Below are 144179 nucleotides of genomic sequence, written 5' to 3' on the forward strand. Positions count from 1 at the left end.
ATCAAAATCCAAAACCAGTCTGGGTCAATTCATTGCCATAAGTTGTGTACCTGATGTACATACAAATTCAACTTAAAAACAAACCTACAGAACCTATCTTGTTCATAACTTGGAGACTGCTTATATACATATATGTATCAGGAGCCAAATATTGCAGCTTCTATCTCCTTCAGTTGGGTTTATAGTGGTGTTTGTTAATCGATTCAATAAACAGTCTAGATCTTCAGTGATAAAGTGGGCCATTTTTTGATAGAGGGAGGCCCCTTCTACACTGCCATGTGGAGTAATGTAAAATAAACCATATAATCAATTTAAAAGCAGATAATCAGATTTTATATAAAAGTGTAGAAGGGGCTATAGAACTGCTGTTGGTTTGCTTTTTTCATCTCAGGGGTACGTATGAGTGTCTCTGTGTTTCCATATGCCTATTATTCCGTATGATAAAACCAATTAGAAAATGACATTTATAGCCCTGGAACAAAAAACATGTTACATAGTGTAACTGGATTTTGAAACATTTGGCTTATTGTGGAAACAAGGGTTGGTCAGAAAGCTTCTGTGGAGACAACTTTTCTGCATTACAATTCTGACAGGAGTGAATTCCTCTTCCTAGGAGTAGATTTCCCTCAGTCCTGTTCTTAACTATGAGTTGTTTGAAAGTCAGATGTTTATAACTCAGGAACAGTCTTTAGTTACAACTATAGATAGATATGATATGTATATAGATACATAAATAAAATATATACCAAGAGCTGTTGATATATATATGCAGCTGTATATATAGAGAGATATAACAACTATATATATATAACTATCAGGAGTGAACGTTTTAGCTTCTACCTTCTATATACAGATTGTATATATCGAAACTTATATATATATATATATATATATATATACATACATACACACACACACATATATACACTACTATATAGTTATTATAGAAAGTTGTGCGTATATCAAGAGCCAAACGTTATGGCTTCCACCTCCTTCAATTGCCAATGATGAAACTGTGGCAGTTAAAAATGCTCCCTTATCAGCGTTCCTACCCCCTAAGGGTGCACCTGCACTGCAGATTTACCACTACTTTAATGGGAAAAGCCCTTTCCGCCTTTCTACGAAAGCAGAACCTCAGGCATCGCCCCTCCGGACCGCCCCTTCCCCTCTGTCAATCTCCTCGCCCTTTTCATTCAAAGGCCGAGAGACCCAAATCCACGTGACCGCGACATCCGGGTCACCTGCGGGTGGGGCTAAGTAAGGAGTGGGCGGAGCGAGACAGAGCCACAGGGATTGGGTTGGGCGGGCGGACGAGGGCGCGCACGCCAGGCAACGAGGCGGCGTCCCCAAGGAAGGAAGGAAGCAAGGAGGACGCTTTCTCTCTCTCGCGCGCGCGCGAGGTGGCCTTGTGCTAGCACCTCCTTGTCCGCGCTTCAGAGGAGGAAGCGCCCGCCGGCTGTACAGAGGGGGAGGGGAGGGAGGCGCCGTGGGAGGGACCTGGGGCCTTGGAGGAGCCTGGCGGTCGCGTCGTGAATCTGACCCCGAGCAGGAGCTCCTGGGGCGACGGAGGCCGGCCTTAACTGCGCGGCTGGCTCCGGGGCTGGCGGCGCCTAGCCCTCCGCCGCCAGGGGGACCTGCTGGGCGGGAAAGTGGCGGCGACAGCGGAACTGCTCCTGGCAGCGTTTCGGGCCTGTCCTCGGAAGCGGCGGCGGCGGCGGTTGGCAGCGGTGCCTCTTCGCTTCCAGACAGAAGGCGGCGGCGGGAAACGGCTCCCGGGATGCTTTCCTCCCTAGGAAGGGCGGGCTGACACCTGGGCCACTTTGCCGGAGTTCAGACCTGCCCTTCGCTCCGGGTTGAAGCCGGGAAGAACTTTTCACGCTTACTGGTTGGCGGGCCAGTCCCTCGTACTCTCCTTTCTGCTCCTGAAGTCGCCGCCTTCCTCGGGGCCGACCCCGAGTTGGAGTGGAAGAAGAGAGCGCAGGGCACCGCGGGAGAATGAGGACTTGAACTCGCCTCTCCAGCCCACCGGCAACGCGGGACGGTTGCTTCACAGCGCAACATTTTGAGGTATATTGATACATCCCCCTGCCTCCTCCGGCCGGTGTTTTCATAGAATCCTAGAATAATAGTTAGAAGAGACCACGCAGGCCATCTTGTCCAACCCCCTGCCATGCAGGAAAAGCACAAAGTTTCCCTGACAAATGGCCATCCAGCCTCTGTTTAAAAGTTTCCAAGGAAGGAGCCTCCACCACACTCCAGGGCAGACAGTTCCACTGCTGAGCAGCTCTTACAGTCAGGAAGTCCAAACTAATGTTCACGTGGATTCCAGTAATTTGAACCCATTACTCCTTTCGTGTAATTTGAACCCATTACTCCGAGTCCTAGGGTGGTTCTGCACAGCCATATAACCCTGAATATCAAAGTGGAATATCTGCTTCGAACTGTGTTATTTGAGTTCACACTGCCATAAATCCCTATTCAAAGCAGATAGTGTGGGGTTTTACTCAGCTGTGAGGAAGGGGCCCTAGTTTCAAGGGCAGCAGAAAACAAGCCTGCTCCCTCTTCCTTATAACACCTTTTCACATTATTATACATGGTGATCATGTCTCCTTTCACTCTTCTCTTCTGCAGGCTAAACATGCCCAGCTCTTTCAGCCGCTCTTCATAGGGCATGGTGTCCAGATCTTTTATAATTTTAGTCACCCTCCTCTGGACACCTTCCAGCCTGTTTTGAACTGTGGTGTCCAGAATTGGACACAGTATTCCAGGTGAGTTCTATCTAAAGCCAAATAGGCACAATGACTTCCCTCAATTTAGACATTATGCTTCTATTTATGCAGTCCCAAATCCCATTGGCTTTTTAAGCTGCTGCATCATATTGTTGGTTCATGCTCAACTTGTTGTCCACGAAGACTCCAAGATCTTTTTCACATGGACTGTTGTCGAGCCAGGCATCACCCATCCTGTATCTTTGCATTTCATATTTTCTGTCTAAGTGTAGTATCATACATTTGTCCTGCGTCTTTCCTGTGAAGCAAATCCAGTATATATATTAAACTGCACTTTAAAGTAGGGGTGTCAAACCCATTCTCGTCAAGGGCCACATCAGCTTTATGGTTGCCTTCAAAGGGCCAATAAATCCACAGATGGATAGTTTGCGGATACAAAGGGCAAACTACTGTTTTCTTTTCTTTTTATAATGTTTGGTGCTCTTTTGTTTAGGGTCCTCATTTGACAACAGTTCCCATCACTTTTGATTACATGCCATGTGGACTAGGGGATAATGAGAACAACTTGTGTTGTTCAGGCAACATCCATGGTCCATCCTGCTCCAAACTGCACCAGGATGTAGAGTGGGCTGGGTCTTGATCAGTTATTGGTGTGGGTTGCAGTGGTATCTGGGAGTGTGTGAAGGTACTGCAAATCCCATCCTCCATGGTCCACCCTCCTCCAAACCACACCAGGATGTATAGTGGGTCATGGGGGCTCTGTGTGCCAAATTTGGTCCTGATCTGTCATTGGTTTTGGTAACAGTGGTCTCGGGAAGTGAGTGAAGGTATTTGAAGTCCCATCATCCGTGGTCTGTCCTTCCCCAATCTTCAGGATGTAGAGTGGGTCACGGGGGCTCTGTGTGCCAAGTTTGGCTTGATCTGTGATTGGTGGGGGGCATAGTGGTCTGTGGTTGCCCAAGCATTTTAAAGTACTACAAATCCCATAATCCCTGGTCCACCTCCCCCAAACCGTGGGGGGAGGTGGACCAAGGATTATGGCAGCCAATCAGAAAGCTGCCACATACACACATACAATCATTCAGTTTTATTATATACTAGCTTGGAGATCCAGTGTTGCCCGGGTTATTTGAGAAAGGCAGTGTTTGCCTGTGTTCCAAATTTAGTCTACATCCAATGTTGGCTAGGTGCAGGTGAAGTATAGTTCCATGGTCCATCCCCTTCCAAACCGGAACAAAATGTAGAATGGGTCATGGGGGCTCAGGGTGCCAAGTTAGGTCTTGATCACTCATAGGTGTGAGTCTCAATGGTCTTAGGAAGTGAGTGTAGCTACTGCAAGTCCCATAATCCATGGTTCATTGGTCCACAAACCCCACCCAGATGTAGAGTGGGTAATGGGGGCTCTGTGTGCCAAGTTTGGTCCTGGTGTGTGATTTGTAGGGGCCACAGTGTTCTGTGGGAAGTGCATCTGGTGAAGGTAGTGCAAATCCCATTGTCCGTAGTCCATCCTGCCCCAAACCGCACCAGGTTGTAAAGTAGGCCATTGGACCCCTTTTTGTGTAAAGCTTGGTCCTTATCAGTCATTGGTGTTGGTCACAGTGGTCTCAGGAAGTGAGTGAAAGTACTTCAAGTCCCATTATCCATGGTCTGTGACCCTCCAAACTGCACCAGGATGTAGAGTGGGTCACAGGGGCTCTGTGTGCCAAGTTTGGTCTAGATCACTCATTGGATGAGGGTCACAGCAGTCTCGGGAAGTGAGCGAAGGTACTTCAAGTCCCATCATCCTCCAAACTGCACCAGGATGTAGAGTGGGTCATTGAGGCTCTATGTGCCAAATTTGGTCTTGATCAGTCATTGGATGAGGGTCCCAGAGGTCTTGGGAAGTGAGTGGAGGTACTTCAAGTCTCATCATTCGTCATCTGCCCTCGAAACTACACCAGGATGTAGAGTGGGTCATGGGGGCTCTGTGTGCCAAGTTTGGTCTTAATCAGTCATTGCATGTGGATCGCAGCAGTCTCAGAAAATGAGTAGAGGTACCTCAAGTACCATCATCCATGGTCTGCCCTCCTCCAAACTGCAGTAGGATGTAGAGTGGGTCATGGGGGCTCTGTGTGATCAGTTTGGTCTTTATTGGTCTTTGTTTAGGCCCACAGTGGTCTGTGGGAACCAAAGGGTTTGTTTTGTTTTGTTTTGTTTTATTATTTTACTAGCTTGGGGACCCGCCACATACAAACTTTGACTTTTATTATATACTAGCTTGGGGACCCAGCGCTGCCCGGGTTATTAGAGAAAGGAATTGTATATCAACGTTGGTCTTTATCAGTTATTTATATGGCTCGCAGCGGTCTCAGGAAGTTAGTGAAGGTACTGTGAGTCCCATCATCTGTAGAGGTACCTCAAGTACCATCATCCATGGTCTGCCCTCCTCCAAACTGCAGTAGGATGTAGAGTGGGTCATGGGGGCTCTGTGTGATCAGTTTGGTCTTTATTGGTCTTTGTTTAGGCCCACAGTGGTCTGTGGGAACCAAAGGGTTTGTTTTGTTTTGTTTTGTTTTGTTTTGTTTTATTATTTTACTAGCTTGGGGACCCGCCACATACAAACTTTGACTTTTATTATATACTAGCTTGGGGACCCGGCGCTGCCCGGGTTATTAGAGAAAGGAATTGTATATCAAGGTTGGTCTTTATCAGTTATTTATATGGCTCGCAGCGGTCTCAGGAAGTTAGTGAAGGTACTGTGAGTCCCATCATCTGTGGTCCATCGTCCTCCAAACTGCACCAGCATGGAGAGAGGGTCATGGGGGCTCTGTGTGCTAAGTTTGGTCTTCATCAGTCATTGGATGAGGGTCACAGTGGTCTCAGAAAGTGAGTTAAGGTACTGCAAGTCCCATCATCCATAGTCTCCCTCAAACATCACCAGAATGTTGAGTTGGCAATGGGGGCTCTCTGTGCCAAGTTTGGACTTTATTGGTATTTGGATGAATGTCACTGTGGTTTCAGGAAGTGAGTGAAGGTACTGCAAGTCCCATCATCCATTGTCTGTTCTCCTCCAAACAGCACCAGGATGTAGAGTCTCTCATGGGGGCTCTGTGTGCCAAGTTTGGTCTTGATTGGTCATTAGATGAGGGTTGCAGCAGTCTTGGGAAGTGAGTGGAGGTACTTGAAGTCCCATCATCCATAGTCTGTACTCCCCCAAACCTCACCAGAATGTTGAGTTGGCCATGGGGGTTCTGTGTGCCAAGTTTGGTCTTCATCAGTCATTGGATGAGGGTCTTAGTAGTTTAACTAAGTGAGTGAAGGAACTGCAAGTCCCATCATCCATGGTGCATCATCATCGAAACCGCACCAGGATCTAGAGCAGTGGTTCTCAACCTGTGGTCCCCAGATGTTTTTGGCCTTCAACTCCCAGAAATCCTAACAGCTGGTAAACTGTCTAGGATTTCTGGGAGTTGTAGGCCAAAAACATCTGGGGACCCCAGGTTGAGAACCACTGATCTAGAGTGCATCATGGAGACCCGGTGTGCCAAGTTTGGTCCTTATCGGAAATTGGATGATGGTTGCAGTGGTCTCAGGAATTGAGTGAAGATACTGCAAGTCCCATAATCCATGATCGATCCACAGTCAAACCACACCATGGCGTAAAGTGGGTCATGAGAGGTCTATGTGCCAAGTTTGGTGTTGTTCAGTCATTGTTGAGGGTCGCAGCAGTCTCGGAAAGCGAGTAGAGGTACTTCAAGTCCCATCATCCATGGTATGCTCTACTCCAAACCGCAGTAGCATGTAGAGTGTGTCATGGGGGCTCTGTGTGGCAAGATTGGTTTTGATCGGACATTAGATGAGGGTTGCAGCAATCTTGGGAAGGGAGTGGAGGTACTTGAAGTCCCATCATCCATGGTCTGTCCTCCTCGAAAGTCCCCTAGGATGTAGAGTGGGTCATGGGGACTCTGTGTGCCAAGATGGTCTTGATCAGGCATTGGCGAGGGTCTCAGTGGTCTCAGGAAGTGAGTGAAGTGACTGCAAGTCCCATCATCCATTGACAAATTCTTCCAAACCGCACCAGGATGTAGAATGGGTCATGCAGGCTCTCTGTGTAAATTGTGGTCCTGACCCATCATTGTTGGCAGTTGTAATGGTCTTGGGAAGGGAGTGCAGGTATTGCAAGTCCCATCGTCCATGGTGCATCCTCCTCCAAACTGCACCAGGATGTAGAGTGCATCATGGAGACTCAGTGTGCCAAGTTCGATTTTTATCGCTAATTGGATGAGGGTTGCAGTGGTCTCAAGAATTGAGCAAAGGTACTGCATGTCCCATAATCCATGGTCCATCCCCAGCCAAACCACACCAGGACGTAAAGTGGGTCATGAGAGGTCTATGTGCCAAGTTTGGTCCTGATCAGTCATTGGATGAGGTTAACAGTGGTCTCAGAATGTGAGGGATGGTACTGCAAGTCCCATCCTCCATGGTCCACCCTCCTCCAAACAGCAGCAGGATATAGAGTGGGTCATGGGGGCTCTGTGTGCCAAATTTGGTCTTTATCAGTCATTGGATGAGGGTGGCAGTGGTTTCAGTAAGTGAGTGAAGGTACTGCAAGTCCCATCAGCCAAAGTCCACCCTCCTCCAAACTGAAACAGGATGTAAATACGATCATGGGGGCTCTGTGTGCCAAGTTTGGTATTGATCAGTCATTGGTTCAGGGTCTCAGTGGTTTTAGTGGTTTCATCCTCCTCCAAACTGCAGTAGGATGTAGAGTGGGTCTTGTGTGCTCTGTGTACCAAGTTTGGTCTGTATTGGTAATTTTCTGACCCAACCCCTGGCCTTTTCTTTCCTCTCTTTGTCATCTCGGAATCTTGGAATTGAGGCTGGCCAATAAGAGACCATATGCAAATCTCCTTCTCTCATGTCTCCGTTTCTGTCATGAACCCTTTTCTCCACCAGGAGCTCCTGTAAAGCTGGCCAACCAGACCCTATGCAAATAGCACCACAGCGGCAGCCAGTCAGAATGCTGGCACATACACCGCCACACCTCCACACCTCTGTGGAGGTATTGCAAGTCCCATCGTCCATGGTGCATCCTCCTCCAGACTGCAGCAGGATGTAGAGTGCGTCATGGAGACTTAGTGTGCCAAGTTTGGTCTTTATCGGTAATTTGATGAGGGTTGCAGTGGTCTCAAGAATTGAGCAAAGGTACTGCAAGTCCCATCATCCATGGTCCATCCCCGGCCAAACCACACCAGGACATAAGGTGGGTCATGAGAGGTCTATGTGCCAAGTTTAGTCCTGATCAGTCATTGGATGAGGTTAACAGCGGTCTCAGAATGTGAGTGATGGTACTGCAAGTCCCATCATCCATGTTTGGAGTAGGATGTAGAGTGGGTCATGGGGGCTCTGTGTGCCAAGTTTGGTCTGTATTGGTAATTTTCTGACGCAGCCCCTGGCCTTTTCCTTTCCTCTCTTTGTCATCTCAGAATCTTGGAATTGAGGCTGGCCAATCAGAGACCATATGCAAATTTCCTTCTGTCATGTCCCTGTTTCTGTCATGAACCCTTTTCCTCACCAGGGGCTCCTGTTGAAGCTGGCCAATCAGAGACCATATGCAAATAGCACCACAGCGGCAGCCAATCAGAATCTTGGAACCTTCAGGCTGGCCAATCAAAATGCTGGCACATACACCGCCACACCGCCACACTTTTGTCCTCCGCATACAAACTTTGGCTTTTGTTATATAGATAGATAGATATAGATATAGAAAGATATAGAATATAGATATAGATAGATAGATATAGAAGATATAGAATATAGATATAGATTATATAGATATAGATTTTATTGATGTGTTTGTTTTGTTGTTTGTCTTGTGTTTAGATTTTTAGTGCAGGATTGAGATAGTTTTAACTAATTAAGTTTTTAGAAGAGCAGCGGAGATCTATAGGAAGGGGATGATTAAAAGGATCTGAAGAATCACAGGAATGTGTGCTCACATAGGATGTTAGGGAGGCAACTCCCCGTGAGAGCTCCTTGAGTTTATTGTGTGGTTTCGATTGTCTTAGAATGTGATAGAGGGTTCATGTATGTTAGTTGGGCACCTTGCTGGTAACAGATTGTGGAAGACCTGTTTGTAGATGCTGAAGGAAAATGAGGTTGTAATAGAAAGCAGGATTTTGTCTAATTGTGTAGGAATTTGTGAAGGTTTAAGAGTGGTTTACTATAGGAAAGTTTTGGTAAGTGATTGGAAATGAATTCGCTGGAAACTCATAGGAAAACCTATCTCACCTGTGTGATCTTTTGGGGAAATCATTTACTCTCATTCTACAACAGATTGAGACAATGAACAAGAAAATAGACCATCTTTTCAAAGGAATTTCCCTGATTGTGAAGAACCCCATTCCTGATAATATTGTAATAGCTGAATCTACTATCCCTATTAATGTTGCTGAGGATTTATGTGCAACGGAAGACCAGGGGAAGAATAGGTTTGAAGGGCAGGAGGTAGTTGATAGGCTAGGAAGTGAGTTTTTGGGGTTCGGGGAGGGGGTGGGTTGTTTGTTTATCAAAATGGAAAGGGGAGGGCAGGATGGGGGGAATACAAATTCTGTCTTGCAGAGGACAAATGACAATTTATCATCTGAGTCGTTTGGACAATCTCTGGACATTCCACAGCATCATCAACATCTGCTACAAACAAACAATTTGGCTGTGGAAGTTTCAGACCTATTAATGAATAGAGGCAGATGGACATCAGAAAGAGCGGTCCAAAGATCTCTATCTCAAATTCTATCCATAAACTGGTCGGAAGTGAAGATCAAGACCATCAACTGGCTGTATAGAGACTATCAATCTTGGGACTGCTCCACATGTCTTCTTGTTTCGTTGGAAGACAGACTGTTAGCAGAGGAGTTGTTCTTGCTCGGGCCTCAAGTAAAGCAGTGGGGCACCACTTTTAGAAGGGTGTTGGTAGATCCATTGTTCCCCCCTTTGGTCACTGGGCTATGGTCGCAATTGCAGAATCAAATAACCCCAGCAATAGGGTAGAAAGCCTATCTGTTATGCCCCCCCCCCCCGAGAATTCCTTTTTGAGACTCCCTCCCTAATTTCCATCCCTGCCTGTCCTAATTCCTAATCCCGCCCACAGATGCGCCCCTTGTTTAGCCCCCCTCTCTATGCCAGATGACTCTTTATCTCTATTCCCAGTGGAGATATCTTCTTTCCCTAGCCAGATGACCTCACTAGGGGGCTCTCCTTTTCTGGAGAGCTGACTAACCCCCTCAGAACATAGTTTCATTCAGCCTATCCACTGGGGTGGGGGTTTCAAGTGGGTTGGGAGCTGTAGCGAACTACTGGTTATGGGGTAGAATTTAAGAGTAAAAGTTAATGTTAGAACATGGCCTATATTGCAGGGTTGGAATAAGACCAGCCATTCTATGATTCTTAAAGGGGTAGTAGCAGTAGGGGCGGAGTTAATTTACATAAGGGAATCTGATTGGTCATATTTAAAGGAGCAGATGCCAGAATTTTAAAAAGGAGGGAGTTAAGGATGACAGTTGGAAAAAAAACCCTGAACATTCTGAGAGAGAAAAGAATTCAGTTAGAGTGAGGGAAGAAAAGCCGTTAGATCAGGATAAGTTAGGGGTCCGTGAACATAGGTCAGAAAATAAGATAAGTAAGAGTATTTAAAAAAAATAGTCAGGCCAGTGAGTGGAGAACAGTTGAGAGTTTGTTATTATATGGTTAACAAGTGAATCTTTTTTTTAAAGTATTTTTATTGTTTTATCATAGTTATTACATTTGTTATACATTTGTTTATACCAATTACATATTATTCAACACACTCTTTAACATATAGTCTTATTATTCTACTTGAACATTTCCCCCTTTTTTTCCCACCACTGTGCTCCCCTCCCCCCGTCTCAAGCCACAGCTTTTACATATCATCCGTCCAAAATCTCATTTCTTCTTGTGACGGTAACCTTCCTTTGTTTTTTTAAACCATGTACAACAAATTTACCCCATACAACATCAAAATCACTTTGTTTCCATATACCTTTTTTAACCTTTAATATACATGTAAGCTTATGGTTTATTGCCAGTTTCCATGCTTCCTTGTACCACTCCTCTATTAGTATATTTATTTCTTTTCTCCAGTTCCTTGCTATGAGCAATCTTGCTATTAATAGGTTTGTTATCACTTCTTTATGCTCCTTTTTCAATTGTTTATTATATAATGATAATAAAGCTATACTAGGGCTTTTCTCAATTTTCATATTCATTATAACCTCTATTTCTCTAAATACTTTCTCCCAAAAATTATTTACATATTTACATTGCCACCACATATGTATATATGTTCCTGGTTCTTGACACCCTCTCCAGCAATTTTTTGAATTATTTTTATTTATATATGCTATTCTTACTGGTGTCAGGTACCACTTCCATATTAGCTTATAATAATTTTCTTTAACTCGTATTGATAGATTTTTAAAATGTCTTTGTCTCCATAATTGTTGCCACTCTGTTTCGTTCGGGAAGTTGAATGAGAAGTTGAATGAGAAGAAAAAAACAAAGTCAAGGGAAAGAACAGGAAATTCCAAAAAATCCTCTTTGGTCACGTACAAAGCCTTCAGATAGATCTTTTTCCAGATTGGAAAAGGTGGAGAAAATTCCCCAAATTCCCCAGGCTCTTCAGCCCCCCCCCCCCCAGGAAATGAGTACAATCAGAAGAAGTCCCCCGCAATCAAGAGGGGGGGGGAACAATTAAAAAGGAACCCCCCCCCCCCAGAAAATGGGTGGAGTAACAGGGGGAGGATATATCTCTACCTCACTGCCATATTTAACTGCAGAAGCAGAAGGAAGTAACGAGAGGAAAGAATTATGGAAAGAAATGGGGAAAGAAGAAATGGACAATAGCCAATTGTTAAGTAAAATAGCAGAACTGATCAAAGAGGAGTTTGATAAAGAAAGAGAAATGAGGAAGAGCGATATTCAGGCATTGAAGCAAGATATTCTGACCAGTACCAAGGAAATGAAAATACAGCTGGAGGCAGAAAGAAAAAGCTTAGATGAAAAATTTCAGACAATAAAAGAAGTTTTGCAAACAGCACAGGAAGAGATACAAACAAACAAAGCAGAAATTGAAAAGAACAAACAAGAACAACTGGTACTCAAACAACAAACACAACAAAATGAAAACAGGCTTTCAGACGTGGAAAGAAAGTTTGTGTATATGCAAGATAACCAAAGAAGGAATAATGTAATAATTAAATTTTTTCCAAAAGGGAATAAAAAAGTAGATCTGAAAGCTGAAATTTTGAAGTGGCTGCAAAAGACCACGCCGACATTAAACTGGTCAGAATTGGATTTAGAACAAGTTCATCGCCTTCCGGCTGGAAGAAATAAAATAATACCCAGGAATATAATAATTCGATTTCATAACTTTGCAAAGAAAGAAGACCTAATGAAAATACTAAAGAAGAATCCAGAATATTTAAAGATGGGCGAATCAAAACTGGAGATATTCAATGACTATTGTCCTGAAACTAAGAACTGGAGATACTCAATGAAGCCTATTACGACCCAGTTAATGAAGGCCGGAATTTTGTATACCTGGGGATATCCTATCTTTCTCAAATTCTAATGGAAAGGCAAGAGATACAGAATAGACTTATTGGAACAAGGACATCAACTACTTGAGCTTGGTATAGCAAGGAAACAAGAGAGAGGTCGAAAGGAAGAGGAGGAGAAGGATGGAGCAGAACTGGAGGAAATAATCGGCGCCATTGGAGGAATTGAGATGTAAGAAGAAATTAAAGCACTGCAATCAAATTTACTTATTTAAAAATGAGCACTTGGGGGAGGGAGACTCTGGGCCACGGGATGACTTCACCCCCCCCTCCCCAATTGGGAAGGCCAGGGGCCATGGTTGGGACTAGAAGTCCCGAAGAATGGAAGGGGAGGAAGGGGGGGAATGAGGAGAGGGGGGAGTAGGGGAGAGGGGGTATGGGGGGGAAAGGGAGGGGAGTATAAGGGACAAGGGTTCACATTGGTTCAAGCCACAAAAACGTTTTTAAAGGGAAATGGAAATGATGTTCCATAAATTACGAATCTCAACACTTAACACTAAGGGTTTAGGGACGGTAATTAAAAGAAGACGGATTGAAGCGTTATTGAAGAAGGACGCGGCGGACGTTATCATCCTACAGGAAACACATCAGAATAAACCCAGTTCGAACGAGCTAAAATCGAGTTGGATACAGAATTATGAAAAATCCTTTGGGTCATCAAAATCAAGAGGGGTAGCTATAATAATTGCTAAGAAATGTAATTTTGTCATAAACAAGGTATTGAAAGATGAGGAGGGCAGATACATAATAATGTATGGCGAAATAGGGGAAGATAAATATGTATTAGTAAATGTATATGCACCAAATGTAAAACAGCAAGAATTTTATGAAAAAGTGTTAGAGCAAATAGAGAATTATCACCAACAAAATGTAATATTTGGAGGAGATTGTAATTGTTATATGGATCCAAGAAGGGATAAAATTACGCTAACATCAAAAATTAGAAACATTGAAACAACGAATTTAACCAGAGTAATGAATAAATGGCAATTAAAGGATGTGTGGAGATTGGTAAAGGGAAATGAAAATAGATAGACATTTTATTCAGCTGTGCATAAGATGTATACAAGAATTGATTATATTTTTGTTTCCAAAAATATGGTAAACAAAGTGTTAAATGCGGATATTGGAACAATTAAGATTTTGGACCATGCCCTGGCATCAATTGAGATCGCTTTGAAATGTGACTATGATAAAACGAGGAGGTGGAGATTAAATACAAAAATTTTGAATCATAAAGAGATAGTGGATAGAGTGAAAGCAGAATGGCAAGAAACATGGGGTTTTAATGAAAAGGAGGTAACAAAAGGAGTGCTATGGGACACTATGAAAGTGGTGGCGAGAGGGTTATGTATAAAAGAGACAATTAATCTCAAAAAAAGGCAAGAAGAAAGGAAAAGGAATCTAGAAAAAGAAATTGAAGAGATAGAAAAGGCATATGTAACAAAGAGAGATACACAAACTTATGTAAGGCTGAGAGCAAAAAAAGAGGAACTGGACAAAATGGAAATAGATGAAGTACAAGAAAATTTAATATATTTAAGGAGGGAATATTTTGAATTTAGTGATAGGAATTCCAAGATGTTAGCTAAATCCACACAAGAAAAGAAAATGGAAGGTATGATAAATATGATAAAAGATAAAACAGGTAAATTATGTAGATCCACGAAAGAGAAATTGAAGGTATTTGAAGAATTTTATAATGAGTTATACCAATAAAAAGTTTGCTTTGCTGGTCTGCCTGGGTCTTGACACTAGCTCTATAGAAGCAATTAGGAAATATGTGGAGGAAAATTGGGAGAGTAAATTGGAGGAGAAAGATAAAGAGCTACTGGAACAACCTATTAAGAAGATGGAAATAGAGGAAGTTATAAAGAATTTAAAAGTTGGAAAAGCCCCAGGTTTGGGTGTCTTAGGGACAAAATACTACAAAAGCTTTAGAGAAGTTTTGACTCCAAAATTATTAGAATTATATAATGGAATAATGAAGGGGATAAAATGCCAGAATCATGGAGGAGATCATTAATAATATTAATACCTAAACAGGATAAAGATTTAGCAGATCCGGGTCATATAGACCTATATCGTTAGTTAATCAGGACGCAAAGATTTTATCCGCTATAATAGCCAATAGAATGAGTAAATGCATGTATAAGTATATTAAAAAAGTTCAGTGTGGATTTGTAAAAGGTAGACAAATGTCAAATTTGATAGGGAGAGTACTAAATAAAATTTGTTTGGCTAAAGAGGGTAAGAAAAAAGTAGGGATATTATCATTAGATATTTTTAAAGCGTTTGATTGTGTGGAATGGGAGACAGTAAGGGAAATAATGAATAAATTTGGAATGGGAAATAGAATAAAAGGAATTTTAAAACAATATTACTCAAGAAACTCAGCAGTGGTAACTATAAATGATGGAGCGACAAATGAAATAAAAGTGACAAGAGGAACAAGGCAAGGTTGCCCTCTGTCGCCAGTTTTTATTTGCCATGGTGATAGAATTGTTTGCAAATGCCATTAGGAAAGACAAGAGTCTAGAAGGGTTAGGAAAAAAGAACAAGTGAATCTTTATATGTGTAAAAGGTCATAAGGAAGAGAGTTGTCATGAAACAATGTTATATTAAACTAAGACGCTAATATACAAATGTAACCAACAAGCTTTTGTGCAAGACATCTATAAATAAACTCAGTTAATGTGGAGTTGCGTATGAAGACTGTTTCGCAAAACATTGAATAAGATTGAAAGAGAAATCCAGAAGAGTCCCAACAAATTTCAGAAGAGAACTGGTATAAGTTATTGGCCTGAATTGGTGACAGTGGAGGGATACAAAAGAAAGGCTCCCCCCCCCCCAACTTGGTCTGAAGATATATAATATATGAAGGGGGCATCCCAGGAGCCATTCAGGTGGTGTGGGGAAGGAGGAAGACCGGTTACTCTCTACCCAGGGAGAAGCGCAACAGAGTTCTTGCGACCTCAGTTTCCCTGTCTGAGCTAGCAGAAGTGGCTTCAAATTTGGCCTTGGGCTCCCAACAACTTACAGTTTTTGGGAGACTTTAATATTCATGCTGAGACCATGTTAGCAGGTGCACCTCAGGATTTCATGGTTGCCATGACAACCATGGGGCTGACTCAAGTAATATCTGGCCCCACACATCAGGCGGGTCACACATTGGACCTTGTTTTTATTGTGGACGGTGGGACGGTCAGAGTGGAAGAGCAAAATATTCTTGCATTGTCATGGTCTGACCATCACCTGATCTGTTTAAGATTTGCCATGTCCTCTAACCTCCGCATGGGTTATGGACCCATTAAGATGGTCCGCCCTAGGAGGCTGATGGATCCTGAAGGACTCCTGAGGTCTCTTGGGGATCTTCCTGACCTGGAGACTGATGAGTGGGTCATGGGGGCTCTGTGTGAGAAGTTTGGTCTTGATCAGTCATTGGATGTGGCTCACAGTGGTCTCGGGAAGTGAGTGAAGGTACTTCAAGTCCCATCATCCATGGTGCATCCTCCTCCAAACTGCATGTGTGCTCTGTGTGCCAAGTTTTATCCTGATTTGTCAGTGGTGTGGGTCACAGTGGTCTCAGGAAGTGAGTGAATGTATTGCAAGTCCCATCGTCCATGGTGCACCCTCCCCCAAACCGCACCAGGACATAAAGGGGGTCATGGGGGTTATGTATCGGTCTTTGTTGGGGGCCGCAGTGGTCTCTGGGAACCGAAGGATTGGAAAGTACTACAAATCTCATCATCCATTGTCTGTCCTTCCACCAAACCAGGACGTAAAGGGCGTCATGGGGGTTTTTTGTGCCAAGTTTGTTCTTGATCAGTCATTGGATGAGGGCTGCAGTGGTCTCGGGAAGTGAGTGGAGGTACTTCAAGTCCCATCATCCATGGTCCATTTTTCTCAAAATTGAACCAGGATGTAGGGTCATGGGGGCCCTGTGTGCCAAGTTTGGTTTTTATCAGTCTTTGTTGGGAGCCACGGTGTTCTGTGGAAACTGAAGGGTTGGAAAGTACTACACATCCCATCATCCATTAACCGTCCTCCCTCAAACCTCAACAGGCCGTAAAGGGGGTCATGGGGTTATGTGTACCAAGTTTGGTCTAGATTAGACATTGGATGAGGGTCGCAGCGGTCTCGGGAAGTGAGTGGAGGTACTTCAAGTCCCATTATCCATGGTCTGCCCTCCTCCAAACCGCAGCAGAATGTAGATTGGGTCATGGGTGCTCTGTGTGCCAAGTCTGGTCTTTCTCGGTCTTTGTTGGGGGCCACAGTGGTCTGTGGGAACCAAAGGGGTTGAAAGTACAACAAATCCCATCATCCTGTGTCTAGCCTCCCCCATACATTACTGGAACATACAAGGGGGTCATGGGGGTTATGTGTGCCAAGTTTGGTCCAGGTCCTTTATCCATGCTGATCACAGTGGCTTGTGAAAGTGGCAGCCAATCTGAAAGCTGCCACATACACTTCTGTACTACAAACATTGATTTTTATTATATACTAGTTTGGGGACCTGGCAGTGCTCGAGTTTTTTGAGAAAGGTATTGTGCGCTAAGGTTGGTCTTTATCAGTTATTTATGTGGCTCACTGTGCTCTCAGGAAGTTAGTGAAGGTACTGCATGTCCTTGGTCCATCCTCCTCCAAACTGCACCAGGTTGTAGAGTTGGTCATGGGGGCTCTGTGTGAGAAGCTTGGTCTTGATTAGTCATTGGATGAGGCTCGCAGTGGTCTTGGGAAATGAGTGAAGGTACTTCAGGTCCCATCACCCATGGTCCATCCTTCTCTAAACCGCACCAGAATGTCTAGTGAACCATGGGGGCTCTGTGTGCCAAGTTTGGTCTTGATCATTGGATGAAGGTCGTAGTGGTCTCAGGAAGTGAGTGGAGGTACTTTAAGTCCCATCATCCATGGTCTGCCCTCCTCCAAACTGCAGCTGGATGTAGTGTGGGACATGGGGGCTCTGTGTTCCAAGTTTGGTCTTTATCGGTCTTTGTTGTGGGCCACAGTGGTCAGTGGGAACCAAAGGGTTTTTAAGTACTACAAATCCCATAATCGTGGTCCACCTCCCCCAATCTGCACCAGGACATAAAGGGTCATGGGGGTTATGTGTGCCAAGTTTGGTCCAGGTTTGTCGCTCCCACTATTCCTAACAGCCTCAGGCCCTTTCCTTCCCCCTTTCAGCCACTTAAGAATGTTAGAATGTTGGGGCTGGCCAATCAGAAACCATATGCAAATTATACCACAGTGGTCTGTGGGTGCCCAAGTGTTTTAAAGAACTAAAAATCCCATAATCCGTCGTCTACCACTCCCAACCACACCAGGACGTAAAGTGGGTCATGGGGGTTATATGTGCCAAGTTTGGTCCAGGTCCATTGCCCGTGCTGGTCACAGTGGTCTGTGAAAGTGGCAGCCAATCAGAAAGCTGCCACATGCCCACATACAAACATTCACTTTTATTATATACTAGCTTGGGGACCTGGCTGTGCCCAGGTTATTAGAGAAACTGGGTAATGGGGGTTCTGTATTTGGTCTTGATCAGTCATTGGATGAGGGTCGCAGTGGTTTCAATAAGTGATTGAAGGTACTGCAAGTCCCATCATCCATGGTCCACCCCCCTCCAAACTACAGCAGGCTGTAGAGTGGCTCATGGGGCCTCTGTGTGCCAAGTTTGGTCTTGATCAGTCATTGGATAAGTGTCACAGCGTTGCTGTGGCCCAGTCTTTGTTTATGTGCGTATATATGCGTGTTTGCGTAATATATGTAGTTTTGCGCATGTGTATTTTTTATCTTTTGGCTTTTTTAGTCTCTTCTGCTGTGCTTTTCAGTGTTTTTATGAGTGATGGTCACTTGTTGGCCTGAGAGATGTCTTGTGTCCAAATCTGGTGGCAATTTGCCCAGTAATTTTTGAGTTATGTTAATCCCATAAACAAACATAACATTTTTTATTTATATAGAGAGATAGAGATAGGGATATAGGTTGTTGACAAGCCGCCCCTTGCCACCCGTTGCTGGGCATATGTGTGTGTATACATATGTGTGTTTTTCAGTGTTTTTATGAGTGATGGTCACTTGTTGGCCTGATACATGTATTGTGTCCAAATTTGGTGTCAATTCGTCCAGTGGTTTTTGAGTTATGTTAATCCCTCATACAAACATTACATTTTTATTTATATAGATACTAGCTGTATCTTCACAAGCCTTTATTTAAATTCAAACCCTACTCCCTTGACTAATAGGAACAAGCTGCAGCCTTTTAGATTTGACTGTCAACTCCCATACCTGGGTTCTTACCTATAAGCCTTATACGACTTTGGCCTAGCCAGCCTGGAACACTGTTTCTGGAGCGAGTGTTGAGGTCAGTCAAGGAGACCCTCATCTCCCCTCGGGCCCTTTCTAAGATGCGCTTAATCAGGACCAGAGAAGCCTTCTTCTCAGGATAGGCACTGGCACAGTCACCCCCGGGCTGAGAACAGCGGTATATAAGCAAAGTAAATAAATAAATAACTCCCTTCCGGAAGAACTAAGAGCTCCCCATCCCTACAGTGTTCTGGAAAGGAATAAAGGCCTTCTTGTTTCAGAAAGCTTTTAACTAAAGATGGAATGTGTCAGGGCTAGATTGAGTTTTAATGAGTTTAATGAGATTAACGGGTCAATCGTCTTTACATCGTTATGGAGATCAGAAAGGGGAGGTGGTAAGGGGTTGATGTAATTGTGATTTTCACTGTATTTCTAACCTTTGCATATTATAGAATCATAGAATCAAAGAGTTGGAAGAGACCTCATGGGCCATCCAGTCCAACCCCCTGCCAAGAAGCAGGAATATTGCATTCAAATCACCCCTGACAAATGGCCATCCAGCCTCTGCTTAAAAGCTTCCAAAGAAGGAGCCTCCACCACACTCCGGGGCAGAGAGTTCCACTGCTGAACGGCTCTCACAGTCAGGAAGTTCTTCCTAATGTACAGATGGAATCTCCTCTCTTGTCGTTTGAAGCCATTGTTCCGCGTCCTAGTCTCCAAGGAAGCAGAAAACAAGCTTGCTCCCTCCTAAATATGTGGCTTCCTCTCACATATTTATACATGGCTATCATATCTCCTCTCAGCCTTCTCTTCTTCAGGCTAAACATGCCCAGCTCCCCAAGCTGCTCCTCATAGGGCTTGTTCTCCAGACCCTTGATCATTTTAGTCGCCCTCCTCTGGACACATTCCAGCTTGTCAATATCTCTCTTGAATTGTGGTGCCCAGAATTGGACACAATATTCCAGATGTGGTCTAACCAAACCAGAATAGAGGGGTAGCATTACTTCCTTAGATCTAGACACTATGCTCCTATTGATGCAGGCCAAAATCCCATTGGCTTTTTTTGCCGCCACATCACATTGTTGGCTCATGTTTAACTTGTTGTCCATGAGGACTCCAAGATCTTTTTCACACGTACTGCTCTCGAGCCAGGCGTCACCCATTCTGTATTTTTGCATTTCATTTTTTCTGCCAAAGTGGAGTATCTTGCATTTGTCACTGTTGAACTTCATTTTGTTAGTTTTGGCCCATCTCTCTAATCTGTCAAGATCATTTTGAATCCTGCTCCTGTCCTCTGGACTATTGGCTATCCCTCCCAATTTGGTGTCGTCTGCAAACTTGATGATCATGCCTTCTAGCCCTTCATCTAAGTCATTAATAAAGATGTTGAACAGGACCGGGCCCAGGACGGAACCCTGCGGCACTCCACTTGTCACTTCTTTCCAAGATGAAGAGGAAGCATTAGTGAGCACTCTCTGTGTTCGTCCACTTAACCAATTACAGATCCACCTCACCGTAATTTTGCCTAGCCCACATAGGACTAGTTTCCTTGCCAGAAGGTCATGGGGGACCTTGTCGAAGGCCTTAATGAAATCCAGGTACGCTACATCCACGGCATTCCCCGCATCTACCCAGCTTGTAGCTCTATCGAAGAAAGAGATCAGATTAGTCTGGCATGACTTGTTTTTGATAAATCCATGTTGACTATTAGTAATGACTACATTTGTTTCTAAGTGTTTGCAGACCGCTTCCTTAACAATCTTTTCCAGAATCTTGCCCAGTATCGACGTGAGGCTGACCGGACGGTAGTTGTTAGGGTCATCCTTTTTTCCCTTCTTGAAGATTGGGACCACATTGGCCCTCCTCCAATCTGCTGGAACTTCTCCCGTTCTCCAAGAACTCTCAAAGATGGTTGCCAATGGTTCCGAAATGACTTCCGCTAGTTCCTTCAATACTCTGGGGTGTAGTTGTTCTGGCCCTGGGGACTTGAACTCATTAAGAGCGGCCAGGTATTCCTGGACGACTTCTTTCCCAATTTGGGGTTGGATGTCCTCCATGCCCACTCCATGAGGATCCACTCCATCTTGCTGAGGTTGAAGACTCTCTTTTTGTGAGAAGACCGAGGCAAAGAAGGCATTAAGTAGTTCTGCCTTTTCCCTATCCCCTGTCAGCATTGCCCCATCTTCTCCTCGAAGAGGTCCTATCGCCTCCTTGTTTTTCCTTTTTCTACTGACATAAGAATAGAAGCCCTTTTTATTGTTTTTAATGTCCCTGGTAAGTCTGAGCTCGTTTTTTGTTTTAGCCTTGCGAACCTTTTCCCTACAGGTGTTGGCTATTTGTTTGAATTCTTCTTTGGTGATTTCTCCCTTTTTCCACTTCTTGTGCATGTCTCTTTTGTGCTCAGCACAGTTAGAAGTTCTTTGGACATCCATTCTGGCTTCTTTGCACTTGTCCTATTTTTTCTCTTTGTTGGCACGGTTTGCAATTGCGCCTTGAGTATTTCACTCTTGAGAAATTCCCATACATCCGTAACTCCCTTGTCTTTTAGTATCTGTGTCCACGGAATGCTGCTCAGCGTTTCCTTCATTTTTTGGAAATCAGCTCTCCTAAAGTCCAAAATGCGGGTTTGACTTGTCTTAGTTTCGGCCTTCCTTTGTACCTCAAATTGCAGGAGCACATGGTCACTTGCCCCTAAGGATCCTACCACTTCGACCGCATCGATCAGGTCCTCCGCATTTGTTAGGATGAGATCAAGAGTAGCCAATCCCCTTGTTGCCTCTTCTACCTTCTGGACCATGAAATTGTCTGCAAGGCAAGCGAGGAATTTGTTGGACCTTGTAGTCTTGGCCGAGTTTGTTTTCCAGCAAATATCGGGATAGTTGAAATCGCCCATGACTACTACATCTCTTCTCTGTGCCTGTTTGGTCAACTGTTGGCAGAAGACTTCATCAAGTTCTTCCTCCTGGCTTGGGGGTCTGTAGTAGACGCCTACAACGACATCTTTTTGAGTCCCAGTTCCCTTGATTCTTATCCAGATGATTTATCCAGATGATTTCAAGACAGATTGCTGTCTTGAATCTCTTCTGCAGCATAAGAGTTTTTGACATATAAGGCTACTCCGCCTCCTCTCCCCCCTTTGTTCGGTTTCTGTGAAAGAGGTTATACCCCCTCGATATCTACATTCCAGCGATAGGAGTCATCCCACCAGGTTTCAGTGATCCCTATGATATCATATTTGTGGTGTTGTGCTAAAAGTTGGAGTTCGTCTTGTTTATTTCCCATGTTCTGTGCATTAGTGTAAAGACATGTGAGCCCCTGAGATCTTCCCTTGAGCTGTTTAATTGGGATTATTGTGCTTTTGGTCCTTGGTCCTTGTTGTGTTTGTCTAATGATGAGAAATGCAGGAGTTTTAATCCAGCGTGTGGAAGGCAAACATAAAATGACATGGAGGACTGGGTTCAGCCTGTGGACCTTGTGTGAAAGATGTCTGCTTTATTCCACTTTAAATCCAGTGCCTGCTTCTTGTCGAATTCTGGGGTTTGTCATTTAATGAGGAAGAGAGCAGCCAAAGTGTTTAATTTGTGTTTAACTTGGGATGCACACTCTATAACTGCTCTTTAAAGTGTAGTGGGATAATGTACTTAGTCTCTGCATACTTGCTGCAGATACCTCTTTCTCCAAGATATGAGCAGTGCAGGGAGGCCACGCCCATCATTGCTAGCAGGGAGTGGAAATTATGAATGGACAGGGGAAATGATGAGGCTTTCAGCAGATGGTTACATTTACTTTATTTTTAACCGTTCTCTCATTTCCTGCATGTGAGTTCCTGCAGTACTCTAATTTTTTTCTGCTGTTGGAGAGACCCCCCTTAAACTCTTATCTAAAGCAAGCAGGCACTGTCTCCTTCACCTATAGTCTCAGTGCTATGTGAAGTTGGATATCAACACATGCCTAACTGGTGTGAGTATATAACTACTGTATTGTGCCATGAGTCTGGAAAGGAGGAGGGATTGCAAAGGTATATAGGTGGTACGATAATCAAAATTCAAATGACAGGAGTATACATCTCCCAATTTATCAAGTCAGGAAACTTGTCACTAAAGTTTAATTGCCTACAATAGAATTCATTTGTAGCAGTGTAATTGCTTCTGTTTATTTGGAGACAATTACTCTTCCTGAAACATTTCACAACTCTTTCAAAAGTTGTGAAATGTGTCTTATTTATGCACAGAGTGCTTAAGTTCATAAATTCAGATTTTCAGTACTGCTTGCTGAGAAATAGAAGATAAATATCTACACAATTAGAATGCTAATGATTGAAAATTGTTCATGTAAATGGTTGAACTTTTGTCTATGCACCTCCTTTGTACACCAGATAATGTGAGTTTGATGCCTCAAATGTGTTGAGGTGAAGTAATATAACATTCTCAGAAAGAAGGTCCATGCCACCATATATTCTCCCTCTCTTCCAGTCCCAACACACAGCATTAATACACATTCAAGATGTTACGTTGCCCCTGCTAAAATGTTAATCAAGACAAGAGATATTCAAAACTCATTCTTTTGAAATTGCATTATGAAATGATGTTATTTGGAAGATAATGGTGAAGGAGGATTACCATATTTTTTTCATCCATGATTATTCTTTACCTTTTTTGTTAATGTGAATTTAATATTCAGGTATTCTAATGTGAATTCATTTCCTTTTGATGACTTCAGGTGAAATATTTTTTTTAATGGCCAGTATAACTGGGGGATTGTATTTGAGTACAAAGTGATTTGCTGTGTCCAAGTTTCAAAAGTAACCCTGAACTGTATCAAGATATCCTGAAGTTAATCTCACTGACTCTAGTAAAACTCACTTCTCTACAAGTTTCTCTAATGATCTTAACTTCAAGCTGATGCTATTTTGTTCATTTTTTATTTCTCCTTTGTGTTTTCACACACTCAAAGCAGTTCACAACATGCATGCTTTCAGTTTAATCAAGGAATAAAATAAATAAATAGCATTTAATTTATCAATACTTAACAAAAAGAATGCATCTCCCTCTATGAACCATCACGGAGATTAAGATCCTCCGGGGAGGCCCTGCTTTCCGTCCTGCCATTGCAACAGGTGCGATTGGTGGGGACAAGAGATAGGGCCTTCTCGGTGATTGCTCCCCGGCTATGGAACTCCCTTCCTGGTGAGATTAGGACTGCCCCCTCCCTCCTGTCCTTTAGAAGGATGGTAAAAACTTGTCTGTGGGACCAATCTTTCGGGACAGGGCAATAAAGCAGCAAAAGGAAAGATGGTCAGGCCAATTAGATTTGGCGCAAATGACTAGGATGGTTTTAAATTGTGTATTTTAATATTTTGATAAATGTTTTTTTAATGTTTATGTATTGTATGTGAATTTGTGTTGAATGTTTGCCGGGACACCCCTTCTCCCCTTGGGATGAGAAGGGCAAAATAGAAATGTTTTAAATAAATAAATAAATAAATTCAATTGTGGTGCCCAGAATTGGACACAATATTCCAGGTGTGGTCTAACCAAGGCAGAATAGAGGGGTAGCATAACTTCCCTGGATCTAGGCACTATACTCCTATTGATGCAGGCCAAAATCCCATTGGCTTTTTTTGCCACCGCATCACATTGTTGGCTCATGTTTAACTTGTTGTCCATGAGGACTCCAAGACCTTTTTCACATGTACTGCTCTTGAGCCAGGCGTCCCACATTCTGTATCTTTTCATTTCATTTTTTCTGCCTAAGTGGAGTATCTTGCATTTGTCCCCATTGAACTTCATTTTGTTAGTTTTGGCCCATCTCTCTAATCTATTAAGATCGTTTTGAATTCTGCTCCTGTCTTGTGGAGTATTGGTTATCCCTCCCAATTTGGTATCGTCTGCAAACGTGATGACCATGCCTTGTAAGCCTTCGTCTAAGTCATTAATAAAGATGTTGAACATGACCAGGCCCAGGGCGGAACCCTGTGGCACTCTGCTCTTCACTTCTTTCCAGAATGAAGAGGAAGCATTGGTGAGCACCCTCTAGGAAGTTTACCAATAAAGTTGCTGTTCCTAATTATCTGAGTTATAAGATGTATCTTGATTTGCATAGACTTTGAAGGCAATTGTTCACAAAAGAATAAATGACAATACATCTCACATAAGAAGTGGCAGTACTTAGAGCTCAGCAGAAAATCATTGTACCTTTCAGTGGCACTATTACTGATCTCAAGGTCAGGTTGAGGTGAGGTACACAGATTTGATTGTGATACACCTGAATTGTCAATTGTTAAAACTTTCAATTTAAATGCTTGTGATTTAAACAGGGACAATGTGTCAATGATCCTATGTTTATAAAGGTTTATAAAGGTGTCAGTGGTTTACCTGTTTAGTGGTTTACCCCCGGTAGCTCAGTGGGTTACAGCACTGTTCCGGCAGGACTGAAGACCGACAGGTCGCAGGTTCGAATCCGGGGAGAGGCAAATGAACTCCCTCTATTAGCTCCAGCTCCTCATGCAGGGACATGAGAGAAGCCTCCCACAAGGATGATAAAACATCAAAAATAATCCAGGCGTCCCCTGGGCAACGTCCTTGCAGACGGCCAATTCTCTCACAACAGGAGTGGGTGCTCCTGACATGACCAAAAAACCTGTTTATCTTCCTTCAGCTGTTTTATAAGTGGCCACTGTTGGTAAGGTGTCACTGTTCTTTCTGCATTTCAGTTACCTCTGACTTCAATATTTACTATTGCTCTTCAAAGGTATGTCAGTTACAGTGTAGTATTTTATGCATCAGAAATAAAGTTGAATCATGAAAGTTGTTCTAGTATAAATTTCTTAGTTTGTAAATGCTAGAAGACCCTTTATACTTTTGCACAGGACATGCATAATTTATCTTTGGTCCTGCATGACCCATGAATGGGCTTTAGGGGAGCTGTGAAATGGATTTTTAAAAAGTTAGTTTCCTTCTTCTTACATTGAAAAAAAGAGCAGTTATCTATGGAAGGGAGCTTCATATCTTTGGTCAGATTCTCAAAGGAATTTGTGATTCCAAAATGTTAAGAATTTTTGTCATAAAATCTTTTAAACCCATTTTTGCAATATTGAATAGTTAACAGCTGAATATTATTTCACTAAGTGTTTTGGCAATTTCAGTAGTTCTCCAGGGGAGCTTATGTGAAACTGAATGGCTTATAATCTTTGGGAAATCTTGGAGACCAGCAGACTGGAGGAGGGCAAATGTTGTCCCTATCTTCAAGAAGGGAAAAAAGAAGACCCAAACGATTACCTTCCAGTCAGCCTAACATCAATACCAGGAAAGATTCTGGAGCAGATCATTAAAGAGGCATTCTGCAATCACTTAGAAAGGCAACTTAGGAAGACTGGTCTATGGACCTGGGCTACTTTGGGAGTGGGAGGGTGCCTTCACTATACACTTATTTTTATATACTACCAATCTAATTACCCATAAGCCAATCTAATAACTTGTACAAATAACTTGTAAGCTGCTCTGAGTCCCCTTCAGGGTGATAAGAGCGCCATATAAATGTCGTAAATAAATAAATATTTATATACTATTTTATGTTATATGCTGCACCTTGGAGTGCCTTTGTAAGTCACCCTGAGTTCCTTTGAGGAGATGGTGGCGGGATAGAAATAAAGTTGGTTGTTGTTGTTGTTGTTGTTGTTGTTGTTGTTATTATTATAAAAACTGATCCTGGCTGCAATTTGAGGTGTGTTGCAATATCACCTTTTCTCCCCAGGAATCCAAACCTGCCAATGAAAGCGAGAAACAAGCAGCAGTTTGGGTATTTGTATCTCACTCAGCCTTCTTACATTTTGAGAAAGACAAAATGGGGATTGATGGAAAAAATGGCCTGTGAGGACATGGTTAATTGCTCCTCCCCTAGCGCTCCAACTGCTCTCAACTTTATATATAGGAAACTAGATAAAAGATCTGAGTACAATGCAACATTATATCCAATTCTTCCTTACTCTATTTCCAATTTGACATAGTTACAGTAGACTTGTCAACTCCTGTGTCTTAAGTAGTAGTGCCTCTGCAGTATGTAATATAAGAACAACAGAAGTAGGTTTTTTGTCTTAGTATTATTGTCTTCTAGAAGACACAAATACCAAAATATACAAATTAATTAGGATAAAAGAAAATGTTTACATGTTATGTCTATGGTGAAAATGATTGATCCAAGCTTTTCTATGGCTCTGTTTAGAGTTAAGGATCATGGATTGCCCCTTGCCAAAAGAGAAAACATGAAAGATATCCCTTGTTGATTTTAACAATCTCCATTTATTCACAGTATATGTGTTGATTTGAGAGAATTGGAAAGAGAGTGAATGAGAACTCACAATAATGTAAATAGTAGCTTTCTAAGTTTTTTGGAAATTAAATCATGCATCTTTTCCTACTTGGGTAGTGTTTGCGTGGGAAAAAGGCAATTAAATTGGAAGGCATTTTTTATCTTTTTAATTAGAAAATACCTCTCACAGCACCTATCATTTCCATTGGAACATAGACCAGCATATATATCATCGTCTGGAAAAGAAGCATGTTGACCATGCTTTTAAATGTATCTGTTCAATCTGTTAGTGATTAGGTGTTCTATGTTTTTATTTTGATAGTTAATTTTATTTTATTAGTATAATGTTGTTATTATTCCGTATTATGTTAGTGCTGTAATGTTTTGGTATATGCCGGGCATTGAATATTTGCCTTCGTAATGTGTAAACTGGCCTGAGTCCCCTGGGAGAGATAAGGTATAAAAATAAAGATTATTATTATTATTATTATTATTATTAAACTTTATTTGTACCCCGCTAGCATCTCCCGAAGGACTCAATGCAGCTTACATAGGCCAAGGCCTCAACACAACAACAGCATAACAACAACAATACAGTTCAAAGCAAATCAAAAACATAAAGCAATAACAACAAAACATTACACCATAACACAGTAAAAAACCAAGGCCGGGCCAAGTGATGGATACAGATTAAAAAGTGCTGGGTGTGACAGGTGGTATGTTGGATTTCTGGGCAAGTGTAATGTGCAGAGGATCTTAAACTGTAGTAAAGTGCTTCTGGGACATAGTGCTGGGTTTTCCTATTCCGGTAAGGCACATCGGAATAGCCAGGTCTTCAAACTCTTCCTAAAGACTGCCAACGTGGGTGCTAATCTGATGTATTTGGGGAGGGTGTTCCAAAGTCGGGGGCAACCACAGAAAAGGCCCTGTCCCTCATCCCCACCAAACGTGCCTGTGACATAGGCAGGATGACGAGCAGGGCCTCCGGATGAACGAAGGGAGCGCGTGGGTTCATAGACGGAGATGCGGTTATTATTATTATTATTATTATTATTATTATTATTATATAGGACAGATATAGATGACCATGAAGCTGACAAGCATAAACTTTGTTCTCTTTTCAGTGCTAGAGAGTTCCTTTGTGCCTAGGAATTATAAGGCATTTTTTTTTTGTTTTCTGGTTGAATAATCAGTATGCCACTTTTCTTATATTTGTAATGCTAATAGTCATCATGCTATAATGCTGTGTATACTATGTTGGAATCCCATGTGGATGAACAGTATATATGTCGCGGGTAACTGTATAAGTTAACTGATTCTTTAATACTTAATTGTTGCAAAATACGAAGCAGCCAGTATTTCATACTTCAATACAAGCAACATATTGTTCATAATTAAGTTCTGGAATAAAATGTTTAAGTTTGTATTTTCACACGAAGAATAAAGTGTAATAAACAGAAGAATTTGATAATAACAAAGGCTGTTTCATAGGGTAACTTTTCTCTATTTGAAAAAAATGTGTGTATAAAAAGTGTATATACAGTATATACCTTTGTATTTTTGTGTATGTAAAGAGAGAGAATAATTTAAAATATGATCCAAACAAGTTGTTCTCACTGTGAACTATGTCATGGGAAACTACATAATATATATAGTTTCCCAATATACAAATAATATCTATATAGGAAAACATGGTCATCTCAGTTTAGAAAAAAAACCCTATTTTAAAGTATATTGAAAGGTTTTCCTCTGCCCTGGCAAAGTTCATTTTCTCACTAGGTTTGGATGTAGAGAAAGTCAAAATAACTTTCAGATGATTCAATGGAATATAATTCATATTGTGTTCAATTCATATTTATTTTACATTGCCAATATGACAGTCTCTTTAATAACAAGATGGTTTAGGAAAATAAAGCATTTCACGGATTGTTAGCCATTTCTGTTGCTGGATTTTTACTGGGGTTTTTTTCCTGGAAAGGCTTCAGTGGCACTGTAGCCCAGTGGTAAATCCAGTTTGAAAGCAGACATGGGAAAGCATTATTTCCTCCTAACTAGGAGTCTATGGGTTCCGTTTTGACTCTATGTTTTCTAGAAAATAAGTCCTTGTAATATTTTCTCTTGAAGATGAAGGCTATGGCAAATAGTAAATTTTGCGAAGTAAAATCTGTCACTTAACGTCATGCCCCATGTATGCACACAGCTTTCTTCAAAAGAAGAGATTGTGTCACTAGAATATGTCTGTCTCAACCAGTTTATGTTGCCTTAACATATTTTTCACATGTTGAGGAACATTGGAACAAATTGAACACCTTCATCATCACAGCCTGCGAAGAAACTATTGGATATCAAACCAAGAAACATCAAGATTGGTTTGACGAAATTGACAATGAGATCCAACAGCTAATTGACAAGAAAAGAAAAGCCTTCCAAACATGGCAAACAGATATCAACTGTGCTGCTAAGAAAAAGATCTATGCCAGTGCAAAAGCTGAGGTCCAAAAGACAAGAGAACTCAAGAACATCTAGTGGATAAAGAAGGCAGAAGAAATCCAACACCAGACAGATGCCCATGATGATCAGGGATTTTTCAAAGCCGCAAAGTTCATGTATGAACCAAGAAACCATGGCATACACCCTCTACGCTCATCGGATGGAACCAAACTTCTGAAGGACAAAAAAATAACAGTACCAAAGCCTCCTGAATCGGAGCTCCAATGTGGCCGAAGAGGTTCTCTTACAAATCCTACAACAACAAACCAGGGATGAGCTTTTGTAGCACTTCCTAGTTTGGAAGACGTCTGCAATGCCATCAGCCAACAAAAAAGTGACTGACCTGCTGAAATCTTTAAAGAGGGAGGACCTGAGCTGACATAACAACTCCACCAGCTCATTGAAAAAGTGTGGGTGACTGAGAAAATACCAGCAGATTTCAAGGTGGTACCATCATAACCCTTTTCAAAAAAGGGGAAAGAACAGAATGCGGAAACTATTGAGGTATCTCTTTTCTAACCTCCACTGGGAAAATCCTCACAAGAATCCTTGCAAACTGCCTTCTACCGCTCTCGGAAGACACCCTCCCAGAATCCCAGGTCCTCCAGAGGAACAGTGGACATGATATTCACTGCACAACAGCTTCAAAAAAATGCAGGGAACAAAATCAACCTCTGTACATGGCATTCATTGACCTTGCAAAGACATTCAACACAGTGAATCGCAGTGCTCTCTGGACCATTCTCCAAAAAATTGTGAGCATCCTGCGACTCCTCCATGATATCATGATGGCAACAGTCTTGGACAGCAGTGGCTCCCAAAGTGGAACCAGGTGTCAAACAGGGATGTGTTATTGCCCCAATCTTATTTTCCATCTTAATTGCTATGATACTTCATCTTGTTGATGGGAAGCTTCCCACCGGAGTGGAAATCATCTATTGGACAGATGACAAGCTAGTTAACCTCAGCAGACTAAAAGCCAAAACCAAAGTTACAACAACATCTGTGATAGAACTCCAATATGCTGATGACAATGACATCTGTGCGCATTCAGAAGAAAACCTACAAGCCACTCTAAACACCTTCACAGAAGCATATGAGAAGCTCGGCCTGTCATTGAACATCGAGAAAACCAAAGTGCTCTTCCAGCAGGCACCAGCCAATCTGTCTGCAGTACCAGAAATACAGCTTAATGGTGTAACAATAAAAAAAATATTAAAATTTCTGCTACCTTGGCAGCCAAGGTAGCAGAAAAGTCAACATCTCCACAAAAGTCAACATTGACACTGAAATACAACACTTCTTAGCTCTGTGAGTGCAGCATTTTTCCAAATGAAGCACAGAGTGTTTGAGGACTGGAACATCCATAGGGATACCAAGGTGCTTGTCTATAAAGCTATTGTCCTCCCAACCCTGCTATATGCCTGCGAAACATGGACTATCTACAGATGTCACTTCTGGAACGATTCTATTGTAAAGCTTAGGCGCAACTTGACGGAAGGAATGCTAGATCTGACAGACACTGCTTTGCAAAATAAGGACTCTGGAAGCTTAGGTTACAAAAGAAAACTCAAGTTTACTAAGCACACAGCTAATACATCCAACTTCAGCGAGCAACATACAGGAAGAGACAGTAAAAGCGAAAGCCAAAACACTCCTTGCAGTTGTTTATCTTTCTCTAGCTTCAAGCTGGCAACTCCCTTGAAGTTCTCATTAGAACACAACTTATCTCAAGTTCACATAATCACAGCCTCAACTCTAAACATTTCAGCACAGCATTTTGCATTCTTAGTGGCATCCATATTTGCAATACAAAGAAGCACATTTAAAACACATACATAACTCAATAAATCCTGACATCTATCAACGTTGCCTCCGAAAAATTCTGCAAATCTTTTGGCAAGACAGGCGGACCAATGTCAGCATGCTGGAAGAAGCAAAGACCGCCAGTATTGAAACGATGGTCCTCTGACATCAACTCTGCTGGACGGCCACATTGTCTGAATGCCCGATCACCATCCCCCAAAGCAGTTACTCTACTCAAGAATGGAAAACGGAACATTGGAGGACTCAAAGCCAACCTTTTTTAAGGTTGGCTTTTTACTGTGGCATAGACACCAAGAACTGGGAAGCCCTTTTGAGCGCTCTAACTGGAGGTCAGCTGTGACCAGCAGTGTTGCAGAATTTGAAGAGGCATGAATGGAGGGCGAAAGAGAGAAACGTGCCAAGAGGAAGGCATGTTAAGCCAACCCTAACTAGGACCGCCTTCCACCTGGAAACGATACCCTCACTGCGGAAGAACATACGGGTCAAAAATAGAGCTCCACAGTCACCACCAGGACACCACATTTGGAGGACAATCTTACTCGGACAATGAAGGATCGCCTAAGTAAGTAAGTAATATATTTTTGTAAATACAAGTCAAACATCCATTATCCGAAATTCCAAAATCCAAATATTCCATAATCCAAAATGGTCCAGATGGTTGGTGTTGACAGTGACACTTTTACCTTCTGATATTTCAGTGAATACAAACTTTGTTTCATACACAAATTATTAAAAATGTTGCATAAAATTATGTTTAAATTGTGTATATAAAGTGCATATGCAATAAAATGAATTTTGTGCTTAGATTTGGGTTCCATCTCCAAGATATCTTCTTATATCCAGAATCCCAAACACTCCTGGACTCAAGCATTTTGGATAAGAGATACTCAACTAGTATAAAAACTTAAGAATTTCAGTTGACATTTTATATTTTGAATTCTTTGTTCATCATATACTCCCCCCTTTCTCTTTCTCTCTCTGTTTCCATAGATAAAGAATATAATCTTTGAAATGGAATTACACCCATGTCATTCAGTCAAATACAAAAAATAGTGTATCCTGGAGGCAAAGTGCCATGAGAAAATTTGCATATTGCAAGGTGGTCCTTGCCACCTCATTGGTTTGGGTCCTTTTGGATATGTTTTTGTTACTTTACTTCAGTGAATGCAACAAATGTGATGAGAAAAAAGAACGAGGTCTTCCACCTGGGGATGGTGAGTAAAAACTTTCTTGTATACAGACTTCATTTGAACTTCATTTTATTGTATATGTTGAAGAAAATCTGATTCCGTGTTGAATCAAATCATTATGATCATACAATAAGTAAACATATAAACCAATTTCAAGGTCTCTGAACAGACAGGAAAATGCTTTTCTTGACCAGAATTGCAGTGGCAATTGTGTTTTTTTGTGTTTGCTTGCTTTTCTTGCTTCCTTAAAAAACAAGGTGCTTGACAACTGCTGTGTTCTTGTATGTGGGGAAGGAGACGCAGTGGGAATAAAGCAGTCCCCCCCCCCCTTCCAGCATCATTGGCTATGCAACAGCCTTTCTGAAGCTAAAGTGCTTTACCACAGCTTGTCTTGATCCATCAGGCTACAGTATAGCAACATTTATTTTTGTGTTTAGTTCCACTGTCTTTGTCCACATGGATCATAATATTGTTCAAAGAATCTAGTATTCTCAAATACCAGCTTCCAGGAGAACTGTAATTATCTGCTACAGCTAGTTATTGGTTGCCCAGCAGGGACAATTTCTCTAAAGCACAAGTTCCCCATGTTATAATAGACAAAGGAACCACTCTTGGGGAAAATTGAAAACCTGTAACCTTGCTCTTGTCCAAAAATTGTGTTATGAAAATTGGCAGCTTGTGCTTAATTTGAATTGCTACCATTCCCTCTGGGAGCTTAAACAATTCAGTCAGGTATTTAAGTAATGTTATAATACATTCTAGATATGACTCTTAATCATCAAACCAGCTAGCATTAAACCTTTTGATTATATATGCAAGTGCATTGAAGGCATGCTATTCATAATGTCCAGCATAATCTTTATGTAAAAACAGTTGACTGACCCAAGGATGTGGATAATTCACAAAACTTTGAATTGGACAGTTTTTCAATCCCCTAGAAAGATCATGATCTAATTTAGAATGTTTGAATTATATTTACTAAGAAAATAGTTTAACTTTCGAGAGGTCTTTGAACAGAAACAAGAAAAAAGCAGGCTTAATAGAATAGGGCCATCTAGTCCAGCTTCTTGCTATGCAAAAATAGACAACTAAAGCACTCCTGAAAGATGCCTATCCAACCTCAGTTTAAAGACCTCCAAAGAAAAGCGAGTCCATCCTCTGGGACAGTACATTAATTGCACTGTCAAGCAGCTCTTACAGTAAAGGACTTCTTTATAATGATCTATTTTTTATAATTTGAATTCATTGTTTAAATATCAAACAAATTTCAATGTATATTTGGATTTTTGTGTTTGTCAGGAGCGACTTGAGAAACTGCAAGTCGCTTCTGATGTGAGAGAATTGGCTGCCTGCAAGGTCATTGCTCAGGGGATGATGTTGATGATAATAATAATCTATATATATAAATTTGTTAGGGGCATCCAACGAGGAAACAAAACTCAAAAACCCCCCAACGAAACTTAACCAAAATTCCCATGCCCATAACACAACCCACAAAGTACAAACATATCTACTCAAAATGAAAAACAACACAACAACACACTCACAAAACGGCAAAACAACAAAACTCAAAAATCCCCCAACGAAACTTAACCAAAATCCCCGTGCCCATAACACAACCCACAAGGTACAAACATATCTACTCAAAATGAAAAACAACACAACAACACACTCACAAAACGGCAAAACAACAAAACTCAAAAATCCCCCAACGAAACTTAACTAAAATCCCCGTGCCCATAACACAACCCACAAGGTACAAACATATCTACTCAAAATGAAAAACAACACAGCAACACACTCACAAAACGGCAAAAGAACAAAACTCAAAAAAACCCCAACAAAACTTAACCAAAATTCCCATGCCCATAACACAACCCACAAGGTACAAACATATCTACTCAAAATGAAAAACAACACAACAACACACTCACAAAACGGCAAAACAACTGAGCATGCGCATTGGCGCCCAGCTGCAAGTTCCCTGGCGCGCGCACATTGCCTTCCAGCCAACGTTCCCTCTGCGGAAACCATGCCCACTCCAAGCCCTGCCGCGCCGCTTCCCGCACACACACACCCCCTGCCGCACACACACACGCAACCCCACGCTCCATCACTCCCCCCGCCGCCGCATACACACACGCAACCCCACTCCCCCCGCCGCCACACACACACACGCAACCCCACGCTCCATCACTCCCCCCACCGCCGCACACACACGCAACCCCACTCCCCCCGCCGCCGCACACACACACACGCAACCCCACTCCCCCCACCGCCGCACACACACACGCAACCCCACGCTCCATCACTCCCCCCGCTGCCGCACACACACACACAACCCCACGCTCCATCACCCCCCTGCCCCAATCTTACCTCCTTTTACTTCACGCCACCTCCAAACCCCACCCCGCCCCTTTCCGCCCTGTCAAAATCTAGGAAAGACAGGAAGGAAGGAAAGAAGGAAGAAAGAGAAAGGGAGGTAAAGAAAAAGGGGGAAGGAAGGAAAGAGATAGAGAAAGAAGAGGAGAAGGAAAGATGGGAAGGAAGGAAGGAAGGAGGGAGGGAGGGAAAGAAGGAGAGAAAGAGGGAAGATTGGCCACAGCAACACGTGGCGGGTAAAGGTTGTTATTTCTATTATTATTATGATGCTATTGTTCCTATGAGACCCTTTTAGGGGGAATGGGAGAGGTGTCAGGTCCCGGAGGCAATGCATTGCATTATTGTTATTGTTATGATGGTGGTGAAATAAAAGGAAATAAAAAGTAAAAGAAGGAAGCAAACAGGGAGGGAAGAAAGGCAAAGGAAGAAAGGGGGAGGGAATGAAGGAAAAAGAGAAGGATGAAACCAAGTAGTGAAAGAAGGAAAGAAAGAAAGAGGTAGAGAAGGAAGAAAGGAGAGAAAGGGGGAGGAAAAGGGGGAAGGAATAGGTAGGGGCCTCTCTTTCATAATAGTCCAGATATCTACCTCAACTTTGATAAGTTTTACTATAGGCCACAGCAACGCGTGGCAGGGCACAGCTAGTAATAATAATAATAATATAACTTTATTTTTATACCTTGACAACCATCTCCCCAAGGGGACTTGGGACAGCTTACAAGGGACATGATACACTGGCTGTCTACTTATCTGTTCCAAGTGTGTTTAACTCTCTTGGTTCTGGTATTTTTTTATGGCACTATCTATGGGATCAGTTGCTTCACGTATTGAGGGAAATCCATTTGAATCACCTCTTTCTAAACAACCCAGGGTTTTGTCTATATTACAGCTTAGCTATAACTTTCTGCTGATCTCTCTTCCACCTTTGGGGAAGCGGGGCTAGTTACACATCTAATTCCCTGTTGGTTTTTCTCATGTAGCCGTCAGTCCAGCAGTCTTACGTTTAATGCGTGATAGAGGAGTGAGGAAGAATCTTGTTTGCCCGAATCCTCTCTAAAAAGCAGACATCTAGGGGAGGAAATGTTTGAATGCATCTCAATGCTGTTGCAAAGCTCTACCCACCTGGCCAATCCAAACCATGCTTTCCCTCCTCCTGGTTAGGGGAAAGGGTAGATGCTTTGAAAGGGGCTTGAATATTAGGTGTTCAGCTGTTTTATTTCACCTCAAAAACAATATACCTGCTTCCTAGGGATTTCCAGTTAGTTTTGAAATGGTCAATATTGGATCGGAATAAATTCATTATAAGTAATAAATTTATAAAACTGGGTATTTTAAAAAATAATTTCTATTAATTAAAAGAAATTGCTATTTACAATATCATAAAAGGGGGAAGAAGAAGAAAAACTAGCGGGAAAGGAAAAATTGAAGGTAGTAAGGGTAAGATTTAAAGGTAAACACTTAAAACCAACATCTGTGTGCAGTTTATTATACTATAAAAAGTGATTAAAAAGAAAAAATACACACACACACACACACAAAACATACCAGGGATACTAGGGGTTTTTTTTGGGGGGGGGGGGGGGGAGAGAATAGGATAAAAAGAAAGAGAAAAAAACCCTCCAATCTTCTCCACCATGGTCACGATTTTCTGTTCTTATATCTTTATAGTGTTGCTCTCCCCCCTTAACTTCACATATGGATGACAATTTTCTTCTTTACTTCACTTTAAGTCTATTAATAGTTTTTTTTTCTTGTAGCATATAATCTCTTATTAGAGTCCAGTCTGTTGTCTTCTTAAAGCTTGGTATTTTGACATTGAAAGTTTTTGGTAGAAAAATTAAGCTCTAGATAAATTATATCCTATATAGTGGTCTGACCACCACAACAAGCAGAATATACTGCTGCATTTGTGTTTGTGCTGATTATTGCACTGATAGCTACCATGCACACCATGCTAAAGAGAAATGAGTTAAAACAGCAGCATAAAATCACAACACTTGCTGAGTATTAGAGTCCTTCAGATTTTAACTTATAGTTCAATGTCTGCATTCCAAAGCTGGAAAAAATAGGTTATTCCTTTGTGGTTAAGTGTTTGGAACAGTTAATTGTGGTTTGAAGTCTGAATTAGTCTATGTGAGTCTATTTAAAAACCCTTCATATAGTTTGGGTTTTAGCTTTTAAAAGCTAAAGACAAATCGCCTTGTTGTGCCATCTTTACAAAATTCTAGAGAGACTTATTTTGCGTAGAATTATGGAAAAAATAGACCCATGTATGATTCCACAGCAAGCTGATTTCAGGAAAGGCAAAGTTGCACATTATATGTGTTGAACCTGATTCAGCAACATAGAAGATGGCTTTGAAAGGCAGCAGATTACAAGAGATATCTTCATAGACCTGTCAGCAGCTTATGACACTGTAAATCATCGCCTTCTCCTGAGAAAAATTATAATATCACAAAGGACTACCACCTCATCTGCTTCATGGGGAATCGGCTACAAAACAGGAGCTTTTTGTTGAAGTCCAGGGCCAGAAAAGCAGATAGCGAAAACAGAAGAACGGCCTGTCACAGAGAAGCATGCTTGCTCCATCAATGTTTACATTTACACAAATTACCAGCCACTGCCAGAAGGAACAGAGAGTTTCATCTATGCTGACGATCGTGCCATCACTGCTCAACAAGGGAGCTTTGAAATGGTTGAACAGAAGCTCTCCAAAGCTTTAGGTGCTCTTACGGCCTATTACAGGAAAAACCAGCTGATTCCTAATCCATATAAAACACTGACAAGTGCTTTTCATCTTAAGAACAGACAAGCATCTCAAGCTCCAAGAATTACCTGGGATGGAATCTCACTGGAGCATTGCAGCACACCAAATACCTTGGAGTTACCTTGGACCATGCTCTGACCTACAAGAAGCACTTCTTGAATATCAAGCAAAAAGTGAGCACTAGAAAAAAATATACGAAAGCTAACTGGCACAACTTGGGGATCACAACCAGATACAGTGAAGACATCAGCCCTTGCACTTTGCTACTCTACTGCTGAATACACATCCCCAGTGTGGAAAGCTAAAACAGTGGATGTAGCTCTTAATGAGACAAGCCACATTATCACAGGATGTCTGTGCCACTGGAGAAATTATACTGTTTAGCTGGTATTGCACCACCTGACATCCGCTGAGAAGTAGCGCCAAAAATGCACCACCTGACATCCGCCGAGAAGTAGCGCCAATAATGAAAGGACCAAGGCAGTGACATCTCTGTCCCATCCTCTGTTCGGATATCAGCCAGCACACCAATGCCTTAAATCAAGAAATAGTTTCCTAAGATCTACAGAGATACTTGCAGGAACACCTCAGCAAGTGAGAATCAAAAAGTAGCAGGCTAAAACCCAGAACCTCAATCAATGGCTTATACCAAATGAGAGACTCCCTCCTGGGCACACAGAAGACTGGGTGACCTGGAAGGTGCTGAACAAACTGCGCTCTGGCACCACGAGATGCAGAACTAACCTTAAGAAATGGGGCTACAAACTGGAGTCCATGTCATGCGAGTGTGGAGAAGAGCAAACCACATCCACCTATTACAGTGCAGTCTGAGCCCCTGCCACATACACAATGAAGGATCTTCTCACAGTGACACCTGAGACACTCCCAGTGACCAGCTACTGGTCAAAGAACATTTAATATACAGTGTTCCCTCACCTATCGCTGGGGTTCCATTCCAGGAACCCCCGCAATAACTGAAAAACTGCAATGTAGGGACACTATACTGTATATCTACAGTATACCTCCTCCCACTCCTCCCTCCCCCTCCTCTCTCTCCCTCTCCTCTTTACCCCTCCCTTCCTCCCTCCCTTCTCCCTCCCATTGCTGGAACCACCCCTCTCCCTCCCTGCCTGCTTCCCCACTGGCATTGGGCTCTCACCGGATTGCCCGAGGAAGAAGCCCTGGTGGAAGCTGCCTTGGCAGCCCTCTTTGGCCCCAAAGGAAGAAGTCTGTGAGTAACTCTGCAACTCAAGTCTGTTATATACAGTGTTCCCTTGCTACTTGTATTTTAAGTTAACCTTTTTTGGAAAAACTGTGAAACGCGAAAAGCGAGTGCGCGGTTAGCAAACTGCAAAGCGACGAGGGAACTCTGTAATGCCAAGTTTTTAAAACTATGTTTTTAAAAATACATTACAACTGTACCCTTGGTTCACTTCTAATACAATAAAATAGTTTGGGTTGCTAAATTATAATTCTCTATACTGGTTCAGTGTTGCTATTCAGATTTCTAACAAACAGCCTATGGTAACTAATATTATTGCTTACTATTTATATTCACAAGGAGTCCTAAGGAATAAAATATGCTACACAGCTCCATTTAGTAATGAATTTGATTAAATTAGATCAAATACAATAAATATATGATATTGCCTATATCTCCTCTGTCTCCATTGTGTTCTCTTTTGAAGCATCATTTTAATTTTTATGATAAATATGTGTGATATAAAGCATGGAAAAGAAAGTAGGATTTTTAGGTACATATCAGATTTCTAGGTACATATCAAAGTAAGATTTTTCGGTACATATTATTTCCATAACACAATTAAAATATAAAACTCAGTCAAAGCAATTACCACAAATACATTCATTTATAGCTCATTTGTATATTGAACAACTAGTATACTGAAAAGTAAAGGGTAATTTTGAAGATTAGCCACAGTAATTTATAATGCTTTAATTGGCAAAGATTAGGATATGTGCATGGGAACTAAGCTAATCGGAGTTGTAGGCAAGAATGATCCTAGTCTCCCATAGTCCTACCGTAGTTTAATGCTCAAACCACTACCCCATGCTGGCTATGGGCCTCTACTATTTTTCAGTTTAGGTCTGTGCTACACTTTCATTTGTTCTGTTTGATGTGCACGGTTACCTTTTCAGTTATCATCATAGAATCAGAGAGTTGGAAGAGACCTCATGGACCATCCAGTCTAACCTCCTGCCTAGAAGCAGGAGTATTGCATTCAAAGCACCCCTGGCAGATGACCATCCAGCCTCTGTTTAAAAGCTTCCAAAGAAGGAGCCTCCACCACACTCCAGGGCAGAGAGTTCCACTGCTGAACGGCTCTCACAGTCAGGAAGTTCTTCCAATGTTCAAATGGAATCTCCTTTCTTGTAGTTTGAAGCCATTGTTCCGTGTCCTAGTCTCCAGGGAAGCAGAAAACAAGCTTGCTCCCTCCTCCCTGTGGCTTCCTCTCACATATTTATACATGGCTATCATATCTCCTCTTAGCCTTCTCTTCTTCAGGCTAAACATGCCCAGCTCTTTAAGCCACTCTTCCTAGGGCTTGTTCTCCAGACCCTTGATCATTTTAGTCGCCCTCTGGACACATTCCAGATTCCAGTATCTCTCTTCAATTGTGGTGCCCAGAATTGGACACAATATCACATATCACATATTTTCTTGTCATAATTAGCATGTCATTCTAGAACATTTATTTTAAAATACCTTGTAACCAAAGTCTCAATGAATTAGATAAGTGTGTGGTTTCTGTTTTTTAAGCTATGATGTGCTGTGACATCTGTCTTTTCTTTTCTTGGATGTCTTTACATTCCATGCTTATAAGACCGATGTTATGCCATATATAAATCATATGCCCCTCCAAGTAACAGTATGTTTTTTCTTTGTGGACTCTGTGAATCCACACATGTGGAGTATCTGCACCTGCGCAGGCTCCAATGGAAAACCTCCAAAGTTCAAACTCAAAGCTTTGGCGGTAACCCTGCCCAGTCCCCTCCGCAGGTCATAAAAGGTGCCCTGCAGTTTCTCTTTTTTTTTTTGCCGCAAAGCTTGCTTTGGAAACTTCCTTCACAATGTTGACAACGCGGTTTAAACACTGTTCGCAGTGTTCAAGAAAGATTCCAGACTCCAACAAGCACTCAAAGTGCCTTCTTTGCCTCGGCAAAGCCCATGTTACTTCTTCCTGCCGTCATTGCCAATTGTTGACGGCGCAAGCCAGGAAGAATAGGGCTGCTTTATCAGCAGACTCTGGCTCCTTCAGTTTCTTTGGGCTACACACCCTCCGAGCCCTTGACCTCGGCAGCAGCTAAACCACTTAAAAAACCATGGTCGACGATTTCAGCTACATCGAAATCCTCAAGGCAGACAAGGCAATCGAAGCAGCCGTGTACTTCGACGATGGAGACGGTACAGCCTCGGCGGTCGTCGACTTTGAGCTCGGTTGTGTCTGTTTGGTCCACGAGGTCGACCGTAGTGATGGCGCCATCTTCCACAGCAATGCGAATTGCCTTTAAAGAGGGTGCACAAGGAATCTCGCCGAGCACCTCGTCCCCTGACCCGCCAACACCAGGAAAGTCCCTTGCTGTGTTGACCACTGCCCTTCCCCAGTCTTCTTTCTCGACATTGTCAAAAAAAACGACGGCCTCTGCCACCAAGTCCGGCCTCTCGTCTCCTCTTTCCCTGGCTCAACCGCTGAGGCCAACACAGACTTCTCTGGGGCAAAACCGCTCCAATGATGTTCCCCAGGAGCTCCCGGAGTTGCCGGTACAGTCTGTCAAGACTGTCGTGCAGGTCGCTCAACAACCCCGTCCTACTTAGTCTTCAGACTGGAGAGGAGAAGGCAAACTGTTGCTGTTGGTGTCATCAAGGCAGTTGACAAGAAAGCGGCTGGTGCTGGCAAGGTCACAAAAGACGGCAAAAGAGAGAGGCCAAGAGAGCGAGTGGTGGTTCGCACTCGATCCGCCTCCGCCAAACAAAAGAGTCAGGCAAGAGCTCTTCCCAGCCACTTCAACACCAGAGAAGGGCAGGCAAACTGCCTGCCTGGCCCGTGCGGTCCAAGCTTCGGCTTCAAAGCAGCCTCCTCCACCGGCTCCAACCTCTCCGTCACCAATCCCGTCCTCCTCTTCTCCTCTCCAGTCTGAGGATGAAGACCAGAACAAAGAGATTCGAGAGTCAGTTCACTCCGGTTTGGTCCTTTCTCTTGGACTCGACCGCTCACCAACTCATGACTCCTATGAGGTCGACCCTCCTTCGCCAAACAACAACGTTAGGGCATTTGCAGACCAGATGGTGCAAATGGCAGATACTCTCGGTCTCAAAATCAAGCAGACTTCTAAAGCGGTCACTGACCCACTTTTTAAGAGAGTTCAGTCGGAGACCCCACCTGCTCCCTCCTGCCGTTCCTGCCTTATCTCCTCGACATCATCCAGGCATCCTGGAAGACACCATCCTCAATATCGCCAACCTCTAAAAGAATCGAGGCTTGGTATCGTACTGATAACGAGGGCCTCAAATAGTGGAAACACCATCCCAACCCAAACTGTGGTTGCCAAGACAGCTCAAACTTCAGCCAGGTAGTCATCGACTCTCTTGAACTGAGAAGGTAAAAGGTTCGATGCGGTTGGTAGGAAGCTTTATTCAGGTGCCCTTCTGTTGGCTCGAATGGCAAACTATGGTACCTCTATGGTGGGGTCTCCGACTGGTGGGGTCTCCGACTGACAACTCAAGGACCGTATTAAGACCCTTAAGGGCATTCAGGAACTCGAGCCGTTCTTAGACACCACACAGCATGCTGTCCTAGACACGCAGCCCATATCACATCAACATTATGGGGAGGCTCAAGAGGAGATCACCTCAGATGTGGACAACCCTCAGACTTGGAGGAATGTCACCCTTAGAAAGAGACATAGGACCCGGAAGCCTCCTCAGAATACTTCTGCTCAGCTGCAGTTACACAATAGATTCCAAATTCTCACACAGCTATCACTTGACCAAGAAACACATCACATTGAGGAAGACCAGAATGGCTTAGATACTGATCAGTGGCCCGTCCTTGATCAGTGTGTGGGGGATAGCCCTGTTTGGGACAACACTTCACAACATTCACACTTACACAATCATGCAGGTGTACCATCCCCAACCATAGACCAGGTGCAACAGGAACACATACAGGAGAATGCTAGGCTCTTGGACGAATCTCAATGAATTGTCCTTGATGAATGCACTGGGGATGTCGAGGAGGACAACACTTTACACCTACACAATTCACACCAACAGGATCACTTTTTTGGGGACCTACACACTACATTGCGCAAAAGGGGCCCTGCCAATCCTGAAAGTAAACAGGTCTTGATAGTAGGCGACTTCCGCCTTAGAGGAACGGAAGCCGTCATTTCCAGACCGGATGGGATGGCTCGAGAAATATGCTGCCTACTGGGGGCAAAAATACACCATATCACTCAGAGGCTCACCAGGCTCCTCAAACCCCATCACCGTCCTCCCCTCATGTTGATTCATGTAGGAACCAATGATACTGCTAGGCATACTTTTCAAAAGATCACAAATGATTTTCAAGCCCTAGCAACAAAGCTAAAGCAATGTAATGTACAGGTGGTCTTTTCATCCCTCCTCCCAGTCATAAAACACGGTCCTACAAGGGCCAGAAAAATAGCACAGGTCAATAACTGGCTTAGAAAATGGTGTCAGGAGGAACGCTTTGGCTTTCTTGACCATGGTCTGCTTTTCCAGGAGGATGGCCTACTGGCAAGGGATGGGGTGCATCTCACACAAGTAGGAAAACACCTTTTTGCTCACAGACTCGCAAACCTCATTAGGCGCACTTTAAACTAGGCCCACTGGGGGAGAGGGACAACAGCCTTGCGAACACTACTTTACCCACAATGTCAGGGAACCGCCAGAAGGCTAAACGGAGGGCTGCACAAACACAAAAAGGACCAAGTACCGAAAGCACAATAATCCCAATTAAACAGCTCAGGGGAAGATCTCAGGGGCTCACATGTCTTTACACTAATGCACAGAGCATGGGAAATAAACATGATGAACTCCAACTTTTAGCACAACACCACAAATATGATATCATAGGCATCACTGAAACCTGGTGGGATGACTCCTATCGCTGGAATGTAGACATCGAGGGCTATAACCTCTTTCACAGAAACCGAACAAAGGGGAGAGGAGGCGGAGTAGCCTTATATGTCAAAAACTCTTATGCTGCAGAAGAAATGCATGACAGCAATCCGGGAAACCAGCTTGAAAGTATCTGGATAAGAATCAAGGGAACTGGGACTCAAAAAGATCTTGTTGTAGGAGTCTACTACAGATCTCCAAGCCAGGAGGAAGAACTTGATGAAGTCTTCTGCCAACAGTTGACCAAACAGGCACAGAGAAGAGATGTAGTAGTCATGGGCGATTTCAACTATACCGATATTTGCTGGAAAACAAACTCGGCCAAGAGTACAAGGTCCAACAAATTCCTCGCTTGCCTTGCAGACAATTTCATGGTCCAGAAGGTAGAAGAGGCAACAAGGGGATTGGCTACTCTTGATCTCATCCTAACAAATGCGGAGGACCTGATCGATGCGGTCGAAGTGGTAGGATCCTTAGGGGCAAGTGACCATGTGCTCCTGCAATTTGAGGTACAAAGGAAGGCCGAAACTAAGACAAGTCAAATCCGCATTTTGGACTTTAGGAGAGCTGATTTCCAAAAAGTGAAGGAAACGCTGAGCAGCATTCCGTGGACACAGATACTAAAAGACAAGGGAGTTACGGATGGATGGGAATTTCTCAAGAGTGAAATACTCAAGGCGCAGTTGCAAACGTGCCAACAAAAAGAAAAACTAGGACAAGTGCAAAGAAGCCAGAATGGATATCCAAAGAACTGTGCTAAGACACAAAAGAGACATGCACAAGAAGTGGAAAAAGGGAGAAATCACCAAAGAAGAATTCAAACAAATAGCCAACACCTGTAGGGAAAAGGTCCGCAAGGCTAAAGCACAAAACGAGCTCAGGCTTGCCAGGGACATTAAAAACAATTAAAAGGAATTCTTTTCTTATATCAGTAGAAAAAGGAAAAACAAGGAAGCGATAGGGCCTCTTCGAGGAGAAGATGGGGCAATGCTGACAGGGGATAGGGAAAAGGCAGAACTACTTAATACCTTATTTGCCTCGGTCTTCTCACAAAAAGAAAGTCATCTTAAACCTCAGCAAGACAGAGTGGATGAGGGATTTGAGGACATCCAACTCCAAATTAGAACCAGACATCCTGAGGAGTGAGGTTGAATGGGCCTTAAGAAGCATTGCTAACAACAAGGCAGCAGGAGACGACGGGATCCCAGCTGAACTGTTTAAAATCTTAAAAGATGATGGTGTCAAGGTGATGCATGCCATTTGCCAGCAAATATGGAAAACACAAGAATGGCCATCAGACTGGAAAAAATCAACTTATATCCCCATACCAAAAAAGGGAAATGCAAAAGACTGCTCAAACTTCCGTACAGTGGCCCTTATTTCTCATGCCAGTAAGGTAATGCTCAAGATCCTGCAAGGAAGACTCCAGCAATACATGGAGCGAGAGTTGCCAGATGTTCAGGCTGGGTTTAGAAAAGGCAGAGGAACGAGAGACCAGATTGCCAATATCCGCTGGATAATGGAGAAAGGCAGGGAGTTTCAGAAAAACATCTACTTCTGCTTCATTGACTATTCTAAAGCCTTTGACTGTGTGGATCATAATAAATTGTGGCAAGTTCTTAGTGGGATGGGCATACCAAGCCACCTTGTCTCTCTCCTGAGGAATCTGTACAAGGACCAAGTAGCAACAGTCAGAACTGACCACGGAACAACAGACTGGTTCAAGATTGGGAAAGGCGTACGGCAAGGCTGCATCCTCTCACCCAACCTTTTTAACTTGTATGCAGAACACATCATGCGATGTGCGGGGCTTGATGAATGCAAAGCTGGGGTGAAAATTGCTGGAAGAAACATTAACAACCTCAGATATGCAGATGACACCACTCTGATGGCCGAAAGCGAGGAGGAGCTGAGGAGCCTTCTAATCAAGGTGAAAGAAGAAAGCGCAAAAGCCGGGTTGCAGCTAAACGTCAAAAAAACCAAGATTATGGCAACAAGAATGATTGACAACTGGAAAATAGAGGGAGAAACCGTGGAGGCCGTGACAGACTTTGTATTTCTAGGTGCAAAGATTACTGCAGATGCAGACTGTAGCCAGGAAATCAGAAGACGCTTACTTCTTGGGAGGAGAGCAATGTCCAGTCTCGATAAAATAGTGAAGAGTAGAGACATCAGACTGGCAACAAAGATCCGCCTAGTCAAAGCCATGGTATTCCCTGTAGTCACCTACGGATGTGAGAGCTGGACCATAGGGAAGGCTGAGCGAAGGAAGATCGATGCTTTTGAGCTGTGGTGCTGGAGGAAAGTGCTGAGAGTGCCTTGGACTGCGAGAAGATCCAACCAGTCCATCCTCCAGGAAATAAAGCCCGACTGCTCACTGGAGGGAAAGATACTAGAGACAAAGTTGAAGTACTTTGGCCACATCATGAGGAGACAGGAAAGCCTAGAGAAGACAATGATGCTGGGGAAAGTGGAAGGCAAAAGGAAGAGGGGCCGACCAAGGGCAAGATGGATGGATGGCATCCTTGAAGTGACTGGACTGACCTTGAAGGAGCTGGGGGTGGTAACGGCCGACAGGGAGCTCTGGCGTAGGCTGGTCCATGAGGTCACGAAGAGTCGGAGACGACTGAACGAATGAACAACAACAACTCCAAATTGGGAAACAAGTCGTCCAGGAATACCTGGCCGCTCTAAATGAGTTCAAGTCCCCAGGGCCAGATCAACTACACCCAAGAGTATTGAAGGAACTAGCGGAAGTCATTTCGGAACCATTGGCAACCATCTTTGAGAGTTCTTGGAGAACAGGAGAAGTTCCAGCAGATTGGAGGAGGGCCAATGTGGTCCCAATCTTCAAAAAGGGGGAAAAGGATGACCCAAACAACTACCGTCCGGTCAGCCTCACGTCGATATTGGGCAAGATTCTGGAAAAGATTGTTAAGGAAGTGGTCTGCAAACACTTAGAAACAAATGCGGTCATTACTAATAGTCAACATGGATTTATCAAAAACAAGTCATGCCAGACTAATCTGATCTCTTTTTTCGATAGAGTTACAAGCTGGGTAGATGCGGGGAATGCCGTGGATGTAGCGTACCTGGATTTCAGTAAGGTCTTCGACAAGGTCCCCCATGACCTTCTGGCAAGGAAACTAGTCCAATGTGGGCTAGGCAAAACTACGGTGAGGTGGATCTGTAATTGGTTAAGTGGACGAACCCAGACGGGGCTCACCAATGCTTCCTCTTCATCCTGGAAAGAAGTGACGAGCGGAGTGCTGCAGGGTTCCATTCCTGTTCAACATCTTTATTAATGACTTAGATGAAGGGTTAGAAGGCAGGATCATCAAGTTTGCAGACGACACCAAATTGGGAGGGATAGCCAATACTCCAGAGGACAGGAGCAGGATTCAAAATGATCTTGACAAATTAGAGAGATGGGCCAAAACTAACAAAATGAAGTTCAACAGTGACAAATGCAAGATACTCCACTTTGGCAGGAAAAACGAAATGCAAAGATACAAAATGGTGGACGCCTGGCTCGAGAGCAGTACGTGTGAAAAAGATCTTGGAGTCCTCGTGGACAACAAGTTAAACATGAGCCAACAATGTGATGTGGCGGCAAAAAAAGCCAATGGGATTTTGGTCTGCATCAATAGGAGCATAGTGTCTAGATCTATGGAAGTAATGCTACCCCTCTATTCTGCTTTGGTTAGACCACACCTGGAATATTGTGTCCAATTCTAGGCACCACAGTTCAAGAGAGATGTTGACAAACTGGAATGTGTCCAGAGAGGAGCAACTAAAATGATAAAAGGTCTGGAGAACAAGCCCTATGAGGAGTGGCTTAAGGAGCTGGGCATGTTTAACCTGAAGAAGAGAAGGCTGAGAGGGGATATGATAGCCATGTATAAATATGTGAGAGGAAGCCACAGGGAGGAGGGAGCAAGCTAGTTTTCTGCTTCCCTGGAGACTAGGAAGCGGAACAATGGCTTCAAACTACAAGAGAGGAGATTCCATCTGAACATGAGGAAGAACTTCCTGACTGTGAGAGCCGTTCAGCAGTGGAACTCTCTGCCCTGGAGTGTGGTGGAGGCTCCTTCTTTGGAAACTTTTAAACAGTGGCTGGATGGCCATCTGTCAGGGGTGATTTGAATGCAATATTCCTGCTTCTTGGCAAGGGGTTGGACTGGATGGCCCATGAGGTCTCTTTCAACTCTATGATTCTATAAGTTTTCTGTTGGAGCCTGCGCAGGCACAGATACTCCACATGTTTGAATTCACAGAGTACTACTCGAAGAAACATGGTCACAGGTAAGTAACCCACCATTCTTATTGGTTGTTGCTGAAGAACACAAGATGGAAAGTGCAGTTGGACTAATTTCCTACTGGTGGGGTGCATGTAGGCAAAATATTGGCCACTGTATGAAAAGAATGGTAGACTAGCTAGGCTTTTGATGTGATTCAGGATGGCTGATCTCATATTCTTGACATGATTAATACAGGTTTTTTCTTGTTCTAAATTAATTGGAGTAATACAAACATTTATTTTAGTTCCAGAACTGGTGCAGAAACCTCATGAAGGCCCAGGAGAGATGGGGAAACCAGTTGTAATTCCTAAGGAGGACCAAGAAAAAATGAAGGAAATGTTTAAAATAAACCAGTTTAATTTAATGGCAAGTGAAATGATAGCACTCAACAGATCTTTACCTGATGTCAGATTGGAAGGGTAAGTATGTTTACTAGTCTTTTATGAAATTGCTATCCGTTTCGTTTTGTTTCATTTGTTTGGCCCCGTTTTTGTTTTTGTTTGCTGCTTCCAAAAACGGGGCAACTATTCAAAGGGGAGTTTCGTCTCACATCTGAAAGGACAAACATTTTCGAACCATTGGTGGCAATGGGAGGGCTTCCTGGGCTCCCCTCCCCTCCCCTCGGTTTTAGGGCTAGAGCAGTGAAAATTGCCACACATGGAGGGCTAATCGACTACTTCTAACCCATTAACTTTTAAAATGTTTGGGTCTTCCCCTAATTTTTAGGGATTTTAAAGCATTCCCTCTTTCTCACAGCTGGCCCTGCCCTCTAACTTCCCCAGCAGCAGCAGAAAGATGCTCCACACACACACCACACACACACCTAGTGCCTAGTTCCAATATTTCACTTCCTAATAAAAATATAACAACAGCAAGCAACTTCTTTAAAAGCTTTTGCAGCAGCAGCAACAAGCTTTAGCAATAGCAGCATTGTCCCCTAATTTTACAAACACTGATCCTCTGGGCAACAAAATGTTCTTCAAAATATATTGTGTGAAATCTAGCGATGACTGGGGGTTAAGTGAAACATGTTTCTTCCAGCATGCCATGTCATGTCTTAGCAGTTCAGAGCAGGGCAGTCGTCAGCATCAGCTTCACTGATTCAGAATATTGTGGGGCAATAGAGGAGCTTGGGAACAAGGGGAGAAGCATGACTTCAACTCAGTGGCGTAGTGGTTGGGTGGCCACTTCAGAAAGAGCCACTTCGCTCACCCCCTTTAAAGAAGGAAAGGGGTTGGGGGTATAAGGCAGATACTCCCATGATGCCCGGGGGTCCGAGACTCTCTGGTCCCAAATCCTTCCAAGTATGGAAATTGGAACTTGCTGCTACTGCCTGTTTTCCTAGCCCCTGGAATAATAATGCAATAATAACTTTATTCCTATATCTTGCCCCACCTCCCTGAAGAGATTCAGGGAGACTTACATGGGGACCAGTCCCAGTAAAAGAAAATTAAAACATAGCACCAAAATGCATTGCATTACAATAAATTAAACACATACAAAGAAAAAAACCGTATAAAACATCTTAAAAACATAAACTCATCAACAGTAAGCTGAGCACAGTGGGCATGTAAGGCATACAAAAAAACAGCGGCATAGGCATCAGGTTCTCCTAAACCGTGCTCTGCAATGGTTTGATTCTGTAGCAAGCACATGGCCAACAGGTAGAAACTTGTCAGAACCCAGATGCCTTAAATAGCCAGACTCAGGAGTATGTCCAAAACAATAGTTTATTAAAGCAAAGAAATCAGGACTCAGAGACACTTGCTTTAGTGCCTCTGGTCAAAACTCAAAGTTTGCAGCAATTTGCAGCTTGAAAAACGAACTCAGAAAATAAACCGGATTAAACTGGCAAAAAATCTGGATTAAACAAGACTTCTACCAAAACACACAGTTCAAAGATAATGAGGAAACAAAGAGCCGCGAAGAGAAGCCGTTGTCCAGAAGCAGTCCAAAGTCGAAGAAATCCCAGTTGAAAGTTCCAAAGTCCAAAAGGCAGCATCGTCAGAAATAGTCCAAAGTCAAGGACAGGGGAAATCCGCACTTACGAGAATCCAAGCCGATCAGTAAATGAAGTAAGCAGCAACCTGCAGATCCAGGACCCAAGCCCAACAAGAAAAGCGGCAGCGACAAGACCCAAGACACGAAACCAACACTTTGCCTACTGCAAAGTTCTATCATTCCAGTGCCTTCATTTATCTTACAGCTCATCATCCGATGATGAGCTGCCCTCCACCCCATCCTCATCACTATCAGCTGGCTTAGCCTCTACAGCTGAATGCCAATGCCCATCCCTCCAACTCTTCCACCTCTTGTCAAGACTTAGGTCTCCCCACGATTCCATGGTATCACCAGATTGCCAATCCCCGCCACCAGAAAACCCCTCAAAAGTGTCACTGGACGTTGGCTGAGTACACACATTCCGAAGCTCCTGTACTTTGGTCCAATCCAATGGTTCCTCTTCATCCCCACTACTCCCAGACCCATAATTCCCAGAAAAACCCATGAAATCCTCTTCCTCTGTGGGAGCAGTAAGTATGTCCCAGATCTTCTTTCTCTGACGCTCCTTGTCTGACTCCTGCTCTCGAGTAATCCTCTTAATGCCTCTATTCCTATCTGAATCTCCTTCCTCCTATTCACTCATTTCACTCTCGGAGAAACCTTCAAAGGATTCTTCATCAGTGGGTGACATAAGTATCTCCTGGATTCTTTTCCTTTGCTGCTCCTCATCTAACACCTGCGCGCCTCGTTTCCCTCCTCTACCACTCCTACTACCAGTTGCAGCGTTGCCAACAGACTATACTACAACAAAACTAGTATATAAAGTGAAGCAATTAAAGGGGCCCAAGCCAGGTAGAGCAGGTAATGAAAGTGTTAAAGAGCTATACACTATAGTTTACAGGAAACACTGGTATGAGATGGTGTCATTTAGACCATTGGGATGTACAGTTTTAAGGGTAAAAATCCAAAAGGATTCACACTGTACTAATTTAGTACCCAAATCCAAATTAGAGGGGTGTGTGACAACTTCTAAAACCAGCACCCGGAGTGATTCTGCATTATGATTTAAATCAGCAAAATGTTTATAAAAATGGAATCAGTGGAGTTATTTATACGTTTAATATTGTATTATATAAGCTGAAAAAAACATTTACTTTTGTGATTTATGTACTATGACTTGTAGTGGATTTGTGTTTGTTGGGACCAGATGCTAATTGGGACAGGCCCATGGTTGCCATGGCGGACATGAAGTCCTGAGCCACACCTGACAAAGCGGTCTCAGCATGTACATTGAAGTCCCCCAGCACTAGGAGCCGTTGAGACTTCAGTGCCAGGTCCGAGACCACTCTGGCTAGCTCAGTTAGGAAGACTGTAGTGCAGCGGGGTGGTCGGTACACTAGTAGAATTCCTATCCTGTCCCGGTCACCAGGAGGTTGACTGCGGGATGGGGCACCTGGTCAGGGAGATAGAATCCCTATAGATCACTGCGACTCCGCCTCCCCACCCTCCAGGTCTTGACTGCTGCTACACAGAGTAGCCTGGGTGCCAGAGCTGGGAGAGATTAGCCCCTCCTGCCACATCCAACCAGGTCTCTGTTATGCAAGCCAGGTCAGCATGTTCTTCAAGGATTAAATCCTGGATAATAGATGTCTTCCCATTCACTGACCTGGCATTAAACAGCACCACTCTTAGCCTGGAGGGCCTGCCATCCTGGCACCTCAGCTGTATAGTGTCAGGAGAATGTTTTGGAATTGCCAATGTTCTCTCATAAATTTTGGGCTAAATTGGTTGTTTCATTCTCCTTTTTCCATATCTCCCCCTTCCCATCACCACCTCTAGGGTGGTAGCATTAATAACATTAACACTAATAAAGAGAGTTGGAAGAGACCCCTCGGGCCATCTAGTCCAACCCCCTTCTGTCTTTCCCTTCTCCCCTCCTGTGCTGCGCAAGTCTTGCTTGGCAACGGCAACAGCAGTGACAGAGGTGGAAGGAGCCGCCACAGCAGGGTTTTCCACAGCCTCACTCTCCTCCTTTGGCCTGTGTGCGGCGGGGGCAGTGGCAGGAGGAGGAGGAAAAGCTGCGCATGGGGCAAGGGAGGAGGGAAAGGCACATGCCTCTCCCTTTCCTCTCTCGTCCCACACGCACCTACCAATGGGATTTTGGCCTGCATCAATAGGAGTATAGCGTCTAGACCTAGGGAAGTCATGCTACCCCTCTATTCCGCCTTGGTTAGACCACACCTGGAATATTGTGTCCAATTCTGGGCCACAACAAAAAATAGAGAAAATATGTGTCATCTTGAGATGACCGTGGCCTGGATCAACGTAGCTAGGTCGTCCCTGGACAGATAGGGGGCCAGCCGTCTAGCCTGCCGCAGATGAAAAAAGGCGGTTCTGCTAACAGCAGAGACCTGAGCCTCCATCGTCAGCAGAGGATCCAAAAGGACTCCCAGATTCTTTACCAATGATGACGGGCGTAGCGCCTTTCCATCCAGGGTAGGCAGCTGGATAGCCCCACTGCCCGTTCGACCCAGCCATAGGATCTCCGTCTTTGCCAGGTTTACCCTCATCCTGCTGGCACGCAGCCATCCAGTAACGGCCTCAAGACATTGATGAAAATTATCGGGTACAGAGTCTGGCCGGCCTTCCATCTTCAACATAAGCTGAGTGTCATCAGCGTACTGGTAACACTTAAGCCCAAAACCTTGAACCAGCTGAGCAAGTGGTCGCATATAGATGTTAAATAACAGAGGGGAGAGAATGGCCCCTTGAGGAACCCCACAACGTAGAGGGGACATCTCAAGAGACCAGGCCTCCTCTGTCCACTCGCTATCCACGGTTGTGAAGAAAGGAGGACAGCCAATTTAAAGCTGTCCCCCTGACTCCAGCAACAGCAAGGCGATGGATCAAAATATTGTAATTGACTGTGTCAAATGCTGCTGTGAGTTCCAATAACAAAAGCAGCGCCGACCCGCCTTGGTCAAGCTGGCATCGAAGGTGATCCATGATGGAAACTAACACATTCTCTGTCCCATGCCCCACACAGAAGCCGGACTGGAAGGGATCTAATCCAGCAGTGTCGTCTAAGAACTGCTGCAACTGCTCAGCTGCTGCCCTTCACCTTGCCCAGAAACGGAAGATTCCAATCACCTTGCCCAGAAACAGAAGATTCGAGACTGGACGGTAACTGAACAATCTAAATCTGGTTTTTTCAGCAGAGGAGAGACCACTGCCTCTTTTAAGTCCTCTGGAAAGACTCCTTGCTCAAGGGAGCCGTTTATGATCTTCAACAGAGGGTCACGTAATCCCTCCAAGCAGGATTTCACCAACCAAGAGGGACACGAATCAAGGGAGCAAGTAGTCTGCCTAGTTGCAGCTATGAGCCTATCGACAACCTCTGCGTCCAGTGGGATGAACCGGTCGAGGATGGGCCCGGCAAGTGGCCACGGAGTCTCAAGTTCTCTTACTGTATCAATTGTAGCAGGAAGATCCCGGCGCAGTAAAGAGATCTTGTGTGCGAAATAGCTCCGAAAAGCCTTGGCTGAAGGGGCCTGATCATCACTTTTTGGGATGGTAGGGACCGTAGTTAAAGATCGGATTATTTTAAACAATTTTGCCATGCGTGAGCTAGCAGACGCTATCAAAGAGGCATAATATACTTGCTTTGCTTCGATGATAGACTATTCATAAGACTCCTTAAATGCCGTATAAGCTGATCTCGATGCTCCGTCACAAAGTTCTTGCCACATGCCCACACGTCTTTTCCTGCTTCATCAGTCAAAGTTCCTCAATAAACCAAGGAGACCGATTTCGGTGAGGTTGGAGAGGGCGTCTAGGGGCAATCTCGTTGAGTGCATTGGATAACCTGATGTTCCATGTGTCCCCATCGATCGAGTTGCTGGCAGGCTCCAGATCCCTCAGAGCCTGCCAAAGAAACGGTGAAACCAGAGAAACTGTGACCCCCACCAATGACTGACCTAGACCAAACTTGGCATATAGAACCCCCCATGACTAACTCAACCTACTGGAGGAGTTTGAGAGGGCTGACTCATCATAGTGGGAGTTGCTTTTCACCCTACAGCCAGAGAGCACAATAATGCAGCTAGAGCAACCTTGCCCAACATAACAAACTTTAACCACTGATGGAGTTTCAGGGATTTAACCTGGCATGATGTGAGTTGTAGCTAATCCACAAACTTATGCATTTAATACAATTTAAAAAATTACTTTCAAATAATCTGGCCAAGCTACCCAAGGAAGGAAGGAGAGAAGGAGGAAGGGAAAGAAGGAAAGAGGGAAGGTAGGAAAGGAGAGAATGTGGAAAGGGAAGAAAAAGGGGGGGGGGCAGGAAAGAGGTAGAGAAAGAAGGAAGGAACAAAAAGGAAGGAAGGAAGGAAGGAAGGAAGGAAGGAAGGAAAGAGGGAAGGAAGGAAGGAGAGAAAGAGGAAAAGAAGGAAATACAAGGAAGGATGGAACCAATGAGTGAAGGAAGGAAGAAAGGAAGGAAGGAAGGAAAGTGGTGGAAGGAAAGAGAGAAGGAAAGAAAAAGAAGGAAGGAAACAGAGAAAGACCGAGGGAATGAAATAAAAAGAGGTAGGGAAGGAAGTAGAGAAGATGGGATGGAGGGAAAGAAGGAAGGGGGTTGGAAGCAAAGAGGGAAAGAAGGAAGGAAAGAAAGAGGTAGAGAAAGAATGAAAGAAAGTTTTCATTTATCAGAACCCTGGTGTTTCTCTTTTCTTTCATTACCATTAATCTACTCTTGGCTGCAGCAACACATGGCAGGTACAGTTAGTAAACAATAAGAATAATAACTAAAATCATCAACTATCACAAACATATACCTTGCAACACTTGCACTAAAGGGACCTGCAAGATCTGCATGTTTGGATGTCCAAAGAACTTCTAACTGTGCTAAAACACAAAAGAGACATGCACAAGAAGTGGAAAAAAGGGAGAAATCACCAAAGAAGAATTCAAACAAATAGCCAACACCTGTAGGGAAAAGGTCCGCAAGGCTAAAGCACAAAACGAGCTCAGGCTTGCCAGGGATGTTAAAAACAATAAAAAGAGCTTATTTTCTTATGTCAGTAGAAAAAGGAAAAACAAGGAAGCGGTAGGGCCTCTTCGAGGAGAAGATGGGGCAATGCTGACAGGAGGTAGGGAAAAGGAAGAACTACTTAATATCTTCTTTGCCTCGGTCTTCTCACAAAAAGAAGGTCATCTTCAACCTCAGCAAGATGGAGTGGATGAGGGATTAGAGGACATCCAACCCCAAATTGGGAAACAAGTCGTCCAGGAATACCTGGCCGCTCTAAATGAGTTCAAGTCCCCAGGGTCAGATCAACTACATCCAAGAGTACTGAAGGAACTAGCGGAAGTCATTTCAGAACCATTGGCAACCATCTTTGAGAGTTCTTGGAGAACGGGAGAAATTCCAGCAGATTGGAGGAGGGCCAATGTGGTCCCAATCTTCAAGAAGGGAAAAAAGGATGACCCAAACAATTACCGTCCGGTCAGCCTCACGTCAATACCAGGCAAGATTCTGGAAAAGATTATTAAGGAAGTGGTCTGCAAACACTTAGAAACCAATGCAGTCATCGCTAATAGTCAACATGGATTTATCAAAAACAAGTCATGCCAGACTAATCTGATCTCTTTTTTCGATAGAGTTACAAGCTGGATAGATGCGGGGAATGCCGTGGATGTGGCGTACCTGGATTTCAGTAAGGCCTTCGACAAGGTCCCCCATGACCTTCTGGCAAACAAACTAGTCCAATGTGGGCTAGGCAAAACTACGGTGATGTGGATCTGTAATTGGTTAAATGGATGAACCCAGAGGGTGCTCACCAATGCTTCCTCTTCATCTTGGAAAGAAGTGACAAGTGGAGTGCCGCAGAGTTCCGTTCTGGGCCCGGTCCTGTTCATCATCTTTATTAATGACTTAGATGAAGGGCTAGAAGGCATGATCATCAAGTTTGCAGACTACACCAAATTGGGAGGGATAGCCAATACTCCAGAGGACAGGAGCAGGATTCAAAACAATCTTGACAGATTAGAGAGATGGGCCAAAACTAACAAAATAAAGTTCAACAGTGACAAATGCAAGATACTCCACTTTGGCAGGAAAAACGAAATGCAAAATACAAAATGGGGGGCGCCTGGCTCCAGAGCAGTACGTATGAAAAAGATCTTGGAGTCCTCGTGGACAACAAGTTAAACATGAGCCAACAATGTGATGTGGTGGCAAAAAAAGCCAATGGGATTTTGGCCTGCATCAATAGGAGCATAGTGTCTAGATCTAGGGAAGTAATGCTACCCCTCTATTCCGCTTTGGTTAGACCACACCTGGAATATTGTGTCCAATTCTGGGCACCACAATTGAAGAGAGATATTGACAAGCTGGAATGTGTCCAGAGGAGGGCGACTAAAATGATCAAGGGTCTGGAGAACAAGCCCTATGAGGAGCGGCTTAAGGAGCTGGGCATGTTTAGCCTGAAGAAGAGAAGGCTGAGAGGAGATATGATAGCCATGTATAAATATGTGAGAGGAAGCCACAGGGAGGAGGGAGCAAGCTTGTTTTCTGCTTCCCTGGAGACTAGGACGTGGAACAATGGCTTCAAACTACAAGAGAGGAGATTCCATCTGAACATGAGGAAGAACTTCCTGACTGTGAGAGCCGTTCAGCAGTTGAACTCTCTGCCCTGGAGTGTGGTGGAGGCTCCTTCTTTGGAAGCTTTTAAACAGAGGCTGGATGGCCATCTGTCAGGGGTGATTTGAATGCAATATTCCTGCTTCTTGGCAGGGGGTTGGACTGGATGGCCCATGAGGTCTCTTCCAACTCTTTGATTCTATGGTTCTATGATTCTAGTGGCTTTATTAAAATGTCAGCAAGGTTCTCTAAAGCACTGCAATATGTTAGTGAGATTTTACCATCTCTAACAGCATCCCTGACACACTTTATGTCCACATGCTTACTTCTTTGCTTGACCCTTGCTTGTGTAGCCATCAAAATGCAAGTTTGATTGTCTTCAAAAATATTTGTTGGTTCTTCAACAGAAATTTGTAGGCCTTTTAACAATCATTTCAAAACACATAACTCTGTGTATGCCAGAGATAAAGCACCAAACTTGGCTTCACTGGAACAAAGGCCACAAAACTTTGTTTCTTGGATTTCCACTCAATAACAGCACCACTAAACTTAAACAAAACTCCGGTTGTTGATTTTCTATCTGGGCTGTTTCCAAAATCACTATCTACATAGCCTTCTAAAATTAATGAATCATCTAGATTCAAAACTAAACAAATATTTTGGATTTCTTTCAAATATCTCAGTAGTCTCTTGAGACCATTCCACCCTGCTATTGTTGGATTACTTGAGTACCTGCTCAAGAAATTAACTGAAAAAGCAATATCAACTCGGGTGTAATTACTAATATACAACAATTGTCCAATTACACTTTCTTATAATTCCCTCCATCGAATTGGCTTAGCTTTTTCTACTTCGTTCCAAAACCCTAAAATCATCGGCGATTGGACCCCTTTACAATTTTCCATATACATGAGCCTTAACATGCAAAATTTTACCTTTTTGACTTAAAACCTCCTTGTTCAATCCTCATTATATGTAACCCCAGAAAATATTGTATTGGCCCAATATCTTTTAACTGAGACTGTTGCTTTTGACTGTGCAGCAAAATGATTTACCTCACTATCAGTCACAGCAATGAAAACAAAATCATCAACATAAACTAAAAGAATCTGATAATCACAATTAACATTCCTGGTGCATACACACCAGGAATATATAGTTAGAAGCAGTCTATTTTCAATAAACCTTCATTAAGGCCATGCTAATCCAGCCTGTTTCAACCTATAAAGAGTCTTGCTTAATCTGAAAAACTCATTTCTCTTGAGTTCTGGAGGTGCTTTAATTTAAATATCCTTTAAATCTGCAATGAAGTATGCAGTATTAATATCAAAGTGGTTGGCTATAACAACAAGGATCACACATACGGGGAAAGAGATCTCCAAAATACTACAGATCCCACAACTATCAATCTGGTGGGATATGTTACTTGGCAAATGATTGATGAGGTAACTTGTATGGACTGATTGTAGTAGCTGCCAGCACCCAAGGGAAATTGGGAAACCAAAGATGTTGTTGTCTCTGAGGTAAATCTTCCTATACACCAGCTTTTCCTTTTGGCTCCCTTCAAATGACTGAATTGTAAAGATGTTGAAAATCACTGGAACTAATCTTATAGAATGAATCAATGCTGAGGCTGTTTAAACAGTGAACTAGAGAATAAGTTTATTAAGATATTTGAAACAAACAACTATCTTCTTACCGAGGCACATAAGCTTAAATGGTTACAGAGCACAATAATCTCAGTGGTTACTAGAATAGGTTCCTGAACTTAATTGTGAATTGGATCACTCACTCTACCCTGATCCAGTAGCCGTGAGTCCCTCAGACAAACCAAGCCCGGTTGTCTCCAGAGTAAATAGCTTCCCTCTTAACAGAGTTCACTAACAGCTAAACTACTCTGATCCCCAGAGAGTAAAACACTTGTGTTTTCAATCCCACACACGCCCCAGGTGTCTACTTTGACCCTTCTGGCCAAATAGATGTAGACCTGCCCTAAAACTCTCTGTCAGTAAAAATCTGTGCTCACCCAAAAATCTGTCACCCTCTCCCTTCAAAGCCAAATTCCTTCTCCCTTTGTGACAATCTGACAGCCTTTTTTCTCCCTGGGCTAAAACTCCTCCCAGCCTGCCTTAGCCAATCCAGAGTTAGCTCCAGCTCCACCCCTCTGCTGTTTTAACACTCCCAAGATGTCTGCCTCACTGTCTTACCTTCCTAACATGGAGGCTGGCTTACTGACTTCTAGGCTTCGGCCTACGAAGGTACGAATCATGACATTAGCCTTTAACTTTAAGCTTGCTGCTGTATTCAAAGTTATCCTTAATGAATTAGGGTCAAGAGTGGGTGAGTGCACTTCAGAGTAATCAATGTCCTTCCTCTGAGTAAACCCCTGTGCCACTAAATGTGTTTTGTAGCGCACTTGATCCTCAGAATTTATTTTATTTATTTATTTCCTATATTTATACCCCGCCCTTTTCCTCCCGAAGGGGGACTCGGGCGGCCTAACAAAAGCATTATACAATGCTAACAACATAAAAACATCCACAGTAAATAAAAAAATTAAAAGTTAAAACAACAATTAAAACAAGACACATCCATTAAAATTGAAATCTAAAAGCCAGTCCGGGTCAATTCATTGCCATAAGTTGTGTGATCTTCTTCCACATTGACCTTCTGTTTGTATACCCATTTGGTTTCTATTGGCCTCACAGGTAACTTTGCAGGTTTATAAACATTCAACTTCTTCATATTTTCTAATTCCTCTTCCATGGCTTGTAGCCACTTTTCCCTCTCCTCCTGAGGCATACTCTCAACTTCCTCATAGGTCTGAGGCTCATTGGTAACCAAACACACCCTAACATGTTGGATTTTAAATCTGTCAGGTGCCTTCCTTATTCTGGTTGTATTTCTAAGGCCTGTACTTTGGCTAGTTCCTTCCCCAGGATCTCCCTGTTCTTCCTTTACTTCATCCTCATCTGATGACCTAGATCTTTTAAATCTTTTAGTCACGGGTCTACTTGTGAGTTGAGGAGAAGCAGGAGTTGCTGCAGCAGCACTTTCCTGCTCTAAGGCTTGTGTCTCCTCATGGGTTTCCTCACTGGAGATAGGAAGAAATACCTCATGGTTAGCATGGATTCTATCCCAACTCTGAGGACATGCAAAGTTAGCAGACCTGGAAATTACTATAGACTCGCCCTTATCCAGAAATTTCCCTGCCTTAGCTCCACCATGATTAACTTCCTGGATTTCTCTTGGCCTTTCCTCCTAATTGCTTTGGGCACAAAAACCCATTCTTGAGTCCCAAAAGCTCTCAGGTGTCCCAATGGAGGTTTCTTGCTATACAAAAGAAAATACGGAGTATTTTGAATAGGTGCAGACCATATTCTGTTAATTAAATAATTGTCAGTCATCATTGCCTCTCCCCATAAGTTACTGGGTAATCCTGAGTCTGCCAAAAAAGAATCCTTTACAGTTTGTATCTTTCTGGTAAACATTTCAAACTTCCCATTTTCGGCACTTTGGTATGCACATGTTAGCCTGTGCTTAATCCTCTCCTTCTTTAGGGAGTTTTCCAAATTGTGTGATGTGAATTCGCCCCCTCTATCTGTTTGCAAGGCTTTCACATCAACCGCAAACTGTCTCTTTACATAAGCCACCCAGTTTTTAAAAGTTTCAAACACTTCACTTTTGTGTTTCAACAAAAAAAACTCCACGCAAAACCAGAGTAGTTATCTAAAATACATAAACAATAAACTGGCCCTCCTTTACTGGGGTGAAAAGGCCCAATTAAGTCAGCATGCACCAGCTGAAAAGGCTTTTCTGAATTTCTTAAGCTCTTCTTGCTTATTGGCGCAGATCGGGCTTTTGTCATTTTGCATACAGTGCAATCCAAAAATGCTTACAGTCATTTAATTTTAGACCCTTACTGCACTCCTGCATTTTGTACAGAACTTTAAAACTTGGATGACCCAAAACTCTGTGCAGTTCATGGATGCACCTATGATGCAATGGAGTATTCTTACTTATGTTAAAACTGTTTACATCTCTTAGCTCTAACATATAAATACCACCCTGTATTTTCCATGTTTCATACAGTTTGGTCCCTTTCAGGATTTTAACCTTGCCTCCTGAAAAAATAATATAAAACCCCTCACTATCAAGTTTACTCACTGATAGAAGATTATAATCAACCTGTGGAACAAAAAAATACATTTTCTAAGGTTTTACTCAAATTATTAAAGAAACCTCTCCTTTCCCTTGAACAGAGTAATGTTGCCCATCAGCAAGTGTTACATTTAAGCCATCCAACTTATTAAATTTTTGAAACACCCTGAACACCCTGAGTCAACATAAAAATGCCCTTCTGTTCTGGGCTTGTGTTTGTTTGCATAACTCTTACATGTGAGTAACCCCCCTCCCCCCCTCGGAGATTGCTGCTTCCTCTTCTGCAGCCTTGGGCAGTCTTTTTTCAAGTGCTTTGGAGAATTGCGAACAAGACATCTCCTCACAACACAAACTCTCTCTCTCTCACTCTGCCACATTCCCAGCTGGCTGTTTGTGTTGAACACACCCAGCTGTGCATGTAGCCTCCAAACACCGATCTCTCTGATGCTCCCAGTCTGCAAGCAGCCTGAAGATACATACTGCAGATTAAGCAGTGAGTTTGAAGCTTTGCATTGTTTGTAAATGGTCTTTCAGGTGCCAAATTCACTCCTGGATCCATCTTCCAGAGTTCAGTCCCACAACAAAAAATTAATGTCAAAAATAAATTCCTTAATTGTGCTCTTTGCAAAAATAAGGACTAGGCTGGGCTAAACTGGGCTAGTCTGGGTTAAACTTGGCCCATAACCTGTTGCGCAGCAAGCAGATCTTAGCCATGTCCCATGCACAAGACACACAGACAAGAGTAGAAATGAACAGAAAAATGTTTACTTTTAATAACAGAGATGAAACAAACTTGCAATGTTGCATACAAAAAACAAACAGTGCAAGAAGCTTACAGTCTTTGTAAGTACCACAAAGTAAGGCATCTTCATCTTAAGTCAAACGAGAAAGCAAAACATAAACCTTGAGCAAACAGCTATTCCACCATAGCCTCCTTTAGAGCAGCATAACAGCTTCTCTCCAATCTGCTCCTCAGAGCAGAGCCTTTGAGCATAGATCTCCTCCGAGAAAAAGCTCTCCAGAACTGTATTCTAAAAACCCATACAGTTATTCCCTATCGAGTGTGGTCCAAGATTGCTGGTTGACCTACGTTACCGGCTGCACATAATAATTAGCATCATAAGATTTTTCTTCAACACACACACACTTGGTCCTGCTACAACTTACTGTAACAGCCTATTGGGTCTTGAGGGTGTAATTTCAGTCTGACAATTAGAGGGTGGATCAAGGGATCCACAAATACCCTTCTGATGGTGATGCCCCAACCTTTTAACCAGGGCCGAAGTGTAAGCAGCTCCTCAGCTAACAAACTGTCTTCAGGGGTAATAAGAAGGCATGTGGAGCAGTCTTGTGATTGATAGTCTCTATGAAGCCAATCAATGAACTTAATCTTGACTTCCATCTGGCTTTTGGACAAAATTTGAGCCAGGGAAATCTGGACTGGTCTCCTCGAAGTCCATCTGCCTCTGTTAACAAAGAGTTTGAAACTTCCACCACTAAATTGTTCGTTCACAGAAGATGTTGAGAATGATGTGAAGTGTCCAAAGATTCAACGACAGACTCATGTTACATTATTGATTGGCCTCTGTAGTTCTGAGGCTGTCTTCTCCAGTCCAGACCTCCTCTGTCCCCTTTGATAAAAAGAAAGCTCTCCCTCACCCTCAAAAATCTCAATTCCTATCTTGTCTTCAGCCTTTTGTTCCTCTAGCCTTCCCCTCCCCAGGCCGTCCGAAGCCACTGACCAGGAGTCCTCAAAAAGGTTGGTAGGCACTAGGGCCTCATCTTTTGGGGGGTCATATTGAATAGGATTTTTCATAATGAGGGAAATCCCATTAAAGAAATGGTCTATTTTCTCATTCAGTGTCTCGAGTTGTTGTGGAACGAGATTGAACAACTTCCCCATGAGGTCACATAGTTAAGAAAGTTCACTTTTCCTATGAGTTTCCATTAAGTTCATATTCCTATGACTTCCAGAAAACCTTCCTATAGTAACCACTCTTACTCTGTCATTAACTTCTTCCACTGTCTGCCCAAATTCCTTGTCTGCCTAACTTAACTGAAACTCTTAAAGACTACTTCACTAGAAGTCTTCCATTAACCCTCCATTAACCCATTCAAAATACAATACATTATATACACAAACCATCATACACATTTCAAGGACCACTATAACCACACAAACTTAAACTCATAGGAAACTCTCATGGGAGCTGTTCCCTCCCCAAAATCCTATGTCATTTCTCTTCCTATGACCTTAAATCCCACCTTTTCCTATCCGAACCCCCTCCCCCCATCCTCGTTCCTAAAAGAAAGCTGATAGGCTCTCTTTCAAAACCTATCTCAACCAGCTAAATAATAAAATAGACACAATACAAGAAAAGCAAAACTACTCTTAGAAGAAAAAGTGCAAACCAGAGACAAAAGAAAAATGAAATAAGATAAAATAAATAAAAACCATTTGCACAGGGCCCAAATGGCGAAAACACCCGCAACCTCAGGCCCTTGGGCCACGATGGGTGTCTCAGAGCGGTGGTGGCGCCTCCCAGTTAGATGGTAAAATATCCAGTCACGGTGAGAGAGCAACCCAGTTTCTGTCGATGTCAGTGTAGTTGTTAAACAACAGGAGACAGAATCAAGTCCAGATATTATATCTCATCAGTCTCTTTTATTTGGGGCAATGTGTTGGGAGTACTCCAGCCATGATGGAATGGTGGCAGTGCTCAACCTTGCCTCCCTCTTCTCCATTCTTCTATCCCCTTCCTCAAACAGCACTCCCAAACAGTTGAGGCAGGAAGGATCGGGGGAGAGGGGGGAGGATTGCTTTGGAATAGTTCTTACTTCCGAGGATGACTTAAGAACGAGCAACTCAGGTTTCTGTTGATGTCAGAGTAATTGTTGAGCAGTAGGAGACAGAATCAAGTCCAGATGTTATATCTCATCAGTCTCTCTTACACTGTTTTATTTGGGGCAATGTGTTGGGAGCACTCCAGCCGTGGTGGAATGGTGGCGGTGCTCAATCTTGCCTTCTTTTTCTCCTGTTCTTCTCTCCTCTGTCCTTAAACAGCACCCCCCACATCAGGTCTAATCAGGCCCCCAAAGCCTTCAACAAGGACCCAGGAGACCAATAAAGGCAACCAGTTGAGGCAGGAGGGATAGTGAGGTGGGTGGGAGGATTGCTTCAGATTAGTTGTTACCTCCGAGGATGACATGAGAGGCTGCTGTCTCATCACCATCTTGGGCAAAACGCATTGGAACATTTTCAGTATTGGTAACATTTAACACATTTTCTTTCTTTATCCAACATAACATATCCAACATAACATAATTTTTCATGAACTGCACCCTTTGCACATACTTTACACCCTTGTGCATTTAACTCGATTTTGTGCCCATCTTGAGTTAATCTGGCTGTGCTTAATTTTACTTCTGGTACACATGAAACATTGTTCACATTTTTCCAGAAACAGAAAATACACGTTACCAATCCAATTGCATTTTTCATGAGCTCCATTTGCCAGAACAATATTACCAGTTCTGGTCTTCCTTTTATCAAACAGCAACTCCATAGAATTTACTATATGTTCACAACAAGCTGAATCAAGAAGCCATTTTCTTTCACTCCTGGCAACTTCCATCAGCACAGTAAATGCATTGCGGTAGCCATTTCTTTCTTGTTACCTTTCGAAGCCTTGGTGGTTTCTCTTTTCTTCTTTTTATTTTCTGGGGCAATCCTTAATTAGGTGATTTATAGCTCCACACCCGAAGTATTTTCTTATATTGAACACTCTTGTGTAATCCTGGATACTCACAGCTTCACTAACTTTTCTTGAAGTAGCAACTCAGTTGTCTTCTTTGCAGGATGACTCAAAATTTACCCTCCTTTCCTGCTCCAAAAGCCCTGAAGGCACATAGTCAAGGGATAAATCCTTATTATCCACATTTTGCATAACATAACAAAAGTTGTCTAAATCTTTGGATAATGAAGAAATCAAAATATAAGCTTTGTTTTCTTCATTGTAAAACATGCCCCTTTCTTCCAAGTTCACGAACATAGATTCTCCACTACTTTCCACAAATTGTATCTCTTTACAAAAGATTTTTCATTTTAAATTACCATGTGGCATAATTGCTGGTATTCAATCTTTCAAAAGGCAATCCATTTGCTTGAAATGCCATTGCCATATTTCTATTTCTTTAGCCTCAATATGGTCTCTATTGGTCTATACTGGGTTATACCGGGCCCATAACCTTTGTTGGGTGAGTGAGCTTATTAACAAAAGACCCTCCTCATAAATGTACATATCAGCAACAGCATGACCCAGCACCAGTAACCCAAAGTGATAAAAAGAACAAAAACAAAAAGACCAATGTTACCTCTTCCATAGAAGGCTTTTCTTTGTAGTAAAATAATATAGTTGAACTATTTACAATAACAAGGTTTCTATGACACAAATAAACAAATACATAGTATCTTTACATTCAGCAGTAAACACGAGGCATTTAACCTGGGGCTTCTTTCACCAAAGCTTATCAAACAGACTGATGAGTTCCCTCACTGAGACAAACTAACACTAACAGGCTTTGACCTGTTCACTCTCCTCAGGGCAACGCTAGTTTTGGCCCACTAACTCTTACAGGTTTCAGCGTACTGACTCTTTCAGTACTTGTAATAAAAATACCCAGTTAATTTTTAATATCTCTGACAGAGGACACTCTCAGGATGTCAGGGGGTCCGAGACACTTTGGTTCCCAATCCTGCCAAGTATGGGAATTGGGTGTCACAGTTATTGCCAGGTTTCCTTGCTCCTGGAAGGCAAAGGGGTCCCACTGGCTGGCCTCCCCTAACACCCCACAAAGACCCACTCACCCCCTTAAAGAAGGAAAGGTATTGGGGGCATAAAAAGGACATCCCCAGAACGCCCAGGAGTCTGAGACTCTCTGGTCCCAAATCTTCCAAGTATGGAAATTGGAACTTGCTGCTACTTCCTGTTTTCCTACCCCCTGGAATAATAATACAATAGTAACTTCATTTCTATATTCCACCCCACCTCCCCAAAGGGACTTGAGGTGGCTTACATGGGGACCAGGCCAAGTAAAACAAAATTAAAATATAGCACCAAAATACATTGTATTACAATAAATTAGACACATGTAGAAAAAGAAAAAAAAGTATAAAACATCATAAAAACATAAACTCATCAACAACCAAAAACCAGTAGCCGAACACAGTGGGCAAAGAGGTCACACTGGCTGGCCACCCCCACCGCCCCATAAAGAACGACTCACCCCCTTACAGAAAGAAAGGAGTTGGGGGCATAAGGAAGATACCACCAGGAAGCCTGGGGATTCGACTCTCTCTGATCTCAAATCCTTCCAAGTGTGGAAATTGGAAGTTGCTGCTACTGCCTCCTTTCCTAGCCCATGGAAGGTAAAGGAGTCCTACTGGCTGGCCACCCCCACAGACCTTTCAAAGCCTAACAGCTCACCAAACAATGGCAAAGGAACTGATGGCCTTTGGAGAGGTGGTGGCCAGTCACCTCCCCCACAAAGAGTCACCCACTCCACTTCCCTAAAGAAGAAAAAGGGTTGGGGGGGGGGGGGTAAGGATGACGCACCATGGATGCCCTTTGAAAGGAACTCTAATCAAGGTAGCGCTTACCCAACACACTATAACATAAGTCGTAGTAAACAACTCTTCATGTAAATATTTCAAAGCATTTACATTGCTTGTTCCCAAAGACATAAGGGGAAGGGAGAAAAGCAGAACACAGAGAAACCAAACTATACATAAAGATAAAAGACCCCCAGGACTCACAGGGGGTGGGGTGAGGTTCATTGACCTCAATCCCACCAACATCCCATAAACTGGACAGGCTTTACTGTGTTGATTACTCTTCCCTGGAGTAGATTACTTTTAAGGGTGTCTCTCAATACAATACTCATTTCCCATTTCCATACTGCAAAGTATTTGGTTCACTTTTTTCCAGAGACGTTGTTATGAACCCAAAGAGGTTCCTGTTCTTTTGTGCAGAATGTTCAAGGAACAGTAAGGGAGACCAAATTTGAGACCAAATTTGGTTTTGACATTATTCATATAACATTTATTGAAATACAGTCATCACAGAATCATATCAGAATCACATCAAGGGAAAGCTCTCATGCACACACACATTCACGCATACTCACGCACACACAGGCCTCCTCCGGCAAAGATGATCAGTCTTTTACGAGAAGGTGCGGATGCTCCATTGCCATGGATCAGGAAGCGTGCATCTTCTTGGTCTCCCCTGCATTTATAGGCAAAAATCCATTTTTCTTCTTTTTAATAATCAGGTTGTTCTGTTCCTTTCAAGTCCTTGTTCTTTTCCAAAGTTCAAGATATTCACATTCCAGGCCTCATGACTTATGGGGTACACCTGCACACTCCTTACTTGCTTGACCGCAAACCTTATTGTTCATTGTCATTCAGTTATGCCTTGCTGCTTCCTCGCTTCGACTGCCAAGGCCATCCCATATCATGCCTTGCGAGAACTCCATGTTGGTTTTCCTTTTATCTTCTTTAGGCCTGTTTCTTCTGTTCCTCTGCATGCATCCAAACATTCACTCTTTACATCATCAGGGGAAGGGGGAAAAGCGGGAAGGCAAAGGGATCCCACTGGCCGGCCGCCTCCACCACAGATAAAAGTGGGACACAAACAAAAGGAGAAACAAAAACTAGTGAGATTAGTTGTAAGATCTCTGCAGAACATGCATTGAAGGAGTACATGCTCAGTTGTTTCTGTGTGTCTGGACTCATGTGGTCATAATCTCTTCTTGAAGGGGGTCTTCCGATACCTCCCCTCCAATATAGCCGATGGAAGGACATGGCATCTTGCTAGGGTAAAAGCCCTTTGGACACCTCCAGGTCTGTAATGTATGCCATGGGGGCGGTGAGGTATCTACTGGCTTCACTAACAATAAAGGCTGGGGACGGGTCTAGGTCCGATTGGCACTCTATGTCCAGGATCCATTGCTTAATGAGATCTTTGGCTTGGTCCCATCTCATGCTTAGCAATTGGCCTTGGGAGAAACCTAGTTTTGCAATCTTTATTGCGATTCCTGTTGTAATTGCTAGACCACAAGTTGAACTCACTCATCAATGTTATTGCAGCATGATCACCTGGGCGTAAAGATGTAAACTGATGCAATTTTTGAGAGAGACATCCTGTCTTCCATTTTCAATTGATGCATATCCTCCCATTCTCCCTTGTTAAGCTCTTCCCATGAGTGTGATGTGTGGAAAACATAAAGGAACAGTATAGGTTGCATTCCCATAACATATGCTTTTTAAAGTGTACATACAACACAACATGCCCTTATCCTCTCATTGGCACATCTGGTACTGTTTTCCACTCCTACCACTTTACAAGACAATATGGAACTGGGGAAATGGTTGGAGCATATGTGTTAAGATGAGAGGCTGGAGCTACTACCAAATACCTTGCTAGCCAGGAAGTCACAAAGTCTGTGCAGATCCAAGACCCATGATGATCACTCAAAGAACATCAGTAATAAGTAAGCAAGCTGTCTATATAGAATATGTTACGTACTGCTGTGCTTCCTTTATATATTTTCAGGTGTAAGACAAAGGTGTATCCAGATAACCTTCCTACAACAAGTGTTGTCATTGTCTTCCATAATGAAGCTTGGAGTACTCTTTTACGAACTGTTCATAGTGTCATAAACCGGTCACCCAGGCACATGCTGGAAGAAATCATTTTAGTTGACGATGCTAGTGAAAGAGGTGAGAGATTTTATCGTATACCATTTCTGCATCCTGCTCAAATACAGGCTTCCATTGTCATTGATATAGGGCTGCTTAATACTGGCTGTTTGCTATACATGTATATGTTCCTGTATAAAAATTTTACTTGTGACTTCAATACCAGAAGCAAGAATTGCTTTTCTGAATAAATATTGGGAGTATGGGCATGATTATTCTTTAAATATGTTTTAACACTATTTCATTAACTTGCATTTTCTTGAGGCTGTACCACAAAATAGTATGAGATCTTAGTGTACCTTGCTTGTAATATACTAGAATATATTATTCAGCATATCTCTGTCCAAAAGAAGTTTTTGCATATAGCCATAAATGTATTTCACGTAATGAATCCCTTTATTAGAAACAGTTATTTCCACATCATACGATTCATATGTTGAAATAGAGATTAGTCTGCATGTATTAAGCTAAATCATGCTCCTTAAGGAGCCTAGGGTCCTCTTAGTGCTCATAAATGCATGAAATTAATATTAATTAAATCATGACTATTGAACCTCTAAATGACTTTTAAATCTGTGTTTGTAATTCTAATAATTACAGTGCATCTATGTTTTCTGCCACCTTTGAAATTGTCCTGAACAGCGTCTTAAGTAAAGTTTACTCATCCATTTAAAAGTAAGAATTATGAGAAACCTACCTTTTTTAAAAGAGTAAAAAAAATACAGAGTAATTAAAAAATACTTTGAGGCTAAGCGGATAAGGTAGAATCATAAGTGTTGAACAGGTTTGAGGGTAGTGATTGTATTGCTATCAAACACTAAAAAGCCCTACCATGCTCCAGTAACGAATCATCCAAGAATATTTGTCTTTTCAGAAGTTCACAACTCAGCAACCCGCTGTGAAGCATTTGCTCTGATCTGCTCTGGCTTGGATGCCATGTTAACAGCAGTCTCTGAGAATGTAACATGAGCACCTGCTTGTCCGGTTTTGATGGATTCATTTTAATTTTTTTATTCATACCTACATCTCAAAATATGCATTTTTCAAATGACATTTAATTGAAAAATGGTTTGTTGAACATTTAAGACACCAGTTGACATTTTAAAAGCAACTGAATGCCATATGCCATAACGAAGAGGCAGATAAATATGATTAAGGTAGTATATATAGATTGATGTGAGACAGAACAAATCTATATAAGTAAAAATAATGTTCATTTGTGCTACCATCAGAACTCAAAAACCACTGGGGGAATTGACACCAAATTTGGACACAAGACACCTAACAGTCCAATTTATGTCCTCCACTCAAAAAACCCCCCAAAGAAACAGCACTAACCCCAAAAATCTAAACAAAGGAATAGCGGCCATTACAGCACTGAGAGCCAAGCGCGTGCGCTCTCAGACCTCTTTTCCCCGCGCAGGCCTCCTCAGCCAGCCGCCCTCCATTCCTAACAGCCTCAGGCCCCTTTTAGCGGCTGAGGGGGAAAAGAAAAGGGCCTGAGGCTGTTGGGAATGGTGGGAGTTGAAGTCCAAAACACCTAGAGGGAGGGCTCAAATTGGACCAGAGCTGGGTTAAACCCCACCTACGAGAAATGCGCAAGACTGTGTGTGTTGTTCCTTCGCCCTCAAGCCCGGGCTGCATCTATTCTGCACTGTCTAATCCATGCTGGACCATGGTGAGAGTTTTTGAAGTTTCCTCTGCCAAGGCGTGTACCTATTTCATTGCCTTGAGCCACGGCCATTCCAGTAGGTCAAACTGCCTTCACTCCACAGTGCAGATGAACCCTGTGGACCTCCCTCTCTACCTTCTTTAGGGACGGATTTTTCTCTCCACCAAGGGGAAAAAACACGTCTCCATTCCCGCCTCCTCCTTCGTGCCACCCACCCACGTGACTCTGCTCCTCTCTTTCTTCTCCTCCCGGTTTCAATTGTAGAAGGCTTTTCCCAAAGAGGAGAGGGAAAGCTGGAAGGGGTGCTTTGATTGTGATTTCCCTGCATGCCGTAAGTCTCTTCCCGGGACTTTCTCCCCTTCCTTCCCAAGCCCTCCATCGCTTCTCTCTACCCTCTTCTCTGATTCGCCTCAATGCTCCAGGAAACTCACCAAAGTTAGCTTTGGAGGAAAAGAAGGCGGCAGGGGAGGGGGAGGCGTCCGAAGGCCAAACAAGCGTGGTTTTTCCCCCCTTCCCTTCCAGCGGTCTTTTCCCCCCTTCCCTTCCCTTCCCTTTGATTGTGTTTTCCCTGCATGAAGGCAGAAAGGGGTTTCTTCTTCTTCTTCTTCTTCTTCTTCTTCTTCTTCTTATTATTATTATTATTATTATTATTATTATTGAGGCTGGGTGACCATCTGTCAGGAGTGCTTTGTTTTTGCTTTCCCAGCATAAAGGTAGAAGGGAGTTTATTATTATTATTATCATTATTATCATTATCATTATTATTACTGAGTCTGGATGGCCATCTGTTAAGGGTGCTTTTATTATGTTTTCCCTGCATGAAGGCAGAATGAAGGGGGTTGGATTAGATGGCCCAAGGGGTCTTTTCCAGCTGCTGCTGCTGCTGCTGCTGCTTATTATTATTATTATTATTATTATTATTATTATTATTATTATTATTATTATTATCATTGAGGCTGGATGGCCATCTGTCAGGGGTGTTTGAATTGTGGTTTTCCAGCATGAAGGCAGAATGAAAGGGATTGGACTAGATGGGTTTTAGAGGTCCCTTCCAACTACACAGACTGGGCCACAGCAACGCGTGGGAGGGGACAGCTAGTCTATATAAATAAAAATGTAATGTTAGTTCATGCTACCATCAGAACTCAAAAACCACTGGGGGAATTGACACCAAATTTGGACACAAGACACCTAACAGTCCAATTATTGTCCTCCACTCAAAAAATTGATTTTGTCATTTGGGAATTGTCGTTGCTGAGATTTATAGTTTACCTACAATCAAAGAGCCATCCAGTCATAAATATAGATAGATAGATATGATTCTCACACACACACAGATATAGTATCATAGATTTGAAAGAGACCCTTAAAGAAGGACTATGATATGTTGCATATTCCAGAGTAGGCAAACCAGACACTCTCCACATCAATACTGTCAAAGAAACAACAAGAAATACTGTTTACTCACAAACATAAAGGAATTACATATATTAGAAACCAACACTTTCTCATTACTTTATTTTATGTTGCTGTGGCCCATCACCATTATTTTATGTTGCTGTGGCCCATCACCAGAATGGGCCACAGCAACACGTGGCAGGGGACAGCTAGTTGTAGTTATAAAAGATTTTCCTAACAGAATGTAACATGTACAGTGCGTTCAAACTATACTTGGATGCAGGAAAAACAATACATTTGGGAAAAATAATTTAATCCTGTTTAAGGAGAACACGTAGGACTTTTATTACTTAAGCATTTATAATCTCAACATTGCAACTAGAGTTGTACAAGTCACTTTTCAGTATGCGATCAAACATAGTTTCAATGACTTAGAGGGACCATCATTCTTCAGTACTTTAGCATTTAGAATGGAAGAACAGTTTAATTTGGCCTGGAGCTAAAATGATATGTGAAACATGTCTTTGACAATATCCTTGATTTTTTAAAAAGACAATTGTGAAAGCTCCACTTCAGATTGGGACTGTAGTGCTTGCAGAAATCATTATTCTATCCCACTGCAGTCTGTGTAAATGGTTCAGGCTGAGATTACTCCACCATTACTGCTTTTTCAACACCAGCACTGGAATTACAAAGACGCATTTAACATAACATGGTATTTAGAATAAGGGGCACCTTTAATATAAAATTAAACCAACTTTCCTTTGTTTTCTGAGCTATTGATTACAAAATGGTGTTTTTGGATCACTGTTATGAAGCTACATTGAAACATGGAAAGAAATACACAAATTTCTGTCTACTGTAGGCACAAAGAGCTTTCACATAGTGAATGGGATTTTTTACTTCCTCCTCATCCAATACACTACAAAGATATTTTAGGATTCCTCAGTTTCAAAAAGCAGGCTGCTCCATAACTAATGGTTTCATGATAGAGTCTGGTTGAACTTAGTGCTCTGGGTGTGACAAGTTGTCCACAGTTTGGATCCTGTTCCTCTACTGTGAAGGAGATACAACAGTACATTTTTCTTCATGGTCTCTGTGAATGCACACATGTGGCGTGACTGCGCCTGCGCAGGCACCAATGGAAAACTTCCCCAGTTTAAACTTTTCATGTTTTGATGGTAGCCCCGCCCAGCATAAAAGGCACGCATGCTCCTCAGTTCCTGATTTTCCGCCGCAAGGCTTGCATCGGAACTTCCTCGCTATGTCAACAACTCGATTTAAACACTGTACTCAGTGCTCTTGTAAGATTCCCGATTCCGACAAGCATTCAAAGTGCCTTCTCTGCCTCGGAGAGGCCCATATTGCTGCTTCTTGCCATCACTGCCAGGCACTGACGGCCCAATCCTGTAAAAATCGGGCTCATTGGCTGAGGTATCTCTTGTATCAGTAGACCTTGGCCCCTTTGACATCAGTGTCAACAGCTCCACCCTCGGTGTCGACCTTGGCAGGTCCATCTTCGGCGGGCCCGTCCTCGGCATTGACTTCGGCGGCCCCAACTTCTTCAGCCCGCTCAACCTCGAAGGAGAAGAAACCGCCATCAAAATCTCGCTCGATGATGTCGACAGTGTCGAAATCCTTAAGGCAAATGAGGCAGTCCAAACAGCCATGTACAGTAATGACTGAAACTGTACAGGCCCGGCAATCATCCACTGCGAGCTCGATAGCGTCTGCTCGCTCAACGTGATCCACAAGGTCGGCTGCAGCTGTGCCGCCATCTTCTACAGCAATGCGAATCGCATTCAAAAGGGCGCATGAGGAATCTTGCCAGGTGAGTACAGTGGCGCCTTTGGTCCCACCAACCCTGGGGAAGTCTCTCACGGCGGCCTCAGCTCAACCGCTGGCAAAGAGAAGGGCTCTGCCACAATCTTCTTCCTTGTCTTCCTCAAGGAAAGCTACTACTTTCTCTTCGGCCACCTCGTCGGCAAGATCCTCTCCGATCCAACTGGCCCAGTCTTCACCCATCTCAGGATGACCAGCAAACAGAACACACCCCTCAGGAGCTCCTGGTCTCCAGTGATGTCAGTCGAGCCTGGTGCAGGTTCAGCAACAGCCTCCACTGAATGTGACTTCTGCCAGACAAGAGCTCTTCCCGGCGACATCTACTCCAGAGAAAGGGAGGCAGAAGGCATCCTCTCGATGCTGATGTCAGTACAGAAGTCTCTTCGATGTTAGGCCTTGGCCTGCAATTAAATACGTAAAAGTTTCACTTGACTCCAACAACCACCATAAAATTCATCAGTGCCATGTTCAATTCACGGACTCAGACTCTCCCTTCCCGAGGCCAGGTTTCAAGCCCTTCAGCACAAGGTTCGACGGTGCAGACAGGCCCGGACATCTACGGCCAAGCACATTGAAGTGCTCCTTGGCCACATGGCGTCTACAGTCATTGTGACCCCACTGGCCAGGCTCTGATTCAGTGATGGTTTCTTGACCACTTCAACCCAGTTCGCGATCGCAGCTCCAAAGTCCTCTCGATGCTGATGTCAGTACGGAAGTCTCTTCGATGGTAGATGCGCTGCTTCTGGACTGGTCGGAGAAATTCCTCTACCTCTTTCCTCCATTTCCTCTAATCCTCAGAGTGGTCGAGAGGATCCAGATGTCCTGGGCAAAATGCATCTTGGTGGCCCCGGTGTAGCCGAGACAGTCCTGCAGATTTCCAAGAGTCGGTAGCGGGCATTTCCTCTGCGGCAGGACCTCACGAGAGAACAGGGTCTCCTGCCACACCACCTGATGGCATGGAGGATCCAGCTATGACGGTGCTATGACCGGCCATGCGGTCCATCTTGTCAGCCCACAAGCCGGCGACGGTCAAGGCCTACGCTTCTTGTTTTGCTCGGTTCCAGAAATTTCTTCGGGATTGAGGTAACCAGTCCTTCCCACTATCAATACCGACAATCTTCGAGTTTCTGTTCTCCCTGGCTGAGCGCAACCTGTCCCTGTCATCGCTGAAGTCCTACTTGGCGGCCATCTCCTGACACATCAAGCAGTGCGGAGGGACATCCCTGTTCCACAGTGCCATGGTGAAAACGTTCCTGAAAGGGTACAACAATCTACATCCTCCAGTCCCTCCCCCAACCCCTGGTTGGAGCCTCGATCTGGTCCTCTCCCGGCTGGTGGCACCACCATTCAAGCCGTTGGCGACGATTGACCTTCGGCTGCTATCCTGGAAGGTTGTCTTTTTAGTGGCAATCACCTTTGCCTGCCGTCCTTCTGAGCTTGCGGTGTTGAGGGTCGACGAACCTTATTTGCCTTTTCATTCGGACAGAGCAATTCTCCACATGGACATTTCCTTTCTGCCAAAGGTGGTCTCTCCATTTCATGTAAATGAGGACATTGTCCTTCCATCGTTCTTCCAGACTCCATCCATCCCGACGGAGAGGAGACTGCATCTCCTTGATGTCCGGAGGGCCCTGGTTTACCGGGACAGAACTTCTCGGTCCCGTAGGACTCCAAGGCTGTTTGTAGCCTATGCGCTGAACAAGCTGGATCTGCCAGTTTCGTCCTAACATTTGTCCATCTGGATTGTGTCGACCATTGAACTGTGTTATGAACTGGCCCACCACTGGCCCCTGCCGGCCGGCCGGGCCCAGTCGACTAGAGGCATGGCAACTTTGACTGCCTTTCTAAAGGGCATTCCCCTGGACTCTATATGTAAGGTAGCCATTTGGTCCAATCCCTTGACTTTTGTCTCTCATTATAGATTGGACACTAGGAACCGCCTTTGGCCGATCTGTTCTTTCCTCCTGCCCTCCAGGAACTCTATTGACTGCTGAGAGTCCATTGCATTTCAGGTGTACCGGGTGTTAATTTTGCATATGTTGCTCCTCTCCTGGTTATCCAGGCAGCTGTCAAACCCAGACTGATGATGTTGGGTTTGTTTATGATGCTAGTTATGTCTGTATGCCATGTTCTCCCTTCTCAGGGACAGCCATAGGTGGGTGTTTTGGACTCAAAAAGCACCCGGATTACGATTATGAATAGAGTGGTTTAACAGTTAAGATATTGGTTAATGCTTTAAATGTTCTGATGTATTTTATAATCATATTTTTAAATGTTTATTGTAATTTTATATTGTTTTAATGGCACCCAATAACTGCTTATGTTGTAAAGCCGCCTTGAGTCCCCTCTGGGGTGGAGAAAGGCAGGGTCGAAATGGCATAAATAAATAAACAAATACTTAAAGTTAAGGTGAAGGTTTCCCCCAACATTTAAGTCCAGTCATGTTCGACTCTGCGGGTTGATGCTCATCTCCATTTCTAAACCAAAGAGCCGGCGTTGTCTGTAGACACCTCCAAGGTTATGTGGCTGACATGACTGCATGGAGCATTACATTAGCAAAATGTAATGTCATGTGGCATCTGTTCTAGATTTGTAAGAGATTTATTTTTTATTTATCATTTTAGGAGCGAGCCAAGGGTACAGATGTATTGTATTTATTTTTAAAAACACATAGTTTGAAAGCTTGGCATTATATTAAATGTCCTTTGACCAGTTCCTGGCTACTTGGAGTGCCTCTAGTGTTGCTATAAGGAGGTCCTCCATTGTGCATGTGGCAGGGCTCAGGTTGCGTTGTAGTATGTGGTCTGTGGTTTGCTCTTCTCCACACTCGCATGTCATGGACTCCACTTTGTAACCCCATTTCTTAAGGTTGGCTCTGCACCTTTTGATGCCAGAGCACAGTCTGTTCAGCACCTTCCAAGTTGTCCAGTTTTCTGTGTGCCCAGGAGGGAGTCTCTCATTTGGTATCAGCCATGGATTTGGAGCCCCCGGCTGCACAGTGGGTTAAACCCTTGTGCCGGTAGGACTGAAGACCGACAGGTCGAAGGTTCTAAACGGGAGAACGTGGATGAGCTCCCTCTGTTAGCTCCCCATGCGGGGACATGAGAGAAACCTCCCACAAGGACGGTAAAACATCAAAACATCCAGGCATCCCCTGGGCAACATCTTTGCAGATGGCCAATTCCCTCACTCAAGAAGCAACTTGCAGTTTCTCAAGTTGCTTTTAACACAAAAAAAGCCATGGATTTAGAGTCTGGGTTTTAGTCTGTCACTTTTGGACTCTCACTTGCTGAGATGTTCTTGCGGGTGTCTCTGTAGATCTTGAAAAACTATTTCTTGATTTAAGTCATTGGTGTGCTGGCTGATAGCCGATGGGCTATCGCTGTCACTATCGCTGTCGCTGTCTTGGTCCTTTCACTGTTGGTTGCTACTTCTTGGCGGATGTCAAGTTGTGCAATGTAAGGTAAACAGTATAATTTCTCACAGACATCCTGTGATAATTCGGCATGTCACATTAAGAGCCACATCCACTGTTTTAGCATGGTGAGATGTGTTCAACACTGGACATGCATACTCAGCAGCAAAGCGCAAGGGCAGATGTCTTCACTGTATCTGGTTGTGATCCCCAGGTTCTGCTGGTCAGCTTTCCTATGATATTGTTTCTAGCACCCACTTTTTGCTTGATATTCAGACAGTGTTTCTTGTTGGTCAGAGAACGGTCCAGGTATTTGGATGTGCTGCAGTGCTCCAGTGGGATTCCTTCCCAGGTAATCCTCAGAGCTCGAAATACTTGTCTGTTCTTAAGTGCATTGAATGCAGTCTTCCTGCTTCTTGGCAGGGGGTTGGACTGGATGGCCCATAAGGTCTCTTCCAACTCTATAATTCTATGATTCTAAGATGGAAAGCACACGTCTGTGTTTCAGATGGATTAGGAATCAGCTGGTTTCCCCTGTAATAGGCAGTAAGAGCACCTAGAGCTTTGAAGATCTTCTGTTCAACACTCTCAAAGCTCTCTGCTTGAGTGGTGGTGGCACGATCATCAGCATAGATGAAATTCTCTGTCCCTTCTGGCAATGGCTGGTCATTTGTGTAAATGTTGAACACTGATGGAGCATGCATGCTCCCCTTAGGCAGGCCATTTTTCTGTTTTTGCCATCTGCTTCTTTGGCCTTGGAGCTTAACAAAGAAGCTCCTGTTTTGTAGCAGATTTCCTAAGAGGCGGGTGTAAAGAACCCTTACCTTATTAGAAGCCAGGGTGCAGGGCCTGGAAAAGCCTGTAGGTCTAGAAGGATAAGTAATGGGCAAGGCGAAGCATCAGCGGCCATTTTAGAGTAGGGAAGACGCCATCTTAGAAAGTTGCAGAGAGGGGGGCGTGTCTTAGGCTTTAGACAGCAGGGAATGGCCGGGATTGGTAGAGAAAAAGGGGGCGGAATTTAGGAGAAGCTGAGAGGGAAAAAAGGAGCGTTTTAGAAGGGGGAATGAGGCTTGTGTGCTAGAGAGAGATGAGTTGGGAGTTTGGGGTTTGAAGAGGAAGGGGTGTTTAGGAGTTTGGTGTTAAGGGTTAGAAGAAAAGGCAAAGGCTTAGCCAGAAGTTTGCCAGCAGGTTAGCTAAAGCAAACTGACAGCTATTAGGAGAATAGCTGGGTAGTAGCAGGGTAGAATCAGGCTAGATTTATCTGGGCTACTGAAGAATCTCTGGCAAAGACACAGTCCTGTTGGGATTCTTGTTTTGTTTGGAGGGAGAGAAGAAACTCTTTTGTAACAAAGATAGAACCATTCTTGTAACCATCACGCTTTTAAGACACAACTTTCTGTAACAGCCAAGATATTGAAGCATTTGTACCCATTTGTCATGTAAGAGATAAAAGAAGCCTAACTGCCAAGTTTTGGGGTTTGATTAAGCATTTGTTTGTTAAAAAACATTTTTAAATGAGTGGGCAAAAAGGCTTTGTGGAATGACTCAAAGTGCAGTCTTTACTTTCCCCATGCCTGTTATAAAAATGTTAATGAATTGTTTCCATATACATTTTTCACATGCAATCATGTATTGTTTTCATGAAAAAAATCAGAAGTTTATGATACAAAACAAGTTATTTTTAAATTAAGAGAACATAACCTCCTCTGAACATAATTAAGAGTGTTTTCATGGAAATTTGTAGAACAATGTTCTTATTACATGTGGAGAAATTCGCTTCAGTCAAAGAAGCATTAGGATTACTGAACAGTACAGACAATTTTGATGTTAAGATCTGTACTAAAAAGGTGAAATACAAATGTTAATTGCAACTAAAATAAGCCCATTAAGTCAGTGTGAACTTGATATATCAATACTTGCATAGGTTTCATTGATTCATTGAATCTTCCCTTGGTGGTACTGAAGATTGGATTTAGGCCTAAATGGATGTGTTTTCTTTTGAAGACTAGAAAATAATGTTTGAAATATACTAAATGCAGAAAATGCTAGCATTTATAATGCATTTAAGAGCTAACTAAACTTGTATTTAATCCTTCTATTAATAATAAAAGGCCTAAGATACTATTAATATTGCTTTCTTTTCACTGCTCTTTAAATGACTATTTAGAGCAGTGGTTCTCAACCTGGAATCCCCAGAGGTTTTTGGCCTACAACTCCCAGAAATCCCAGCCAGTTTACCAGCTGTTAGGATCTCTGGGAGTTGAAGGCCAAAAACATCTGGGGACCCCAGGTTGAGAACCATTGATTTAGAGGGTATTTTAGTACTGTCAAGTACTTCAAAGTAATTTTAAGTCCATGCATCCAAATTTGATTTTATCTTTAGAAATTTAGGACCTGCAATTGTAATCTTAGGCATATTACCTGAAATTACTGAACAGGGATATTTACCTACAAATAGAAATGCAGGATTGCCCTGTAAATAGATGAATTGAACTTTTGAAAAGCTCTTTTGTAAAAGATGTCCTTTGGACAGAATCCAACATAAGATTCCATTTATTGCGTTTGTTATGTTAGTGATACATTGCCCCCATTTGTTTGTTCATATTTTTCAGACTTCTTGAAGAGACTCTTGGAGAACTATGTGAAAAAGTTACAAATACCAGTCCACGTGATTCGAATGGAGCAGCGTTCTGGACTAATCAGAGCCAGATTGAAAGGAGCTGCTGCTTCTAAGGGCCAAGTCATTACCTTTTTAGATGCTCATTGTGAATGCACAGTAGGATGGCTCGAGCCTCTGTTAGCACGCATAAAAGCTGACAGGTGGTTATTTTATAAAACATATTGAAGGTTAATATTTACTAATTCAGCTAAACTGTTTTTGCAAAGCTGGAATCCTTGGAAGAAGTGGGTACACTATGTAAATCATTAACATTTGGGGAATTTGTAGTCAAGAGGTGCCTACAAAATGATTAATTGAAGATGAGGTGGGCAACATGATAGTTTTCACATTTTAGGCAAGTGTAAGCTATACTAATGAATCAGAAATTTCAGACACTCTACACTTTTATTAATGTTGTTATGAGTTGCATTTGCTTTCTATCATTTATCTGGAAAGCAAACATAATAGAAAGCTATTGAATGGTATCAGATAAGAGTCTTTCCTTGGTCTACTGTAGACATAAGGATTAAAACAGAGTGTTTGGATGCAAACAACGTGTATTTTTCTTCGTGGCCTCTGTGAATGCACACTTATGGAGAATCTGCGTCTGCGCAGGTCCCAACGGAAAAACTTACCAAGTTGAAACTTTTAAGTTTTGGCAGTAATTCCGCCCAGCCATCCACAGGGCATAAAAGGCGCCCTGCGCGCGCGCTCCGCCATTCCTGTTTTTTCCGCCGCACGTCCCGCTCGGAATTTCCTATTATGTCAACGATCAGATTTAAGCATTGTGTTCAATGCTCGAGAAAACTGCCTGATTCAGATAAGCACTCAAAGTGCCTCCGGTGCCTCGGTGAGGGCCATAATACTTCGACTTGTCGACACTGCCAGGCCCTCATGGCACAATCAAGAAAGAATAGAGCAGCTCGGCTGAAGGTGTTGCTTTACGGACAGACCTTAGCCCCTCAGCCGTCGACGTCGACAGCCGCGATGTCTCAACCGTCAGCTGCTCCTTCAACATCGTCTGCCTCCCGACCAACTAGACCGGCCTCGGTGGCCTCGGTGGCCTCTACTGCGTCGAGAAGACCTCGCCAAGCTAAACAACCATGCACCCTCATAACGCAAACAGTGCCGGCGAGGCATCCGTCCACGTCGAGTTCTGTGGCCTCGGTCCGATCAACAAGGTCGAACTCCGCCACTCCACCTTCGACCTCGCCCATGAGAATTGCTTTCAAACGATCTCATGAGGAGGCTAGACGGGCCAAATCAACTCTGCCTGCGGTTCCCCCAACCTCGGGGAAATTCCTTCAATCCTCACAGCCTCCAGCTAAGAAAAGGGCCCAACCGCGCTCTTCTTCCTCTTCTTCATCGAGAAGAGTGGCTCAGACCTCCTTGGCGACTTCTTTGTCATGATCGTCGCCAATTCAACCGGCCCAGCAACAACCTCTCTCGATCGAGCCTACACCAAAGGTTCAACCTGAGGTAGAGGCCCACGTCTCACCGGAGCAATCGGTTCAGACCGTGATAGAACTCCCTCAGCAACGTTCGACCACGCAGCAAGAACTCTTCCCGCCTCCGTCAACACCAGAGAGAGGGCGCCAAACTACGTGATTGACTAGAGCTGCCCAGGCCTCAGCTTCCAAGCAGCCTCCTCCCCCGTCATCTCCAGTGGGAGTTGCTAGGCCGCTTCCAGCTGCTTCCAGACAACCTTCTTCGTCTCCTCATGCATCTGAGGAGGACGACCAAGACAAAGACATCGAAGGCTCGATCCATTCAGAGTCGGTTCTTTCCCTCGCCATCGAGAGATCGCCGACACACGACGCTTATGAGGCAGACCCTCCATCACCCACCTACAACGTTCGAGCTTTCGCCGACCAGATGGCCAGGATGGCTGAGACTCTCGGTCTCGAGGTCAAGCAAACGTCCAAGGCTGTGACCGATCCTGTGTTTAAGAGGGTCCAATCTGAAGCGCCTCCGGCCCCCCTCCTGCCTTTTCTCCCCTATCTGCTGGAAGTAATACAGGCATCTTGGAAAACTCCTTCCTCGATACCACCGACGTCCAAGCGCATCGAAGCCTGGTACCATACCGACGACAAAGGGTTAGAATGGCTCAAGCACCACCCAGACCCTAACTCCATCGTTGTCAAAGCGGCTCTGTCCGGAAGACAGTCTAACACCCCTTCGGACCGAGAAGGAAAGCGTTTTGACGCTGTGGGCAGAAAACTGTATTCGGGAGCCTTCCTCTTGGCAAGAATGGCCAACTATGGAGCCTGTATGGGGGCCTACCAGCAGATCATATGGGAAAAGGCCCAACCCTTTCTGGCAAAATTGTCTGATGAAGATCGAGCAGTCCTTTCTGCGTTATCTCAGGAAGCGACTTCCCTGGCTCACCATCAGATGCAGATGGCTAAGCATACCGGCGATACTGCGGGCAAGATGATAGCCCATACCATAGCTATCCGAAGACACTCCTGGCTGCGTTCCTCTGGCTTGTCTTCGTCGTCCCGCCAAGTCATCGAGGATTTTCCCTTCGATGCCCTCGGCTTGTTCAACGCTGGAACGGACGATAAGCTAAAGTCAAACCAGGACTACAAAATACTTGCTTCGAAGTGTGGTGTCGAGACTCATCCACAAACCCAGTGTACATGGTGGTATGGATACCACCAATGCCGCTTCAGATCCTATCGTCACCAGTCGACGAGGCAAAGTCTTCGCCCACTTCCTGCAGCTTAGGCACAGCCCCAGCAACAACAACAACGCCGAGCGCAACAACCCCAAAGGGCCCAGTCTCGTCAAACTCAGACCAATGGCAACTCCAGACGTCGGGTTTGACGTCTTCCCCGACGATACCGAATCCGTGTCCGTTATTTCTGCCGTGCCCACCTTGCCCTCGTTGCTACACCTTCTCAACACTGTGATCGACAATCCTGTCAAGTTTGGAGATCATCTAAAAAAATTTCATTCATGCCTGGCACCACATCACATCCGATGCATGGGTGCTAAAGATTATTCGAGACGGTTACACGTTGCAGTTCAAAGACTTACCTCCAACCGGAGTTATTGTTCGAACCGACCCATCTCCCCCGATTTTGGCAGAAGTCAACTCCTTGTTGGAAAAAAGGGGCGATCCGAAGGTCTCCATCTCGCTTAGACGGTCGTGCCTTCTTCTACAGGTACTTTACAGTACCAAAGCCGGACGGCTCTCTCCGACCAATCCTCGACCTCAGGGCACTGAAAAAGTTCATAAAACCGGCCAAGTTCAGAATGGTGACGGTATCGTCAATTATCCCCATGCTTCATCGACTTTTTTGCATCAATAGACTTAAAAGACGTATACTTCCATTTATCCATCCGGGAAGGCCACAGAAGGTTTCTCTCCTTCAAGATAAGAGGAAAAGACCTTCTCATTTACCGTCTTCCCGTTCAGCCTCGGGACGGCACCCAGAACATTTACCAAATGCATGTCCGTGGTTGCCGCGTATCTCAGAAGAAGGAAAATCCGCATTTTTCCTTACCTGGACGACTGGTTGCTGGCCTCAAGATCATCAGACCTCCTCTAGGACCAGATCGCCTTCACCCTCAACCTGCTGCAGGAGCTCGGCCTACAGTTGAATGCCGAAAAATCTCACCTTACACCGACGACATCAATAAAGTTTATAGGCGTCGACTTCGATTCAACAAGAGAAAGGGTGTCCCTCCCACCAGTCAGCGCGAGATCTCACGATGCCTCTTCCCCTCCAAACTCAAGGCACACCAAGTCCAAATTCTCCTGGAACATATTGCTTCCACGGTAATGGTCACACCGTTTGCCAGTCTCAAGATGCGCCCCATACAACGTTGGTCCCTCGACAACTTCGATCCCTGTCGAGACACTGAAACAAAACTCCTGTCGATGCCGACCGCAGTTCAACGCTCCCTGGACTGGTGGAGGAGTCATCGAAACGTCTGCATAGGTCTTCCCTTCCATGCGAGACAGCCATCAGCCATTCTCACAACCGACTTGTCGACGTTTGCCTGGGCGCCCACACAGGCCACTTCTCCATACAAGATGTGTGGTCCCCAAAAGAACAATCTCACCACATAAACTATCTAGAACTGTTAGCCATTTTCAAGGCCCTCAAAGCCTTCCTGCCCCTCCTGACAGAATACGTGGTCCAGATCCAAACAGACAACATGGTGGCCATGTATTATATCAACAAGCAGGGGGGCACTGGCTCGAGAAACCTTCTGAAGCTAGCCGTAGCGCTGTGGGAGTGGTGCAACCAGCATGCGATTTTTCCATCGGCACTTCACCTTCCAGGTCACCTGAACGACCAGGCCAACTCCCTCAGTCGCTCAACGTCGACATCCCACGAATGGAAGCTCGACACGATGGAGCTTCATGCCCTGTTTGACATGTGGGGCATTCCCACGGTCGACCTTTTTGCTTCTCCAGACAATTGTCAGCTTCCCCTTTTCGGGGCCCGCCTGACCCAAGACGCCATTCCGGGGTGTCTAGGAGATGCATTCATGCTGGACTGGTCGACTCAGTTCCTATACATCTTCCCACCGATTCGTCTCCTACTGCAAGTGATTGAGAGAATCGAGATGTCCCAGGCCAACTGCATCCTCATTGCACCAGAATGGCAAAGACAGGTGTGGTTTCCCGTACTCCTGAGACTCTCCAACTCTAGGATTATCAGATTGCCACCTCGCCCAGATCTCTTGTCGAGAGAGAACGACCTCCTTCTACACCCAGACGTCTCATCCCTACATCTGGCAGCATGGAGGATAACGTTCTAGGATCCTTCGGTCCCGAACTCCGATCGATCCTAGAAGCGGCCCACAAGCCTTCGACATCGAGAGCGTATGCATACCACATCGGGCGCCTTTGAGAGTTCCTTCGGGAGCGAGCGATACCTGAATTTCCACCGTCGATACCGACGGTCTTGGACTTTCTCCTTTCCCTAGCGACTCAGAAGCGTACCCTGGCTTCTTTAAAGTCTTATGTCACTGCAATCTCCTGGTACTTCCAGAGACTGGAAATCATCTCATCTCATCAAAATGTTTCTGAGAGGCTACAATCACCTCAACCCGCCGGTTCATCCACCGACACCGGGATGGAGCCTCGACATCGGTCCTTTCCCAGCTGACTGGCCCTCCCTTTGAGCCTTTGGCCACAACAGATCTTCGGCTACTCTCATGGAAGGTTTCCTTCCTGGTTGCTATCACGTCTGCCCGTAGGCCTTCAGAGTTGGCAGCTTTAAGGGTCAACGAACCTTACCTGCTTTTTCATACTGACCGAGTAGTCCTAAGGACTGACATCACTTTTCTACCGAAAGTGGTGTCCTCCTTCCATATCAATGAGGACATAGTTCTACCGGCTCTCTGGATGTTCGGAGGGCATTATTGTTTTACAGGCAGAGGACTGCTGCCTTACGAAAGACTCCCAGACTTTTCGTTGCTTATGCGACGGACACATTGGGGATACCACTCTCCTCGCAGCAGCTTTCTCAGTGGATTGCCTCGACAATCGAACTTTGCTACGAACTGGCACGTAAGTCTCCGCCTTCGTCGGCTCAATCAAGGTCGACCAGAGCCATGGCTGCCACAACGGCATTCCTACGGGGGATCCCGTTGGACTCAATCTGTAAGGCGGCCATTTGGTCTAACCCAATGACTTTCATCTCCCATTATCGACTGGACACCCCGTCTCGAAGAGAAACCGCCTTCGGTCGGGCAATTTTGTCAACTTGCCCCCTTTGAATACAGTCACTCGGGTTTCCTGGGGTTTTCTTCTCTTACATTGCGCTACCAGTTACGGTGCAAAGAAGTTTGTGTGTTAACATCCTGCTCTCCCCTCCTTTTTCCTGGGGTTTTCTTCTCTTACATTGCGCTACCAGTTACAGTGCAAAGAAGTTTGTGTGTTAACATCCTGCTCTCCCCTCCTTTTTCAGGAGAGCAAATTGTACTGTCTTCTTCTATGTAACGTTCTTACAATATTATATGCCTGCAATGTACATTATGATGCTTGCATGTACTGGATATTCACATCGCCCCTGCTTGTTATCCCTAGAAAGACATTAAATGCTGGACTCATTTAATGTCTTTCTGTCCTCAACCGAGGACATGTGTTTACCATTGTACCTACCAGTTTTTTATTGTCTTGATATCAAGATCTTAGGTGAGATGTGTTGCCTGTTGGTTGTATATGCGCTTATACACCATGGTGATGTATACAGATATGTATATGCTTGTGTTACACTTGATATATACATGTGATGTGCAAGATTTTTGAAATGTTAATAAAACATGTTTTGGTCCTTCAAATGGTGTTGGTTTGTTTCCTGCCATCCGGGACCTAAGATTGCTAGCTTTCCATAAGTGTGCATTCACAGAGGCCACGAAGAAAAATGGTAGGTTACTCACTTGTAACCATGTTCCTTCGAGTGGGCCTCTGTGAATCCACACTAACCTGCCCGGCCGTCCCCTCTTGCAAACCTCCCCCTATTCCTCGCTATGCGGCGTAAGGTATGGCGAAGCGCGCGCGCGGGGCGCCTTTTATGCCCTGCGGACGGCTGGGCGGAGTTACCGCCAAAACTTAAAAGTTTCAACTTGGGAAGTTTTTCTGTTGGGACCTGCGCAGGCGCAGATTCTCCATAAGTGTGGATTCACAGAGGCCCACTCAAAGAAACATGGTTACAGGTGAGTAACCTACCAATGTTCTTCCACTGTGCCCTTTCTCTTCTTCTGGTCATTAATACAGTACTTTGTTTTATGAAGTAACGTTTTAAATATTATTATCTTAATCTAAAATACATTTCCTACTATGCTGTTTTCACAAGAAACATGCAATGTGCTAAATTTGGATGTAAACTGCTGAATCAGTAAAATATATAGTAAGCAGCATTGCCCTCTAAAGCATTCTTAACTGTGCAGTAGGGTATGCTAGATATACCGTAATATTATATTTTTTAATTTACACACAGAACAACTGATGATTTCATATGCTCTTCATGAGTTTGCAACAAGAGCTCTTCTTTTAATGCTTCAACTGGTCATAGTTAAACACCAAATACATTGTTAAGATCCGTTGAAGTAACTAAAATTGATAGAACTTTCTGCTGAAGTAAAGTGCTTAGCATTGACTCGACCATGCCTATTTAACTGTTTTGGAAATGCATGTTATCTTGGAATGTTTGATTAAAAGCTCTAAAATATTCAAGTTTACAACCTGGTTTTCATCTCTACATCCTGTAAATCAGTATTATACATTCATTATACAAAATATTTGGAAGGATGAGGCATTATGATGCACATAAACAATTGTATTGTTTAAAACTCAGTAACAGAAATATTCACCCTCTCTCCTGAATGCAGCAGGAGGTTGACTGTTCTTCGATCTGGCATTCTGTTTTAAATGGGCAATTGTTCATTCAGTTTTCCTTTATGCCAGTATTATTTAAAACTTGAAGATATAAAAAGTGTGTATTAACAGCATAATTCAATGTGTATATGTATTCTTTCTTAGGCAAAGAATTCTCAGAGATGGTTTGTCAGGTCCCGTCTCTGAAATATTGCTTGCTGCAGTTGGTATTCCGTGTCGGCACATATATTCAGATGTACAAACCCACTACGTTTCACGGAACTAGCTCTAGAAAATGTGCTTAAGATTATAATACTGCTAAGGTGTTATTATGTGGTTGTGATAACGGCATGTAAATGAGGTTGTCCTATATTATACAGTGCAATACATTGTCGTTATTTTTAATCTGTAACAATGTGTACCATTTTTTTTCTGTAGGAGAACAGTGGTTTGTCCTATCATTGATGTCATCAGTGATGATACCTTTGAATATATGGCAGGTTCTGATATGACGTATGGTGGATTTAACTGGAAGTTGAATTTCCGATGGTATCCTGTCCCTCAAAGAGAAATGGATCGAAGGAAAGGTGACAGAACTCTTCCAGTCAGGTGGGAACATCGATTACTGTGATTAGTCTGTGATTAGTCTTTAGCATTTATTTTTAATTAAAAAATAATATCTGAGTTGGTTCGCCTGATAGTAACTATGAGGTAAAAATCTGTATTAGAAAAAACTAAAGCTGGAAGGGATTGTGAGAAACATATCATTAGAAGCTATTAAGTGGATAGAGAACATAGTAAAACAAGGTGTATTTTTAAAAGTCAGCTGGAACCAGAAGATCCTTCATGCTTTACTCAGTACTTGCAAGAGTGAACAGTTTGAAGTCCCTTGCACAAAGGGTAGGTGGGATATACTACCTGTACTTGAGTGTACTTTATTATCAGTAATTTTATTCTATACTAGCTTGGGGACCCAGCAGTGCCCGGATTATATGAGAAAGGCATTGCTTGTTTGTGCTGCAAGTTTAGTCTAGATCAAATGTCAGCTTGGTTCAGTGGGTGCAGGTGAACTATAGTCCTCATATGCAAGTCCCATTGTCCATGGTCCATCCTCCTCCAAACTGTGTGCCTAGTTTGGTCTTGATCAGCCATTGATGTGGGTTGCAGTGGTATCAGGAGGCGATCGAAAGTACTGCAAGTCCATGGTACTGAAAGTACTGCAAATCCATGGTCCACTGTGTCACAAACTGCACCTGGATGTAGGTCATGGGGGCTCTGTATGCTAAGTTTAATCTTGATCAGTCATTGGTGTGGGTTTCAATGAAGAAGTGAGTGAAGGTACTGCAAGTACCATCATCCCTGGTTCATCCTCCAAACTGCACCAGGTTGTAGAGTGGTTCGTGGGGGCTCTGTGTGCCAATTTGGTCTTGATCAGTCATTGGATGAGGGTCACAGTAGGCTCAGGAAGTAAGTGAAGGAACTGAAAGTCCCTTCATCCATTGTCCATCCTCCCCCAAACTGCACCAGGACATAAAGGGGGTCTTGGGGGTTATATGTGCCAAGTTTAGTCCAGGTCTGTCATCCGTGCAAGTCGCAGTGGCCTGTGGAAGTGGCAGGCAATCTGAAAGCTGCCACATACACCACCCTCCCTCCCGCCTCACAAAAACATAGAAACATACAAATATTGACTTTTATTATATACTAGCTTGGGCACCCGGCGATGCTCGGGTCATTTGAGAAAGGCATTGCTTGTCTGTGATCCAAATTTAGTCTAGATTCCATGTGAGCTAGTTCAGTGGGAGTGTGTGAACTACAAATCCCATATGCAAGTCCATTGTCAATGGTCCATCCCCCTCCAAATAGCACCAGGACATACAGCGGGTCAAGGGGGCTTTGTGTGCCAAGTTTGATCTTGATCAGTTGTTATTGGGGCGCACAGTGGTTTCGGGAAGTGAGTGAAAGTACTTCAAGTCCCATCATCCATTGTCCATCATCCCACAAACCACACCAGGTTGTAGAGTGTGTCATGGAGTCTCTGTGTGGCAAGTTTCATCATGATTTCTCATTGGTGGAGGTTGCAGTGGTTTCAGGAAGTGTGTGAAGGTATTGCAAGTCCCATCGTCCATTTTCCATCCTTTGCCAAATTGCACCAGGATGTAGAGTGGATCATGGGGGCTCTGTGTGCCAAGTTTGGTCTTTATCGGTCATTAGATGAGGGTCGCAGTGCTCTCAGGATGTAAGTGAAGGTACTGCAAGTCCAATCACCCACAGTCCATCCTCCTTCAAACTGTGCCAGGATGTAGAGTTGGTCATGGGGGCTCTGTGTCAATTTTGGTCTTTATCGGTCATTGGATGAGGGTCTCAGTGGTCTCAGGATGTGAGTGAAGGTACTTCAAGTCCCATCATCCATTTTCCATCCTTCTAAAAACTGCACCAGGATGTAGAGTGGGTCATAGGGGCTCTGTGAATCAAGTTTGGTCTTTATTGGTCATTGATGAGGGTCTCAGTGCTCTCAGGAAGTGAGTGAAGGTACTGCAAGTCCCACCATCCATGGTTCATCCTCCCCCAAACCACACCAGGATGTAGAGTGAGTCATGGGGGCTCTGTGTGCCAACTTTGGTATTGATCACTCATTGGATGAGGGTCGCAGCAGTCTCAGAAAGTGAGTGAAGGTACTGCAAATCCCATCATCCATTGTTAATCCTTCTAAAAACTGGACCAGAATGTAAAGTGGGCCATGAATGCTCTGTGTGCCAAGTTTGGTCCAGGTCTGTGATTCGTGGGGACTGATGTGGAAAGTGAATCGGATGAAGGTACTGCAAATCCCATAGTCCCTGGTCCATCCTCCCCCAAACAGCACCAGTTTGTAAAGTTGGTCATGGAGGGGTGGGAGGGTCTGTGTGCCAAGTTTAGTCTTGATCTGTCATTGGTGGGGGCCACAGTAGTCTGTGGGAACCAAAAGTTTGAAAGTACTGCAAATCCCATCATCCATTGTTCATCCTTAGCCAAACTGCACCAGGATGTAAAGGGGGTTATGGGGGTTATGTGTGCCAGGTTTGGTCCAGGTCCGTTATTGTTGGGGTCATTGATCAGTCATTGAATGATGGTTGCAGTGGTCTCAGGAAGTGAGGGAATGTACTGCAAGTCCCATCATCCATTGTCCAAAACTCACCAGGATGTAGAGTGGATCATGGGGGCTCTGTGTGCCAACTTTGGTCTTGATCACTCATTGGATGAGGGTCACAGTGGTCTCAGAAAGTGAGTGAAGGTACTGCATGTCCCATCATCTGTGGTCAGTCCTCCAAACTGTACCAGGATGTCAAGTGGGTATTTAGATTAGTGTCACTGTGGCCTCAGGCAGTGAGTGAAGGTACTGCAAGTCCCATCATCCATCGTCCGTCCTCCTCCAAACAGCACCAGGATGTAGAATGGCTCATGGGGGCTCTGAGTGTCAAGTTTGGTCTTGATTGGTCATTAGATGAGGGCTCCGTCTTGGGAAGTGTGTGGAGGTACTTGAAGTCTCATTATCCATGGTCTGTCCTCCTCAAAAGTGCACCAGGATGTAGAGTGGTTCATAGGGGCTCCGTGTTCCAAGTTTGGTCTTGATCAGTCATTGGTGAGGGTTTCAGTAGTCTCAGGAAGTGAGTGAAGTGACTGCAAGTCCCATCATCCATCTCCAAATTCTTCCAAACCATTCCTGTAGAGTGGGTTATGCGGCCTCTCTGTGTAAATTGTGGTCCTGATCCATCATTGTTGGCAGTTGTAATAGTCTAAGGAAGGGAGTGTAGGTATTGCAAGTCCCATTGTCCATGGTGCATCTTCCTACAAACCACAGCAGGATGTAGAGTGCATCATGGAGACTCAGTGTGCTAAGTTTGGTCTTTATCAGTAATTGGATGAGGGTTGCAGTGGTTTCAGCACTTGAGTGAAGGTACTGCAAGTCCCATAATCCATGGTCCATCCCTGGCCAAACTACACCAGGGCATAAATGAGAGGTCTATGTGCCAATTTTGGTCTTGATCAGTCATTGGATGAAGGTCACAGAGGTCTCAGAAAGTGAGTGATGGTACTGCAAGTCCCATCATCGATGGTCCATCCTCCTCCAAACTGCAGTAGGATGTAGAGTGGGTCATGCGGGCTCTGTGTGCCAAGTTTGGTCTTTATTGGTAACTAGCTTGGGGACCCGGCACTGCCTGGGTTATTTGAGAAAGGAATTGTGTAGCAAAGGTGTTCTTTATCAGTTATCAGTTAGTGAAGTTACTGCAAATCCCATCGTGCATGACCCATCCTCCTCCACACAGTCCCTGGATGGGTTATGGTGGCTCTCTGTGCCAATTTTGGTCTAGATCAGTCATTGGTGAGGGTTGCAGTGGTCTCAGAAAGTGTGTTTAGGTACTGCAAGTCCCATCATCCGTGGTCCAACCTCCTTGAAACTGCACCAGGATGTAGAGTGGGTCATGGGGGCTCTGTGTGCCAAGTTTGGTCTTGATTAGTCATTAGATGAGGGTCACAGTGGTCTCAGAAAGTGAGTTAAGGTACTGCAAGTCCCATCATCCGTAGTCCATCCTCCCTAAACTGCTCCACAGTATTGAGTTGGCCATGAGGGCTCTCTGTGCCAAATTTGGTCTGTCTTGGTAACTGTATGAGTGTTGCTGTGGTTTCAGGAAGTGAGTAAAGGTACTTCAAGTCCAATCACCCGTGGTCCATCCTCCTCCAAACTGCACCAGAATGTCTAGTGAACCATGGGGGCTCTGTGTGCCAAGTTTGATCCTGATTCATCAGTGGTGTGGGTCACAGTGGTCTCAGGAACTGAGTGAATGTACTGCAAGTTCCATCATCCATGGTGCATCCTCCCCAAAACCACACCAGAAGGTAGAGTGGGTTATGGGGGCTCTATGTGCCAAGTTTGGTTTTTATCAGTCTTTGTTGGGGGCCGCAGTGTTCTGTGGAAATTGAAGGGTTGGAAAGTAGTACACATCCCATCATCCATTGTCTATCCTCCCCCAAACCTCACCAGGAACTAAAGGGGGTCATGGGGGTTATGTATGCCAAGTTTGGTCTTGATCAGTCATCGGGTGAGGGTCGCAGCGGTCTCAGGAAAGTGAGTTGAAGTACTTGAAGTCCCATTATCCATGGTCTGCCCTCCTCCAAACCACAGCAGGGAGTAGATTGGGTCATGGGGGCTCTGTGTGCCAAGTTTGGTCTTTATCGGTCTTTGTTGGGGGGCACAGTGGTCTGTGGGAGCCAAAGGGGTTGAAAGTACTACAAATCCATCATCCTTTGTCCTCTCCCATACCTCACCAGGACGTATAGGGGGTCATGGGGGTTATGTGTGCCAAGTTTGGTCCAGGTCCGTCGCTCGTGCAAGTTTCTGTGGCCTGTGAAAGTGAGAGCCAATCAGAAAGCTGCCACATACACTTCCGCCCTCCGCATACATACATACATACATACATACAAACATTCACTTTTATTATAGATATAGAGATAGAGATAGATATAGATATAGAAGATATATATAGAGAGAGAGAGAGAAATACAGAAGATTTGTACAGCATAGAAAAGAGAAGTTCATTTCAATTTAAACTTCAGGAAAGCATTCTTTTTTTCTATAGAATCTGTCTGTGTGCCCATCAGTTTAGCAGGGGCGGAATTATTTGCAGACATGCTAGTGATTTTTTCTTGTCTGGCACTTCTCAAAATGCAGAAATATATTTGTAAATTAAGCAAAATTTCTTAAATTCACCAAAAGAGCATTAAGTATGTTCATTGCTTACAAGGAACAACAGGATGTTGAGGGTTTTGGAGAGGAAGAAAAGTGGGGTCTGATCAAGCCCATACCAGCTTATGGTATCCTAGAACTTATGGTATCCTAGAAGGGTGTAGGATGAATGCACTCTATAGATTAAAAACAAGAACAGCAACTATAATATATTCATAGAATCATAGAATAATAGAGTTAGAAGAGACCACATGTGCTATCTAGTCCAACCCCCTGCCATGCAGGAAAAGCACAAAGTACCTCTGACAGATGGCCATCACAACTGACAGCAGATCCCAACTTCCTCCAACTTAATTCAATGGCCCCGCTAGGTAGATATGAACAAGCCACCCTCCAGCTCCCGATCCCAAGGGAACAGACCTTAGAGCTCTTCTCCCATGACATTCATGATTCTATCCTATTATTCCTAAGAGAATTGTCAGAAGAACTTGTTGGGAGTCAAGCAATACAATACTGACTAATTCAGCAGGAACTTCTATCCCCTATTCCCTCAGTGTGAGATTCCCTATTTCCTATCCCCCAGCCCAATAGTCCCCTCCTCCTTATCTCCCAGTCTATCAGACGATCAGACCTCTGTACCCCATCCCTTAGCCCAGTAGCCTCCAATTCCTCACCCCCTATACAAAAAGCCTCCTGCTCATTTCATTTTGTAAAACTCAAGGATGTTGACAGGATTCTTGGAGAGGTGAGGGCGACCACATGCATCTTGGACCTCTTCCTGTCCTGGCTGATAAAAGAAGCCAGAGGGGGTTTAGCAGAGTGGGTAAAGGTGGTGGTTAATGCCTCCTTCCGGGAAGGCAAAAATCCAGCAAGATAATAATAATAATAATAATAATAATAATAATAATAATAATGATAATAATGATAATAATAGGCCATAATAATGGGTCATAAGATATACTGCTGGCATCATAAACTGGACACATGCAGAACTGGAGAATTTGGACAGAAAAACAAGAAAACTCATGACCATTCATAATTAATTACATCCTCGCAGTGATGTTGACCGGCTCTATCTGCCCAGAAAGTCTGGTGGCAGAGGACTTTTCCAATCAAACAAGCAGTTGAAGAAGAAAAACATGCCCTGGCAGAATATGTCAAGGAAAGCCAAGAACCTTCTTTAATTAAAGTCAGTAATTGGAAACTTCTCAAAGCACAGCAAAGAGTCAGTACAAGAAAACTGCACTCCAAACCAAAGCTGATAGCTGGCACAACAAAGCCTTACATGGGCAGTTCCTTGAGAAGATTGAAGGAAAAGTTGACAAGGAGAAGACCTGGTTGTGACTCATGAATGGAACCCTGAAGAAGAAGACAAAAGGCCTGATTCTTGCAGCCCAGGAGCAAGCCATCAGAACCAATGCAATTAAGGCCAGGATCGAAAAATCAGCTGATGACCCAAAATGCAGACCGTGCAAGGAAGCTGATGAAACCATGGATCATATCCTCTACTATTGCAAGAAAATCGCACAGACGGACTACAAACAAAGACACAACTCTGTGGCCCAGATGATTCACTGGAACTTATGTCACAAGTACCACCTGCCAGCAGTAAAGAACTGGTGAGATCATAAACCCTCAAAGGTCGTGGAAAATGGACATGCAAAAATACTGTGGGACTTTCGAATCCAGACTGACAAAGTTTCAGAACACAATACACCAGACATCACGATTGTGGAAAAGAAAAAAGTCTGGATAATTGATGTCGCCATACCAGGTGACAGTCGCATTGAGGAAAAACATCACACAGTCCTAGACGCTTAGGAAGTGTTCGACTTGTGATTTTGTGATATGAAATCCAGCATATAGATCTCGTTTCTGTGACATACTGTGCTTTTGTGTCAATAATAATAATAATAACAACTTTATATTCCGCTCTATCTCCTTTGAAGGGACTCAGGGCGGATTCCAAACATAAAAGGCAAACATTCAATGCCCGAATACAACAATACATCCATATTAACAAAATTTAAACAATCCAACATGTAAACATGAATTATAATTTAACAAACTAAAATTAAATAAAAAACACAGCCTGTTATAACAGACATAAGACAAAACATCAAACATAGAAGAAACTGTGATAAAACCACTGTTGAAAAAGCCATCACTGGACCCCACTGATTTGAACAACTTTCAGACAGTTTCCAATCTGCCCTTTCTGGACAAAGTCTTAGAATGTGTGGTTCCCTTGCAGCTCCATGGGCTCTGAATGAAACTGACAATCTGGATCCGTCACAGTCTGGTTTCAGGTCGGGTCACGGAACTGAGACAGTTATGGTCGCCTTAGTGGATGATCTCCTCAGAGAGCTTGACAGGGGGAGTGTGTCCCTGTTGGTTCTCCTGGACCACTCAGCGGCCTTCAATACCATTGACAAACGGTATCCTTCTGGGTCGCCTTGCAGGGATGGGTCTTGGAGGTACTGTTCAGCAGTGGCTCCAGTCCTTCCTAGAGGGTTGTACCCAGAAGGTGTTGCTGAGGGATTCCAGCTAGGCCCCACAGCCATTGTCCTTTAGTGTCCTGCAGGGCTTGGTATTGTCCCCCCATGTTGTTTAACATCAACATGAAGCTGTTGGGCAAAATCATCTGGGGTTTTGGAGTCAGGTGCCATCTGTACACAGATGACGTCCAACTCTATTATTCCTTTCCACCAGATGCTAAGGAGGCTGCCCAGATCTTGACTCGGTGCCTGGCCGCTATTACGGTCTGGATGACGGTGAGCAAATTGAAGTTGAATCCAGACAAGACAGAGGCCCTCCTGGTCAGTTGCAAGGCCGAACAGGGTATAATGTTACAGCCTGTGCTGGATAGGGTTACACTTCCCATGAAGGCGCAGGTTTGCAGCTTGGGAATCCTCCTGGACTCATAGCTGAACCTGGAATCCCAGGTTGCGGGGGTGGTCAGTGGAGTTTGTGCATAATTAAAACTTGTGTGCCACAGTTACGCCCGTATCTTGGGAAGTCAGACTTGGCCACGGTGGTCCATATTCTCGTTACATCTAGGATAGATTACTGCAACAAGCTCTACGTGGGGTTGTCTTTGAAGACTGTTTGGAAGCTTCAAATAGTCCAATGAGAGGCAGCCAGGTTAATAACTGGAGCGGCATACAGGGAGCATACAACTCCCATATTACATCAGCTTGAGTGGTTGCCAGTTTACTACCAAGCACAATTCAAAGTGCTGGTTTTGGCCTATAAAGCCCTAAACAGCCCAAATTACCTGTCCGAATGCATCTCCCTTTATGAACCATCCCGGAGATTAAGATCCTCCAGGGAGGCCTTGCTATCTGTCCCGCCACTGTCACAGGCTCAGTTGGCGGGGACAAGAGAGAAAGCCTTCTCAGTGATTGCCCCTCAGCTTTTTAACTCCCCGCCTGATGAGATTAGATCAGCTTCCTCTCTCCTGATCTTCACAAGGATGGTAAAAACTTGGCTGTGGGACCAAGCTTTTGGGACAGAGCAATAAGGCAGCAATAGGAAACCTTACCATGCCAAGTAGATGCGGATAATTGAGACAGTTTTAAACAGTGGATTTTAATGTCGAGATAAATGATTTTAATGTTTATGTATGTGTATAATCTATTTATATCCCAGCATTGAATGTTTGCCGTTTATAAGTTGTGCTCCACCCTGAGTCCCCTTCAGGGTGAGAAGGATGGAATGCAAAGGTTTTAAATAAATAGGAAGCTTTTAAGCAGATATTTTTTTACAATTAACTCTGCTTACAATTATCAAGAAGTGCAGGGAGAGGAAATAACATACCATAAATGTAGAAAATAAAATTATAACACCTTTAATATGCAACATTTTGAAATAGAATCCATGAGATATGGCAATATTTTTAAATGCAGTTTGTTCAAAACAAAAAAACCTCATATACTACACCACCCAATAAATGTCTGTGTTTGTGTATCTGTTGCAGAAAAGTCAAGCAGATCATTAAAATGTGAACTTTTTTTCCATGTCAGGAGTGACTTGAAAAACTGCAAGTTGCTTCTGTTATAAGAACTGCATATGTTGAGAATACAGCAGGAGCAAGTTGCAGTTGCTTCTGTTTTCAGATTAGCCCAGTGTCAGATTAACATCCAAACAGAATATTTACCCCAATAAATGCAAACGTTTGGTTTTGGTGTTTTGGGGAAAAATTGATCATGTAAGATTTATATATTTGACTTTACTTAAAAGTATTTATAACCTGGCCTTCAGCTGAATAGGCTTCCAAATCACTTTACAAATAATTAATTTGAAAGTTCCCTTCCCTCAGATTTACAGCCTAAATAAGGCACAAACATATAAGGAGGAGATGTTATGGAAGAGGGAGATTAGGTCCAGCAGATGCTGGCTGTTCTTCCCTGCCTCAGAAGCCAGTTCAATAGCAGTTGAAATGTGGAGGAAAAGCTTTGCATAACTGGAAAATACTGACTTACATATTTATCACTCTGTGGATAAAGAGGTTTGACCTTGGTATCCATCAGTGGTTGGATAACAAAGTCCAGGTATGCTCAGGCCCTTTAATATACAACAGTAAAATGATTTACCTTAAATATAATGGCAATATATATTTAATGGTTTGGAAATTTTAAAAAAAAATCAAGCTGTGCAGAATTAGTGGATCCAACCGTATACAACCTAGCAGCTGTGCTGCAACAGACGACAAATGAACTAATAGCTTCCCTAAAGACTTTTGTTTTTTTTTAAATGTTAAATAGTAAAATTTGGCAAGGAGAATCAGAGACCAACTACAGATATACTAAGGGCCGTGCTTGAATCATGTAGTAAAGGCAATGCTTATTTTGACTTCTCACCCTTAGTCATTAAAACATGTCAGAGGAACTAAAGAGCTGCACTTTCTGTGCAGCTCTAAAGAGCTGCACTTTCTGTGCAGGTTCTGTGAGGTATTTTAAAAGTGAGCCATTCCACCCAAATCCTCTAGTGAATTAAAATGGCCATGTTACATGTCCCAGTTTTTGATCATGTCTGTGAGTGCTTTGGACTTTTTCCAGAATATTTGGCAGTACAGGAAAAATGTGGAAATGCTATTACAATTAACTTTACTACCATTCCTTTCTGAGTCAGGCATTTTATTATTCGTTGTTAGTGTAACCAACTTCCCTTTCAATGAATTGTTTTCTCCCTAAAAGGTAGGGAGATAGAAACTAAGGAAAATATAATTTCATTTATGATATACTCTTGAGATACAGCTTCTATGTGGGTTGAAAAATACAGGAACACTCAGAAGTACATGCCCATCTTCTCTTGTCACATTTCACTGAGGATCAAAACAGATTTTATTTTTCATGTGATAGGTGAACAATATTCTGATATCGACTCTCTCTAAGATAAATTCCCAGGTCTATATAGGGTAAAGTCTCCACCTTTCTGGTTCCCTTTCTCTTATCACCAGCCAAAGTATCTTTTTCCATACCTCACCCACTCTTATGCACTTTTGGTTGAATCTTAGCATGCTTGGTTTTTTCCTTCCCAGAAGCACATTGTTTTTCATCATCCATAAACCCTGGTGATCATTCTCTTCATCCTATACCTGCCTATAACTTTTTTCCTTTTTGAATAGTTAGGGAGCCCTATGAAGAAAAGGAGCAGTTGTATCTATCTGGTGTTTCCTCTGCGTTTCCCTCCTTGCTGGTTAAGAAAATCCGGCACATCCTGACTGAATGCGGTCCACAGATAGCTTTAAAATGTCCTACATCTCTATGTATAAATCTAGAAATTGTACTTAAAAACCAACCCCCAAAAGAGCAATTACATTTAAGTTCATAATGATGTAACTACACTGTAGGTATGCTGTAGCTTTAGAGTGAAAATGTAGAATTGGCAATATTCCAATATTTTGTATACAGCACCTTTCTAGGATCCCTTTGTGTGTTGATAGTTTCTCAGTATTCCCTCTTTGCAATTTTTGGCATCATCTTTGTTGGCACCCCAAATTGATTGAATTCACTGTCAAGAAAGAATGAATCTGAAGTATTTTTTATCTTATCACAGGACACCCACAATGGCAGGAGGCCTTTTTTCTATAGACCGAGACTATTTTCAAAAAATTGGGACATATGATGCTGGCATGGATATATGGGGAGGAGAAAACCTTGAAATTTCATTCAGGGTAAGGCAGCTTTCTTTTAATTTATTTATTAAGGTATAATATACTGATCCCCCTCATGGCGCAGCCGGTGAAACCCCTTAGCTGCTGAACTTGCTGACCGGAAGGTTAGCGGTTCAAATCCGAGGAGTGGGGTGAGCTCCTGTTGTCAGACCCAGCTTCCTAGCAGTTCAAAAACATGTAAACATGAATAGATAATAGGTCCTGCTTCTGTGGGAAGGTAACAGCGCTCTGTGCAGTCATGCTGGCCACATTACCTTGGAGGTGTCTACAGACAACGGTGGCTCTTCGGCTTAGAATGAAATGAGCACCACCATCCCCAGAATCGGACATGACTAGACTTAATGTCAGGGGAAACCTTTTCCTTTTTAATATACTGTAGACCAAAATTATTTAGCTGTAGTACAGATATTGTATTGGGCAGTATTGACATCATACCAGAGGACAAATGAAAATGTATATAAACAATTCGTGGGGTCACTCAATGATTCACTGTTCCTTAAAAGAAGTGCTCTTTAAAATCAATCCAGGTCACAGACTGCACATCCAAATATAAAGCTTTAAAGTTTAATATGTGTGTCAGATTAAAATTAAGCAAACTCATCATGCTGCTTCATTGACACCTTTGATGATCTAATGGCCTCAAATTGCACAGGTTATATATTACAAATTGTACCCCTTTGTACTTAACCCCAGTTATTTTTCAAATTATACAGGTCAATAGTCTCTCGTGCAGCGTGCTCACCTCAGGGTAAAGAGGCAAAATATATGAAGTACTTCTGGTGAAGCTTTAATTTGCTGATTCATACTGAACAATCTTCATTTTTTCTTTTAATGGTGGCTTCTTGATGATTTCAGATTTGGCAGTGTGGTGGAACTTTGGAAATTGTGACTTGTTCACATGTTGGACATGTTTTTCGAAAAGCCACTCCTTATACTTTCCCAGGAGGCACAGGACAGATTATAAATAAAAATAATAGACGACTTGCTGAGGTTTGGATGGATGAGTTCAAGAATTTCTTCTACATAATTTCCCCAGGTGAGCAAAGTTACTCAGATGGTTTCTAAAATTGATATAGTGAGCATACGTAGCTGATATGCATAGCCCATTGGATTAGTCCATCAGTTCTTCTAGCAGCAGGTATCAAACAACATTTTCTCCAACTTTTCTGTATGGGGTCGTATTAAACTGAGATACCATTAATTTGATCTGAGGGCCTTCTGCGTGCAACTAGTTTTTATTTCTAAGTTGTAATCCTTTATATCCCCCTTCCCCTTAATGGATGGGTGTTTGGATTGGCAGTTAAAACATGTACATTAGAAGGACAAACTTGTATATGTGGGTTTTTTTAATGTTAGGGATTTCCTTTTAAAAAAAATCATAGCCAGTAATTGAGAGTGGGTCACTGATTTGTTATTTGAAATAGAATAGTCTGGCTGAAAGTATTTGTTGTGACTCAGGCCCCAAAGATTGCCAAACACAGCAGATTAAGGGTTAACAAAAGTCTTTAATGAGTCTTTAACAAACTAGCAGGACTTCACCAGCAATGCTACTTAGCAAAACAAAAGGACCTTCGTGCAGGTAAACAATAACAGAGATAAACCGGATTATCCCAGAACTCAGTCTCAAGAAAAAGGAAAGCTGGAGCAAAAACAAACAGTGGCAAAAGCGGAGTCAAAACAGTCCTTTGGTCGAGCATGGAGACAGGCAACAACAAAGTCCGGCAGGCAGATGACGTGGTCCAGAGACATTCCAAAAATCAGAGGCAAGGTGAAGTCACTTACGTAGTCCAATCCGAAGTCAAGGTACACGAAGACAAGATAGCTGGATTCCCAGGACCCAAATGGAGGTTAGGCAGAACAAGACACCCGATTCAATGCTTTGTCCTCTGCAAAGCTAAACATCCCAGAACCCCCATTTTATTAGTAATCGCTATCGCTAGATTGATCCTCATCACTAGCATCTGGGTCATTTCCTTCAGCTGCTGGCTCGTTACTCCGCCATTTCTGCCAGCGTTGATCCAAACCCGGATCCTGCCAAGATGTACCTTCCTGCCATGTATCTTAGAATCCCTCAAACTCATCATTGGACGTGGGCTGTGTACATATGTCCTGAATTTCCCTAACCCGAGTCCAGTCCAATTCCTCCTCGATTTCCTCATTACTGGCTTCCAGTTCATCTGGACTGGAATTGTCAGCTGTATCTTTAAGCCGTTTACTCATAGTTTCTTCATCACTATCAGACTCACTGGCAACCCGCTTTACTCCCCGGTAATCCCATTCCTCCAAATCCTCAGGTCCAAACCCTGCAAAATCTTCCATGTTGCTAGGTGCCAAAATAATATCTCGAATACGCTTCAGCTGACGCTGATCCAGCTCTGACTCAGCATCACTCCTCCTTCTCCTACAACCGGTAGTAGTTTCACTGCCAAGACGCTGAGCCTCAACAGTATTATTCTGTTTTTCAAAACAGTATTTGTCACGATTAGAGTTTAGACATCTCAGGAATTGGAAGCTATTGAGATACAATTTAGTTTTGGGAAAAGGCCAGTTCTCATTTTTTCCACTTTGACACATTTATATGGCTCATCCCCAGGGAACCGCAAAACAATATACCACTATTTTAATGGCAATTCTATCTTTTACATCTTAGACATTTTGTATGGTTCTATACATTGCTGGACCTATTGCTCAGAAATCTACTGATGCTGACTTCTCTTATGAAATTTAAGAGTATCATTTAATTAGAATCATCTTTGATGTCAATTGTGTAGTCTCTTATTGCAAGCTTTCAGATGGCAGCAAGCCAGTCAAGATTATGTTTACCAAATAGGCTGGTTTCATAGTAAACATCATCATGCTGAGTGCCCATAGACAGTACCTAAAATGCCATGTGAGAGAAGAAACAAAGAGTATATCTATGTACAAATCATTGATTTTATCTAAAATGGGTGTGGATGGGTTTCCTCTTTCATGTACCATTTTAAATTACTGTATACGGGCACTCAGCATATACAACGGCTGAAATTATTATTGAGAAGATTTGTGCTAATATATGCCATCAACCTAAAGTCCTTCTAAGATACCAGTGATGTGGTGTAGGTCGTTTAAAAAACACAATCCGTAAAGCCTAACACAAACTAATTGCCTGAAGAATGTGCATTCAATACAAGCAAGTACCCCTCACATTTTGATTTTTTATTATCTTTTCTCTCTAAGAATCTCTCATGTACTGTTAAAGGTAGATTGCAAGGCTTTTCTTTTTGCAACATTTTAAATTTAATCCTTTTTCACATGTGAATAAAACCTAGGTCCACTTTGTTTTCAGAAAAACATGGCATGAAGGAAATAAGTTATTTCAGAATGATTCTGATAATGTATGCTGATGTTTTTGGGAATAGTAAATAGGCTAAGACAGTATTACTCTGAATATCCCTATCCTTGCCAGGTACTCAGAAAATGAGTCTTAATAGTAATCTCATAAAATATTTGAATCTTAACAGTCAAAACCAAACATAGAGAGCAGGTTTTCTGAAACTAGATGTTCTCAATGAGCTGGGTGTCTGAACAAGACAATTATGTTAATGTACAGTTACATGTCTTTTATTGTGTTCAAACTTGTTCATGATTTATCTTAGCAGTTAGATTTGAAACAATCACCAAAACAGTAGAATCATAGAATCAAAGAGTTGGAAGAGACCTCATGGGCCATCCAGTCCAACCCCCTGCCAAGAAGCAGGAATAATTTGAAATACCTATTTCTTTCATTCATCCCTGGTACATATGAAGAGAAAAGTAGTTGAGTGGTTCTACTATTTTGAATGGGATGTCTACAATGTTAACTGGTTTTGTACTTCGTTTATTTTATTTATTTATTTACAACATTTATATACTGCCCTTCTCACCCCGAAGGGGACTCAGAGCAGCTTACAAGTAAAAAGTTAATACAATATATTACCATAGCATAATATTAATATTATATATTACATTGTACTATAACATTATACTGTAATATTATTAGTAATATTACATTTAATATAAAATATATAACTATAATATCATATTATTAGTAGTAGTATTATATTTTATTACGTTATAATAATATCAATATTATATTATATTATATTATATTATATTATATTATATTATATTATATTATAAGCACAGTGCAGGAGACAAGATGGAACTGCCTTCTTAGTCCTCTTTTCACTCTGATCTCAGAGCAGCAGTTGGTGCTGGAGGCTCCCAACTGATGACACTAGAGGCAAGATGGCCCCTCTCTTCATACTTCATACAGTTTATACCAGGGGTCCTCAAACTTTTTAAACAGGGGGCCAGTTCACTGTCCCTCAGACCATTGGAGGGCCGGACTATAGTTAAAGTAATACATGTAATAACAATAGAGAAAAATAATACATGTAATAATAATATTAATAAATGTAATAACAACAGTAGAGTAAAATAATAAATGTAATAATAATAGAGAAAAATAATACAAATAATAATAATAATAAATAGAATAAAATAATGTAATAATAATAACAAAACCAATAATAATCCAGTAATCACCATAGTTTATTTTAACTACAGTATATATTTTGGGGGATGCTGTGTGTATATGAATGAGTAAAGTGGGAAAGACTGACTTGGGAAGGGGGTGGGAAAGAAAGAATGGGAAGGGGAATTAATAAGCAATATGTTTAAGAGTTTAAAGTGCGACGTAGTAGCGATGCAGGAAACGCACATCATGCAAAAACACTCTGCACACCTGCAAAATAAATATCTAGGAAAGCTATTTTATTCATCAGCGCCCCAAAAAAAGAGAGGGGTGGCATTATATATTAAAGAAAATCTGGAACCCGAATTGGCTTTTAAGGATAGTGATGGGAGGATGGTAGGTGTGAAATGCAAAGTAAAGGGGTTAAATGTACTTATATGTAATATATATGCCCCCAACGGAGCTAAGTCCAACTATGTTAAAGCCCTAAAGAAAGAACTAACGGAACATAGGATGGAAAATATCATAATTCTAGGGGATTTTAATGGAGTATTGGATAACAAAATAGACAGATCCGGAAAGAGAACGAGAGGGGGGGACCCGAAAGGAGGGAACCTACCAGCAGCCTTTATACAGATACAAAAAGAGTTCCATCTCCAAGACATATGGCGAACATTGAACCCAGAAGCAAGGGATTACACTTTCTTTTCAAATAGACACGAGACATGGTCTCGTATCGACATGTGCTGGATGTCCAAATCTTTAGTTATAAAAACCAAGAAGATAACAATAATGCCTAAAATGCTCACAGACCACTGTCCACTGAAGCTCAAAATGGTAATTAGTCACAAAGAGAAAAGATGGAGATTAAATGACTGGCTAATACAATCAGAGGAGGACATAAAACATAATAAGAACATATTAAAGGAATATTTCGAGAACAATATGGGCAAAGGAACTAAGTTAGGAATAGTGTGGGACGCTAGCAAGGCGGTTATCCGAGGACATCTAATACAGCAAGGAGCCATCAAAAGCAAAAAAAAAAAAAGAGGAACAGGAAAAATTGGTAGAGAAGCTAAAAGCTAAAGAAGACACACTAAAGAAAAGACCAGGAAATAAAAAACTTCAATTAGAAATAGAATTGTTAAGGAAGGAAGTGAACGAGGCACAGATAATTCAAATGGCCAGGAAATTGAAATATTTAAAGGCCCAATTTTTTTTCTAAGGCCAATAAGCCGGGCAAATTCCTGGCAAGTAAGTTGGCGAAGAGAAGACAACAAAAGTTCATAACACAAATAATAGAAGAAGGTAAGATCTACACAAAAGAAAGAGAGATTGCAGATCAATTCAGAAAATACTACCAAAAATTGTACAAAAAAGATGAAGTTACAAAAGAGGATATCATGAAGTATATTTTAGACCAAAAAGTTTCTAAAATATCAGATATAGAAAGAGAATCATTAAACAAACCAATAGAAGAGGATGAAATAGTAGGAGCAATAAAGAGGATGGCCAACAATAAGGCCCCGGGCCCGGATGGGCTGACAGCAATGTATTATAAAACTTTTAGAGAAGAACTAATTAACTGTTTGAAAGAAATAATGAATGGCATCCTGAGTGGGGAAGAAATGCCGGAGACCTGGCATGAAGGTTATATATCGCTAATACATAAAGAAAACACAGAGGCTACACAACTTAAAAACTACCGGCCCATCACCCTGCTAAATTGCGATTGTAAGTTATTTACAAGCATATTAGCTGAAAGATTTAAGCTACTACTAAATGGGAAAATCAGAGAAGACCAAAGAGGCTTCTTACCGGGCAGACTAATGAGAGACAATGTAAGGACAATACTTAATGTTATAGAGTACTATGAGAAAAACCGCCAAAAGGAAGTAGGATTGCTTTTTCTTGATGCAGAAAAAGCTTTCGATCAAACAAACTGGGACTTCCTATATCTAATGTTAAAGGAGTTGGATATTGGCTACTCTATATTAAGCGCAGTTAAGACAATTTATTCAAGACAGACAGCAAAAGTACTAGTAAATGGCCTGCGCACAGAAAATATTGAGATAGAAAGAGGGGTGCGACAAGGGTGCCCCCTGTCCCCTTTATTGTTTATCTTAGTGCTAGAAGTCCTGTTAGAAGATTTAAGAAATGACAAAGAACTAAAAGGTCTTAAAATTAGAACGGAAGAATACAAAACTTTAGCTTTCGCAGACGATGTGGTCTGTATTATGGAAAATCCAGTAGAATCCATTCAAAGATGGATACTAAAAATCGAAAAATTTGGGAAACTTGCTGGGTTGAAGATAAATAGGAATAAAACAAAAAATATTACAAAAAATGTCAAGATAGAGAGAAAGGAGAAAATCTTTATGAACTCAGGAATAGAAGTGGCAAATAAAGTCAGATATTTGGGCATCATAATCTCATCCTCTAATATACATCTGTTTAGGGACAATTATGACAAGGTATGGAGTAGTGTACAAAAGAAGTTTAAAAACTGGAAGTACCTAAATTTGTCCATACTTGGGAAGATTGCAGCCATCAAGATGAGCGTGTTGCCTCAGATGTTACACCTGTTCCAAATGATTCCAATTATCAAGACGAACTCATGCTTTCAAAAATGGAACAAAGATATTAGGAACTTCATATGGGATGGAGGAAAGGCAAGGATAAAATTTAAAAATCTTACGGACGCTAAAAATAGGGGAGGATGGGGACTACCAGATATACAGTTATACTTTGAAGCCTGCGCGTTATCGTGGGTTAAAATATGGGCCACTTTAGAGCAAAAGAAAATGTTGACATTAGAAGGCCACGATATAAGAAGAGGGTGGCACGCCTACCTTTGTTATGGGAAAGCGAAAATAGAATACAACTTTACCAATCACTATGTCAGAGCCGCCCTATTGAAAATCTGGAATAAATATAAAAATGTCATGTACCCTCAAATACCCATATGGACGTCGCCAGTTGAGGCTCATCACAAAAGAGAAATACCGGAAAACAGATGGCTCAATTACAGACAATTGCTGACAAAAATTAACAACGAATGGCACCTGAGATCAATGGAAGAACTGAAGGGAGAAGACAAAGAAATAAACTGGTTACAATATATGCAAATCAAACAGTGCTTCAAGGAAGATCTAAAGGTTGGGTTCAGTGAAAAAGAAAGCTGCTGGGATATAATCATGAAAAAAGACAAAAAATTGATTAGATTATTATATAAGAACTTGCTTGAATGGAACACTGAGAGGGAGGTGGTAAAAGAGAATATGGTCAAGTGGGCTAGGGACGTAGGTCACTCCATCTTTTTAAGTGAATGGGAGCAAGCATGGAAAACCAAACTGAAGTACACCAAATCCATCAATATTGTTGAGAACTGGTTTAAGGTTTTCTATAGGTGGCATCTGACTCCGGTCCAACTAGCCAAGTTTAGCAAAAACCCTAATAACCGATGCTGGAGGTGCGGAAAAGAAGCTGGCACTTATTTTCATATGTATTGGAGCTGCAAAAAAATAAAAGCTTTCTGGAAAATGATACACGAACATACACAAATCATTATAAAAACGAAATTTGACATAAAACCCGAATACTACCTACTAAATATAATGGAAATCGGGCTAGGGAAAAATGAAGAAATTTTTTTTTCTATTTATCATCGGCGGCTAGAATACTAATAGCGCAAAAATGGAAAAGTAAAGAGATTCCCTCCAAGGAAGAATGGATAAAGAAGATAATAGACTACAGGAACTGTGATAGCCTATCGTGCTTACTAGAGGAGCAGAATAAGAACAAACAAACAAATTGGAAATACCTTAAAGAATATTTAAAAGGAAAAATCAAACTGGACTTATAAATTTCTATGGGGAAAGAAACAAGAATTACGAGAAGAAGGCAAAAGAATAAAGGAGACAAACAACTACCCTCTGTGGACTGAACGGAAGTTGTATATACATGTGTGTATACCCCTACCCCAACAACCCCTCCCACTATCTTCTCATCCCCCTCCTTTCCCCACCCATACCCACCCACAATTCTGTCCTTCACAATCTGTCTAAATTCTGTGACTTTCTATCACAATGATTGTTCCCCCTCTTTCGTTGTAAAGAAAAACTGTATAAAAATATCAATAATAAAAAAAAAGAATGGGAAGGGGTGTTAGAAAAAGGGGAAAATGAGGTGGAAAGGGGATAGCTGGAAAAGTAGGACAGACTGGAGTGGGAAGGGGGCAACAAAGAGGAAAGATTGAGGTGGAAAAGGCGGTCTGGAAACTGGGAAAGGTTGGGATGGAAAGCGGGGGCTGGAAACTGGGAAACTGCAGTGGGAAAGGGGGCAAGGCTGAAATGGGAAAGAGAGGATGGTACCTGGGAAAGGCTGGGATGGAAAGTGGAGAGAGAGGGACTGGGGAATGGGGGTAGTAAAGACTGGGATAGGAATGGGGAAACTAGAAAAAGGTAAGACTGGGGTGGGAAAGGGGTGCTAGAAAAGTGGAGGGGAGAACTGAGGTGGGAAGGGAGGAAGGTGTTGTCTGGCTCGGCGAAGGAGAGAAAAGCATGGGGTCGCCTCCTCCTCCTCTCCCCCATCCCCAGAAGGGAGACCTGGAAAGCAGGGAGGAGAATGGATTGTGGGAGGTGGCTCTCCTCCTCACTTCCATTCCCCCCCCCCCACTTTCCAGGTCTCCTTTCTAGGGGGAGGGAGGGAGAGAAGAGGCGACCCCAAGTAGCTGGTGGATCGCGGGAGGGAAATAGAAGCACTGAGGAGATTCCTCCTCCTGCGATTCACCAGCTGCCTGCCTAACTGGATGGCCAACTGTAGAAGGAGGAGGAGGAAGAGAAGAAACAGCAGTAGCACCCTTTCTCTTCTTCCTCCTCTTCTTCCTTCTCGATAGCCAATTGGAGGAGGAGGAGGAAGAAGAGGAGAAGGGGTGCTGCAGCTGTTTCTTCTCTTCTTCCTCCTCTTCCTCTTCGATGGCCAGTTGGAGGAGGAGGAGAAAGGCAGGAACAGCCCTTCTCCTCTTCTTCTTCCTCCTCCTGCCTCCAACTGGCCATCGAAGAGGAAGAGGAGGAAGAAGAGAAGAAACGGCAGCAGTGTCCCTTCTCTTCTTCGTCCTCCTCCTCAATGGCCAGCTGGAGCAGGAGAAGGAAGAAGAAGAAGAGGAGAAGGGGCGCTGCTGCCTGGGTATCCTCGGAAAGCGAGTGCTCCAGCTCCCAGAGCAGGCGCTGCTGCTGGACCGGCCCTGTGTGAGCTGCCTCCCGGAAGCCAAAGCCAGGAGGGCCGAGTGGAGAAGGGGAGCCCAGCTCTGCTTTTTCCTCCTCTCCAGCTTCCTGCTCCTCCTCCTTCAGACACCGGTGCCCACTTCTCCCCTGGGCCTGACAGCACCTATTTATCCGGCTCTTTCTTGCTGCTCTTGGGAGGGGCAGCCCTTCAGGGCATGGAGGTTTGAGGACCTCTGGTTTATACTGTCTTTCTGCCAACACTAGTGGTATACTGTGGGCCTTCCATATCTGCTCACTCAGGGTAAGCAGATTCAAATGTACACAATATTGAACATTCACATGTTCAGCATCCACAGTGGGGAGCAATGGGGTTTCTTCTAAAGGAAGAAGTATGCCCGTGCCCCACACAATTTTTAAATGAATATTTTTGCAGTGGATGTACAAGCCTCATGAGTTACATTCACTTACATAAGGCATAGCGGACACATTTTTTCTCTAAGCTGATACAGAGCAGTGTGGAAGCCCTGATTGCCCACTCTATCTGCTGACTCTGTGAAGGTTCTTTGTGCGTGTGTTGTTCAGAAACAGCCACCCAACCAGTTAGCAAGTTGGGCACTCCCTGAGTTTTGGGTTCCAGAAAAGAGAACTTACAAATAGCAGTTGAACAAGCTGTAGTTGGCAGCAATAGCACACTGATCTCCATCCCGCTCTTGGCCTTGCTCTGCAGGGAGAGCACACCCAACTCACCTACCCACTGACAACTAGCAGTAGCAGCACAGTTTTTGTGCAAACTGATAAGTGAGTGAGCAATAGCAACATATGAACAGCCTCCAAATCTTGCCCCTGTATGTTTTGTGACCGCAGCAGTAGAAAAAATGCCTTACTGACACTTGGCTGGAAATGAAGAGACATATGAGTCAGATGTCTGGGAAATATACAGTGATAGAGGTGTACTCTCTCCTCTTCTCCAGTGAATTGGCCTTGAGGCATTTCTCCCATGGCTACCACAAAGCATACTTGTATGCCACCTGACTTGATGACTGTTTATGTAGACCAGCACTTTCCAGACATTTCATGTTGGTGACACACTTTGTAGACATGCATCATTTTGCGTCACAATAATTCAATTTTACTAGCAAACCACAGGTTAAACTACCCCCTATAAAAGATATAGACACATACATCAGTTGTAATAACCAAAGATACAAAATACCTCATGAAAACCTTTGATATATACACACACGCACTTATGTATAAATATCTGATTTGTAAGATAATAACATACATTTCCAATATTTTAGTCATTTCTTGTTATATTCACATGACACACCTACACACTGCAGTCATCACACTTAAGATGTTGCTGAAAAGCTCTGATATAGACTCACATTAGCAAGGTCATTCACTAGTTCTACACATGAGAAATTTGATCATATCAGATAGAAATATTCTTAAACAACCCATGTCTCTTTTAAGACTGGATAGTAACTCAGTGAAAACTACAGTGCATATTAACTTTGCTTTTTAACCTGCTTTTTGAGGCATGTATAAAGGTAACTCTTCTATTTCTGTACAAAGATTTATCTCCCATTTTATTAAGGTTTGTAACTAACGGTCCTATTCACTTTTCTACAGGCGTTACAAAAGTAGATTATGGAGACATATCCTCACGACTTGGTCTGAGACACAAACTACAGTGCAAACCTTTTTCCTGGTACCTAGAGAATGTTTATCCTGATTCGCAAATACCACGTCACTATTTTTCTTTAGGAGAGGTAAGGATTGAATGCTTCACATTTCTGAGAATTTAATGTATCTTCAGGTAACATACAAGTATATGTTTGTTTTTTTACAAAATGCATTAAGTAAGGCAGGTTTAATTCAGTTGTCTCTAATGCTGGTATTTAAAAATATACAGTTTATTTATATCAGTTCTAATTAAATATTCCAAATAGCTACAAATGAGTTTTACTTATGTTGATGTGTAGGTAATTTATTTGCCTTGTTTAAATTTTCAAGCTTATTTGAATGCCCCATTTCCATGTTTCTTTCTCTCTAGTTTTACATTAATTCCTTGCTCCTATGTTGCTGCTATACTCTGTAAGACAAATAAAGGAGGATCATTGAAAGAGCATGCATCTTAGAATTGTTCCTGACCTGGACAGGATGACTACTTAAGCCCTTAGTGATGCTAAAGGGCTCCTTGCTTACAGTGTTTTGATTTGTCCATCTGCATATATTAAATGCAGTATGCTGATTTCTAAATTGTTTATTTTTATTGTCTTCAGATAAGAAATGTGGAAACAAATCAATGTCTAGATAACATGGCAAGAAAAGAAAATGAAAAAGTTGGAATATTTAACTGCCATGGAATGGGTGGTAATCAGGTAAAAAGACAGATTAATTTAAACCTTTGTGTTAGACATTAGAATTATTGATAGCCTCAGAGATTATTAAAACTCTTTTATAAATATAGTACTTTGGAAACATAGATACAAATCACCTGAAATACTGTGTTCACTGTGAATATTGTGCCCAGTTCTGCACACCACGATTCAAGAAGGATACTGATAAGCTGGAATGTATCCAGATAAGGGCAAAATAATCAAAGGTCTGAAAATCATGCTTTATGAGGAGCAGCTTAGGAATCTGGGTATGTTTAGATCGAAGAGGTGTTTATTTATTTATCGTATCAGGAATGAACCAAGCAATTGTATTGTATTTTTAAAAAACAAGCAAACAAACAAACCTCAAAGTTTGAAAACTTGGCATTCTGTTAAATGTCCTTTGACCAGTAGCTGGCTACTTGGAGTGCCCATGGTGTTGCTATAAGGAGGTCCTCCATTTTACATGTGGCAGGGCTCAGATTGCATTGTAACAGGTGGCCTGTGGTTTGCTCTTCTTCACACTTGCATATCTTGGACTCCACTTTGTAGCACCATTTCTTGAGGTTGGCTCTGCATCTCGTGGTGCCAGAGTGCAGTCTGTTCAACGCCTTCCAAGTTGCCCAGTTTCTGTGTGCCCAAGGGGGAGTCTCTCATTTGGTATCAGCCATTGATTGAGGTTCGGGGTTTTAGCCTGCTACTTTTGGACTCCCACTTGCTGAGGTGTTCCAGCGAGTCTCTGAGATCTTAGAAAACTATTTCTTGATTTAAGTCATTGGCATGCTGGCCGATATCCGAACAGGGGATGGGCCGGAGATGTCACTGCCTTGGTCCTTTCACTATTGGTTGCTACTTCCCGGCGGATGTCAGGTGGTGCAATACTGGCTAAACAGTGTAATTTCTCCAATGTTGTATGGTGCAGGCACTCCATGATAATGCGGCATGTCTCACTAAGAGATATACTGTTTTAGCATGGAGATGTGTTCCACACTGGGCATACATACTCAGCAGCAGAGTAGCAAAGCGCATATGTGCTACAAATAAAGACCAAAAATTTGCTTTGAAACATTTCACTGCAGGGACTATCATTCATAATGGTGTTAAGGAGGCTACAAAGACCATATACTAAATTCATTATTGTATGTTCTACTGTTGTACAATGGCAGCTCTGTAACTCCACTTTTTAAGCCAGTCCTGCCAGCTAGTAATTTCAGGAAGAGACGTGTTTGGGTGCACAATGTCACATACTGTATTTGCTTACAATCTACAAACCTCTCCAATTGCAAACAATGCTACTTCATATTCCCATAGTATTTACCTACACTATATAGTGGTGTAGGTAAATACTAAGGGAATATGAAGTAGCATTGTTTGCAATTGGAGAGGTTTGTAGATTGTAAGCAAATACAGTATGTGACATTGTGCAGTACCATTGCTGACACAATCACAGCTGTGGATGGAGAGCCAGTGATGTCAAGGAGTCTCATGTATATGTTATCCCTACCAGTATTTTTATATTTGTCTCAGTTTTGTAAGATCAGTTTGAAATTTGGCACAATTGTAGATCTGATTGAGTAAGTCGTGGAAATCAAGTTTCAAATAACTTGCTCTAAGAGGTCTCATTTTTATAAACAGTACAACTTTGACGCTTGAAATGACAAAACCTAATTCACCTGTTGTCATTGAGGCCCATTGTTATCCCATAAAACATGCAGGTAGTATGTGAGCTGTACCTGATTTTGTGGTTCTTGGAACTCCCAGAATCACATCTACCACAAAACCAGCAGTGGACATTGAGTTGCTTCCACTTTGATGACAGCGTAAGAAGTGGAGATTGCTCATTGCTACAGAGAGGAGGGAAAGATAGAATACTTCTTATCCTGTATTAAATAATGGAATGTGTTGCTCTGTTAGGGCAAGAAGTACTATTGCATCCAATATTTCTATCGAGTATTTCTGTCTTCCCTAATGCTAATATTTAAATAGACAATAAAATGTGGGATAAGAGCTTGTCTTTTTCTTTGTGTTTACCAAGTTGTGCACTTCTAATGCTTCACTTGATAATTACTTTTATTTGTACATTATGAATATTTTCACCAAATTATGAATAGTATAGTCTGTAGGTACTCTAATATAGAAGTAGGCAAAGTGTGGTCCTCCCACAAGCATTTTGTGGCTCTCAAGGCCCTCAGCTGTCCAAATTTTACAAATTTTGTAAACATTTTCTATTTAAGGGGGAAAATGTGTAGTGGTCCCTGAAAAAATAGATAAGCATTAATGAAAAGGAAGTTTTTTCAGTATCTCTTCTCACATTAGAACATTAAATATTTTACAATATCCTTTTTATGTGCATAGTATATACAGTTTCAAAAATATATTTTAATACTCATATGTTATCAATAAAGGATATGTTGTGCTGTAATAATTGGATATTGTTTTCTGTCAAGGTTTTCTCATATACAGCCAACAAAGAAATTCGAACAGATGATTTGTGCTTAGATGTCTCTAAGCTCAATGGTCCTGTCACAATGCTTAAGTGCCACCACTTAAAAGGCAATCAGCTTTGGGAATATGATCCCGTGGTAAGTCTGTTCATGACCAGAATCCAAAAAGTTAAAAAGTTCTGTGAACATATCTATGTTTTGATATGGGTATGTGAATTGGGTAGTTGCTGGTTAGAACTGGGAGACAGAATAATTGCAATCTTATATAACATCAAGAGTCACGTTTTGTACTGTGTTCAAATTAAATATTGTATGTCAATGTTGAAAAAGAACTGGTACTAAGAACAGCTTCTTAAACTGTGGGTCCCAACCCTGAATGGGCTCCCTATAACTCAATACTGGGGTCGCAAAATACTTCCTCCCCCACAGAGTAGAAGCTGCGGCCTTCTATCAATATTTTTTAAAGTTTTTTAATTGTATAATACATAGAAACATACCATCTTTGAAATTAACATTCAAAATACCAGTATTTTCCTCAATCCCACCACCAGCACACACACACCCCCCCCCCCCCGCCGCCGCCGCCGCCCAGGAACAGTTAAGTACATTTGTGGTTTATTATAATTGTTCAATCAATATCATCACATTCACGTTTTAAAGAGGAGGTTTGCACTCATTTTCAATCTTGTGGCTGCCTCTTGCAGACTTCTTGGGTTGTAGTTTAGGGAGGAGCCTTTAAACTGCTCAGTCAAGAGAGGTCCAGGCCCCTTCCCTTAACTACAAACACAGAATTCTGCACAGGATTGGAGATGAGCCCAAACACTTTGCCTGCTCTTTAAAATGCTAATGTGATGAGGTCAAAGCGAGAGAGGAGGAGCACAGATTAATCTGTTAAGGTAAGGAAAATGGGCCCAAGCAGGCACTGGCAGCCTGGAAGAAATGAGGGTGCAAGAAAGCAGCAAGGAAACAGAAGAGAAAGAATGAGGATGAGCAAAGAAGGTATGTAAGCACAAAGAAGGAAGAGGAGAAGGAACCCTGCCAGCCAATGCAGGCATCTCCTGCCCTTCCTTCTCCTCAACTGTACCCCCTTGCTTCAAGGAAATCTGATATTTTTGTTTGTTTTGTTTGTTTGCACCTTAATCTTCCTACTAAGTTTGGCTTGAAATAGAATGAACCCTTTGTATCCACAGATTCAGCCATCCACGGCTTGAATATCTATTATCTATATCTCTCAAACTTTGACTTTGCCATTTTATATAAGGGATGACATTTTACTGCACCCTTGTATATCATGGGATTGGAGCATTTATGTGTTTTGGTATCCACTGCGTGTCCTGGGAACCAAACCCCAGCAGATACTGAGGGCCACTGGACATTGTTTAAGAGGTTTGATTTTTATGTACTTGGAGTTCATAGTTACCCTATTTGTTACTGCTGTGGTACAGTTGGTCCTGGATATCCATGGATTTAACCATCCAATACTCAAAAAAGGTTTGATTTGTTTACCTTTTTAATATACTTATATTCAAATTCAAAATATTTATTTCGGTCATTGACCAGCACATATATATTTGAGGTCACAGAAACGTTTCTTGGGCAAAAAGGGATTGCAAGTTGAAAAGTTTAAGAAACCCTGTATTAGGAGACACTTTTTTTCATATTTCATAACCTGTAAAGGACTTGGGTATGAATGAATTAGAATTGAATCCTGTCAAATGAAAGAAAGTCAAATGAAAGATTTTCCACATAACTCCTATCCCAGGGAAGGAGAGAAGTAATATATACATTAATTGTGTACCTGTGTTTTGTATTTTGTACTTGTCTGTAATCCAAGTACAGAATAGTATTAATTGTTCTTGAGATAAATTCTCTAGATGAGTTCAAGACATCCAGACTACATGACACAAGTGTAGAAGAGAGTAGTTTATCTAAAATAAGTGCTGTGGAAGTGGGATACTTCTCTAAGGATGTTTACCATATTTTCCGGCATACAAGACGACTTTTGAACCCAGGAAAATAATCTCCAAAATGGAGAGTGGTCTTGTACGCCGGGTATCACGGGGTCCCTTTGGTCTCTGCTTCAGGTGCCCTGCTCCAGCGGGTACTTTGCTTGGTTGTGGGAGGAGTGCGTACGTGTTTGCGGGGCGTAGTCTCTCCCCTCCTCCTCCTCCTCCTCCTCCTCCTCCTCCTCTCCCCACTTGAGATGCCATTTTACAGGCGCCCTGCTTTGCTTTCCTTTCCCTCTGTCGGCAGCAAGAAGAGTGCGTGGAGCTGCCTGCTGCACCTTTGCGGGCCTTGAGGCAGGCAGGCATGGAGCCCTGGCAGCTCCCGCGATAGGCAGACCTTGGCAGCAGTCGCAATGCAGTTCTGTGAAGGCGGCAGGCAACAGCCAGGGCTTTGGGAAGAGGCACAGTGGCATGGCAAAAGCGGTGGTTGAGGAGGCAGCAAAGACGACTGAGGAAGTAGCGGAAAGGCTTCGGGCTCGGTGGCAAAGGAGCTGTGTTGAAGGAGACGAGATAGGAGGCTGCTCCGAGCACGAGGAGAAGGAAAAGGCGTGGCTTTCCGCTTCTCCTCCTCCTCCTTGTTATATGGTGTGCTTTGGAAGAGGGGTGGTCTTATACGGCAAACATATCCCAAAACCTGTATTTTAACTGTAAAAGTCGAGGGGCCGTCTTATATGCCCAGTTGTCTTATACACCGGAAAATACGGTAATACCATTTAAATTTAACAAAACTATGAGGACCAGTGCTATAAAATGTTGGGAACCTGAATGATGTGATATTCTGCCTTCACCTTTTAGTGAAGTCATTTCAACACATTTTATAAAAGTAACTTCACATATTACAGTCACACTACAAAGTCATGTTACAATTCTAATGTAACTTGGATATACTTTCATTATTTTTAAATGTTTTTATTATTCTTATAAAACAATTATACATAACCATCATTATCATGCATTTTGTCCTTTTTCATTCCCTTCTCCCTCCTCACTCCCACCCCTCCCTCTTCCCCATTGACAATGTAATCCTTTTTTTCCCCTGTTACATGAGCCTTCTTTCGATTCTAATCAGGCTGAGAAGGGTGGTATACAAATATGGTAAATAAATAAATAAATGGCATTATATCTACATTCAAGCTTGCATCTAAATTCAAACCCTAACTAAACAGAACAAACTAAACAGAACAAACAGTGGCCTTCCAGATGTACCACAACACCCATCAGCTTTATTCATGATATCTAACAATGAGGAACACAGGAATTGTAATCCATCATCTGGGGGGTTACATAGAATGACATGAATGGCTGACCGCTGGCCTTGAGTTTGACACATGTGATACATGTGCTTCTTTCTTTTTATCAGAAATAAAGGTCAGTCCATTTCTTAGGTTAGTACACAAAGATGTGTACTGACTAATAGTCAAAGACAGTGCTGTATTTGAAATAAATTTGCTGACTTTCAGTGCACTTTGATCAACTCTTCCATTTCCTTAAAATGTTTATTCCTTTCTCCTTCCTTCTTATCCCCTTCCCCGCTGTAACACAGAAATTGACCCTGTTGCATGTGAACAGCAACCAGTGCCTGGATAAAGCCACTGAAGAAGACAGCCAGGTACCCAGCATCAAAGACTGCAATGGCAACCGTTCTCAGCAGTGGCTTCTTCGCAATGTCACCCTTCCAGAAATATTCTGAAAAATTTCTAAGAGGAGAATTGACTGGACTACCTCAGCAAGTACATCTGCTACATTCCTATGTAGCTCAAGAAAATGCTGCAAGGTTTCATAGGGGTTTTTTTTAATCCTGTGGAGCAGAATCTTCTTAATTTTCAAGAGCTGACAGCTACCATCCTGGTGTTAATGTTTGTGGAACTAACTATATGAGTACTTGTGAACCTGTACACAACTGCTGTTTACAAGATATTTCTTCAAAGAATCACTTTATAGAACACTTAATCGGTGAAAAGATAATCAAGGATAAACACTCCCAAAAGAGTGGCACAATCTAGTTTGCTTTTACATCGGTAGCCTGGTTCCAAGGGTGCTGTCATAAAGATTCTCAAGATTTTTTTTTTGTAAGATTCAGTGGTAAGAATGGTAGAATTTGCAAATACGATATGGAGCAGATTCAGTATCAGAAGAGAACAAATCAGTGAAGCAAGAAATGTGAAAAACATGGTTGAGACGCAAGAGACCAGAACTATAAGAAGTACAATGTGTACAATATCAAATTTATATGTAGATTTTTTTTACCTCTGAAAAATCTCCAAGTGGAAGAACAACATTCTGTTCAGTTGTGTGTTAGTCATTAATATATTTTTCCTCCCTTAATTGTTCTGAATTTTGAGAGGGCAAAACCAAAACTGAACATAGAAAATTGGATCTTTGAATGTGAGTTCATTAAAAAAACTATTTTGGCTTGTAGGCTGATGAAACTGTTACAACATTTTAAATTACCTGACAACGAGGTTTCTGTATCCTTTGTGTTTTGCTACTTCAGTTGAATTTGAGTCAGCCAGCTTTTGACTGTCCATCACCTCTCTTAAAAATTTGTTAGTGCATCTTCACTGATTATGCTTAATGTCCAGGTGTCTTACTACTGTACTACCAATTTTGTTTCAGAGCAATAAATCTTTCATTCTTTGATTTCATTCATCAGAACCTGCAGATATGGCTTATTCAGATATTAAGTCGTTTTCATCTTAATGTTTCTTAAAACCATTTTTCATTCCATACTTGAAATTCATGTTTGGATTTTTGAATTGTAATGTTGAGCTCTTTTTTTCTAATAAAAGCTAAGGAAAATAGTTAGTGGCCTCTTCAAAAATGAAGTTAATATAGCCAAAGGCCTTATCAAAAATGAAGTTAATATAGCCAAAGGCCATGCTAGTCTAGCACTTTGAATTGAACAACTTGATTGAGAAGAAAAACTTAGTTTCTAACCTATGAAATGAGCTGCTATTTTTCCAAAAGAAAGGACTTGATTAGTAAACAAAATAATTTTGATATAAATCAGTATAATCACTTTTGTATGCAACAGATTAATATATGTCTAGTGGAGGAAATACGCAGTTCTGACTCATTCCAGTTGGCTTATATTTAATCGGATGTTGTCCTATAGGCCCACTTATGACTGTTCTACAACTATGTTTTTCTGCATAAAATGGTGAACCTGTGTCACCAAGGTGACATTGTTATTATTACAGTCATATGAGCAGTTTGCTGCATTCAGCTTCATTGCTGAGAATTGTATGTTATTTTGAATTGTATGTGTTGATAATGATCTCCTTAGTTAAATGGTAGCTCCTTTGAACTGTGCTTTAGTAACATTCAAAAGGATGGGAGCCTTATTATTGATACAGTTTTTCTTTTTTGATGTTTGCCTTGAGTCTGGCTCATGTCTTCTGTGTGCCTTTCAGATGTGAACATTAAATTTGGTACACCGTACAAACCAGGAAGGGGGGAATCAAACCAGGAAGGGGGGAATGATTGTAGTAGTAATTATTAAATGTGTACTAAAATTATTGTGTAACTTTTTTTTCAAGCAAGCAAGGCAGTGATATAAGAAGGAGTAAACAATGGGATAGTTATATCTGATTTGTTGTATTTATATCCCTCTACTTTTAACAAAAATGTAAATTATATTACTTTGGAAGACTGAGGTTTGCCAAAAGCTTCAGTGATTTTCCCAGCCAGTTCTATAACATGTAATCATACATTACATCTAGCGCCAAGCATAGTTACTTGATATCCCATTCCTTTATGTTGTTGACAAATGCAACTACATTCATAATCTTTATCTGTATAATTACAGTTCTATGTTGCTAAAGCAACCAATCCGATTGTGATTGCTGGCTAGTTAAAGAAACTAGTAAAATTAAAAAAAAGTTAAACTGAGTAATCTCAGAACAAATCAAACCTTTTTTTTTCTATTTGCACTATTGCATGGCAAAAACTTAGGTAAAGTGCCCAAATTATCATTACATTTCCTTCCCAGGTTTTGAAATCTAAACTTTAAAAAAAGTTTATAAAAATTACTATGAATATAGCTTAATTTTCTTCTAATATATATATATATTAAAAAAGTGTCTGAAAAGTGTTATCAATCATAATAGCCTAAATCCAGTTGCTACAGGAGACCTTTTGAATAAATAGGATTTACATATACATTGAATTGCTATTGAGCAAGTGATTGAGTGGATAACCAGTGCAGCTGGTGTAAAATAGGTTCTAGGTTACATATTTTCATCTCTTGGATTCAATTATATCCAAGTCACTGCGTTTTGAACCATTTGGACCCTCCAAAATGTTTTCAAAAGTCACTCATTGTAAACCTAGCCATAACTAGAACATCAGTGGGGATAGGTTCGATCAATGTAATTAGAGATGTACCTCTTAAAGGTAAAGGTTTCCCTTCACATTAAGTCTAGTCATGTCAGACTGGGGGACAGTGCTCATCTCCATTTCTAAGCTGAAGAGCCAGCATTGTCCGTAGACACCTCCAAGGTCATGTGGCTGGCATGACTGCATGAAGCACCGTTACCTCCCCGCCAGAACAGTACCTATTGATCTACACACATTTGCATGTTTTTGAACACCTAGGTTGGTGGGACCTCACCCCCTCCCCAGATTTGAACCTTTCAGTTAGCAAGTTCAGCAGGTAAGCAGTTTAACCCACTGCGGCACCAGGGGGCTCTACCAATATAAGGTGCTAAAAGGAATTTCGGGCCACCAGCCACTAGTGCAGAGGGATACCAACAAGTTCAGAAGAATTTTCAAGTTGCAGACTTGGTCCTTTATATGTTTGTAGTAGAACCCCTTCTAGCATTGGTCACACAATTCACAGTGCCCAGTTTTGTAGTCTATGATATTTGTTTGTTTAGGTTTCAGTTTGTCCATCCTCAAACATGTTCAACTACTTGTTCAGGAATGCCAGAGTATCCTTTTAGTTTACAAATTAGGAATTTTGTCCCGGGAGGCCATCAAAGGTATTTCCTCACCCGCACATGGGTGCTCAGTCTTTTGTATGAAAAACAGAAACTGATAGATAGGAAAGTAAGATAGAGGCAATGTTCCAATTTTTGAGCTTCTTTTTCACAAATAAACTCCGAAGATATTACACACACAGAGATATGAAATATAGCAAATTTAAAAATAATGAACAAAGAATAGAGAATTCCCAAATAAAGAAACATCTCTCCACAAATTATAGGGGCCATCAGTTGGCTGCAATTTTGAAAGCAGCTCAGACAATCCTATCAAAATGCCTAATCAGAACAGAAGTGTTTTAGGATGGTAATCTGATGGATTGCTTGGTTGAAATAGTGCTATGTTGCCTCCTTGTCACATGGAAGGTGATAACTCTAGAAGGGAAGGATCTCCAAAAAAAGAAACTTGTGCATATGGAAGGAAATAACTTTGCTTTCCTTGCAGCCACTTCCAGCTCTAAAATTCTGTGATTCTTTCATACTCCTCAGAATGTTTTGATGGGATCTGAAATGAACTAGGAAATAGAAAAGATGTGGAGGGGTGGGGAAGAAAATTGGCTTCCAAGCAAGGAAGAAGTGTTGTGTTGCCAAGGTGGAAAAGGGAGATATTGGCTCAGACTATTGACGGAAAAGGAGGGGGGAGGAGGTCAAGCTGCCATTGAAGCCACCATCCAGGCCCTTTGCACATTCCTTCCCTCTTTCTCCTCCCCTCCCCACCCCCCGCCTGCCTCTTTCTCTCTGAAACCCTTTTGCTGCAGCCCCACCACCTCACCTTCCTCCAGAGGCATCTCAGACCAGTCCCGTGCCTGCAGGTGAAGTGGCTTTGGTTGCAAGGTCTCCCAGGTCTAAGGCCTTTCTAGAGCTGAGTTTCAGCAAGGGCTAGTTAATCAGCAGCTACAAACTCACAAATAAGCAAAGGCATGGAATGCAGACCCACAAATGTTGGGTAAATGTAAGCAGCAGCACAGAGTAATCCCAGATATATATTTGCCTTCGGTTATGTGAAATTGTCATGCCAATTTTTCCATCACCTCAAGTCCTCTGAATCTCAACAAATTTCTGTGACCTATGAAGATGCATAGGGGAGTGATTGTATGGATAGCTTGCTTTCCATTCCCTTCCAGAGAGACACCAGGGACATCAGCAGGAAGACTACAGTAAAATTCTCTTTTTTATTTATTACTTATGTCAGACATTTATATTCCATCCTTCTCACCCCTGGAGGGGGACTCAGAGCGGCTTACAACCGGCAGCCAACAACAATAATAACACAGTTCAACATTAAAACATCATAAGTTAAAAAGACAATTTAAAAAAGACAAGTTCAAGTCCAGAGTCATAATTCAAAATCCATCCATTGTCAACCACATGATTCCTTTATAAATTGTTACTGCTGCGACTGCTGCTCGAAAGCTTGGTCCCTTGGTTCATCTACATTGATTCTGTTGATATACAGTTGTTATTTTGATTTTAATAATTTTATTGTTTACTGATCCCAGTGATGTTGTTGGCCATATTGGACCGTAGCCAGGATTTTTATGAGGGGGGGGGGCTGAGTCTGAGTGAAAGAGGGTCTACCCTAGCAAACCTTTTGTATCGTTACCCCAATACCCCCATGCATATGAGTTATATTGAGCATGGTGATCAGATCATGATATGAATAAACATAACAGTTTCAATAATGTAACAGTAAGGCCTTTTTGCAGACCACCATGAGAATTTCGGGGGAGGGGGGCTGAAGCCCCCAAAGCCCCCCCCCCCCGGCTACATGCTTGATGGCAGCCCTTCCCAATCAATCAATCAATTTCCTAATGTTTAGACCAATGGTCATATTTCCTTTAGTGGAAAGATATAATAAAAGTAATTCTCTCCTTTCCTCCCTATGTGCAACAAATAGCATGGCAGTCTAGCACAGGAATGGATAATCTGTATGGAGCAAGTATTAGATTGCCACCCAGCAACCCCAAGTGCATTGGGACCCTACTCTCATACAGTAATCACCCGTGATGTCCATAACATTCTGTCTTTCATTTCCACGGATTCTCATCATAGCTCCTTTTTTTCAGTTTATTTATGTGCATCAGGATTTCTCAGCTGTTTCCTCTGATTCATGCTGAGGAAGGATGGTGTTTTCATTTCCATTGTGGCATGCTTGGCAGAGATGCTTTAGTCTTTCCACTCCGTATGCCATGAAGAAGGCAAAAAATTCTAGTTTTCATCCTGAGTGCTGAGGAAGGAATCTTTGCTGATCAGAGATAATAACCTTTTTCTGCAGAGGGAGAGCTCTGGAAAATGAAGGGGAAGAATTCAAGTGTCTAGACAAGGACCCCACAGTGAGAGTTTTCCTTTACCATGACTGGCTTGATCAGCTAATGATCTGATCACAGCAACCGCATAGTTTTAAGGCTCTTTCCCACATATCACGTAGTTCACTGAAGAACACAAATTTCAGCATTTGCTTCACCCGGCGGGTCAGAAAAGGCCAAATTCTTGAAATTGTCACGTTTGGAAGATGTCACGTTTTGTCAAAAATTTGAGCGTTTGCCTCTCCCGGTGGGTCAGAAAAGGTGAAATATATGAAAATGGTCAAGTTTGGAAGACGTCAGGATTTCCCAAAAATTTGAGCGTTTGCCTCACCCGGTGGGTCGGAAAAGGCCAAATTCTTGAAAATGGTCGTTTGGAAGGTGTCACATTATTTCAAAAATGTGAGTGTTTTCCTCACCCGGTGGGTCAGAAAAGGTGAAATCTATGAAAATGGTAAAGTTTGGAAGATGTCACGTTTTATCAAAAATGTGAGCGGTTTCCTCACCCGACGATTCAGAAAAGGCCAAATTCTTTAAAATGGTCAAGTTAGGAAGGTGTCACGTTTTGTCAAAAATGTGAGCTTTTTCTCACCTGGTGGCTCAGAAAAGGTGAAATCTATGAAAATGGTAAACTTTGGAAGATGTTTTGTCAAAAATGTGAGCGATTCCCTCACCCGGTGGGTCGGCAAAGGCCAAATTCTATAAAAAATGGTCAAGTTTGTATGGTGTCACATTATTTGAAAAATGTGAGCGTTTTCCTCACCCGGTTGGTCAGAAAAGGTGAAATCTATGACAATTGTCAAGTTTGGAAGGTGTCACATTTTGTCAAAACTGTGAGCGTTTTCCTCACCCGGTGGGTCAGAAATGATGAAATGTATGAAAATGGTCAAGTTTGGAAGGTGTCACATTTTGTCAAAAATGTGAGTGTTTGCCTCACCCAGTGGGTCGAAAAAGGTGAAATCTATGAAAATTGTCAAGGTTGGAAGGTGTCACGTTTTGTTAAAAATGTGAGCATTTTCCTCACCCGGTGGGTCAGAAAAGGTAAAATGTATGAAGATGGTCAAGTTTGGAAGGTGTCACGTTTTGTCAAAAATGTGAGCGTTTGCCTCACCCGGTGGGTCGGAAAAGGCCAAATTCTTGAAATGGTCGAGTTTGGAAGATGTCAGGATTTCTCATAAATATCAGCGTTTTTCTCACCTGGTGGGTCAGAAAAGGTTAAATTTTCCAAAATTTGGCATTTTCTGACCTGCCAGGTATGGAAAATGCTCAAATTTTTGATAAAAAGTGACATCTTCCAAACTTGACCATTTTCAAAAATTTGGCCTTTTCTGACCCGCCGGGTGTGGAAAACACTCAAACTTTTGATAAAACGTGACATCTTCGAAACTTGATCATTTTCAAAACCAAGGGATTTTCTGATCCACCGGGTGCAGAAAACGCTCAAATTTTTGATTAAAAAGTGACATCTTCCAAAGTTTACCATTTTCAAAAATTTGGCCTTTTCTGACCCGCCGGGTGCGGAAAACACTCAAATTTTTTATAAAAAGTGACATCTTCCAAACTTGACCATTTTCAAAACCAAGGAATTTTCTGACCCGCCGGATGCAGAAAACGCTCACATTTTTGATAATAAGGGACATCTTCCAAACTTGACCATTTTCAAAAATTTGGCAAAACGTTTTTTGACAAAACGTGACATCTTCCAAACTTGAGCATTTTCAAGAATTTGGCCTTTTACGACCCGCAGGGTGAGGAAAACGCTCACATTTTTGACAAAACGTGACATCTTCCAAAGTTTACCATTTTCCTAGATTTCACCTTTCACCCCTTCTAAACTTCACCATTTTCAAAAATTTCACCTTTTCTGACCCACCCACCGGGTGAAGAAAATGCTCACATTTTTGACAAAACATCACCGCTTCCAAACTTGACCATTTTCAGGAATTTGGCCTTTCCTGACCCGCCGGGTGAGGCAAACGCTCAAATTTTTGACAAAACAAGACCTAACCCTAACCCATAACCCTAACCCATTTTTGACAAATCCTGACATCTTCCACACTTGACCATTTTCAAAAATTTGGCCTTTTCTGAGCAACCAGGTGAGGAAAACGCTCACATTTTTGACAAAACATGACATCTTCCAAAGTTGACCATTTTCATAGATTTCACCTTTCACCCTTTCCAAACTTTACCATTTTCAAAAATTTCACCTTTTCTGACCCACCCACAGGGTGAAGAAAACGCTCACATTTTTGACAAAACGTCACCCCTTCCAAACTTGACCATTTTCAGGAATTTGGCCTTTCCTGACCCGCTGGGTGAGGAAATTGCTCACATTTTTGACAAAACGTGACATCTTCCAAAGTTTACCATTTTCAAGAATTTGGCCTTTTACGACCCACCAGGTGAGGAAATCACTCACATTTTTGACAAAACGTCACCCCTTCCAAACTTGACCATTTTCAAAAATTTGGCCTTTTCTGACCCACCGGGTGCGGAAAACGCTCAATTTTTTGATAAAAAGTGACATCTTCCAAACTTGACCATTTTCAAAAATTTGACAAAACGTTTTTTGACAAAACGTGACATCTTCCAAACTTGAGCATTTTCAAGAATTTGGCCTTTTACGACCCGCAGGGTGAGGAAAACGCTCACATTCTTGACAAAACGTCACCGCTTCCAAACTTGACCATTTTCAGGAATTTGGCCTTTCCTGACCCGCCGGGTGAGGCAAACACTCAAATTTTTGACAAAACAAGACCTAACCCATAACCCTAACCCTAACTCATTTTTGACAAATCCTGACATCTTCCAAACTTGACCATTTTCAAAAATTTGGCCTTTTCTGACCCGCCAGGTGATGCAAAGCTCAAATTTTTGAAAAATCCTGATATCTTCCAAACATGACCATTTTCATAGATTTCACCTTTTTTGACCCACCGGGTGAGGCAAATGCTCAAATTTTTGACAAAATGTGACATTAAAAATTTACCATTTTCATAGATTTCACCATTCATCCCTTCCAAACATTGTATCATTCCAATGTAAACCAATCAGAAATGACCAAATACATGCAGTAACAGCACTCTTTCTGACACTTTGTGTGATTTCAATGTAAACCAATCAGAAATGACCAAATACATGAGGATTGACATATCTGCAGTAACTCCATTGTTTTTGATACATTGTATCATTTCAATGTAAACCAATCAGAAATGACCAAATACAGGCGGGGCTTCCTGAGTTTAAAAATTAACTGCTTTGTTTGAGAGGCGGGGCTTCCTGGTTATCCTATATAAACCAGCGTCTGAACCCAAGGGGCAGCTGGGCTTTCCACAGAAGTTGAGGAAGCAGGAATCCATTTTGTTTCCTTCTGCTTCAGGATAAGCTTTGTTTAAATTTAACTGCTTTCAGTGCTGCTTGTTTGAGAGGAGGGGCTTACTGAGTTTAAAAATTAACTGCTTTGTTTGAGAGGAGGGACTTCCTGAGTTTAAAAATTAACTGCTTTGTTAGAGAGGAGGGGCTTCCTGAGTTTAAAAATTAACTGCTTTGTTTGAGAGGAGGGGCTTCCTGAGTTTAAAAATTAACTGCTTTGTTTGAGAGGAGGGGCTTCCTGAGTTTAAAAATTAACTGCTTTGTTTGAGAGGAGGGGCTTCCTGAGTTTAAAAATTAACTGCTTTGTTTGAGAGGAGGGGCTTCCTGAGTTTAAAAATTAACTGCTTTGTTAGAGAGGAGGGGCTTCCTGAGTTTAAAAATTAACTGCTTTGTTTGAGAGGAGGGGCTTCCTGAGTTTAAAAATTAACTGCTTTGTTTGAGAGGAGGGGCTTCCTGAGTTTAAAAATTAACTGCTTTGTTTGAGAGGAGGGGCTTCCTGAGTTTAAAAATTAACTGCTTTGTTTGAGAGGAGGGGCTTCCTGAGTTTAAAAATTAACTGCTTTGTTTGAGAGGAGGGGCTTCCTGAGTTTAAAAATTAACTGCTTTGTTTGAGAGGAGGGGCTTCCTGAGTTTAAAAATTAACTGCTTTGTTTGAGAGGCGGGGCTTCCTGAGTTTAAAAATTAACTGCTTTGTTTGAGAGGCGGGGCTTCCTGGTTATCCTATATAAACCAGTGTACACTCATTAACATATACTTTCACCCCTGCATACAGACAACATCAAACACACACCAAGAGGAGGTCATTAGCAACCTCCAGATGGAACAAACACGAAAACTTCAACATGCTTACAGGTTTTCAAAGCCTTGAGGAGCGTGAATGATCTGCAGTTTAATAGTAATAAAATCACAGTTTTCCAGGACTTAGCAAGAGCTACAAGGTAGGAGAGAGCCTCCCTCAAGCCTATAACGGATAGACTCAGATCAGCAGACATCAAATACACATGGGCCTTTCCAGCAACACTAATCATTTTCAGAGAGGGAAAAAGCATACTGCAAAGTCTATAGAAGAAGGGGAAAGGCTTCTGAAAAACTTAAACCTGACTCAACCTTCCCAGAGGAAATCGTCAAGAGAAACAGGCGTCCCAATAGATGAAGAAAATGTGTCTGAAACAGAGGAAGAGCAACCAAGAGAAGATCATCCAACTAAAGAAGAAACCACAAGGAAAAGACATGGGAAACTTCGATAGAGTCCCTAACAGAAGAAATTACAGATAACTATACATAATAGATTGTCTCTATAGCTGGGTTTAAAGAAATGCTTATTGGTACTGGCAAACACATTCTGTAAAGATTTACAACCAGCAAAGATAGGAATATTTTTTTTTCTTTTTTGGTCTAATTGCTTACATAATTTAAATTAAAAAGTGGGATAATGTTTGCTAACTATACATGAAAAAGGAGAAGGTGGGATGGTCTGGAATTAACAATAGGGATGTAGAAGGTGGGATGGTCTGGAATTAACAATAGGGATGTAGATTGGGTTAAGGATCAGGGATTAATTGATAGAGATTATTATTATTATTATTATTATTATTATTATTATTATTATTATTTTAAAAAAAGAAAATTAAGCCAGGAAGGGTGAGTAATGTGAGATTGTTATCTGACGGATAGGAGGAGTGGATGCAGGGGCCTCTGTCCATCGTTATTCTCTGGATGGGTGCAAGGATTCTTTTCCTAGCAACCTCCTCAAGGAGGAGGGGGTCATGGGTTCCAGAGGAGGGGTTGTTTTGGGGTAGGGATCTGGGTTCTGTAGGGATATGGGATAATATAATGGGAGGGCCTGCGACAGAAAGTTGTGAAGGTAAACAACTGATCTATGATGGAGGAAATTAAATTTTTGTCGGTCAACATAAATGGCCTATCTTCTCCGGTGAAAAAATATAAACTGGCTAGAATGTTAACTGAACAGCATGCTGATATATGCTTAATCCAGGAGACTCATAAGAAAAAAGATAAGGAAAAATTGTTAAACTTAAAGAATTGGGACTTATAATTTGAATCAAGAGGATCAAATAAATCCAGAGGAGTAGCAATCATAATAAAGAATACTAACAGTTTTGTACTAGAGAAAAGGATATCAGATAAGGAAGGGAGATTTATAATGATAATGGGAAAATTAAACAATAGTGATATCTCTATTGCAAGTGTATATGCGCCAAACAAAAAACAAATAAGTTTCATAAATAAAACATTTGCCAAAATTGAAAAACATACAAAGGGCGAAGTAGTCATTGGGGGAGATTTAAATACGGAGTTATACATGAATAGAAGAAGCTTAGGAGTTAGTCCCCCAAAGTTAGAATGTAAAGTCAATTTTTAAAAATGGAATCTAATCGAGGCCCATAACAGAATAGGTGAAGAGAGTATGGCACCAACTTTCTATTCACACAGACACTCTAAATTCACAACTATAGACTACTTCATAGTTGGAATTAATAACTCTAGAAAAATTAAAGAGATAAAAGTAGGGAAACAATGGCCAGGAGATCATGCTCCGATTTCGCTTAAATTGGGAGAATCTGTAAGGAGACTCACAAAGAAATGGAGATTTAATCCAAAGGTAACTTTCAAAGAAAAGGACAAACAAGATATTAAAAATTAGATAAAAGATTTTTTTTAATAAACAGACAACCAGAATTAAAAGAAGAGTTAATATGGGATGCTTTTAAAGCTATTATTAGGGGTACATGTATCACTAAAGAAATTGGGATTAATAAGAAAGAAAAATCCACTCTTGAAAAAACTAGAGGTGAGGTAGAGAACTTCCTCCAACAATTTCAAAATTACCCAACAGCAGATAATAAGACAAGATGGATAGAGAAAAAACAATATTTGGAGAATTTAGAAAAAATTGACGCCACCAAAAAACATCTGTGGATCAAAAATGATTACCAATTCAACTCCATCAATAACTCAAAACATTTGGCCAGATTCCTAAAAAAAAGACAAGCTAGAAAGAGAATACTAAAATTAAAAGATTACAGGGGTAAATTAAAATCAACAGATAATGAAATTAGAGAAATTATGGCAAGTTTTTATGAGAAACTTTACTATGATAAAAATACAATAGAACAAGAAGTATATTTACATGAAAACATAGACTATCACTCACAAATAGAATTAAACAATACAATATCAAATTCAGAAATTGAAACAGTAATAGACAGTTTAAAAGTGAACTCAGCCCCCGGGCCAGATGGCTTTACCACAATTTTTTACAAAAATTTTAAAGGGGAAATTACTCCAAATTTGGTCATACTTTTCAATGAAATCATGGAAGGAGGTAAAGTTCCAGACTCCTGGAAATACAGTGAGATAATAACAATTCCAAAACCAAATAAAGACGAGACAGATCCTAATGCATACAGACCTATCTCCCTTAGTAATGTGGATTATAAGATATTTACAAAAATCATAGCAAACAGAATAAGAGAAAAAATCCCAAAAATAATCCATGAAGATCAACATGGATTTAAAAAAAAATAGGAAAATAGCAGACCCTATCAGGATCATTCTAAATACTCTAAGTCATGCTACAGTTAATAGATCCAAACTGCTTATAGTAAAGCTTGACTTTCAAAAAGCATTTGACTCAATAAACCATAAATACCTGAATAAAATATGTGAGGCAAGTGGAATGGGGGAAAAATTATGCAAAGTAATAAAAGAGATATACAACAGAAATAAAGCAGTCATAAATGTAAATGGGGTTGATTCGAGACAAATTAGTATAAAGAGTGGAACTAAACAAGGATGCCCACTCTCTCCACTATTATTTGCATTGGCCATTGAACCTTTAGCAAATTTAATTAGACAGGACCAAACAATCAAAGGATACAAGGCGGGCAAAGAAGAAATAAAAATAAACCTTTATGCGGATGATGTTATAATAATTTTAAGCGACGTGAAAGAGTCGCTAAGTTCATTGGTCAAATTAATAAAGGAATTTGGGGAAATCTCAGGGCTTGCAACTAATTTAGGTAAAACAGAAATTCTCCATAAGAATTTAACATCAAAAGAACTAAAAATCGCCCAAAATATTATAGGAGTGAAACTGGGAAAGAAGTCATTAAAATACTTAGGAGTAGAAATTCCAAAGAATTTAAATAATATTATCCAATCAAACTTCAATCATTTATGGAAATCTACAAGCAAAGCACTTAAAACCTGGGGGAAGAATTTTCGGGACATCACTTCTAGACTTAAAATTTATAAAATGAAGATTCTACCCAAATTCTTACATTTATTTCAAAGTCTGCCAGTAAACATCTCGGCAAAACTCTTTAAGAAGTGGGACAATTCCATCAAGAAATGGGTAGTGGGAGGGAATAAAAATAGAATTTCTAAATTTATATTCTATGGCACCCAAGAAATGGGGGGATGGGGAGCTCCATCTCTGGAGCTGTATTATGAGACATGCCATATCGCTAAATTAATAGAATTGGAATTGGAAGGGGGGAGAAAATGGGTGATATTAGAGAAAGAATTAAACGATTGGAAAAAGGGCTCATTTATGGGAGAAAAAATTGATAAAAAAGAGCTTAATAAATTAAGAGAGGGCCCCCTCCTCTCAACATTGTATGTTTGGAAGAAATGGCAAAATATTAAATTACAAATAAATAAAATAGATCCCTTTCCACTAGAAACCCTAGAAAATAAAGATAAAACATTTAGGAATTTAATCAAGTCCCTGAAAGAGAATGGAATAAAGAAGGTAGGAGACCTCTTGAAACCTAATGGAGATATTAAGAAATGGGATGAGATAAAGGACAAATGTGGTTCAAAGTATTGGATAGCTTGGTTGGGCTTGTCGAAAAGAGTACAAGAAATAACAAAGAAAGAAACATCAGAAGCTCCATTGGATAGAATAATAGGTTGGAAAATAGAAAAAGAGAAAGGCATATACAAGGAACTAATAGCCTTATCCTACAATACAAAACATACTTTAGTAGAGGCCTGGAAACAGGATATAAACTTTAATGAAAACTTAGTAAACTCCTGGATCAATAAAACTCAAAAAATTAAACATCTAAGAATCAAAGAAACACAAAAGAAAATAATTTCAAAATGGTATAGGACCCCCTCTCAATTGGCTCACATTATGAAAAACACTTCTAACAAATGCTGGCATAAATGTGGGGAGACTGGTACTTTCTCACACATGTGGTGGGACTGCTCTGAAATCCAAAAATTCTATAATACTGTTAGAGAAGTAATAGAGGAAATAATAGGGCAAAAACTACATTGGGATAAAGCTCGATTTCTGTCCCTCAACATAGAGGTAAAGGAGGGAAACAACGAATGGTCAGAGATATTGAAATTTATGATAGCTGCTACACATGCCACAATCGCCAGAGGTTGGAAAGATAAAACAAGGTGGGATCTGAAAACTTGGTGGTCTTATCTTTCTGAATATTTAATTAGTGATTTCATTTATGAAAAAAAAATATTTGAATATTCAGTCAAGACAAGATTGGTTTAGAAAATGGTCTTGTTTAATCGAAAAAACGGAAGGAAAAGATAGGTACAGAACTTTAAATCAGGCCTTCCAGACAATTAAATCAATGAATTGATTCAAGTAACCCAGATGGGGGTGGGAGGGAGGTGAGGAGAGGGTGGTAAGGGTGGGTGGGTGGGGAGAGGTTTTTAAAAGGGTGATTAATCAAGATTTATGGTTAAGGGAAGCACAATTGGAACCTGTATCCTAGACATAAAAATTGTAATCAGTTTTTGATATTGTCTTTTGATGCTAAGGTTGATATTGTATTGTTTTGTTATCCAAAATAAAAATTAAAAAAAAAAACACGAAAACTTCCCGTCTCATGCACAAGCTGTGGCATGTTCAGCTTTTTCACACTACAATTACTCAATTACATCTGCCCCAAGTGTAAACAGATCACTCGCATGGAACACTGTATCCGACAACTCGAGGACCGTATTAAGACTCTTAAGGACATTCAGGAACTTGAGCTGTTCTTAGACACCACACACCACACTGTCCTAAACACGCAACCCATATCACACCAACATTACGGGGAGGCTCAAGAGAACAGCACCTCAGATGTGGACAACCCTCAGGCTTGGAGAAATGTCACCCTTAGAAGGACACATAGGACCCGGAAGCCTCCTCAGAATACTTCCGCTCAGCTGCAGTTACACAATAGATTCCAAATTCTCACACAACTATCACCTGACCAAGAAACACAACATATTGGGGAAGACCAGAATGGTTTAGATACTGATCAGTGGCTCATCCTTGATCAGTGTGCAGGGGATAGCCCTGACTGGGACAACACTTCACAACATTCACACTTGCACAATCGTGCAGGTGTACCATCCCCAACCATAGACCAGGTGCAACAGGAACACATACAGGAGAACCACAGGCTCATGGACAAATTTCAATGGATTGTCCTTGACGAATGCACCGGGGATGTCGAGGAGGAGGACAACACTTTTCACCTACACAATTCACACCAACAGGATCACTTTTCTGGAGACCTACACACTACATTGCACAAAAGGGGCCCTGTCATTCCCGAAAGTAAACAGGTCTTGGTAGTAGGCGACTCCCTCCTTAGAGGAACGGAAGCTGTCATTTCCAGACCAGATGGGATGGCTCGAGAAATATGCTGCCTACCGGGGGCAAAAATACACCATATCACTCAGAGGCTCACCAGGCTCCTCAAGCCCTATCACAGTCCTCCCCTCATGTTGATTCATGTAGGAACCAATGATACTGCAAGGCATACGTTTCAAAAGATCACAAATGATTTTCGAGCTCTAGGAGCAAAGCTAAAAGAATGTAATGTACAGGTGGTCTTTTCATCCCTCCTCCCTGTTGTAAGACACGGACCCACAAGAGCCAGAAAAATAGTACAGGTTAATGACTGGCTTAGAAAATGGTGTCAGGAGGAACGCTTTGGCTTCCTCGACCATGGCCTGCTTTTCCAGGAGGATGGCCTACTGGCAAGGGATGGGGTGCATCTCACACAAGTAGGAAAACACCTTTTTGCTCACAGACTCGCAAACCTCATTAGACGCACTTTAAACTAGGTCCACCGGGGGAGGGGGACAACAGCCTTGCGAACACTACTTTACCCATAATGTCTGAGAATCGCCAGAAGGCTAAACGGAGGGCTGCACAAACACAACAAGGACCAAGGACCAAAAGCACAATAATCCCAATTAAACAACTCAAGGGAAGATCTCAGGGGCTCACATGTCTTTACACTAATGCACAGAGCATGGAAAATAAACAAGACGAACTCCAACTTTTAGCACAACACCACAAATATGATATCATAGGGATCACTGAAACCTGGTGGGATGACTCCTATCGCTGGAATGTAAATATCGAGGGGTATAACCTCTTTCACAGAAACCGAACAAAGGGGAGAGGAGGCGGAGTAGCCTTATATGTCAAAAACTCTTATGCTGCAGAAGAGATTCAAGACAGCAATCTGGGAAACCAGCTTGAAATCATCTGGATAAGAATCAAGGGAACTGGGACTCAAAAAGATGTCGTTGTAGGCGTCTACTACAGACCCCCAAGCCAGGAGGAAGAACTTGATGAAGTCTTCTGCCGACAGTTGACCAAACAGGCACAGAGAAGAGATGTAGTAGTCATGGGCGATTTCAACTATCCCGATATTTGCTGGAAAACAAACTCGGCCAAGAGTACAAGGTCCAACAAATTCCTCGCTTGCCTTGCAGACAATTTCATGGTCCAGAAGGTAGAAGAGGCAACAAGGGGATTGGCTACTCTTGATCTCATCCTAACAAATGCGGAGGACCTGATCGATGCGGTCGAAGTGGTAGGATCCTTAGGGGCAAGTGACCATGTGCTCCTGCAATTTGAGGTACAAAGGAAGGCCGAAACTAAGACAAGTCAAACCCGCATTTTGGACTTTAGGAGAGCTGATTTCCAAAAAATGAAGGAAACGCTGAGCAGCATTCCGTGGACACAGATACTAAAAGACAAGGGAGTTACAGATGGATGGGAATTTCTCAAGAGTGAAATACTCAAGGCGCAATTGCAAACCGTGCCAACAAAGAGAAAAAATAGGACAAGTGCAAAGAAGCCAGAATGGATGTCCAAAGAACTTCTAACTGTGCTAAGACACAAAAGAGATGTGCACAAGAAGTGGAAAAAGGGAGAAATCACCAAAGAATAATTCAAACAAATAGCCAACACCTGTAGGGAAAAGGTCCGCAAGGCTAAAGCAAAAAACGAGCTCAGACTTGCCAGGGACATTAGAAACAATAAAAAGGGCTTCTATTCTTATGTCAGTAGAAAAAGGAAAAACAAGGAGGCGATAGGACCTCTTCGAGGAGAAGATGGGGCAATGCTGACAGGGGATAGGGAAAAGGCAGAACTACTTAATGCCTTCTTTACCTCGGTCTTCTCACAAAAAGAGAGTCTTCAACCTCAGCAAGATGGAGTGGATCCTCATGGAGTGGGCATGGAGGACATCCAACCCCAAATTGGGAAAGAAGTCGTCCAGGAATACCTGGCCACTCTTAATGAGTTCAAGTCCCCAGGGCCAGATCAACTACACCCCAGAGTATTGAAAGAACTAGCGGAAGTCATTTCGGAACCATTGGCAACCATCTTTGAGAGTTCTTGGAGAACGGGAGAAGTTCCAGCAGATTGGAGGAGGGCCAATGTGGTCCCAATCTTCAAGAAGGGAAAAAAGAATGACCCTAACAACTACCGTCCGGTCAGCCTCACGTCGATACCGGGCAAGATTCTGGAAAAGATTGTTAAGGAAGCGGTCTGCAAACACTTAGAAACAAATGCAGTCATCGCTAATAGTCAACATGGATTTATCAAAAACAAGTCATGCCAGACTAATCTGATCTCTTTCTTCGATAGAGCTACAAGCTGGGTAGATGCGGGAAATGCCGTGGATGTAGCGTACCTGGATTTCATTAAGGCCTTCGACAAGGTCCCCCATGACCTTCTGGCAAGGAAACTAGTCCAATGTGGGCTAGGCAAAACTACGGTGAGGTGGATCTAGAATTGGTTAAGTGGACGAACACAGAGAGTGCTCACTAATGCTTCCTCTTCATCTTGGAAAGAAGTGACAAGTGGAGTGCCGCAGGGTTCGGTCCTGTTCAACATCTTTATTAATGACTTAGATGAAGGGCTAGAAGGCATGATCATCAAATTTGCAGACAACACCAAATTGGGAGGGATAGCCAATAGTCCAGAGGACAGGAGCAGGATTCAAAACGATCTTGACAGATTAGAGAGATGGGCCAAAACTAACAAAATGAAGTTCAACAGTGACAAATGCAAGATACTCCACTTTGGCAGAAAAAATGAAATGCAAAGATACAGAATGGGTGACGCCTGGCTCGAGAGCAATACGTGTGAAAAAGATCTTGGAGTCCTCGTGGACAACAAGTTAAACATGAGCCAACAATGTGATGTGGCGGCAAAAAAAGCCAATGGGATTTTGGCCTGCATCAATAGGAGCATGGTGTCTAGATCTAAGGAAGTAATGCTACCCCTCTATTCTGCTTTGGTTAGACCACATCTGGAATATTGTGTCCAATTCTGGGCACCACAATTCAAGAGAGATATTGACAAGCTGGAATGTGTCCAGAGGAGGGCGACTAAAATGATCAAGGGTCTGGAGAACAAGCCCTATGAGGAGCGGCTTAGGGAACTGGGCATGTTTAGCCTGAAGAAGAGAAGGCTGAGAGGAGATATGATAGCCATGTATAAATATGTGAAAGGAAGCCACAGGGAGGAGGGAGCAAGCTTGTTTTCTGCTTCCTTGGAGACTAGGACGCGAAACAATGGCTTCAAACTACAAGAGAGGAGATTCCATCTGAACATGAGGAAGAACTTCCTGACTGTGAGAGCCGTTCAGCAGTGGAACTCTCTGCCCCGGAGTGTGGTGGAGGCTCCTACTTTGGAAGCTTTTAAGCAGAGGCTGGATGGCCATTTGTCAGGGGTGATTTGAATGCAATATTCCTGCTTCTTGACAGGGGGATAGACTGGATGGCCCATGAGGTCTCTTCCAACTCTTTGATTCTATGATTCTATGATTCTATGAAGATTGACATATCTGAAGTAAGTGCACTCTTTCTGACACTTTGTGTGATTTCAATTTAAACCAATCAGAAATGACCAAATACATGTAGTTTAACATATCTGCAGTAACTCCACTGTTTTTGATACATTGTATCATTCCAATGTAAACCAATCAGAAATTGCCAAATACATGCAGTAACTGCACTCATTCTGTCACTTTCTGTGAATTCAATGTAAACTAACCAGAAATTATCAAATACATTAAGTGACATATCTGCAGTAAGTGCACTCTTTCTGACACTTTGTGTGATTTCAATGTAAACTAAGCAGAAATGACCAAATACATGAAGTTTAACATATCTGCAGTAATTCCACTGTTTTTGATACATTGTATCATTCCAATGTAAACCAATCAGAAATTACCAAATACATGAAGTTTAACATATCGTCAGTAACTCCACTGTTTTTGATACATTGTATCATTTCAATGTAAACCAATCAGAAATTACCAAATACATGGAGTAACTGCATTCTTTCCGACACTTTGTGTGATTTCAATGTAAACTAGGCAGAAATGACCAAATACATGTAGTTTAACATATCTGCAGTAACTCCACTGTTTTTGATACATTGTATCATTCTAATGTAAACCAATCAGAAATGACAAAATACATGCAGTAACTGCACTCTTTCTGACACTTTATGTGATTTCAATGTAAACCAATCAGAAATGACCAAAAACATGTAGTTTAACATATCTGCAGTAACTCCACGGTTTTTGATATATTGTATCATTCCAATGTAAACCGCTCAGCAGTAACTCCACTGTTTCTGATACAGTGTATTATTCCAATGTAAACCAATCAGAAATTACCAAATACATGGAGTAACTTCACTCTTTCTGACACTTTGTGTGATTTTAATGTAAACTAAGGAGAAATGACCAAATACAGGAAGTTTAACATATCAGCAGTATCTCCACTGTTTTTGATACATTGTATAATTCCAATGTAAACCAATCAGAAATGACCAAATACAGGAAGTTTAAAATATCAGCAGTATCTCCACTGTTTTTGATACATTGTATAATTCCAATGTAAACCAATCAGAAATGAAAAAAATACATGCAGTAACTGCACTCTTTCTGACACTTTGTGTGATTTCAATGTAAACTAATCAGAAATGACCAAAAACATGTAGTTTAACATATCTGCAGTAACTCCACTATTTTTGATACATTGTATAATTCCAATGTAAACCAATCAGAAATGCCCAAATACAGGAAGGTTAACATATCTGCAGAAACTCCACTGTTTTTGATACATTGTATCATTCCAATGTAAACCAATCAGAAACAAGCAAATACATGTAGTTTAACATATCTGCAGTAACTGCACTGTTTCTGATACATTGTATTATTCCAATGTAAACCAATCAGAAATTACCAAATAAATGCAGTGACTGCACTTTTTCTGACACTTTATGTGATTTCAATGTAAACTAATCAGAAATGACCAAATACATGAAGATTGACATATCTGCAGTAACTGCACTCTTTCTGACACTTTGTGTGAATTCAATGTAAACTAATCAGAAATGACCAAATACATGAAGATTGACATATCTGCAGGAACTGCACTCTTTATGACACTTTGTGTGATTTCAATGTAAACTAAGCAGAAATGACCAAATACAGGAAGTTTAACATATCAGCAGTATCACCACTGTTTTTGATACATTGTATAATTCCAATGTAAACCAATCAGAAATGACCAAATACATGCAGTAACTGCACTCTTTCTGACACTTTGTGTGATTTCAATGTAAACTAATCAGAAATGACCAAATACATGAAGATTGACATATCTGCAGTAACTGCACTCTTTCTGACACTTTGTGTGATTTCAATGTAAACTAATCAGAAATGACCAAATACATGAAGATTGACATATCTGCAGTAACTGCACTTTTTCTGACACTCTGTTTTATTTCAATGTAAACTAATCAGATATGACCAAATACATGAAGTTTAACATATCTGCAGTAACTCCACTGTTTTTGATACATTGTATCATTCCATTGTAAACCAATCAGAAATAACCAAATACATGGAGTAACTGCACTCTTTCTGACACTTTGTGTGATTTCAATGGGATCTAAGCAGAAATGACAAAATACATGAAGATTTTCATATGTGCAGTAACTGCACTCTTTCTGATACTTTGTGTGATTTCAATGTAAACCAATCAGTAATGACCAAATACATGTAGTTTAACATATCTACATGGAGTAACTGCACTCTTTCTGACACTTTGTGTGATTTCAATGTAAACTAGGCAGAAATGACCAAATACATGTACTTTAACATATCTGCAGTAACTCCACTGTTTGGATACATTGTATCATTCCAATGTAAACCAATCAGAAACGAGCAAATACATGTAGTATAACATATCTGCAGTAACTGCACTGTTTCTGATACATTGTATTATTCCAATGTAAACCAATCAGAAATTACCAAATACATGGAGTAACTGCACTCCTTCTGAAACTTTGTGATTTCAATGTAAACTAAGCAGAAATGACCAAAAACATGTAGTTTAACATATCTGCAGTAACTTCACTATTTTTGATACATTGTATCATTCCAATGTGAACCAATCAGAAATGACCAAATACATACAGTAACTGCACTTTTTCTGACACTTTATGTGATTTCAATGTAAACTAATCAGAAATGACCAAATATATGAAGATTGACATATCTGCAGTAACTGCACTCTTTCTGACACTCTGTTTTATTTCAATGTAAACTGATCAGAAATGACCAAATACATGAAGTTTAACATATCTGCAGTAACTTCACTGTTTTTGATACATTGTATCATTCCAAAGTAAACCAATCAGAAATGACCAAATACATGGAGTAACTGCACTCTTTCTGACACTTTGTGTGATTTCAATGTAAACTAATCAGAAATGACCAAATACATGTAGATTGACATATCTGCAGTAACTGCACTCTTTCTGACACTTTGTGTAAATTCAATGTAAACTAAGCAGAAATGACCAAATACATGAAGTTTAACATATCTGCAGTAACTCCACTGTTTTTGATACATTGTAACATTCCAATGTAAACCAATCAGAAATGACCAAATACATGCAGTAACTGCACTCTTTCTGACACTTTGTGTGATTTCAATGTAAACTAAGCAGAAATGACCAAATACAGGAAGTTTAACATATCAGCAGTATCTCCACTGTTTTTGATACATTGTATAATTCCAATGTAAACCAATCAGAAATGACCAAATACACGTAGTTTAACATATCTGCAGTAACTCCACTGTTTTTGATACATTGTATCATTCCAATGTAAACCAATCAGAAATGACCAAATACATGTAGTTTAACATATCTGCAGTAACTCCACTGTTTCTGATACATTGTATTATTCCAATGTAAACCAATCAGAAATTACCAAATACATGGAGTAACTGCACTCTTTCTGACACTTTGTGTGATTTCAATGTAAACTAAGCAGAAATGACCAAATACAGGAAGTTTAACATATCAGCAGTATCTCCACTGTTTTTGATACATTGTATAATTCCAATGTAAACCAATCAGAAATGACAAAATACATGCAGTACCTGCACTCTTTCTGACACTTTGTGTGATTTCAATGTAAACTAATCAGAAATGACCAAATACATGAAGTTTAACATATCTGCAGTAACTCCACGGTTTTTGATACATTGTATCATTCCAATGTAAACCAATCAGATATTACCAAATACATGCATTAACTGCACTCATTCTGACACTTTGTGTGATTTCAATGTAAATTGATCAGAAATGACCAAATACATGAGGATTGACATATCTGCAGTAACTGCACTCTTTCTGACACTTTGTGTGATTCCAATATAAACTGATCAGAAATGACCAAATACATCAAGTTTAACATATCTGCTGTAACTGCAGTCTTTCTGACACTTTGTGTGATTTCAATATACACTGATCAGAAATGAACAAATACATGAAGTTTAACATATCTGTAGTAACGCCATTGTTTTTGATACATTGTATTATTCCAATGTAAACCAATCAGAAATGACCAAATACATGAAGTTTAACATATCTGCAGTAACTCCACTGTTTTTGATACGTTGTATTATTCCAATGTAAACCAATCAGAAATTACCAAATACATGGAGTAACTGCACTCTTTCTGACACTTTGTGTGATTTCAATGTAAACTAAGCAGAAATGACCAAATACACGTAGTTTAACATATCTCCAGTAACTCCACTGTTTTTGATACATTGTATCATTCCAATGTAAACCAATCAGAAATGACCAAATACATGTAGTTTAACATATCTGCAGTAACTCCACTGTTTCTGATACATTGTATTATTCCAATGTAAACCAATCAGAAATTACCAAATACATGGAGTAACTGCACTCTTTCTGACACTTTGTGTGATTTCAATGTAAACTAAGCAGAAATGACCAAATACAGGAAGTTTAACATATCAGCAGTATCTCCACTGTTTTTGATACATTGTATAATTCCAATGTAAACCAATCAGAAATGACAAAATACATGCAGTACCTGCACTCTTTCTGACACTTTGTGTGATTTCAATGTAAACTAATCAGAAATGACCAAATACATGAAGTTTAACATATCTGCAGTAACTCCACGGTTTTTGATACATTGTATCATTCCAATGTAAACCAATCAGATATTACCAAATACATGCATTAACTGCACTCATTCTGACACTTTGTGTGATTTCAATGTAAATTGATCAGAAATGACCAAATACATGAGGATTGACATATCTGCAGTAACTGCACTCTTTCTGACACTTTGTGTGATTCCAATATAAACTGATCAGAAATGACCAAATACATCAAGTTTAACATATCTGCTGTAACTGCAGTCTTTCTGACACTTTGTGTGATTTCAATATACACTGATCAGAAATGAACAAATACATGAAGTTTAACATATCTGTAGTAACGCCATTGTTTTTGATACATTGTATTATTCCAATGTAAACCAATCAGAAATGACCAAATACATGAAGTTTAACATATCTGCAGTAACTCCACTGTTTTTGATACGTTGTATTATTCCAATGTAAACCAATCAGAAATTACCAAATACATGGAGTAACTGCACTCTTTCTGACACTTTGTGTGATTTCAATGTAAACTAAGCAGAAATGACCAAATACACGTAGTTTAACATATCTCCAGTAACTCCACTGTTTTTGATACATTGTATCATTCCAATGTAAACCAATCAGAAATGACCAAATACATGTAGTTTAACATATCTGCAGTAACTCCACTGTTTCTGATACATTGTATTATTCCAATGTAAACCAATCAGAAATTACCAAATACATGGAGTAACTGCACACTTTCTGACACTTTGTGTGATTTCAATGTAAACTAAGCAGAAATGACCAAATACAGGAAGTTTAACATATCAGCAGTATCTCCACTGTTTTTGATACATATTCCAATGTAAACCAATCAGAAATGACAAAATACATGCAGTACCTGCACTCTTTCTGACACTTTGTGTGATTTCAATGTAAACTAATCAGAAATGACCAAATACATGAAGTTTAACATATCTGCAGTAACTCCACGGTTTTTGATACATTGTATCATTCCAAAGTAAACCAATCAGAAATGACCAAATACATGGAGTAACTGCACTCTTTCTGATACTTTGTGTGATTTCAATGTAAACTAATCAGAAATGACCAAATACATGAAGATTGACATATCTGCAGTAACTGCACGCTTTCTGACACTTTGTGTAAATTCAATGTAAACTAAGCAGAAATGACCAAATACATGAAGTTTAACATATCTGCAGTAACTCCACTGTTTTTGATACATTGTATCATTCCAATGTAAACCAATCAGAAATGACCAAATACATGTAGTTTAACATATCTGCAGTAACTCCACTGTTTCTGATACATTGTATTATTCCAATGTAAACCAATCAGAAATTACCAAATACATGGAGTAACTGCACACTTTCTGACACTTTGTGTGATTTCAATGTAAACTAAGCAGAAATGACCAAATACAGGAAGTTTAACATATCAGCAGTATCTCCACTGTTTTTGATACATTGTATAATTCCAATGTAAACCAATCAGAAATGACAAAATACATGCAGTACCTGCACTCTTTCTGACACTTTGTGTGATTTCAATGTAAACTAATCAGAAATGACCAAATACATGAAGTTTAACATATCTGCAGTAACTCCACGGTTTTTGATACATTGTATCATTCCAATGTAAACCAATCAGATATTACCAAATACATGCAGTAACTGCACTCATTCTGACACTTTGTGTGATTTCAATGTAAATTGATCAGAAATGACCAAATACATGAGGATTGACATATCTGCAGTAACTGCACTCTTTCTGACACTTCGTGTGATTCCAATATAAACTGATCAGAAATGACCAAATACATCAAGTTTAACATATCTGCTGTAACTGCACTCTTTCTGACACTTTGTGTGATTTCAATATACACTGATCAGAAATGAACAAAGACATGAAGTTTAACATATCTGTAGTAACTCCATTGTTTTTGATACATTGTATTATTCCAATGTAAACCAATCAGAAATGACCAAATACATGAAGTTTAACATATCTGCAGTAACTCCACTGTTTTTGATACGTTGTATTATTCCAATGTAAACTAATCAGAAATGACCAAATACATGGAGTAACTGCACTCTTTCTGACACTTTGTGTGATTTCAATGTAAACTAAGCAGAAATGACCAAATACATGAAGTTTAACATATTTGCAGTAACTCCACTGTTTTTGATACATTGTAACATTCCAATGTAAACCAATCAGAAAAGACCAAATACTTGAAGTTTAACATATCTGCAGTAACTTCACTGTTTTTGATACATTGTATCATTCCAAAGTAAACCAATCAGAAATGACCAAATACATGGAGTAACTGCACTCTTTCTGATACTTTGTGTGATTTCAATGTAAACTAATCAGAAATGACCAAATACATGAAGATTGACATATCTGCAGTAACTGCACGCTTTCTGACACTTTGTGTAAATTCAATGTAAACTAAGCAGAAATGACCAAATACATGAAGTTTAACATATCTGCAGTAACTCCACTGTTTTTGATACATTGTAACATTCCAATGTAAACCAATCAGAAATGACCAAATACATGCAGTAACTGCACTCTTTCTGACACTTTGTGTGATTTCAATGTAAACTAAGCAGAAATGACCAAATACAGGAAGTTTAACATATCAGCAGTATCTCCACTGTTTTTGATACATTGTATAATTCCAATGTAAACCAATCAGAAATGACCAAATACACGTAGTTTAACATATCTGCAGTAACTACACTGTTTTTGATACATTGTATCATTCCAATGTAAACCAATCAGAAATGACCAAATACATGTAGTTTAACATACCTACCCCTAACCCGAACCCTATCCTGAAGCCGAAGCCGAACCCTAAACCTAACACTAAACCCAACCCCAACCCTAACCCTACCCCTAACCCAAACCCAAACCATATCCCGAACCCGAACCCTAACCCTAACTCTAAACCTAACAACAACTCTCTTCTGCCTTGGTCAGACCACACCTGAAATCACATTACGTCTAACCCTAACGCTAACCCTAACCCCAAACCTAATTCTCTTTTGCCTTGGTCAGACCACACCTGAAATAACATTATGTCTAACCCTAACGCTAACCCTAACCCTAATTCTCTTCTGCCTTGGTTAGACCAAAATTGGAATCTAACCCTAACCCTAACTATAACCCTAACTCTAAATCTAACTCTCTTCTTCCTTGGTCAGACCACAACTGGAATGACATTGTGTCTAACCCTAACTGTAACCCTAACCATAAACCTAACCCTATCGCT

The 144179-nt window shown here is 41.9% G+C and overlaps 1 protein-coding gene across 2 annotated transcripts; it reads left to right on the forward strand.

The window, feature by feature from the left end:
- The first annotated feature begins 1291 nt into the window (after positions 1-1291).
- On the forward strand, positions 1292-118064 carry GALNT1 (polypeptide N-acetylgalactosaminyltransferase 1). Of its 2 annotated transcripts, XM_060781426.2 has the most exons (13): positions 1292-2067; positions 2632-2768; positions 32258-32481; positions 48312-48486; positions 68495-68661; positions 79580-79787; positions 87407-87577; positions 98748-98865; positions 99721-99901; positions 110221-110360; positions 110874-110972; positions 113417-113551; positions 116963-118064. In XM_060781426.2, exons 3-13 carry the CDS (start codon positions 32343-32345, stop codon positions 117107-117109), a joined length of 1680 nt encoding a protein of 559 aa, XP_060637409.1. In that variant the 5' UTR covers positions 1292-2067; positions 2632-2768; positions 32258-32342; the 3' UTR covers positions 117110-118064. The 2 variants fall into 2 exon arrangements, with proteins under 2 accessions (XP_060637409.1, XP_060637408.1); XM_060781425.2 differs by lacking the exon at positions 2632-2768.
- Positions 118065-144179: the final 26115 nt, after the last annotated feature.

This window comes from Anolis sagrei, chromosome 6 (genome assembly GCF_037176765.1).
Source record: "Anolis sagrei isolate rAnoSag1 chromosome 6, rAnoSag1.mat, whole genome shotgun sequence".
NCBI classification, from domain to species: Eukaryota; Metazoa; Chordata; class Lepidosauria; order Squamata; family Dactyloidae; genus Anolis; species Anolis sagrei.

Bases quoted from the DNA above. Each gene is read 5' to 3' on its own strand.
- GALNT1 (XM_060781426.2), top strand. From the start codon at position 32,343: ATGAGAAAATTTGCATATTGCAAGGTGGTCCTTGCCACCTCATTGGTT. The intron at 68,662-79,579 runs GTGAGAGATTTT...CATATTTTTCAG, and splicing joins TGACGATGCTAGTGAAAGAG to ACTTCTTGAAGAGACTCTTG. The intron at 79,788-87,406 runs GTGGTTATTTTA...TTTTTTCTGTAG, and splicing joins GCACGCATAAAAGCTGACAG to GAGAACAGTGGTTTGTCCTA.